Source organism: Populus trichocarpa, chromosome 5 (assembly GCF_000002775.5).
Source record: "Populus trichocarpa isolate Nisqually-1 chromosome 5, P.trichocarpa_v4.1, whole genome shotgun sequence".
Classification (NCBI taxonomy): Eukaryota; Viridiplantae; Streptophyta; class Magnoliopsida; order Malpighiales; family Salicaceae; genus Populus; species Populus trichocarpa.
In genome coordinates, this window is record NC_037289.2 from 18,534,623 (window position 1) to 18,677,478 (window position 142,856).

Here is a 142,856-nt window from a genome sequence, read left to right on the forward strand (position 1 = left end):
ATCAGAAAAACATCTTCAAACATTAAACACAACCAAAAAATCATCATCATTTAAAAGAGGTTTTCTAAATAAAATAAAAGAGACAAGAGATATTAATATAAATATAATTAAGTTTTTCTTAAAAAATTTAATTGAAATAAAAAAAAAAGTGTCAGGTGCTACTTGTCTTTTTTATAATTGTACCTGGAATGGAAGACATGTCGTCCGCCCTAATTTTTTTAAAAAAACAAATAGACGGCACATCGTCTGTTTTTCTAAAATTCTAGCCATTGTTGTGGTTGAAAAATTGGGGTTTATGTTCCTTTGACCCAAAAACATGTTTTTCAGCTTTTTTTTTTTAAAACCCAAAACATCTTCGAAACTATGATAAACCTATCTGTAACCTTAAAAAATCGCCTAAAAATGAAGGTTTAAAAATACCTCAAAGAAAACTCTCTCATGGAATGGAACCCGATCAAACTTTTTTATTGTTGAATTATGGTGAAATGATAACTTTCTCTCTTCTTCACACTTTTCAGATGAATCTCTTTCAAATCCAAGGACTGAAATGTTAAAAAAATAAAATTTTTAATCAAAATTTAAATTAAAAAAACTAAATGGATTGTAGAGTAAGAAAAAAAAAGTATGTGGACTAAACATGACTTTTTTTGCAAATTTGAGACTGGTTACGAGATTTCTCATTATTTTACATTCTAGTTTTTTATTTTTTTTAACTTTATCTATTTTGAACAATTTTTTAAGAAGTGATCATAGATTGCTATGATTAAAAAAAATTATAAAAAAAATTATAAAAAAATTATAATTGCCGAGGATTGCTATAGTGAAATACCCAGCTATTTTTTATTTTTTTTTTTTATTTACGTGGGGTGTCCGGGCCAGCTTACGCGCACCACGACTATTCCCCACGACCCGCTGGACATCCTGCAAGCCCAGGAGCAGGTAAGGCACCGCGGGGATGACAGGCGTACACATAGAGGGTTGAACCCGGGACGGGGGCGGAACAAGTCACACGAATTGACCACAGCAGTTAAACCCTCAAGTGCTGGGTACACACGAGAGCTCGAACCAGGGCACTCAGGCATGGCAAAGCCTGCCAAGGCCACTGAGCTACAAGCCCCGTGTGTAATACCCAGCTATTTTAATATATCCTGTAATTGTAATTGTAACGTATTGTACACATCAAATTTTCGTATAATAAGATTAGGTGATCAAAACAACATAAGCAAGGGCATAAAAAGAAGGTTTAATTTTAATCTTCTTTTGGGTGGATATCGGATAGGATCAGCACTAGAAAAAATAATAAACGGCTCTTGGATTGTTTAATTATAAAGCTTGATCAATCAAATAATTATAAACTTAGCTTACACAAGAGGCGACTCAACAAACACCACAACTCCTAACTTTTTTACCAAACTATTTGTCTCAAAATGAATGTAAACAAGGTTGAGGCTGGCAATTTGATTCTGCCATTTCTGTCCACCCCTGAAAAAAAAAAAAAGGTCAAGAAATGCAATTCATCGAAACAATTTTTTATTATTATTAATGTAGGTATTTAGACTAGCTTACGTGTATCTCGACTAATCTCATAAACCTTAAAGTTAATAACTATATAAGCTTCTAGTAACCTTAAAAAGACTCGAATTCATAATTATTAAAAAATAAATTTAATATCTGATCAATTGAGCTATCCCGTAAAAAATCAAACAATTTTTTTCTATTAACAGGATGTTCGAGTTAATTTATGCGTAGCTCGACTAATCTCATGAATTCTGAAATTAACGATCATATAAATTAATAATTACCCTAAAAAAACTCGAAATCGTCATTATTAAAAAACAAATTTAAAATTTGATAAATTTAGCTACCAGAGGGTTTGGAAACAATTTCTTGCTCGGCCTTGTGGGATGCAGGAGCAATCATGCAGAATTGATTATAGACTGCCTCAGCTGTATTTATTTAGATCAGCCCAGCACATGTGCCCAAAATTAATAGTCCAAACCCAACTACCAAGAGCTCAGGAACCAGGCCTAAGAAAATAGAACCGCATATTAATATCGGCAGACAGAGCTTTAAGGTGGGCCGAAATACTACGGTGTTGTTAGGAATTGTCTTCAAATAATTTTTTTAAAAAATTAATTTTTTATTATTTTTTTAAACAAAATGCCTCATGGCTCAAGAGAAATGAAATGAGCTATATTTTATCTTGATGAAGCCAGGTGGCTGCTGCATTTCCTGTCAATCCACGATTCATTCATTTTATTTATTTATTTATTTATGTCAAAGATACTAAGGATTCTTTAATCAATGATGTTATAATATGTGATAGGTGTATATGAATATAATAATGATAATACCAAATTAATTGTCAAACATATTCGTGGTGATTTTAAAAATCTATCGAATCAATATGCAACAAAAAAATAAAATAAAAATCAAAGTATTCTAAAATTACTATTTATTTTTTATTTAAGGGATAATTGCAAAAATCTTTCTATAGTATAATTATTATTATTTTTTATTTTGTCTTAAAATTACAGTATACAATTAACTCAAAAATTTAAAGTAAAATAAAACAATAAATTTACTCTCCTATACAATATAACACAAATAGACAAACAACATATCATTTTCCTTTTCTAATCTATCTCCCTTCCTTCCTCACCTCTCTCTCTGTGCATCTCTTTTTTGTTCCAATCAAAAGATAAAAATTACATACAAATTCAACACGATCATACAATTATTTGTCCATTAGTAAGACTTGTCATAGAAAGATTTTTAAATTTTTTTATAAAAATCTTCACAAGATTTTTTTGCCTAGATTTTTTCACATTTATCCTTGGAGATCAAGAGTCCACGCTTTTTGATAGAATTGAGTTGTTGGATTCTGAGGAGGAGAAAATTATGAAGTAATGGTTTTTTTTTAATTCAATAACAAAGTTATAATATTTAATATAAAAACTTTTTAGTCATTAATCAAAATATAATAATAATTTTATAAATAGTCTAAATTTGACGGGAGGATGTATTCTCTTATACAACTTATAAACCATAAAATATAAATGGTAATTTATTCTCAAAAGCACTCTATTGGGTCTGTTCAGTAATGTGGTTGCGGTTGCTTTTTAAAGTGTTTTTTACTCAGAGATATATTAAAATAATATTTTTTTATTTTTTAAAAATTATTTTTGACATCATCACATTAAAATAATCTAAAAATACCAAAAAAATATTAATTTAAAGCAAATAAATAAATAAATAAAAATTATTTTTTTTAAAGATGTTTTTGGAACTTAAAAGCAAATAGGATAATAGTGAGAGTAATTTTTTGTTAAAATAAATCAAATTTCATAGGTGGCAGGTTCTCATTTCTTCGACCCATTGCATTAGGTGACACGTTGCTATCGAATGACGTCACAGATGAATCCTTTTTGGTTTCTTTTGGTTTGTCCAAGATTGTAAGAAGTTGTTGATGATGACGATTATAGTTTGTGTTCTTTTACTTTGAAATTGTAATGCTATGCTACGATAACTCATAAAAAGTATAGAATATTATTAGGTGCCTGCTACATCTACATTGTCGTTGGCTTATTGTCGGAAATATTAAAATATTTGAGGTGGAAAACAACATTTCAAGCTCTTTTTTTTTCATTCAAGTCCTTCCTTTTTATTAGATTCTTTTTTTATTATTATTCAATTTCCTTTTTAAAAAAAATATCAAGTATAAGGATAAAATTAAGGAAAATAAAACATGAGCCACTGATATTGATTTGAATTGATGAATCAAATCATAATTTTTTTTTAAATCATAAAGATTTAATAGAAAGACAAATAAATAGCATTGATCATTCCTGAGTACGAGTCACAATTATTGAAAAAAATAAATGAACATGTTTGTTTCTAAATAATAAGTCATAAGAAGCAAGTCCATGGCCTAAAATATATATTATTTGATTGCGAAAAAACAAAATTGATTAAGCATTAGATTAGAAAAGGGGGATTAGATTGATTAGTGACTATTGTGTATCAATAGTTTTTTTTATTAACGTGGATGTCCGGGTCAGTTTGCGCGCACCTCGACTAATCTCACAGGCCCTGAAGTTAACGACCATGTAAGCCTCCAATGGTCATCATATTAGCAACCACATGGCTCAAACCTAAAACAATAAGGAGAGCAAACCTCTTGATCCCAAGCTTTTATCACTGCACCACATATTAGATGGTTATATTAATAGTTATTATTATAAGATAATTGTAACAAATATATAATTATAAATATAAACTAAATGAGTTAATTTTGATACATGGATTTAGTAATACCCATGTGGTGGGATAAGATTTTGAAGGATTTCTGAAGGATATCATGGTGGAAAAGATAGAGATCATGAGGATGTATCATATTCGTGGAAAGAAAGAAGGATAACTTTGGAATAAATAAAGGAAAGTTAATGTAAACATTGTACAATGAAAATATCCTCAAAATGAATCACTAGTTATGGAGACTATCCCTTTTGGTTTGTTAAAGATATTATGATAATAAATATGTATATGCAAAGATTAGTATTGATGTGTTTGTTTATAAAATTGAGAGAAAGGCTATCGAAATCAATGAGTATAAATATGAGTGATTATTTTCGGTTCGGTTCTGTTTTTATAAAAAAAAAATAACCAAACCGGTTTTTTTAAAAAAAACTGGAACCGGTTCAAACCGACCAATTTCAGTTATTTTAGAACAAAAACTGGTTCAAACCAGTTTTGCTCGTTTTTTTCCGGTTTGACTTGGATTTTTACGGTTTGAGTTCGGTTTGGTTTTTTCAGTTTCAGACTTATAAAACCAAAACCGAACCGGTCGGTTTTCTTAAAATTCTATTCAGTTTTTTTCAAGGTTTGATTTTTTCAATTATTTTTATTTTATTTTATTAATTTAATCGATTTTTTGATTTTTTTACTTAAATATGCTTAATGTGTATGCTATCTCTTGTGAATTGTCTGCAGTTACTTTAACTGGCACCCTGTACATGATACCAGTCTTTTAGTTTATTTAATTTTTTTATTTGATAGACTTTTATATAAATGGAAGGATTATGTGTAAATAAATTTAGAATGAGTGAACAAGGACCGTGTGATAAAAAATTCACCACCTTCATTAAACTCTCTCATCAAGATGAATATATTGACCAAGATTGATTTTTTTTTATTTTTTTTTAGTTTAATGTGAATATCCAGACTAGATTGCGCATACTTCGACTAATGTGATTTTTTTTTATCTTAATGTGATTGATTGAGAGCTTTCTCTCTCTTTTTATTTTTTTGATGAATTTTTCTTTTTTCTCTCAACTATTAGGAATTAAAACAAATAAATTTTTATGACTGAAACGTAAACTTTTTTAAAAAGGACCAAAATGTAGAAAGGCACGCCTCTTGAATAGTAAAAACATAGAAAATGACCCTTCTTGTTTTATGCTGTTAATTTTGATCCCTGCTATTTAATTATTTTTAAACTGAATTCTGTAATTTTATTCCATAATAGTAATCTTTATATAACATAGAAATAATCATCGTCATAAAACACACCTAAGAGCATGTAAAGCGAAACAAACTCCATTGCATAAAAACATTCAAACATAACATACGAGGATTAAAAAACAAAAACAAAAGTCTAATAACTAAAGTGTCCGAATTTCAAGGACCAAAAAGAAAAAGGGAAAAAGAAAAGGCCATCAACAATGGCATGCTAATGTATTATTATATTATAGCTATGTTTGTTTCTTGAAATTCACTTTTTGAAAAATTACTTTTCAAACTTTCCTGTGTTTGTTTGCCATTAAAAAATTGGTCAACAGAAAATACTTTTCAGTCAAAGAAAAATTTAACTTGGATTTCAGGAAAGTGTTTTCCTGAAAAATTTGGGCGGAAAACACTTTTCGAAAGTTGTGAAAAAATTAGAAATGTCATATTATTTGCTGATTATATCAAATTTGGTCCTCAAACTTTTGATTGTTATATATATTTTGTTTTGAATATTTATTTTTCAATTTCATCTCTTAAAATTTAATTTTTATATTAACTTTGGTCCTCATTTTTATAATTGTTATTTGCTTTTCCCTTATAATTTTTTTATTGAAGTTTTTTATGTATCAAATTTGGTCCTCATTCTTTTGATTGTTACTTATTTTATTTGAAATAATTTATAAAATGTTAATTATTATTATTTTAATTTTTTATCTTTCATTTTTTTTTAGATTTGATCTCTATTATTTTGATTATTATTTATTTTATTTGAGATAATTTATGAAATTATATATTTTTTTTCAATTTCATTCTCATTCAACTTTTGAATTTGTAAGATTTGTTCCTCATTATTTTAATAAACTTGAGAAAAATAAAATATTAATAAGTTATTTTCCAGCTCATTTTCCATGATATAACCAAATATTGAAAAGTGTTTTCCAACTTATTTTTCATTATACTACCAAATATCAGAAAATAATTTATTTTTCTGGAATTCACTTTTCAAAAAGAAACTACTTTCTAGCAAATAAACAGGGCCCTAGGTGAACCGTGGCAGTACAATGAATTCCCATCTATTTTTTTTTCATTAACTGTTAATTATTTATAAATTAACAGCTATGGTAAATCTCTCATGTTTCATGCTTGTTTTTGGTGGTTGTGTTTAGAAACATTTTTCTTAACTGGATTGAGCATCTCCAGGGACTAATGATCGAACAAGACCTTGGACGACCACATCCAATGAATGAAAGATGCTTAATTTTAATTACATCCTCTAATACTAAATTAATAACCATCATCATGGTAACGCACGTGATCATAAAATTGAGAAGAGATTTTTGGCAGCAACATTAAACAGTACAAATTGAATTTAAAGAATATTTGTTTTTGTTTTTCAAATGTGTTTTTTATTAAAAAAATAATTTTTTTTATTTTTTTTATTTTCAGATATTTTAATATAATAGTATAAAAAATAAATTAAAAAAACTATTTTAATATATTTTTAAGTAAAAATAACATTACCAAACTTAAAAATAAGCAATTTATGTTGTCTTGTCATGATTTATCAATTTACCTAGCTGGCTAACAAGAAAGATCAAACTATAAAAAACCAAATTTTGTTGTGATTTAATGTGTTTGGTATTGTAGTAGTTTTTGTGGTTATGATTTGAAAAAAATTATTTTATAAAAAACATTTTTGATTCAGGTTGGTTTGATATTTATATATGTTTGGTTAAAATTATGATTGAAATTGAGGTTGAATAAAAAATAGTTTAATGTGTTTGGTTAATAATGTTTTTCAAATTGAAGTTATAACTAAAAAGATATATATTAATAATGATGGTTTTTAATTTAAATATTGTAGATTTAACTACTGTTATTGCATCATGAAATAAATAATACTTTACATAAAATATTTTTTATTGTTCCATTAAACTATCTACAATTCTATCACGTATGAAATTCATCCGACAAGGACTATAATTTTCATGGTTTTTTGAGCGTGCAACAAAATCAGGTAAAATATCATCAAGAACAAAATTGGAATTTCGATCAAATTCTGCAAATGTTACATCATCATGCGATCTCCTTCTAATTTATATAGTGTCATTGAATAAAACACAATTAAAAAAATAGATTTTTTTTTACTGGGTTGAACCCGGTCCAATGTATTTAAGTTTGGATCGGACCCGGACCAGCCATGAACAGTAAAGACGTTCTCCACTATTCATGTGAACAGTGAAGAGTAAATTAATTCACTTTCCACAGACAGTATAAAAAGAAAATCAACTTGTAGCTGTTTTTGATTAACCTTTATTTTAAATACAAATTATACTGAGTCTCATAGACAATAAATTACTTTTTATAATTTACCAAACAGATTTTTTTATGTGATTTGCTTCAAAAATTGAAGGAACCACATAAACAACACCCTCAAAGTCCTTGTACCTTGTGCTAATAATCTTCAAAAATAAATAAATAAATAAACAAACACACACAAACATGATACCCCAAGGAAAGTGTGGCTGTTGATTCCCAGATTTAATCGATCCTTTTTCTCTTTCAATTGGTTATATATATATATACACTCTTACGTTCTGGCTAATCATTTGTTTTGATCGAGTTCTTTTCTTCTTCGTTTATTCTCGCGGCACTTTTCCTTGAGAGCAGACCAGCAATGGCTTGCCTTGTGGCCACCGTGGCGTGTAAGATAACACCAAAGTTTGGTGTACCTGCTGGGCCAATGTCTCAACAGAATTACCTAACATCATCTATGCAGATAGGCCTATGTCACTAGAAGCACAGTTCTCTGGTCACCCAAAAAACTCAAAAGTCAGATCATACTCTGTCAAGACGTGACAGAAATTCTAAAATCAACCTTCACCGACGGCCTCTTGATTTGGTGATATGTTTACAGCACAACACCTTCACTCACAAAGGCATCTAACATACCTAAAAATGGATTTTAAAGCGCGTGTTCCGAGGATTAATAAGTCGTCAGTTTTTCTAGAAAAAAAATTGCATAGAAAATTGAGACTTTTTTAAAACCATCACAACATTTAACGATTTTTTCTGAAATCTAAATGGTCACGGCCACCTTGCACCCTTGCTGGGGATGCCGATGGACATGGTTACCCGTCGTTTTTATATTCATATCTTAATTATTACTTATTGAATATAAAATTTAAATATTTATAAAACTATTCATTAAATTTCAAGTACTAATATAAATGTTTATTATCTATTATTATTTAATAAAAATAAAATAAAATAAAATAATATATATATATATATATAATACAATATTATAGACATATAATATTGTTAAATATTTTGAAGTAAAACACATTAATATGATTTGATGTGTAATGAAAAACAATGAGCTGAAATCATTTTCTAGTCTTGAGACATATCCAAAAAAAAAATAAGTTAGAAAATAATACATTTTGAGTTATTATATTTTTTTAAGTAGAATTTTTAAGTAAAACACATTAATATGATTTGATGTGTAATGAAAAACAATGAGCTGAAAATCATTTTCTAGTCTTGAGACATATCCAAAAAAAAAATAAGTTAGAAAATAATACATTTTGAGTTATTATATTTTTTTAAGTAGAATTTTTAGTTTTATCAAACATTATTTTACCATTTAATATCTATATACATACTTCAAATATATATATATATATATATGTATGTTTACATTTTATAAAATAAACTATATATAAATATATGATATAATAATTTTTTCATCATTACACTCTTTATATCTCATTATTTTATTATAAATGGTAAAATAGTCACATTTAATATTATATATACGTTAAATAAACCTAAAATAACAAAAAAAATTATTAAATGATTTTCCTGTTTAATTTTTATAATATAGTCAAATACTGAAAAATATTTTTTAATTTATTTTTTATAATATTATTAATATCAAACAATAATTTACTTTTCAGAAATTTATTTTTTAAAAGGAATTAATTTTCGAAACACAAACAATACTTAATAAAAAAAAAGTACTATAAATTTAGTCTTAATAGTTTACGAGCATTAATTAATTAATCCTTATAGGCCAAAAACTAATTATACAACCTCTTATTTCTCATCTAACATCGAACTATCCATAATTTAGTTAAGTAGTTTTGTTAAACTATAAGGACCAAATCATAATTAACTAAAAAACACCTGCAAATTTAAGATGGTTAATTCATCTTTAGTTAACAGACCATGTCGGCCCATGACCTGCCCTAAAATGTTAATCCAGGTTAAAGGCAAAACCATGTTGTATCATTTATTTTAATTGAAGAGCTACTCCATTTCAATTAAAAAAAAAAAACACATCATTTTGGATAAAAAAAAGTCATGACATATTTTTTTTATGATTTGTTTTTTTTGTTAACATAAAACCACATCATTTAAAAATTAAAAAAATCTAGAACAATATTGTTTTTTACGAAGAAGAAATTTGTCCAGATCTAACCTACGCTTTGCGTTACGGATTAATCAAGTGATTCAGAGCGTGTTTGGCAGTGTGGTTGCGGGTGCTTTTTAAATAACTTTTCTTGCCAAAATACATGTCAATGATGTTTTTTTATTTTTTAAAAATTATTTTTGACATCAGCACATCAAAACGATCCAAAAAGTATAAATCACACTCAATTTTAACAAAAAAAAATTTAAAATTTGATGAAACACAGTTACAAATACAATGTCAAACGGTGTCTCAATCCAATTAAATAATGGAATAGCAATAATTAAATTGATGAAAATGGGTAGTTGACTTTTGGAAAAACTCAAAAACTCGATAAAAGCGACGCGGGAATGGAATGGGTTGCGCGCGCGCGAACCTTCCATGGTGAGCCAGTGAGGTGGGAAGACACGCAAATGATCCAGACTTCTTGCTGCGGTCGACGACTTTGATGCTAATACAGTGGTTGTAACTTGCATCCGATTTGCTCTTATTTGGTGGTAGCATACTCTTCGAATCAGGGCGGTGGGAATCACTCTCCAATGCATCTTAGCTAAATTCTTTTTTTTTCTGCGTTTTATAAAAAAATTTAATTTTTATTTATTTATTTAAAATTAATATTTTTAGTATTTTCAAATTATTTTAATGTGTTGAAATCAAAAATAATTTTTAAAAAATAAAAAAAATATTATTTTAATATATTTTAGTATAAAAAGTCAAATGGTAGGATTTTTCGAAGGTGGGGGATTTGATTTGCTTCTAATTTCATACTCTGTACGTGATGTTATATTTGTAAAACTCGATTTTATCATATTAAATAAAAAAATAATTGATATATTGGCCTGGTAAACTCAGGCTTTATATAATCAAAACTTAGCTTCCAATTTATTGATTTTTTTAAAAAACTTTATTAAAAAAATATTATTTTATTTTTTTAAAATAAAATTAGATGTTAATATGAGTTGATCTAATTCAACGATCCAAACCTGTAACTCAGGTTTTATCTCAAGTCAGATTTTACAAATAGAAGTTATACTCGGAATCTTATAGCAATAGGAAGGAAAATGGGAATATCATTTTAAGAATTTCAAAATTGAAATTGCAAGTGATTTCCGTGGTTTTTTTTTTTTTTGTAGGCATGATTCCTGTGATTGTAGCATCAATAGGTATATTTTGGGATTATTTATGAGAACTCTTTTTTTGTGCATAAAAATGGGTACTTGGACATTGTAAATATATTATAATTATTATCAAGTAGAAAACTAAAAGACATGGTTTTTCTGTTGAAGATTGCACTGTTCATCCTCACATATATTATTGTTGATGGAATATGCAATTTTTTTTGTTTCTTCAATTTGATCTTTAGGCTCTCTTTTTTCCATGCGATTGCATTTTTTTGGCCAAATTCAAGGGTAATTGAATAAAATTTATTGGATAAGGATGAAATTAAAAAATTAGGAATTAAAATAGAAAAGACGCCATAAATAAGTGATGGTTTCAAAGTTAATAAAAAAAGTTTAATTTGGTTCTCATATTTTAGAAACTATAAATGCTCGGTACCTTAATATTTTATCAATTCCATTTTGGTACAAAAATCAATTTTTGTTATCTTTTAGTTTTTGGTTTGGGAGATGAGAGAGAGAAAGTGTTACTGTCCGACCCAACCTGCCAGATATTGTTTGTTTTGAGCCTTTTTGCCCTCATGAATTTGTTCTTGGTGAGCACATATGGCCCCAAAACGCGTATGACAAGTTAGCAACCAACACTACCAATAAGGTCAGCTACCAAATCCTCACCCGTCGATGTGAGATATTACAATCCACCCCCCTTAGGAGCCTAAAGACCCCGATGGCACAACCGGACAACCAGTGAGGCCGGCTTTAATATTAAATGTCACAGCCCAACCCAACCTGTCAGATATTGTCTGCTTTAGGCCTTACCGTCCTCACGAATTTGTTCTTGGTGACCACATATGGCCTCAAAACGCGTCTGACAAGTCAGCAATCAACACTACTAATAAGGCCAACTATCAAGTCCTCACTCGCCGATGTGAGATATTATATAAAGGTCCCTATATTCCAGTATAGAGAGAGCTCATATCGTTGACGTCGATTTAGGCTACTAAAACAGTCGATCTTGATGTCAAATAATTACATTTGATGGAAGGAGTTCATATTAAGTGACTTTTACCTTGAAATTGCCTAAAACAAATATGAGCCCGTGAAGATTTTGGGTTTTGAAATGGTTACTTAGGGTTTTAGATGTCATGGATAAGTTTATCACAACTCCTCGGGTGTTTTGGGTAAAAAAAGGATTGAAAATGAATTTTTAAGTCAAAGAACCATCTGACCCAATTTTCTAGCCACCATAGTGGCCGGATCTTGGAAAAATTAGGCGACATGCCATTCGATTCTTTTTTTTTCCTCAAAAAAATGGAATGGTCAGATGCAACATTTAAAAAGGGCCCATGCACGCGGGCGCCAACGAATAGGCCCAGCAGCGCCTTACCCCTATGCCTTTTTCTTATTATTTTTAAAAATTAATGTTTTTTTTAATTGTTTTTTCCAAAATTATTATTTTTATTTATATTTAGATTTAAAACCTCATATCTCTTTTATTTTGTTTATAGAGCCTCTTTTAAATTACGATTATTTTTTGCATTTTCCCTTTTTTAATATATATAAGAGAAAAAAACATTATTTAACCTGTTTGAGTCTATGATCTAGATTACAGGTTTGACAAGTTAAGCTATTTTTTTTTTATTGATACCTATTTTTAATATATCTTTTCTAAAATAATTTTTAAATTTATGTTTCAACTAATATCACTCGTCCGTGTTTTGTTTTAATTTGCTTATTTAACATTTTTGGAATAAAGATTCTTTTTAAAATTATTTTGTGTGTGTTTAATTTTTGAAGTGATTTTTTTTAAAAATATTTTGTATAGACAAACTTTATTCTTTAAAATAAAATAAAAAACTCAGATAATTTTTCTAATATGTTCAACATTGCAAGTATATTTTCCTTTTATTTTATTCAAACATTTTAATGTGTGTTTCTATTTCTATTATTGTTTAATTTGATAAAATAATTATTTTGATCAACAAGATTTAGCGAACACAACCGGGTAAATATCTTGTTTTGCAAGATTAAATATCTTGATCTATATTTGTCTCTTAATTTTTCCTATTTTATTTTTAGTTAGCATTAATGATTTAAAAAAAAACATTTATGAGCACACATATTGATTTATTTGATTACATGTATGTATAAACCTTTTGTTTTGCTCTTAAAAAAAATTAGCTACAAAAATGCATTAAAAAAACCAGCATATATAATTTTTTAACAAGAGATAAAAATATTCGACTCGTGGCAGAGCATATGTCACATAAATAGTAAAATAAACTAAAGGAGGATTATAAAATACTATTTCTTTCACCATGATGCCAGACTCATTGCATGGTGGACTGCTACAATGCATCTTATTTCAGTTTTTTTTTTTGTACTTAAGAAATTATTCATTTCGGTCACTAAATATTTTTTCAATATCATCATTTCACGTTATGATCATACAAGTTTAAGCCTATTAATTTGCTTTGGTTCACGTGCTATACCTTGGTCACGATATCAAAAAATGCCTCAATATTAAATTAATGCTAAATTTTTCAAAATAAAATTTGATTTTATCAATTTATAAAATTGAAATAAAAAGGATCAAATTTAATATAGGAAAAAACCACATCCTTTTTCTTCTTCTTTATTGTACGTGGGCGTGGAAAACTACAATTTAATCCTTATAGTTTTTATTTTTTATTTTTTATCTTTTTTAGAGTTTCAGGTTTCAATACTAAATTTTATTTGTTTTACATTTCAGTTCCTAAAATTTGATATGAGAGAGAGAGAGAGAGAGAGAGAGAGAGAGAGTCATTGAAAAATAAGAGATAACAAAGAAAATGATCAGTCAATCACATTCTAACTACCAAAAAGATCGATCTTTAGTGTTAAGAGATTCTTATTGACGAAAAGAGTTCCATTTAGGTATTTTCTTAAGAGAGTATAGAATGACTAAATCTAATCACCTTATTAGATCATCTAACGACGTCCAAGTCCATTCATATTGATAACTCATTAACCAGTAGCCAAGTCCAATCACCTTGTCAGACGACAACTAGCGACCAAGTTCAAATACCTCTTTAGCCCATTAAACAGTAATGGAAAGGCCTAGCTTCAGTTTAAATTTCTTATGACTTCATCAATGATCTTTTTTATGGGAACGTGAATAAAAGCAAATTCATTTTCATTTCACACCTCATCCAAAAAATTATTTTTATAACTAATGACTTAAAAACTTCAAGACATGAGGGAGTAACTAACATCTCCATCACAGGTACTCCAACTCCTTCAAATTTCCATGAACTCTCTAATAAAATGAAGGTGCTAAATGATATTATTCCAGTTATACAACAATAGCTTTGCTTTATTCCACTCCCTCAATAGAAAATACAACACCTAGATCTATCGCATGCACCACTGAATGCATAGAGACAACTCTTCTTCCTTAAATAAACATGGCAAAATGACGTGCAAATAAGTAAACACAAGAACACTTATGCTCCAACCCTTTCAAAAAAGTTGTTCCTGCTATAAAGAACACTCATTGGCAAATCCTAGCCATCAGAGTATTTACTGCAATCAATCTCTTTTCAAATCTCTCTAGCATACTCCTCGTAATATAAAAACCCATTCACAAAATGAGATTGGTAACTACACAAGCTCCTAGGAATGAACATTATTCCCATCAAGTAGGATTTTTTATACTTTATCATTAAGTGCTACACACTAATCTCTTCAAATATCGTGTGTTCGTTAAGGTTAACTAAGACAATTACAATGGACTTATTGATCCAAGATAACACATACAAAATATATGGATTATCTTAGAGCTTGTAACATAAGATAATGACACTTTGTGCAAAGTCCTTCCAATAACATTTCATGGATTTGCTCGAGCGTAATAACATAACATAGAGTCTTACTCTATTTTTAGCTCTTATGATTTTAGTGCCAAACTCATATCCCTCTTCAACACAAGTATACTAGCTAATAAAAGCATAATTGAGCTCTTCATCATCACATAATGAGAAGATGAGAGCATTAAAGCGTATTTCTAAAGGTTTAATGAAGAAATGCTCAACGTGGAAAGTCTACTTGAACCCATTACCACTGAAACCCTTATTAATGAGGTTTAAAATTATTTTTTATATAAGCGTCTATATACTCTCCCTAATTGAATTCTTCTCGCAGTAAAATAGGCAATGAAAAATCATATTTGAGTAAAAGAAGTGTACGTGGCCATACAAGAATACCCTCATTACCAAGCAACCTTAGGGCATCTAAAAGGAACACTAAGTGATCAAGTTGAGATCGACTCATTTTTTTTAAGCTCATTACCACACCTTTGACCACCATAAGTATTGAGGTATTAGCCTTTATTAAGAAAAAAGAATTTTTATGATACCTATCTTTCATAGAGTGGCACAAACAAAAAAAAACCCTATAAATTTTGTTTTTTCACCACGACATCGGTCATGATACTAATGAATGTCATACCTTTAAAAAAGATAGAAACATTGATCATTAGAGTTATCATACAAACAATAGTGAAAGATAACAGGGTTTGTTACATGTCAAAATCCTCAAAGCCAAGAACACTGTAACTATAGAAATACACCCAAAATATTTAATTTGTATTCATCTAAGTCTTACTTGTCAAAAGATTATTACAACCCTTTATATACTAAATAGTCAAATTATTCACTTCAAATAGAAAAACTAGAAAAGCCTAATAATACATTATAAAAAAACAAAAAACAAAATTCCTAAAATGAAAAGCAAGAGATAAAAACAACTAAGGAAAATATTTATTTTTTCCAAAAGGCTCTTGGATCAGTCTCCTCGGAATGGAAGGGACTTTTCCCTAGGTTTAGGCCTTGGTAAGAAATTGTTCTCCCCTAGAGGTGAGAAAAAAAATCAAATAACTAATTAAATTGAGAAAATAAAAAAATAACACAAGAAATCAAACCAAGAAAGAAACTGAATAAATCAATTAGAAAACAAAAAAAAATTAGTTTCGGTTCAATTTTGGTTTTATAAGTGTAAAACTAACAAAAATGGACCGAATTGAACTGGTTCAACCCAAATATAAATACCTAACAAGTATAAAATGAAAACCAAACCCTAGAAATTTTAACCAAGACACACCCTCAGCCACCCCTCTCCTCACAAACCCTTTTTATCTTCCGTCGTCTCTCTCTGATCAATAAGACCAATTTTTGTTTTCTTTCTTCTTTCTTCTTTTTTTTCCTTTCCCTCTCTACATAAACAAGACATGCTCTCTCTTTCCATCTTATTCAATGGGTTTTTGATTTTTTTTAACTGCACACGCGGTTGGTTTATCTTTATTATTTTTATTTGTTGATATTGATGAGGCTCATAATAAATAAAAGTTAATATAGAAAAAGTTACAGTCCAGGCCCATAATAAACAAAAGAAAAGACAAATCAAAACACATTTAGGCAAGTGTACAAAAACCTAAAACAAGCTAAAAAAAGCCCAAGCCCAATTAAATTGAAACAAGTCCAACTAGTTTTGAAAGGAAAAAACCGAACCAAACCGACCTGAAATTATCAGTTTGAACTAGTTGGTCAGTTCGGTTCTGTTTATAATTTAAAGAGAATATAAATTTCGGTTTTGTTAGTTTTTTAGTTTTTTACCCTATCCTTCACCAAGAACATTCTTTTATGTATAGGTCATCCCATCATGAATCCCTGACAACTTTGTGTGGGTTTTCAATTATTGATCCCTAACAAAACATGTTTATGTGAGTCACCCCATCATAGATCCCTAACATAACACCTTTGTACGATCCGTACCATCATGGTCTCATCACTAAGATTTTCAATAACATTAATTGATATAGATGGAAATAACACACTAGTTTCTATATGTTTATTTCCCAAGGAAAAATCTCTTTATCCATTCCTACACAATAACGTCTTGTTCTACAATCTTTTTGAGATATGATTATTTTATCCATTTGTACACAATAACGACTTGTTCTACAATCTTTTCGAGATATGGTTATTCAATAACACACACCAATTAACTATCAGGAATAGTTAATGTCTGATACACATGCTATATGACCTCCAACCATACCATTACGAATCATTGGGCTTTAATACCAACTGATGCAGACAAGAGTGAAGGATAACAAGATTTGTTAAAAGTCAAAACCTTTAAAGACCAAGAACACTATAACTATGAGGAGATACCTAAAACATTTAATTTTTATTCATTCAAATCTCACTTATCAAGAGGCTATTACAACCCTTTATATAAAAAAAACTAAAAAAAATATATTAATACTAAATAGGAAAATATAAAAAATATAAAAGTTATTCCCTTTAAATAAAAAAACTAGAAAAGCCTAATAATACATAATTAAAAAAAATTAAATTACTAAACTGAAAAGAAAGAAATAAAAGTAACTAAGAAAAATATTTATTTTCTCAAAAAACTCTTGCATCGAGTTTCCTCTAATAATTTTTCAAGAAGGAAATGCATCTTGAACAAAAAGAGGTTGACACATCTCATGATGTGTTGCTCAAGATTAGATAGGCTCCACGGATTGTATCTCCATTTATGTGAGAAATTCTTTTGAAATCCAAATTGACCCGATATCTCATCATCTCAATATTAACAAAAAAATATCATCTTGAATTTTTTTTAAAAAGTGAAGCCATGTTTTTATTGGTTTTTCAGATTGTCTTTAAACTCATCAAATCGACCAAATCAAATCATAGTAACCCTCACACGGTTTAATTTAAAGTTTGGTTTAGGTAAGGATTCAGGTTGGAAAGTTTCAAGGATGACCAACTGAGAAAGGTTTAATAACACATACAAAGAGTTTCCTACGACAATGTACAACCATTGTGTTGTTATTATGTTTTTCTATATGCTAACATTAAAATTATTAAGGTGTTATTTTTGTAGAACTGAAAGTTGTTTTTGGAATAATGATAAAATGGTGCTTAAAAAAAATATTTGGGTGAAACAATTAAAACAAAATAACACATTAATGAGACAAAGGAGTTTTACTTAGAAGGTGTCTTTTTTACCATTGTTTTAAATCATTCTAATTTTTTTTTATGTTTTCTGAATGCTTTTAGTTTTTATTAAATAAATGATATTGAAATAATTGTTAGATTTTTTTTAATTCAAAGATATTAATAAGAAAAGGAAGGCTTTTACTAGAAATTTTTTTAATTGAATTTAAATTATTACTCTTTTTATAAAAAATATTAGTGCCACATAATTAAATTAAAAAAATTCAAGATCCTCTCATAACACATGATTATATATCTTTAACTGCACACATTTCTCAATTTCACGAATTAGTATTTAGTTATCATTAAAAGCTCTTTTTAGCATTTGTTAGCATATAAGTTTCCTTTGTTAGCATATATGTTCCCTGGTCTATTTTATTAAAGGATGCTTTGGATTTTGAATTAATGATTAAGATTTCTCATGGTAAAAAAATACATAAACAATGTTTAAACATTTTTTTAATATGTTATGACATGCAGCATAGCACAAGCCAATTATATATAAAGTTTTTTTTTTCAAACAAGCATAGAGGGAAAAATATTTATCAAAATAACTTAAGTGGGAAAAAATTTCCCTAACGAACACAACATAGTCATTCATATAGGTCTACGAGTGCAACCTGCTATCAATCCTTTTTGTAATATGTGTTAGCAGATCAATTTTTTTTTTTATGGTGCGTGTAGGGACAAAAAATTTTGCTTGGCGCTTGTGTTACACACGCAAAAAAAATTGACCCTTTATCATGTGCGTAACACACGAGTGTGTTTGGCACTGTGTTTGAAAAGCGTTTTCGAAAAAATTTAAAAATTATTTTTGCTTTAAATTAATATGTTTTTAAATTATTTTGATGTGCTGATCTCAAAAATAATTTTTAAAAAAATAAAAAAAATATTATTGGCATACTTTTCTAAGTGAAAAGCATTTTAAAAAACAACCACAACTACACTCTCAAACACGCATTTCAGAGGTGACTTTTCTTGGTGTCTATGGTGTTGTTTTGTTGATATCTTTGTAATGATAATTGATGTAATATCATCGGAGCTACGATGTGTTATTAACGTCTCGTTTTTTTTTTCTCTCTCCTCCTTTGGTTATTGTGTGAGCCTATTCTTTGTTTCTCTCTCTCATTTGGTCCCTCATTTTTTATGTTTAGTTAATTTTAGTTTTATTATTATGATTATATCATCAATTAACTTATTTTTATTGAAGTTGGGCAAATAAACTTTTTTTTTTTGGGCAAAAACAAGAGATGAAAAGATCATAATAATGAAATCAAAGTAACTAAATAGAAAAATTAAGGGGCTCAATGAAGAAATAAACTAGCAAAAAAAAAGGAAAATTATTTTCCCATATAAGTTGCGCAAAGGGACCATACGCAAAACTCACCCTAGCAACTAGTCAAACAGTGTTAATTTTCAACTACGGTAGTTGAGAAAATATCTTTTTTTCAACCTTGGCAGTTTGGGGAAAAACTAAGCTACTTATTCTGATTTGTGTTGTACAATTCCAACCTTTTTTTTTATTATTATTATTATTATTATTTGTTTTTTAAAGTATTTTTTTTGTTAGAAAATATATTAAAATAATATTTTTTTATTTTTTAAAAATTATTTTGAATATTATCATATTAAAATAATTTTAAAATTAAAATAAAAAAATTTAAATTTTATCCACCCTCCTCCATTTACAAGGCAATACCAAACAGAGACAAAGTCTTACTGTTATAGTTTGTACTCGTCCTACGTCCTCATACGGTAGAGAACAGCACGACTTCTCATACAATAAATAATTGATTGCTTGCTACCATCATCCCGAGACAAACCCATTCGACGACGCGCTTTAAGATCCGGTGAAAACACGGCCCTAGTAGTAAATATTGATTTGCACACGGGGCCCCAATCTCTCGTCTTATTAAGTTATCATTCCTCTCCCGCTGAGAAGCCGGCTCGACCACTACAAGCGACAGCAACACATTTATATTATTATCACTCTCCCATTAATGCTAAGTAAATTCCCTTTTCCAAAAGTCCAGTCCAATCCAAACAGAGATTTAAAGTCTCCTTCTCTTTGTCTATTAGAACAAGTTCTAAAACACATTTCATAAAGCCAAACTCTCATCTTTGTATCCATCGAGTGGTGAAATGGCGACGAAGGAGGAGGAGAACACGGTGTTTGATGTGGAGGCAGCGAATGTGTTAACCAAGGAGCTGAGAGACGTTTTTGCTTCTGGTAAAACAAGGAGTTACGAGTGGAGAATATCTCAGTTGAAGAGTATTGTTAAGATGTGCGATGAACACGAGGAAGACATTGTTGATGCTCTCCGTCAAGATCTCTCCAAGCCTCAACTTGAATCCATCGTTTATGAGGTCTGAGAAATCCCAGGCATAACCTTTTTTTTTTTTTGAAAATTTTCTTTAGTTTTTTTTTTTTGTTATATATGATATTCTCAAACGTGATGTGATGTGATTTTTTATTTATTTTTATGCGTGAGCAACTGTTTTATAAATGGAACGATTGATGACGCGGAATCAGTAACTATTTACCCGTCTAATCTATTATTGAATTTCAGTTAGAGTTGAGGGAGGAACCAGTAATTGATGCCTCTTTATTTTTAACTGGAGTTACAGGTCACTGAAATCACAACCGCCGCGTTGTGTTTCTTGATCTTTGGTTTGACTACCAGTCTGTTATGATGTGGGTTCCCCACTACTCTCTAGCTTTTAATTTGATGGATATTCTTAGGTTTGGTTTAATCCCGTCTCCTTCACGTCGTACTTTCGATTAACATTAATGTTCGTCTCATCAAGAGTTGGGCAGGAGTGTTCCTCTATTTACGAGAGAAGCATTAATGACACGCCACTTTTTCTCTCTTTCTTTTTAAATGTTCCCCGCAAGGTTTGGTCTCTGTCTCAAATATGATACGCAGGTGATGTGTGGCATTCAAGGGAACTTGCAGGACTCGGGCATTTCTAGATAGATAGGATGTTTATTGCACTGCTATACTTCAGGAATATGACTGATACCCAGGATTCCAGATATTCCTGATGGAAGGAAATTGTGTCAATAAAGAAACAAAGAAATTTGTTTGGATAAATATGATGTTGATTTCTAAATAAAAGATAGCTTGCTACAGATGTGAAACCTGAATCAATTGCCTAACCTGATGTTTATTGTATTTGACTCTAATTGTGGAGTTGGTGCTTTAAATTGTTTAACATGCGGAAACCTTGTTTAGTTCGTTCCGTTTGGCTGGGTACAGTGGCAATGAGACTGTAAGTGGAATCTGGGATGGGATTTTAATACAATTAGATTGAATGTGCCAATGAAGAAACAAGTAACTGGACAGTATTTCCTAGAAAACCATTTTCCTGGTAAGACTTTTGCCAAAAGAAATCCAACGTCTTATCACCATGACTCCAAAGCACTACCACCTGTATTTATTATTGATTGAACTGTTTTATCAGGGAATAGTTACAATTTCTTATTAATCTGCTAAGCTTAATTGCTAATTACGGGCGTCATCTTTTAATCTTGTAAGATGAACTTTATTGATAGGATGTGAGGTTTGCATGTGCAAGCACTTGCATCTTTGTGCATCTGAAAGAGAATAACGGAAGCTGCTGCTTTTTATATAAATTCGAAAAATCTAGCTACCTAAATATTCTAATGAAATAACTTATATTATACGAGTTCTATGTGAAATTTCATGTCAGTTTCCTCGAAAGTTGATTGATGGTTTGTTATGCAGTTAACTATGGTAAAAAACTCGTGTACATTGGCTATTAAGGAACTGAAACATTGGATGATGCCAGAGAAGGTAGCTGCTTTGAATATTGCTCCACTATTTGTAGTTTGTTTACAGTTTTGATCTTTTCGGTAATTGAGTTGAGTGTAATCAATATATCTTTTCATTGCAGGCAAAAACTTCTTTGACAACTTTTCCTTCATCAGCTGAAATAGTGTCAGAACCACTGGGTGCTGTGTTGATTATTTCAGCATGGAATTACCCTTTCTGTATGTTCATAGAAAAGTCCTATATTTCTTTGCATTTATTGTTGATACTATAATAATCAAGTCTTATTTCTCTCTTTCTAGTGTTGTCTATGGATCCGCTCATTGGAGCTATTGCAGCCGGTAATGCTATGGTTTTAAAACCATCAGAAGTTGCACCAGCTACATCCTCACTGCTTGCAAAGCTACTTCCAGAGTATTTGGATTGCTCTTCGATAAAGGTTGTTGAGGGGGCTGTTTCTGAAACTTCTGCACTACTGGAGCAAAAGTGGGACAAAATATTTTATACAGGTTCTTGTTCATTCCTCTGTTTGTATGTGCATGTGATGTCTAATTGTTAAATTGTTCTATAGACAGAAATATATGGCGGTAAATCAACACAAAAGAAACTGTGTACTTATTTTCTTACAATTCTCTGAAGCGATATAAGCAACATCTTGCTAGATGTTGAACAAATCGCAGAATTCTTTTTCCAGAGGTATTTGGAAAGGTTTCAACTCAGCCGCTTAGTTAAAGTCTTAGAGGTCCTTTCTGCATTTCTGTGATTGACATGTTTGGAGAAGTGTAATTTTATTAAACTGACAAAAAAAGGGAGCAACCATAAGCATATTGAGCATACACAGTAATATGCCATGACAAAGGGAGAAGGCAAGGCAGAATAGAGCAGGAAAATCCATTCCGCTTTATACTAATCTCAAGAAAAAACATGTGAGAGGTGATTTTTTTTTTGTCTGTTTGACATGGTTGTCATAGAACATTCTATAATTTTTGGTGTTCCTAAATGTCTCATGTCAATCATCATCATACCACTTAAATTGCTCGTTGTAATTTATGAGAATGTGAAAATTCTTTTCCTGGCAAGATTGGTAGTATGTTATTATCATCTGAGGGCTGTAGCTTCTGTATTCCTCTAAAAGAAGAAATTCTGGCTCTCGGATTGTTGTACTTAAACCTTGTAAACTGAAATTTGGTTGAAGGGCATTGTAGAATCCAGATTTTCTATACATTAGTTCCTTTACATGAGGCAGTTTGTTGGAATTTGGGAGTGTGTGAGACTTAGTGGTCAGTACTTTTCTGAAGAATGAAAGCTTCTCGTGGTTGTGGAGTTAAATGGAATATGAAGAGGTTAAAATGTTTTCTGCTGGGCTTGCTATTATAATGGTAGATCATGTAATACATCTTTTGCCTAGGGATGGCATGTTTCTCTTTAGATTCAAGAGTGATAAAATGCATGGCTTTGGGATGTTGCTGACGTGGAGTGATGCTACTATTGTCTCTCAGGACAATGCTGCTCAGATTATTCTGCTCTCCCAGTTTGTTGAATATGATATTCAAAACGTGCTCTTTTGAAGTACTGCTATATTTAGTGTTTGTCTCATTTAAAGGGCATGATTTTATGCCTCAAATAATTAGTCTAAAAAGAGGAAAAATAAGAAACAATTCAACTGTTGCCCAGTTGACAGAACTTTCAGTTATTCTTTTGGAGAAACCCTGCAAGTAAAAGAGGAAACTAAACTGATGCTTTAAGCACAAATTAAATGGTGTTTTCTTCAATACAAACTTGAACCCTAAAACATGTCATCCTTGATTTTACAGGCAATGGAAGAGTAGGACGAATTGTGATGGCTGCTGCAGCAAAACACCTTACACCGGTTGTTTTGGAGCTTGGAGGAAAATCTCCAGTTGTTGTTGATTCAGGTATCGATATACAGGTAAAAAGCTCCTTGCATCCCTTTACATGTGCATGTTATGGGTGTCATACTGTCATTTTCTCCATGTTCATTGCTACATACCGTTGGTTAAGGCACCATAAGTTTCATCTTACTGTCATTTTCTGACACATCTACCTGCTTGTCCAAGATTGCAACTAGGCGGATAATTGTAGGCAAGTGGGGGTGTAATAATGGACAAGCATGCATCTCTCCGGATTACATAATAACAACGAAAGATTGTGCTGAGAAGCTGGTAATGCTGATTTCTAGCATTCATTTCTTGTTCCTTGTTTTTCCATTTTGTTTTTCAGCCATTCATTAATTCCTTCTGTGATACAGGTGGACTCTCTGAAAAAAGAACTGGAGGCATTTTATGGAAAGAACCCATTGGAATCAAAAGATTTATCTCGAATTGTGAATTCCAACCATTTTTCTCGTTTGACAAAGCTACTGGATGAGGATAAGGTTTCTGGGAAGATTGTTTATGGAGGTGAAAGAGATGAAGCCAACCTGTGAGTATCTGCTTGCCTTTTTCTTGGTTCGTTACTTAGTTTAGCTTGGTGCTATTTGCTTTTCATTGACAAATCTTTTATTCAATGGCAGGAGAATTGCTCCCACCATATTATTGGGCGTCCCACAAAACTCTCTAATAATGAAAGAAGAGATATTTGGTCCATTGCTTCCCATTCTCACTGTAAGCATCAAGAGATCCTCGGCTCATAGCTGTATTATTGTACGGACAGTATATGAAGTAGGACATAAAACTGAATCTAAACTGCTTCTACAACATTAAAGGAGGAGCTTCTCTTTACATTGGGTAGAAGTGATAGCTCTGATATTATATATGCAGAGTGATTATTATTACAAATAGCAAAAAACATCATGGTTTTCAATATATGCTCTCTCTCTGTGGTTGTTGATCAAAATGAGTTTGTAGGAGGTTGTCTTCCACTTTAGAGGAGTAATTTTCTACTGGAAGGCCTTTGTAAATGATAAAAAAAAAGAAAGACTAACCGTTACTGTTTTCTGGATAACAGTAATATTCTTTTAAGAGTAGAAAGTTCAATAGGTTGTCACAGAATTCTTGTAATAAAATGTGGGATGCCAATTATGATTTCTTTTGTTTTTTTGTTCAAACAGGTCAGCAAAATCGAGGATAGCTTTGATATAATAAAATCAGGAACAAAGCCACTTGCAGCTTATTTATTTACCAATAACAAGAAGCTGAAGGAGCAGTTTTTGATGTCTGTTTCTGCAGGGGGTGTGGTCATTAATGACACTACTCTGCATGTAATTATTCTTCTCTGAACTTCCAGAACCTTGTGCATATCCTTGCATATATGCATACTACACGAGCAGTCTCAGTCTGTATGGTTATCACCCAGGTACACTTTATAGTTGTGGGGGTGATGGTGGTCGGAGATGAATGAGTGCCTCTGGCGCTCACAGCACTCATGAATGATTCTGGCACTCTCTCCTTTTCACATGAAGTGGGAATTACCATGATAACAAACAATGGACCACAATTATGTGCGAGGGAGGGACTAAGACTCCTGGATTCCTGAATACTTGGTCCAAGGCTGTCGTTTGTTCCATCTTTACATATACTTGCTCTTGAAATTTGTGGACTTAATTTCATTAACTGAATAACCATCTAGTATCTGCACCTAATATGTGCTTGATGGTGCAGCTTGCAGTTCATAGTGTACCATTTGGGGGCGTGGGCGAGAGCGGAATGGGTTCATACCATGGCAAATTTTCCTTCGATGCTTTTACCCACAAGAAGGCAGTCGTGTATCGAAGTTTTGTAGGTGATGCATCTGTGAGATATCCACCGTACACACTGGGAAAGCTAAGATTGATGAAGGCTTTAATCACTGGTAATGTATGGACAATACTTCGCACCCTGCTTGGAATGTCTTAAGTCTAGGAATATAATGTAATGTATGGACAATACTTCGCACCCTGCTTGGAATGTCTTAAGTCTAGGAATATGATGTCTTCAGTGTAAGCTCAATCACTATATTATTTTTGTACTTAATTTAAGTTGGAACGTTGATTGATTACAAGAACGAAAGTGGAATGCAATGTCAGTTATACCCTCTGATGAATAAAATTTGTTTTGTTAGTGTGGTATAATGCTTTTCAGAAGTATTTTTGAAAAAAAATAAATCGAATAATTTATTGTAGCCGTCGGCCACGTAGCCAAATGGCACCTGGTAGCATTGCATGTCTGAGAGGTTGCGAGTTAGGACCTTGTCCCAATGCTGCAACGGATCCAGTGGGGAAGGATAATACATAAACTACCACGAATCTTCTACTTTTGACAACCAAATATTGGTCAGATTCTAGACAAGAGGATTACCATAGAGATTCTAAGTGTATCGTACGATGATCAGCAGGGTGTGGATCGGCTCCAAGGGAAAACTGAAAGATTCAAGAAGAATCCTCTAAAATAGTACGAATATCTGACCGTTGTTCATCTGTCAGTTGTGTCGGGAATTCAACGAGGAAGACAACTCTCAAGTTTCCTCTCCCCCCCTGCTCTTTTGTGCTTGGCATGCCTTGACCTTCTATGATCCTTTCATAGCCAGGGTGAATGATATCATCGATCATCAAACTTGTTTCCTCACCGCCCAACAAAGGGATTGAGATCTGGCAGCCAGTTAGAGCCTTCACTAGTGGAACTTCTACTCCTATCTCCAAACCTTCTCCTTCCCTCCGAAACAGAGAGTGTCGTTTCTCGGCAATCACGAGGATTATATCAGCTGTGCAAGTGCCAGGCCTCTCATTTCCCATTCCTTCAAATGTGATCTTCGTTCCCTTTTTCCATCCTGGCTTCACTCTAACTGTCAATGTTTCCTCTTCTTGGATTACTTGCCTGCCAGAAACAATGGAAGACATCAATATACTAGCTAGTGATGTTTTTCTTCGCTCTAAATTCATCCTTTTTCGATCGACTTTCAAATGCCTTGCGGAGTTTCCTGACAAATGTGCATGCCTTCCGAAAAAGGGTCGGTGTTTCCCCGGCTTAAAACTATTATTTGCGACTCCGATTTTTTACTAAGAACGTAGTTTTATGGAATTTTAATATTTAGCAGCCAAAACATGAAGAATTGCAATTTCGAAACCTGATCTGATTGTAAATCATGTTATCAAGGAGAAGAACAATCAAAATTCAGATGAAAAAACCGAAGCAATAAACGATGAACTCTGGACCTGGGAACAGACCCTGTATTTGTAATTATGACATCTCTTGTTATCTCGATCTTTTTCATGCATCCATAACATAGCTCCTCAAGCGTGCACTCGAGAGGCCTTTCAATAGCCGGAGGTTTCATCTTTCCCATTGAGTTTGAAAACATGATGGTGCTGGCGTTCTTCCGGCTTGCATTTCTTGAGAGAGATGCGGACAAGCCATGACGTGAATCGGTTCTTTTCTGACTCGTATTTCTCTTTCGGAAAGATAATTTTCGAGAAGGGCTCTTCAGGCTTCCACTTCTTGACAGAGGAGAAGATATATTGGGAAAGCAGCCATCCATGCTTTTATGCCTGAAGAATCCTCTTGGACTCGAAGGATTGTCACCTCGCATACTATTAGCATTGTATCTAAAACTGTGGATTCCATTCATCGTCTTTCCCTCTTCTGTATCGTAACCAAGTTCCTGGAAATTTCACCTACGTGAGGATATGCAATATTCGTGATGGATGTGAATTTCGTTAGTTTTTAAAGATAAACGTCTTGATGGGATTTCAGGATCTCGAATCTCTATGCCAGTTTGTTCGAGAGATGATTAAAACAAAAACTCCTGGAAAATATAATCCCTGCAAACTTTACATTTATTAATTTATGCATGGAAGTATATATACCTCGGGAGCTTGGCTGATGGCTTCAAATTTCACTTGTAATTCATCTGATCTGCCTGAAGAAGGTGGAGATAATTTTCTATCAACGCTACACCATCCGGCGAATATGGATAGACAGGCTTTGCAAAATTCTTTAAAGCTGGAAGATTGCTCTTTCTTCACAGAAACGGGGGCACCTGTTGGTAAGCCTAGAATGTCAGGACGAACCATGAGAAAAAGCAAGGGAGAGGGATAGGGAATAATCACGGGAATCAAGAGTTTGTTGAGGCCTTTAATCAGCAGAATCCGTTAAAAGAGATGGAGGTTGCCTTATCTTAATCATGCTTATTATACCCCGTTCTAGTCTGGCAATTAATTTGAAATCTAATTTACTTGATTAAACTTATATAAAAACTAATTAAATCAATTCCAAGAAATTTTTTTAACTTTTATCCAAAATAATATCATACGTGTCATTTCATTTAAAAAAATATTAAATCGGCATGATCGATCTAACTTGAGTCTTGAGCTACTTCAAATTCCAAATGGATTTGATAACTATGACGTTGGTTAGCTAGTATTAGCATAGTTGCCAGTGAGTTGCCTAGAAACTTTTGGAATTTATTTATTTTATTTAATGATAAAAATAATTTTTGGTATAAAAATCAAGGAATAAAATTATGAAAGAATTGTTTTTGTCAAATTTGTCTTTTCTTATTCATGTATCCTCTTTGTTATTTTGACAACAAAATTTTTATTTATTAGTAGAATAGTTCATTAAATAAAAAGTAAAATCGATAAAAAAAAATACTTGTGAAAACTATAATAATTTGAATTAAAATGGAAAATATTTATATTTTTAATAAAAAAACTAATTTTCTTATTCATTTCTCAATTTGACACAAAAAAATGCCTTTTTTATGAGAAGTGTTATTTTAAGTAAAACTTTGCTATAATTGTATATCATGAATCAATTATTTTGACGTTATTACATGAAAAAAAAATACTGAAAAAATAAATATAAGAAAATTATATAAAATATCGAATATATATATATATTAAAAATTATACATATTAGAATAACACATAATTATTTATAAAACAATCAATAATATTATCATAAAAAAACTGAATCTTTTTTAAAAACAATGACATGATTGAACAATCATTTAAATATTATTTTATTAAATTTATTTAAAGAAATTTTTTTGTCAAAAATACAAAAAAAATAAAGGAATATACAAGAAAGAAAAGGCTCGGATAGGCTTAGAAGGCTTGACCCACTCGCTTATTTTTTTATATGGGCGAATGGAACGTTGTCAACCCTCTTTTTTATATAACATATGACGCGTTGTCTTGTAATTGACTGGCAACTATTAAACTTTAGGTTTGTGTTTTTAAACATAAAAAACCTAGTTTTTAACTTAAATTTATATGAAACACCCCAAAAACATTTTAGAAACCTCAATAAACCAATTTCTAACATCAAAATAGCTTACAGTCATATTAAAAAAAATCAATCAAATAATAAAAAAACTTTTACAAGTCTCGATATATTATTTACGTGTTCAAAGTAAACATCACCTCCATTAAACCTATTTCTCCATAAAAAATTCTTAGACACTAAAATCAGTTTTTTTTTATGGTCAATGATTGGTCAAAGACTTTCCCTCTCCTCTCCCTTTTTCTAGTAAATTTTTTTCTCATTTAAATTTTAATGAATGAAATATAAAATAAATAAAGTTTATGATTGAAATGTGAAACCTTAAAATATAAGGCCCTAGAAAAAAAAAATCAAGAACCAAATAGTGTTTTTTCTGCTGCAAAAGTAGAAGAAAAAAATATATATATTTTTTTTTTATTTTAGTGTTGAATTTAGTTCTTATTGCTTTAATTTTTCTAATTGCTAAATTTAAACTCTAATTTGCAACACTTAACATCAATTTAATATTAAAATATTTTTTTATACTATAAATATGTTATAACAAGCGAATTGAAACAAATTACAAGGTTTAAAATCATTTCAATATAATGTATGTGATGAATAGATTGAAAAAACAAAACTTTAGAGTATGCAATTCCACAGTTTTTCAAGAACTAAAACAAATAGAGGGGCTGACTCAACTACACTATAGCAATTCAAAGTGCAGTTAATTCTTCAACCATAATAAAAGAAATGGTAAATCACGCTTCTCTTTTAATTTATTTACTAGTGATATTTCTTGTGCACTTCCTCGGTGAATTTTCAAAATCTATCTTTTCTTTAATTTAATTATAAGATAATAAAATTGTGGAGTACAAATGATTTATTTTTTCTTTAAAATTACATTTTTAAAATATATAATATTTTTTTGTTGTTTCGACAACAAAATGATTATTTATTGCAGTATAGTTCACTGAATAAAAAGCGATAATAATAAAAATAATATACTCAAAACTATAATAATTTGAATTGAAAAGAAAAAAATGTATATTTTTAATCAAAAAGTTAATTCTTATTCATGCATTCCTTTTTTGTTTTGATGAAAAAAATGCTTTTAATTATGAGAAGTAATTTTTATTAACATAAAAAATATGATTTTGAAAGCAAGTTTTAGTTAAAAAAATTAAAAAAAAAATGAATCAATTAATTTTACGCATCTATATGAAAAACAATAAGAATAATAAATTTAAGATAGTAATATAAAAAAAACTACAATAAAAATTGAAAAACTATATTTTTTTAATATTAATGAACAAGTTATTTTAAGAATTCTGCTTATTAGGCTATTACATAATTATTCATAAAGCAAACGATAATGCCATCATAAAAAGGCTTTGATTTTATTTATTTATTGTATAGTTGGATAATTTCTTAAATATTATTCTAATCAATTCATTTAAATATATTTTTTTTGTCAAAAACAAAAATAAAAAGGTTATCTAAAAAAAAGAGTTAAGGTTCACACCGACTTGGAAGGTTAGGCTTACATGCCTGGTTTTTTTATAACAGACGGATAACATGAATTTAAAAAAATAATCTGTCATCTTCTCGTTGACTTTTCAACCACCATCAGTGGTTAAAAAATAAGGGTCCGAGTTTGGAAGCAAGTTTTAGATAAAAAAATTAAAAAAAAAAGATGAATCAATTATTTTTACGCATCTATATGAAAAACAATAAGAATAATAAATTTAAGAAAATTACATAAAAAAACTACAATAACAATTGAAAAACTATATTTTTTTAATAGTAATGAACAAGTTATTTTAAGAATTCTGCTTGTTAGGCTATTACATAATTATTCATAAAGCAAACGATAATGCCATCATAAAAAGGCTTTGATTTTATTTATTTATTGTATAGTTGGATAATTTCTTAAATATTATTATAATCAATTCATTTAAATATATTTTTTTGTCAAAAACAAAAACAAAAAGGTTATCTAAAAAAAAGAGGTAAAGTTCACACCGACTTGGAAGGTTAGGCTTACATGCCTGGTTTTTTTATAACAGACGGATAACATGAATTTAAAAAAATAATCTGTCATCTTCTCGTTGACTTTTCAACCACCATCAGTGGTTAAAAAATAAGGGTCTGAGTTTGGAAGCAAGTTTTAGTTAAAAAAATTAAAAAAAAAGATGAATCAATTATTTTTACGCATCTATATGAAAAACAATAAGAATAATAAATTTAAGAAAATTATATAAAAAAACTACAATAACAATTGAAAAACTATATTTTTTTAATAGTAATGAACAAGTTATTTTAAGAATTCTGCTTATTAGGCTATTACATAATTATTCATAAAGCAAACGATAATGCCATCATAAAAAGGCTTTGATTTTATTTATTTATTGTATAGTTGGATAATTTCTTAAATATTATTCTAATTAATTTATTTAAATATATTTTTTTTGTCAAAAACAAAATAAAAAGGTTATCTAAAAAAAAGAGGTAAGGTTCACACCGACTTGGAAGGTTAGGCTTACATGCCTGGTTTTTGTATAACAGACAGATAACATGAATTTAAAAAAATAATGTGTCGACTTCTCGTTGACTTTTCAAACACCATCAGTGGTTAAAAAATAAGGGTCTGAGTTTTAAAGCAAGTTTTACTTAAAAAAAACAAAAAAAAAACATGAATCAATTATTTTTACGTTTCTATATGAAAAACAATAAGAATAATAAATTTAAGAAAATTATATAAAAAAACTACAATAACAATTGAAAAACTATATTTTTTTAATATTAATGAACATGAAATTTTAAGAATTCTGCTTATTAGGCTATTACATAATTATTCATAAAGCAAACGCTAATGCCATCATAAAAAGGCTTTGATTTTATTTATTTATTGTATTGTTGGATAATTTATTAAATATTATTCTAATCAATTCATTTAAATATATTTTTTTTTGTCAAAAACAAAAATAAAAAGGTTATCTAAAAAAAAGAGGTAAGGTTCACACCGACTTGGAAGGTTAGGCTTACATGCCTGGTTTTTGTATAACAGACAGATAACATGAATTTAAAAAAATAATGTGTCATCTTCTCGTTGACTTTTCAACAACCATCAGTGGTTAAAATAAAGGTCTGAGTTTGAAAGCAAGTTTTAGTTAAAAAAATTAAAAAAAAAATGAATCAATTATTTTTACGCATCTATATGAAAAACAATAAGAATAATAAATTTAAGAAAATTATATAAAAAAACTACAATAACAATTGAAAAACTATATTTTTTTAATAGTAATGAACAAGTTATTTTAAGAATTCTGCTTATTAGGCTATTACATAATTATTCATAAAGCAAACGATAATGCCATCATAAAAAGGCTTTGATTTTATTTATTTATTGTATTGTTGGATAATTTCTTAAATATTATTCTAATCAATTCATTTAAATATATTTTTTTTTGTCAAAAACAAAAATAAAAAAGTTATCTAAAAAAAAAAGGTAAGGTTCACACCGACTTGGAAGGTTAGGCTTACATGCCTGGTTTTTCTATAACAGACAGATAACATGAATTTAAAAAAATAATCTGTCATCTTCTCGTTGACTTTTCAACCACCATAAGTGGTTAAAAAATAAGGGTCTGAGTTTTAAAGCAAGTTTTACTTAAAAAAATTAAAAAAAAAGATGAATCAATTATTTTTACGCATCTATATGAAAAACAATAAGAATAATAAATTTAAGAAAATTATATAAAAAAACTACCATAACAATTGAAAAACTATATTTTTTTAATATTAATGAACAAGTTATTTTAAGAATTCTGCTTATTAGGCTATTACATAATTATTCATAAAGCAAACGATAATGCCATCATAAAAAGGCTTTGATTTTATTTATTTATTGTATAGTTGGATAATTTCTTAAATATTATTCTAATTAATTTATTTAAATATATTTTTTTTGTCAAAAACAAAATAAAAAGGTTATCTAAAAAAAAGAGGTAAGGTTCACACCGACTTGGAAGGTTAGGCTTACATGCCTGGTTTTTGTATAACAGACAGATAACATGAATTTAAAAAAATAATGTGTCGACTTCTCGTTGACTTTTCAAACACCATCAGTGGTTAAAAAATAAGGGTCTGAGTTTTAAAGCAAGTTTTACTTAAAAAAAACAAAAAAAAAACATGAATCAATTATTTTTACGTTTCTATATGAAAAACAATAAGAATAATAAATTTAAGAAAATTATATAAAAAAACTACAATAACAATTGAAAAACTATATTTTTTTAATATTAATGAACATGAAATTTTAAGAATTCTGCTTATTAGGCTATTACATAATTATTCATAAAGCAAACGCTAATGCCATCATAAAAAGGCTTTGATTTTATTTATTTATTGTATTGTTGGATAATTTATTAAATATTATTCTAATCAATTCATTTAAATATATTTTTTTTTGTCAAAAACAAAAATAAAAAGGTTATCTAAAAAAAAGAGGTAAGGTTCACACCGACTTGGAAGGTTAGGCTTACATGCCTGGTTTTTGTATAACAGACAGATAACATGAATTTAAAAAAATAATGTGTCATCTTCTCGTTGACTTTTCAACAACCATCAGTGGTTAAAATAAGGGTCTGAGTTTGAAAGCAAGTTTTAGTTAAAAAAATTAAAAAAAAAATGAATCAATTATTTTTACGCATCTATATGAAAAACAATAAGAATAATAAATTTAAGAAAATTATATAAAAAAACTACAATAACAATTGAAAAACTATATTTTTTTAATAGTAATGAACAAGTTATTTTAAGAATTCTGCTTATTAGGCTATTACATAATTATTCATAAAGCAAACGATAATGCCATCATAAAAAGGCTTTGATTTTATTTATTTATTGTATTGTTGGATAATTTCTTAAATATTATTCTAATCAATTCATTTAAATATATTTTTTTTTGTCAAAAACAAAAATAAAAAAGTTATCTAAAAAAAAAAGGTAAGGTTCACACCGACTTGGAAGGTTAGGCTTACATGCCTGGTTTTTCTATAACAGACAGATAACATGAATTTAAAAAAATAATCTGTCATCTTCTCGTTGACTTTTCAACCACCATAAGTGGTTAAAAAATAAGGGTCTGAGTTTTAAAGCAAGTTTTACTTAAAAAAATTAAAAAAAAAGATGAATCAATTATTTTTACGCATCTATATGAAAAACAATAAGAATAATAAATTTAAGAAAATTATATAAAAAAACTACCATAACAATTGAAAAACTATATTTTTTTAATATTAATGAACAAGTTATTTTAAGAATTCTGCTTATTAGGCTATTACATAATTATTCATAAAGCAAACGATAATGCCATCATAAAAAGGCTTTGATTTTATTTATTTATTGTATAGTTGGATAATTTCTTAAATATTATTCTAATCAATTCATTTAAATATATTTTTTTTGTCAAAAACAAAAATAAAAAGGTTATCTAAAAAAAAGAGGTAAGGTTCACACCGACTTGGAAGGTTAGGCTTACATGCCTGGTTTTTTTATAACAGACAGATAACATGAATTTAAAAAAATAATGTGTCATCTTCTCGTTGACTTTTCAACCACCATCAGTGGTTAAAAAATAAGGGTCTGAGTTTTAAAGCAAGTTTTACTTAAAAAAAACAAAAAAAAAACATGAATCAATTATTTTTACGTTTCTATATGAAAAACAATAAGAATAATAAATTTAAGAAAATTATATAAAAAAACTACAATAACAATTGAAAAACTATATTTTTTTAATATTAATGAACATGAAATTTTAAGAATTCTGCTTATTAGGCTATTACATAATTATTCATAAAGCAAACGATAATGCCATCATAAAAAGGCTTTGATTTTATTTATTTATTGTATTGTTGGATAATTTCTTAAATATTATTCTAATCAATTCATTTAAATATATTTTTTTTTGTCAAAAACAAAAATAAAAAGGTTATCTAAAAAAAAGAGGTAAGGTTCACACCGACTTGGAAGGTTAGGCTTACATGCCTGGTTTTTGTATAACAGACAGATAACATGAATTTAAAAAAATAATGTGTCATCTTCTCGTTGACTTTTCAACAACCATCAGTGGTTAAAATAAGGGTCTGAGTTTGAAAGCAAGTTTTAGTTAAAAAAATTAAAAAAAAATGAATCAATTATTTTTACGCATCTATATGAAAAACAATAAGAATAATAAATTTAAGAAAATTATATAAAAAAACTACAATAACAATTGAAAAACTATATTTTTTTAATAGTAATGAACAAGTTATTTTAAGAATTCTGCTTATTAGGCTATTACATAATTATTCATAAAGCAAACGATAATGCCATCATAAAAAGGCTTTGATTTTATTTATTTATTGTATTGTTGGATAATTTCTTAAATATTATTCTAATCAATTCATTTAAATATATTTTTTTTGTCAAAAACAAAAATAAAAAAGTTATCTAAAAAAAAAAGGTAAGGTTCACACCGACTTGGAAGGTTAGGCTTACATGCCTGGTTTTTCTATAACAGACAGATAACATGAATTTAAAAAAATAATCTGTCATCTTCTCGTTGACTTTTCAACCACCATAAGTGGTTAAAAAATAAGGGTCTGAGTTTTAAAGCAAGTTTTACTTAAAAAAATTAAAAAAAAAGATGAATCAATTATTTTTACGCATCTATATGAAAAACAATAAGAATAATAAATTTAAGAAAATTATATAAAAAAACTACCATAACAATTGAAAAACTATATTTTTTTAATATTAATGAACAAGTTATTTTAAGAATTCTGCTTATTAGGCTATTACATAATTATTCATAAAGCAAACGATAATGCCATCATAAAAAGGCTTTGATTTTATTTATTTATTGTATAGTTGGATAATTTCTTAAATATTATTCTAATCAATTCATTTAAATATATTTTTTTTGTCAAAAACAAAAATAAAAAGGTTATCTAAAAAAAAGAGGTAAGGTTCACACCGACTTGGAAGGTTAGGCTTACATGCCTGGTTTTTGTATAACAGACAGATAACATGAATTTAAAAAAATAATGTGTCATCTTCTCGTTGACTTTTCAACAACCATCAGTGGTTAAAATAAGGGTCTGAGTTTGAAAGCAAGTTTTAGTTAAAAAAATTAAAAAAAAAATGAATCAATTATTTTTACGCATCTATATGAAAAACAATAAGAATAATAAATTTAAGAAAATTATATAAAAAAACTACAATAACAATTGAAAAACTATATTTTTTTAATAGTAATGAACAAGTTATTTTAAGAATTCTGCTTATTAGGCTATTACATAATTATTCATAAAGCAAACGATAATGCCATCATAAAAAGGCTTTGATTTTATTTATTTATTGTATTGTTGGATAATTTCTTAAATATTATTCTAATCAATTCATTTAAATATATTTTTTTTTGTCAAAAACAAAAATAAAAAAGTTATCTAAAAAAAAAAGGTAAGGTTCACACCGACTTGGAAGGTTAGGCTTACATGCCTGGTTTTTGTATAACAGACAGATAACATGAATTTAAAAAAATAATCTGTCATCTTCTCGTTGACTTTTCAACCACCATAAGTGGTTAAAAAATAAGGGTCTGAGTTTTAAAGCAAGTTTTACTTAAAAAAATTAAAAAAAAAGATGAATCAATTATTTTTACGCATCTATATGAAAAACAATAAGAATAATAAATTTAAGAAAATTATATAAAAAAACTACCATAACAATTGAAAAACTATATTTTTTTAATATTAATGAACAAGTTATTTTAAGAATTCTGCTTATTAGGCTATTACATAATTATTCATAAAGCAAACGATAATGCCATCATAAAAAGGCTTTGATTTTATTTATTTATTGTATAGTTGGATAATTTCTTAAATATTATTCTAATCAATTCATTTAAATATATTTTTTTTGTCAAAAACAAAAATAAAAAGGTTATCTAAAAAAAAGAGGTAAGGTTCACACCGACTTGGAAGGTTAGGCTTACATGCCTGGTTTTTGTATAACAGACAGATAACATGAATTTAAAAAAATAATGTGTCGACTTCTCGTTGACTTTTCAACCACCATAAGTGGTTAAAAAATAAGGGTCTGAGTTTTAAAGCAAGTTTTACTTAAAAAAATTAAAAAAAAAACATGAATCAATTATTTTTACGCATCTATATGAAAAACAATAAGAATAATAAATTTAAGAAAATTATATAAAAAAACTACCATAACAATTGAAAAACTATATTTTTTTAATATTAATGAACAAGTTATTTTAAGAATTCTGCTTACTAGGCTATTACATAATTATTCATAAAGCAAACGATAATGCCATCATAAAAAGGCTTTGATTTTATTTATTTATTGTATAGTTGGATAATTTCTTAAATATTATTCTAATCAATTCATTTAAATATATTTTTTTTGTCAAAAACAAAATTAAAAAGGTTATCTAAAAAAAAGAGGTAAGGTTCACACCGACTTGGAAGGTTAGGCTTACATGCCTGGTTTTTTTATAACAGACGGATAACATGAATTTAAAAAAATAATCTGTCATCTTCTCGTTGACTTTTCAACCACCATAAGTGGTTAAAAAATAAGGGTCTGAGTTTTGGGATATCAAAAACTTAATTTTCAACTTGTGTTCACCTAAAAATACTCAAATATCTTTGCAAACCCAATTTCAGCCCTAAAAAAATCTATAATCACTCTAAAAAACTGATTGATTAGAAAATTAGTTTATAGATTCTAATCTACTTTCTATGACATTTGTTTTAGGAAAATACAACCTTCATTGAACATATCTCCCAAAAACAAACCTATTAACACCAAAATCAATCTTTTGGTGGCAAAAAAGTGGTCGATCGAACAAGTTCTCTCTCATCTCTCTTTTTCAAACAATTTTCTCTCTTCTCTCAAAATCTAGGAACCGAAATATGAGAAATGAAGTTCATGACTGCAATGTGAAAGACTTAGAATACGTTTGGGAACGCGGGGTAAACCTTGTTTCCAAAAAATTCAAAAATTTGTTTTTTTTTTTGCTAAAATTTAATATGTTTTGTATGTTTTAGATCGTTTTGATGTGCTGATGTCAAAAATGATTTTTAAAAAATAAAAAAAAATCATTGGCATGCATTTCGGCACGAAAAGTTATTTGAAAAGCAACCGCGACCACACTGCCAAATACTCTCTTAAAATACAAGGACCAAAAGTAAAAAAAAAAAAACATTAGAGACCAAAAACTAGTTTCTCACGTCCCATAAATAGTAAAAAAAGAAAAAAAGTGATTGTGTTATATTTGATTGTTAAATATGATCCTTGTTGTTTTATTTTTTTAATTGATAAAAGTATATTTAATTCTGCAATATTAAGCATCAATTTAATGTTGGAGCAATTTCTATATCACAAATACATCATATAATGTAAATAGAAACAAATTATAAGACTTAAAACTATAAAATCATATCAACATAATATGGGAGGATAAAATTAAAAATAAATGTTCAATTAATGTAATTGTAAAAAAATTTAAAGGCAAATTTTGTCATCATTTGAAAGTCTTTTATATATATATATATATAAAAGTTTCATCTAAGCCACCATATCCTCCATGTTTGTATTTTTGCCTCACGTGGAATCCTACTCACCCACTAGATTCCTACCTGGACACGTGTCGCATGGAACGTGGCATCTGATGGTGCCGTGCAATATTATATGGCCCCATTATTAAATGCATGCGTATTCAGTGTCTTTTCCCTGAATAATGAATGCAATGTCTTCATTTTGAGCGGCTTTTAACTATTCTTTTTTATCATCTACGGACTATACTGTTGCTTTATCTTTCGTGCATCCAAGGAAACGCCTATAGTTTTTATTCATAAAAATATTAAAATAATATTTTTTATTTTTTAAAAATTATTTTTGATATTATCGCATCAAAATAATCTAAAAACACCAAAAAATTATTAATTTGAAGCAAAGAAAAAAAATAATTTTTTTTTTCAAAAACGTTTTTAAAACACAAAAACATACATGACCTTAGATGTTGATTTTATGAGATATCCATGCCTATCTACATGTTTTGTATTAATTATATATATCATTTAGTTTTTCTTATATAATGTTTTTAATGTAATAAATCATCACAATTATAATGATACATTATATTATAATTTTAAAATTTATATAATTAAGCATGTATATATAATAAATCATGATTAATTAATTAACAAATATTAAGACGCATGGCCAAAATATTATAGCAAGTTTACTATTCATTCCCTCATAAATCACTGTGAATTAAAATAGTCAAATTTTTTAAAAACTTTAATATAATTCTTGAACTTTTGTTTTTTGCACAATTGAGCTCAAATTTACACCCAATTGCATTTATTTTTGAAGGGAGGGTTGGATTAAAAGGCAATGATCAAAGTAAAAAATAACAAGTAACATGAGTGGTGACTTTTAATTTCATACAAAAAAATTATTTTAGTCTCCTAATATTTTTTGGTTTATAGGTGATCTGTCCCTCTGGTCTTCATAAATTCAATTTTGATATCATAATTTATTTTTCTTATTTTTTAGTTAATTTTCGCGAGAGGTGAGAGAGAGAGGACTGCTAAATTTTAGCTTAGAGAGATGAAGTCATCATCTACACCTAATTACCAAAATGGTTGGAAATGGTGTTAATGAGTTTTATTCGGTGATAGAAGTCTTACAGTGATTGTTTTGATCCTTGATATTTCCTAAAAATACAGATATAGGTCAAGGATGAGAAAAATTATTCAAGTGAAAAATACTTTAAAAACAACCGCCATCATAATATTAAACGAGATTTAAATTGGCATGCCATGTGTTCTAATACTGTTTTTTGGGTGTTTCTGGCTTTAAATGAGTTGAAAGATAGGTTTGTAGGGTTATAAACCCATAGTCTTGATTTTGTGGCCACCATTATTATAGCCAGAATCTTGGTTGAGAGATGACGCGTTGTTTTCATATTTTTTAAAAATAAAAGGATCCCTTTTAAATAAATTAAAAAGCCAAATAGACAAACTTGAGCTTAAAGGCCCACTTCTTCGTGTTGCTCCTTCCAAAGGCCTAATGTGCTAGGCTAAAAGCTCGCGATACTTGGCTTTTTTTTAGATACAAATTTATGAAAAAAAATTAATATGGTTAGTTTCATGATCTGGATCGTAAGTTCGACGAATTAATCCATAACATTCAGTCTATTTGTTTTTTTATCTAATGTGTTTTTCATCCCTTAATGTTTTTTAAAAAATATAATTTCACCATGTGTTATCAATAATTTGCCCTTTTCTATCTCAGTAACATGCACCTATCATGGTTTTTTTTTTAAAAATATTTCACTAAAAAAAATCACATGAATTTTTTTGTCATATAAATCTATTAAATAAAAAATAATCTAGTAAATAAAAAATTTACTGGATACGATGATGTGCATAACTTAACTTGCATCGAGAGTTTGGTTGGTTGATTTAAATTTATTTTTTATAAGAAAACTGAGTTTTATTTTCAATTTTATCTTTCAAAATTGAATTAATTCGAGATTTAGGTTTCTAAATTGTTTTTTAAGACTATTCTCGTAACTTTATCATGTCAACCCAAAATGATTTAAGTTAATCTAATATATATATTTTTTATCATCTGACATACAACTAATTTTAAATTTATAGATATTTTTTTAAAAAAAACATATAAATAACACCAATTTTTTTATTTTAAAAAAATTAATTCAACCTGACATATCACGTACCAATGTACAAGCTCCGTCTACTAAAGCATGTCCGTGAGAGTAAAGTTGAGATACAAGAGTAATTCGATGATGAAAAAAAAAGGAGCGTTGGCGGGTAAGAAATTGGTTCCCGCCACTAAAGCGACAAGCCAGATCCACAAACTCCTAGACCGGAGCCAAAAGGCCCCTGAATCCCACTGACATGACCTCAGCAACCCTCAGTTCACCACCTTCGCTCGTCCTGAGTAAATTACACAATTACCCCTCTCACTGCTATTAAAAAAAGAAAAAACCCAAAAATAAAATAAAATAAAATAAAATCAAACCCCCCCCCTCTCAAATAGTAACCTTTGCTTTCCATCTAAAATCATTTCCTCTTCACCCCGAAACCAAAATAAAAATAAAAATAATAGAAAACCCACTGCTATACACAAATAAAAATAAATCCGAGTCTTCTTGTTGATGTCGCCGTCGTCGTCGCCGTCGTCGTGATAATTGAAAAGTGTGTGTTGTCTCTCTCTCTTTCCACTCTAGCTTCTCAGCTTCTCCTTTTGGGTTTCAGGTACAGAAAATACTGTTAATTTCACTCTGATTTATTTTTCCATCTTCTTTAATTGTGACTACTCATTATCGTTCTTGACGTCCTAGTTTGTTCCTATTTTCTCTAATTACCAGTCCTCGTATCTATCCCTTGCTCTTGATCATTTTTCTTGATGCTTAGTTGAAGAGGTGTTGAGATAATTTCTAGGGTTTTTTTACCCCCCCTCTCGTACTTACTCTTTACTTTCTTGCAGTAATTGTTTCTTGAAATGTTGTTTTTGTCATGGAAAAACCAATTTTCTTTTAGCTCCATCCGTACCCTGCATTTTGATTGTTCATCGGGAAAAATATGTTATCTTCCAGAATAAGTTAGAAATAGGAGTAAGGCATTGTTATAACTGATGCCTTTTGCTTGCTAGCAGAAACTGTGTGTTGAATTTCTGCTATATTTCTACTATTATTATTGGATAAATGCATATACTTGCACATAATATTCTTTGAAAACGGCCTTTTTTGGGGGCGAAATTGTATTTTTTGTTATCTTCGCTGATACATAATTATGCTGTGTTATGGGCACATAATTATTTGGATACTTTCGATTGCTTAAATATTTGATGAGATTTTTATTTTTACTCGTGAAATAATTGAGTTTTTTTTAATCTGTGATAATTATCGTTGCTCATTAGCAGAGTAGGCTAATGATAAAATGACTCCACCAGCTACGCGAGGTAAAAATAAAAGGAATAGACCGGGTGATATTGCTAATATCACTTCTGAAATATTAAGGTACAACATTTTATTACTTATGGAGATAGTCTGTTATGTGTATTGTTTTGATTTTGATTTTTATTGTTTCTTTGCATAGGAAAATTCATGCAAATGGTAAAGTTACCGATGGAGATGTGAACCAGCTGTACATGATATGGAAGCCAGTTTGTCAAGGCTGCCGTGTGAATACTAAAGATAACCCTAACTGCTTTTGTGGATTGATTCCACCACCCAATGGAAGTCGTAAATCTGGCTTATGGCAGAAAATGTCTGATATTCTTCAAGCGCTTGGCTCAGACCCATTCAATGATCTTCGTAGTACTGATGAAACTCCGTCTGGTCTAACTAATCTGGGAGCAACATGCTATGCCAATAGTGTACTTCAGTGTCTGTACATGAACGCCTCGTTTCGAGAAGGTGTTTTCTCTGTTGAGCCAGATGTGTTAAACGAACAGCCTGTGTTATATCAGCTTGTCCGGCTTTTTGCACAGTTGCATGCTAGTAAATTAGCTTTTATTGATCCAGCTCCATTTATAACGACCCTGGAGCTGGATAATGCAGTTCAGCAGGATGGCCATGAGTTCCTGACCTTGCTTCTTTCACTGCTTGAACGTTGTCTGAGCCACTCTAAAGTTTCTAAGGCGAGAACAATTGTTCAAGATCTTTTTCGAGGAAGTGTATCACAAGTAACAACGTAAGACAGACCAAATTTTGATTGTGTTTTATTTTTATTATTGGATTTTTGTTTGTTTATCTGGTGTTCTGATGATTATCCTTCTATGTTTATGTCAGTTGTATATATTTTCTTCTTTTGATTTGCCTTTTTGTTTGTGTGGTCATTTTTTAGTTATAGCACTTTTAAGTGTCCGCAATGCTTAATAGTCATTGATATGGATTTTACTGTTTCTTTTTTTGTTTGTTCTTTATGCAGGTGCTCAAATTGTGGAAGAGATTCTGAAGCATCTTCCAAAACTGAAGACTTCTACGAGCTGCAGATGAATGTCAAAGGCTTGAAAAGCTTAGACGAGAGTTTGGATCAGTACCTTAGTGTGGAACAGCTTCATGGAGAGAATCAATACAATTGTGAATTGTGTAAAAGCAGAGTCGATGCTACTCACCGCATCAGGCTGCGAACTCTACCTGATGTCCTTAATTTTCAGCTTAAGCGTTACGAGTTCCTTCCAAAGGTACTTTGTGATATCTTTTCGAGAGCATTATTTTTCGTTGTCTTACCATTATGAAATCTTATAACTATAAGTGCATTTATCTCTATTCCCATCTCTGAATTTCGGTTGTTATATACTTTAATTTTCACCTTGGTGGTGTCGTGATTGGGCAGTAGCCTTTTCTTAAATGATGCATTGCAATTGACAAATGAGAACTTTTGCTCTGTTCTTATAGTGAAGATAATTACTTGCATGTGATGAGATTTGAAGTAGCTTTATTGAAATATCATGCATGGGTTTCTTGATGGAAAAAGGTCAATGCATGGCTCGCGGTGAATTCAGAGAAAAATTACTATTGATGGATTTTGTGACAATGGTGTGAAGTAGGAGTTTGATCATAGGCTCATAAACAGTGACTATTTTAAAACTTGTGATATCCAATTTTTCAGTTGCTTAATGGAACCTTTAGCTCCTTTTTTCATGAATGACATTGCTTTTTGCATGGTCATAATTTTTAATTTTTATATTTTAGCCTGAGGCTGGCTCTGTGCTTTATAGTTTTCTCCCTTGCTTAGGATTGGTTCTTTTCATGCTATATTGTTCGAGATTTTGGGAACCAATCACAAGAAAGAAAAGTAGCTCTTTGGCATAGGCGATCATGTATTTAAGCATTTTGTGCATTGATTTTTGTCAATAGACTACTACAAGGAAGAAAATCACATCTGCTTTTGGTTTCCCTGGAGAATTGGATATGGGGCGTAGGCTGTCTGAACCTTCTCAGCTGGAATGGATATATGACTTGTCAGCTGTGTTGATTCACAAGGGAACTGCTGTAAATAGCGGCCATTACATTGCTCATATCAAGGATGAGAATACAGGGCAGTGGTGGGAATTTGATGATGAGCATGTCTCAAACCTAGGTCGTCGCCCATTTGGAGAAGGCTTTTCAAGTTCTGCTAAAGGTGTTCATAGTGACAAAGTTTCACCATCTTGTGCAGGAGCAACGCTTGCTGATACCAGCAGAAGTATGGATGCTGTTCAGCCACAATCTTTAGAATCTAACATTCATAGTTGTAAAGAGATTTTTTCATCTACTGATGCATACAGGCTGATGTATAATCTTAGGCGTACTAGAAAGAATGATGGTAAAAGAGATCATATTGCCAACAATATTCAATTAGAAGGTCACAAGGGTTTACACAATGGCTTTCATCCTGCATCTCAACTCTTTGAGGATATAAATGATATGAATGCATCATATGCTGCTGCTTGTGAAGAGTACAAATTGAAGAAGGAAAAAGAGGTGCGTCATATCACAGAACGGAGAGAAGAGGTGCGATCAGTTCTCTCAGAAGCTCCTGTTCGATTGCATCAAGAACCATTTTATTGGGTTTCTACGGACTGGCTTCGCCAGTGGGCTGACAATGTCACTCCAGGGTAAGTGTGTATTTGTGGTTCTACATTATGCATGCATAATTGTTGCTTCTGGGATAAAGTATTGACAAGGCATTGCCTAAGATTGTTGTGATTCATATTTGCTAATTTGTCACAGGCGCCTAAGCCTCCAAACTGTGATCATCTTAATTGTTTATATTTCGGTTTGTTTATTTACTTTTGTATGGTTTGCATATCAATTGTCAATCACTTTGCAACTGTCCTTTTAATGTTTCCTATGATTTATTCTATATTGTCCTGCAGTGTTATAGACAACAAGCCTATCCAATGCTTACATGGAAAGGTTCCAGTGTCTAAAGTTGGGTCCATGAAGCGGTTGTCTGCTAAAGCTTGGGGAATCTTGTTTTCTAAGGTATCTCTCTGTCTAATTATCTTGCGTATAGTAAAACACTTCATGATGCATTCATATCCTTTCCCTAGTTATTTTTGTTTTCAACATTTGTGCATGCATACATGTGTATTTTTTATTTCCCTTTGTATTGCGTATAACTTTTTTTTTTAAGTATAAAGGAGAGGCTTCCCAGCACTTCTAGTTCACTAACTTATTTTCTTCTCCTTCTCTCTCTAGCCTCCACACACACATGCAAGCACAATTTATCTGTTCATGTTTGTCTGATTCAAGCTTCATCTAGCTTTTCCTATGTATCATTTATTACTAGGCTATGCCATCATTATTGATGCTCTTCTGTTAAATGCCTGACAACTGCAGTATGATGGAGGGCCAGCACTGACCAATAGTGACTGCTGCATGGCTTGCCTTATTGATGGTGCCAAATCTGTGGTCTTTGCTGATAGCTATAGGGATCAAAGAACATTAATGAGAGATCTTGCAAATGATGTAATTGCTGGGAAGTGCTTGGATGGAGCATATTTTGTGTCCAAGACATGGTATACTTGGAACCTTTATGTTCTTTTTGCCTTTTCTATTTAATTTATTACTGCTTTTGTTAATGATTATTAGGCATGGCTTACTAAAGGGCTTTTTTTTTAATTTAAAAATTAACTGATTCTGGCAACAGCATGTTAATTTTAATCATCTTTTTTTTTCTCCTGTACAAGAACAAAACTAACTCGTGCTTTTATTGTCAACAACTACTGCATTTCTTCATCATCTCTTTTGAACTCGACTTAGTCTGCTTGGATTGGTGCGTTTCTGGAAGGTATCCTGTAATTCTGATTTTTTTCATGATTTTAGGCTGCAACAGTGGGTGAGACGAAAAAATATTGATGCTCCAAGTGAAGCTGATGCAGGACCAACAGCTTCAATTATGTGCCGACATGGACAACTAAGACCTGAGCAAGCTGGTGCCAAGCGATTGCTGGTTCCTGAGACACTTTGGCACTTTTTGTACAAGGATGCGGTTGCTGTAAAGTCTGATGATCCCTTGGGATGCACAACTTTTCCTTCAGATTCTGCACAGTGTTCTGAATGCAGTGATGAACTTTCTGAAGTTGCCTGCTTTGAGGATTCTATAAGGTTATTTACATGTCTTATTAATAGCACGGATCAATCCAATCTCTCTTTTCTTGAATTGTGCCATGCTGCAGGGAGATGAAGCTCAAACAGCGCCAAAATCATGAGAAGTTGGCTACTGGAAAGAGTATTCCCCTGTCTTTGAACTGCACGTATTACTTGATGCCTTCTTCTTGGCTCACAAAATGGAGAAACTACATAAATTCAAGTGGAAAGAATATTTCTTCATCAGTGGAACCTGAAGTTCTCGATCCTGTTATTGATGCACTGAAATGTGAATGGGTAACTTGCAACGCCTGGATATTTCCTTGTCACTTTTCAAACAAAATTTTTCTTTTGTAAGAGCCAATATGGTTGAAGTTACTTTATAGCACGTGGAGTGAACAAAGGGTAGTTATACTCCTGGAATTAGAATCAGTTTGTACATCAGCCTACTCTTTTTCCTAGCCTATATTTCAACTTCAAATGTAAGGAGACTTATTTGTTGTTCAACTCCTGCCCCCCTCCCCCCTCTTCCTTTTCAGCATTCACGACTCCTAGAAAGGCCTCCTGACCTGGTGAACAAACGCGGTGTGCTTATACAGAAGAGTTCTACTGTAAGGATTACAAGTACATAACTCATTATTTGTTTATGTAGGCCAGTAATTGCAAGAAACATGCTCATGTGCAAAACTTAAATTGTATTGATTAAAATGGGGCTGGAAATGCACAACTTGCTGTATTTTAAGAAAGTGTATTAGGAAGCCACTTTACACTTCATTTCAATCCTGCTTAAAAACCTAGAAAAAGACAAATAAAATAGAAAGACGCTGCTAGTTCGAGTTTGCACTAATTTCAGATTTTTTTCTTTCCATCTCCTTTCCCTTGTTTTATGGGTTCTAGACAGATGCTTTAACAATAATTACAGAGAATGACTGGAACAGCTTCTGTGAAGACTGGGGCGGCAACAAGGAGAAAGGCATAATGGCAACAATTGAGTCCAGTGATGTTGCAGAAAATAATTTGGGTGGGTCCCAGGAAGATGTGTTTGTATTTAAAGACCATCCAAGTTCTCAGGACGAAGCAAACAATGACCCAGAGATCAGACAGCCTTTGATTAGGACCTCTCCAGAGGTAATAAAAATCCTACCAAATTCATTGTTTGAACTGTGTTAACCACAGTTCTACACTAGCTAGTAAAAGCCCTTCATTCTTCGTCTCTAATTCTTTGGAGGCTTCTGCATAGTCATACATCCGGTTCCAATTTCAGAGCCATGGCCTCCTTATCAGGAGGGGAAATGGTCAATGGGATTTGGCTTCCCTTGTCTCTTGTGCTGATATGGAGTTGATTTTTCTGCTAGATTTGCGAGGATTGCATTGGTGAAAGAAAAAGTCGTGAGTTGGCGAAGAAGCTGAATTACTTCAATGAGGACATAAATGTATCTCTTGTACGTGGCAAGGAAGCTCCAAGATCAATTTTAGAAGCTTCTTCAACTACTCCTGAGACAGATCGGCGCGCCTCCAAGCGATCTCGAAAGACCAGTTATGGGACTTCAGTAAATCTAAAAGTTTCTGGTTCCACATCATTATACCAGTTAAAAATGATGATATGGGAATCACTTGGGGTAAGCTACAGTGAACATATAACTTGATGAACATCTAGAATTTGATCATCAATGCATTTTGGATGCCATGTGCTTATACTGTTCCTCCTGTTTGAATCTCATCTGTACATGCATCAGTCTCCGAGATTTAAGCAGGAAGGATTGAAAATTTTCAAAATTAGATTATTGCTTCCATGGAATTCATAAATGTATGCAGGAAAGTATATTCTTTCTATAACTGACAAATGATGGGCTGTAACTATTTAACTCAGAAGAGATCTTTTGGAATTGGTTAAGTTTTGAAATATTAGAAGTCAGATGTTGGTTGAAAGAAGTGTATAGGTTGGCATAAAATGACATGGTTGTTATCAAAGAATTCTGGATAATTGTGATACCCAAATAACTTTGCATGTCTTCACAATTTGTGATACCAGACTTGTATATGGATTCTCATTTGCGATCAGTAGTTTTCTGAGACAAATATGTCCCATCCTTCGGCTCTCCAACTTTAATATTTTTATTTCCTTTGCTTAACCTCTTTTAAGCCATGGCTCTAGAAACTTGTGGATATGATGTCTGTCTGTGCTCATGTGCCATCAGTTTAACTGAGTAAATACCTGCAGGTGGTTAAGGAGAACCAGATACTTCACAAAGGTTCAATGATAATTGATCAGGAAAGTGCTACGCTTGCAGACTTGAGTATATTTCCTGGTGATAAGTTGTGGGTGCAAGATTCTGAAATCCACGAGCATAGAGATATTGCTGGTAATATGAGTCACTATGCTACTTTACTACTATAAAATTAATGGTTATTTTATTTGAGTAACAGTCGCCTCTTATTTAAGCAAAACTTTTTTCCTGATGCAACTTGTATGGTTGAGCAGTAATGCTATTTATCATATAATGATAGAAACGATAGTAACAGTATGAAGTTCAAAATAGTTTACCAATTATGTGGCCTTTATTAGAAGGTTTTGCGTTTCAAATTACCAATGTGATTTTGATTTAACATGATTGGCCAATGTTTTTGATGGAATAATTATCATGTTTAAAATACTTGTTATGTTTCATACTGGCTGGCTTAATTGTATCAGTGTCATTACCTTAAGATACTCTGAATCAGCTGCTTTTTATTTATTTATTTATTTTTCTTTTGGTGTCAATATTCTACAGATGAGATTACTGACCAGAAAGCAAACGCACAGCATCCTGAAAAGGGGTTTCAGGGAACACTTTTGACTACAACGACTTCATCCCAAGTTGCTTAAGACGCATGCTTTGAATAGCTGTCTCCATGACACATCTAAACTCTTTAGATATATATTCTGGAAGGAAGACCTGCATTTTGGAGGTGAGTCATCATTCACGGACATGTATGCACCCCCACACAATATATTCTCCCTGCAACCCTGGCTTCTGATTGTTGGCCATCTTTATTTTCTTTTCATTGTGTAGGACCAGTGGCTGGCCTTGGTTGGTTTTGGCTCCCAGCATTTTGACTTTGAAAAGACTGGTTCGGTACATAATTTTAGAACTCCCCGGACACTTTGTGATGTTTGTACCCAGAGATGAACTGACCCTGTTTTATACTGTTGGCTGATGTCTGGAAAGGCAATGAACTTGGTGACCGATCTTTTTTTTATCATTTCCCTCTTGGGTGGCTGAACTCGGTGGATTTTGGCAATTGCAGATCCAATGAAACATGTTGTACCTTTTTGTACCTAGAGATGAATGAAACCATACAGCGCTGTTGGTCAACACCTGGAAAGTAAATGGAACCTTTGTTGTTGTAGATTTGCTGTGCGAAATGTCTGAAAGCTTTCTCCTATGAATTCTGGATATCAATTATGTTATGGATGAACATTCGCAGTCATTGTTCTCTGGTTTAAATAGGAAAACGATAGCCCTTCATTGTGAAAAGCCTGGTATTCGTGCTGTCATGCCTGCTCATCAAATGCTGGGCATTAGGCCGTGCATTTGATGCACTGAATACTACATGGCATGTGAATCGATGACAACCCAGCCTTTATGCGAGTGCTTCATGAATCATCGAGCTCCAACACCATGAGGTAACATCCAGCAACTATCTGGTAACTTGGGTTTTGTCCTGGGGTGTTTAATCGCTCCTTTTTCGCCTCCTGATCCTGGAACCGGCGTATGATCAAAACTCGGTTGGGCTTGAGTTGGCTTGTTTGGACTGTGGAGTACCATAATTATTGAAGTGACAGATTTCTATGGAACATGCTTGACGTTAATATTTTATAGCAATAGCAAGTAAAAAATAAGGTCCATAAAGAGGTGGATGTGAAATCTGTGTGCGCTTCGGGAGAGGAAGATGGAGACCTCTCATTTATGAATAGGTTGACGGAGTCGTCTAATGATATATCTGAAAGAATGGTCAGATCAAAGTAAAAAGAGTGGCGTGGGAAAAACGAGCGAACTAGAGTCGTCCAAAAAATTATCGGAAAAACGAGCGAACTAGAGTCGTCCAAAAAATTATCACCGTCATTGAATTCGAGGATGGCGATGAAATGGTAACCGATTTGCCGGACGTTAAATGCATCTTGCAGGAAGGTTGACCTGCTATTCTCTTTTCGAAGGTCAATAAAAGTGGGTGCGTGCAGCCTAAATTACATTGCATAGCGATGGTTTTGGGAATAAATGGTCTTCACATTTTCTCTAGAAAATAAAAGGTTGCATTCCGTTAATACTTGTCTGCGTTTATTGGGCACTACATATTTGAAATGGTAGGCGTAGTGGTGGCGATACATGGATAGATGTTGTAAGAAGAAAAGCTCCTTAGATCCACCGTCTTCGCGAGTTCTGGTTCCCTTTGAACCACCGATCCCAGCTAGCGTTTACCGGACCTTGAGTCCTACGATAAATAAATCAATTATTTCACACCAGCAAGATTATCATTGATGATGGATGGATAATAATACACAGAGGGCAGTAACAAGGAATGCTAATGACAATGTTCTTACGATGGAAGTAGTGGGTCAGGAATCGATTCAACACTTGACAGGAGTCTGCAGAGTAAGTAAAAACCAAAGGATAAAACTCAAAAAGAGGATTAGGAAGGCAGAGGGGGTTCATTTAAAAATCGATTTACTAATTGTTGCTTACTCTTCGCAAACAATTGACGATTCCCCTAATGTATCAAGCTGGTCCAGCTCCTCCTACATAATTTAAAAGCTATAACATGTTACTGCAATACCTGCTCGGAGTCTCATATATTGCTTGCACAAAACACATGAAATGAAAGCTAACCTGTATGAAATTGATTTGATTCTGAAGTTGGGTGATTGCAGCTACCATTCGATGCTTACTCAGGAAGTTGTTAGGCCTTGTTCTTGGAATAAAACTTGATGTTTCTGCCACTACTGACTCCTCCCTTTTTGGTTCTTCAAGCGAAGACACCGAATGTTGCCCGTCCATTTCTATTGAATCTGATTCCATGGTTCCCGAGACCAGCAGGTGTGTTTATGGCAGGCAAGCACGGAAAGAAAGGAGATGCCAAAAGAGGAGAGAAGTGGAACAAGTAGGGGGCAGACTTGATTGGAAGACGAGTGGACCAAGTCTATAGAAAGAAAAAAAAATTAGGAGGATAGAGTCTCCACCGGTGTTTAACTTATAAACAAACAGTAAAAGCAGTTGAGTCAAAAAGTTGAAACGCAGGCACTGAACACGGTCCACCACCACAGATGCGTTGATTGAATTAAATAACTTTTTGTATTGAAATATATATTAATAATGTGGTGTGTTGATTGAATTAAATTAAATAACTTTTTGTATTGAAATATATATTAATAATTTTTTTTTATTTTTTAAAAATTATTTTTAATATTAACCGATCAAAAATATATAAAATATATTAAATTTTTTTTTTTAATTTTTTTTTTAATTTTTTTTATTTACATTTCATTTTCAAACAATGTTGTAAAACAGCATGCGTCAAAACCAGATCCGAACCCACTTTTATCCATCAAGAAATCACCATTATGAATAATAAAAAAAACATAATTTTACAGTGTGTTATCAATAATATATATATTTTTATTTAATTTAAATTTAAAAAAATATAATTTTATTATTTATTGTAAATAATTTACATTTATTATCTCAACCCCAAATATTTATTATAGTTCTCTTACGTTTAAAAATTATGTTGTATTGTAGTAGATAAAAAATTTACAGAACCCGTTTTCTGTCTTTTTAAAAAGACGAAGGATTCATCACCAGATGTTGGCTGAGGTGGCATATAAGCTTGTTCTCCTTTAAAAAAAATTGTTTTATTACAAGGTATTTTCTATATTAATTGAGATCAAGACCTTTTCAAGTGATCTTAGAAAATTATCCTCTCGTCATCGTCAATCTAGTTCAAAGGAGGGTGTTTGCATTATTAATAAGAATTGTTTTTAAAGTGTTTTTTATTTAAAAATGTATTAAGATAATATATATATTTTTAAAATTTATTTTTAATTTTAGCATATTAAAAAATTATTTTAAAATAAAGAAATTAATTTTTATTTTTAAAAAATACTAGTTAAACCACCTGAACAACCACCCCTAATAAAAGAAGCATAACCAAACCAATCAATCTTTTTTAGATTAAAAAAACACAAAACAAAAAGTTATGGGCCATATCCTAATGGACCTGTTACAGGCGTCCGTGTAGGCCTTCGAACATTACAAAATGTCCCAAAGTTTTAGGGTTCTAACTCCTAATTCTAATCTTTCGAAAACACTATTGGTTGGTTGGGATGGTGGTGCAGGTGGGTTAGCAAGCAGAAATGGCAAAGCGAATGATGTATTGCTGGCTGTCAACCCCATTATCAACAGCCAAACAACGCTTCAATATCAAAACAGCCCCCTCATTCTCCAGACCAGTTCTTGCTTCTGCTAGAGCCGAAAGAAGTATTTCCACTGCCAGTAAGAAAAAGAAGAAAAAAGAGAGAAACAAATCCGTAGAGGAACTTGTTGTGGTAAAAAATGATAAGGAAAAGAGAAGAACTCGCTCAGAGAAAGAATACGAGGAGCTCCATTCTTTCCATGAGACTGAAAGTCACGTCCCTGTAATGCTAGGTGAAGTTGTTGATGTTTTCTCTTCCTTACCTCTCCGCTCTTTCATCGACTGCACTCTTGGCGCCGCTGGTCATTCCTCTGCTGTCAGTGCTCCCCCCTCCCCCCCCTCTTTTTTTTTCTTAACTTTTAATTTTGTTTGACAATAAAATAATATATATATTTTTTAATTTCATTTGACAGATAATAAAGGGACATCCTGAATTAGAATGTTACATAGGAATGGATGTGGATCCAGTTGCACATGCCAAGGCACGTGCTCATATTGATGCTCTCTTGCAATCAACCCGTACTAGTTTGAAACCACACTTGCTTTTCAAGAATTTCAAGTATATAAAATCTGTGGTTGGTGAGATTGGTGATGATTGCAAGCTCTTGAGCTCTGGAGTTGATGGCATCTTAATGGACCTTGGAATGTCATCCATGCAGGTTTATCTAACTCACCCCATTTCTTACTTTCTCATTTTCTACCATTTAACTACATGTTATTTATTTCTTTGTTGACAATTGCTTGCTAATTTTAACTTATAGGTGAACAATCCTCAAAGAGGGTTCAGTGTACTTGCTAATGGACCTCTTGATATGCGCATGGATCCTCGGGTATTAGCTCTCATCAACCCACCCTTTAAGGACATGTTATCATGTTTATTGTCAACAATGCCTCGTCTAGCTCTAAATTGCAAATAGATTATCTATTGCTTTACTGGTATGGTTTGTCTGAAGGGGATCTAGTTTTATTTAAACTGAAGGTGGCGAAGATTAACTAGTATCATTCGCTCTAAATCTGGATATGGAAAGATGAGAATCAATAAGAGACATATGGAATGGTGCAAAGTTGAAGCATGACTAACCACATATGTAGGTTAATTCAAATTATCTTTCTTGAGCCAATCTAGTTTGGATCAAGACTTGGAGTTGAGTTGATTGTTTATGGTTGAGGGGAAGTCTCTGGGAAGTAGGCCAAAACTGAACTGGTGAGAAAATCTCATGACATGTTATCTTAGTTTATTTTCTTGTAGTCCTCTGGTGTTCAATGTTTTCCTCCCAAGTATCACAGTGGATGTTACTATGGACTCTGTTATATTTTTTGCTCATCAACATGTCAACATTCCATCTTATAGGCTCTTCCTTGCTGTTTATTTTATGTTTTATATCATCTTGGCCAAAGCCCAGTTGAGATTTTACAATGATTTTGTTTGAATTATAAGATCAATTTGAAGCTTGTACAAGTGATCACAGATACAGCCAGATGCAATGACTAGGATATGTCTTTTAAATCATGGCTCATTTTCCCTCGTGTAGGGATAAATTTGCTGGCCACATTTTGTGGATGAAATTGTGAACCTTTTCACTCATTGTTTTCTAACCTATGCTGTTGACAGGGGAGGGATTCATTTCTCATTTAAACACTAGAATGTCTTTACCAAGTGATTTTCAATAAAATTTAGTGTGGAATGCCTTTGTGGCTCAATGGCACCCATAACCCCCTCCCTGTAAGAGGTCTTGGTCTCGAGCCTTGGTTGAGGAGCAGAAACTCCTGTGGTATATCGGTTTTCAGATCTCTGCATCACTTTTAAAAAGAAAATTTTGAAGATGCTGATTTTACCTCTCTGAATCAATAAAATACATTTTCATCTAACTGACTGGAACAGGCATGTGACAGGCAAGTGTGAAAGCAAAGGACATATTAAATTATTGGCCAGATGATGAAGTGGGCCGAATTCTGCGCGAGTACGGAGAAGAAAGCAACTGGCGTTGGCTTCAGAAAAAGATTGTTCAGGCTCGTCAACAAGGTGGTTTGCATTCTACTAGTGAACTAAGAGATCTTATTCAGGGTGCAACTCATGGAACAAAAGGTGGGCCTTTACTCAATACAGTCCATCGTTGTATTGTTTTACTTTGCCTTTTCTATTCCTTCTAAAATTAAGGTATCCTTTTCCAGCATTGTTCAACAAGTTACATGCCTAAATCTTTGCTGATGCTTGGCGTTACTCCACCCACTGGCTTGGATTGTCTCCACAGAAAAAAAAAAGGGGGGGGGGGGTGTTATTTAATGGATTGTTGAAACTTGATTGCATGGTATAGTTTTTCTAAATGATTAAATTTGTTATTACATTGCTACAGGAGGGAGGCAAGGTTGGATAAAGACAGCAACACGGGTGTTTCAAGCTCTGAGGATAGCTGTCAATGATGAACTCAATACCCTGGAGAAGTCTCTTCACGCCTGTTTCGAGTGCCTTGTCCCTGGAGGAAGGCTTGCTGTCATCTCTTTCCACAGTTTGGAGGACAGAATTGTAAAACAAACATTTCTAAAAATTATTGAAAGCAACGGGGGAGATGGAGATGTGGTTGAAGAAGAGGCTGGTAAAAGAGATTTAAGAAAGATGAGAAATGACATTGATGCAAAAGAAACATGGATTCGACAGATGGTACAAGGCCAGAATGGAACAATCCTTACCAAGAGACCAATAACACCATCTGAAGAGGAGGAAAGACTAAATCGCAGGTCTAGGAGTGCCAAACTCCGTGTGATTGAGAAAATTCGTTGAGATACGTATTACTACAATTGCTGGCTTGCAGCCCCGTATCATTTAGGGAAAATCCATGTATAATATATGATCTGTGCCTAATATTGCTGTGCCTTCATTATTCATTATTTTTATAGATTAGTCGGTTCATAGCATGGTATTTTGTTTTGCATTTTGTTGTTATGACCAGCAATAATACATCCAATCATCCTCCAGGTCTACAAACAAACGAATCATAAATGAAAATAAATACCAATTTTCTTACACCATTCTGTGATCTGGATGGCAATTTCACTCTTTATCCTTCGTTGTGCCATGGGCCAATTGGGCTGTTGTTGAATTCTATTAAGCCCAAGTAAAGTTTAAAGATCTTTTTTTTTTTTGAGATTAAGTTTAATGAACATGAAAATAAAATAATAATTAAATAAGTAGGAAAGACAACAGGCTCGAGTTTAACTTTACCAACTGTTAACTACCAGAACATGAATTGATAACGTTAACTACAAACCATTTTTCGAGTGGCCATGACAGTGACAGTGACAGTGGCCCAGAACTGAAACAGCTAAAACACCAAGAAAATCCTCCTCCCTTGCAAGAGTGGCACAGGATTTTCCTCTCGGAAGTCGAACTTGAAATAAACAGGTGAATAAAAGTTAAACTCTCTGCTGAATTTTTCTATCACCTCTCTTTTTTGCCTGAATTTGGAGTTATAATCCTTCATTTTCATGGTCCATTTGGGCTCAAGTATTCAGAGAAACATGCAGTATTATTTCCTAATTTTCCAGTGTACAAGCTAAATTTTGGTCTGCTATGATGGGTTTTGATTTTCATGTTTATTAATTGGGTCATTCAAGGGAAGCAGCGGGTGAGGAACTGAGGATGATGGTACCAAGTGGTAACAAATGGAAAGCAACAGGGAAAGAAGGCTTGACAACATTCACATCTTTTGCTTTCCCATACCTCACCAATTCCAGGTTTTATTTGGTGTCTTTGGAACTCACTTTTAGTTTAGTGAGGATAATTGTTCCATGGAATTTGAATTTTATCATGTAGGTTTTTTTTTTTCTTTGCATCTGTTTTTGTCTTATAATGTGAAATTTATTCAGGAAAAGAAAAGAAACTGTCAATGTACGTAGAGCCAATATGGCAGTGTATAACTCAAAGAAAGCAAATTTAACTGCTGCAAGAAAGGAAAGGATGAATTTGCCGATTACCGATGGCGGTTATCGTATCAGTGAATTTCTAAGTCACCCGTTTGGGATTCAAGCTATATTGAACACGGGTAGTTTGCAAAGTTTTCAGTCACTTGATGCCAACACATATAGGTGCATTTTGCCGAAGGTTGAACTTCTTAACTTTGAAGCAGCACCTGTGCTAGACTTACGAGTTTCCCCATCAGACGAACATTGCACTGTTGAGATGATTTCTTGCAAGGTAGAACCAACCATGGACTTTATGTAATGATAGAAAAAAGCTAAAAAGAGGAATTCTTATTTATGCACTATGCTATTGTTTTAGCATATCATTACCTTGACGGTACCAAAGGATGTATAAGATAATGACTAGCAGAAGAAGCAACTGAATTTGGAGGAGAAACTGCTTATCTGTTTTCACCGTAGATGTATCACTGCCATCCAATTTTCTTTAAATTCAAAAGATTTGCAGATCTCTTACATATGTATGGCCATCTCGATGGAGTCTAATTTGATGTATGTGGGTTGCTGATTTACTATGCAGTTCCAAGGTTCAGAGCTTGTGGAACGCCAAAATGACCGTTTTTCAGGTACATGCCTATCTCTTAACTTCTGCAAGACAATAGTTTACGAGAAAACAGTTTTATAAAACATTTATAACAGTAAGCATATCAGGTCATGTTCAAATTGAACATATCAAACACTTTCAGGTTTCTCATGTAGGGATGCATTGTTGAAAGTCTTTTAGGCATAATAATTTCCATCACAGCTTTTATACAATATGCTAAATGTGCAGGTGTCATGTACTCATATTACACATAATGCAACTACCTTTCATCGAAAAGATAAGGCCTTATTAAGAACTCAAGTTGCTTTATTTGACCAGATTGTTTTGTAGATTCAATAGTGTTACCTTGTTAGTACAGGAGCTTGTCATGTATGTTATGAGATTGTTGCAGATTCTTGCAATCAATATGTTTCAACATCTTGACAATTCTTTTGAACTTTGCTTTCTTCAGCTTTCATGGTGAACTCCATGACATGGAACACAAATATCTCTGAACCATTTTTGGAGGTTGACGTGAAGTTGAATCTCATGCTTGAGGTTGTTAATACACTTTTAGATCATCATAATGGCTAAGTATTTTGCATGTTTCATTGTCATAGTTACTGAAAGCCCTTTCTTTGTAAGCTGACTTCTTTCAGTTGGTATCCTGACATTTAAATTTTAGACCCTGGGCTCCTGCAATGATTAGAGTCCCTCGCCCACTGTAACTGCTTGATTAGTTAACAGCAGACACTTTTTGTGAAAATGGTGAAGATTATTTTTAGTGATTCAGCACGATCATAGCCTGGCAACCGCTCTCTGGCTGACTGTTAAAGATAGATGATTTCAATATTAGTCACTGGGAATTGAAGTAACTATGACCTATAATGGCATCCTCTGCTTGTTAGCTATTGTCCACCTTTATCCTGTAAATGGAGTAATTTAACCTAAGGAGTTTTTAAACTTACAAAAATTTCTGTCTGTCATACTGACTTTCATGTCAATATTCAATTTTCCTCTTCACTCTTACGGCTCTGCTCTCTTTTACTGCTCGTCATTTGTCAATCTGACACTGAAGCTTGATTCAAACTTCTTGCTTCGAGGCAATATTGGTAAGTTGAGTCTCGTGGAATTTCAAATTGAGTTGTTTGTTCAAGTTCTTAGATATTGTGACTAAATATTCTCTTACAAAAAAAAAAAACTGTGGCAAAGTTTCCTAGTCTTGTTTGAAAAATATCACGAGCTTGTTATTCAATCTTATCCCAGAAGCCCAGGTTTTCTGCTTAATGGTTAATGGGCATAATGTTATGACTAGCTTGCCTATTCTTATCAGTCATAACTGAGCTATTCCTGTTATTTGTTTATTACATGCCTTATCTGCTTCAGTGAGTTATTTGTTGCATTTTGCTCTTTCTTTTCTTTATATGGATGTTGAGCAGTTAATATCATACTCTTAAAGGTCTTCATTCTTTGAATACAGATTTACACACAGCCCTTTACTTTGCTGCCAACATCTGCTGTGGAGAGTGCTGGAAATTTGTGAGTGATCTTACGATGAAATTCAAAATTACAGTATATGCACTTGTGGGATTTATTGTCTTAATGAATATTTCATTTAACATATTGGTATATTTGTTGCTTGGTACATGATCCTGGAACTAGGGAGCCCTTGTAAGTATATCGGCCTTATTTTACCAGCGAAAATAGATCTTGGATTAAGAAAGTATCACGCCCTCAACGTGGCATCACAATAGATGCTACCGTGCTTTGATTGCATCAACAAAAATAATTTTTAATCAGCCAAGGATTGACTTCTTAACATCCCTTGAGCTTCCTCAAATCCATTGTTTAATCAGTGTCCTACAACATGCTATAAGTATCAAAGTGAGTAGATTGGAGCCATTGCATCTGGCTATTCCCAATACGAGGGTTGAAAACCAAAACATAGAAAATCTAAGTTCATCCAAATGATGGAAGAATTCTATTTACCGTAAAAGAAATTATAGCTTTCATCAACTACATCCTGTTACTAGAATAAATAATGCATCCTGAGAGTCACAACTTGTTGCAATTTCAAGAAGACATTAAGAGTTGCAAGAAGTTTGTTCCTGCTAAATATCTAATAATGTTTCATTTTAGTGCTGATTAACTGGCTAATATCACCATGTAATTTAAAAAAAAAACCAGTGATTCTTTCCTATTTTGCAAGATGCACTTGTACTTCTGTAATTTTGGGAACAGAGCTATCATATAATAGAAACAGTTGAACTTTGCTGACATACAGAGTAATGCAAGCTCTTCTGGATAGGCTCGTACCATTACTTCTTGAGCAACTGCTGCTAGACTATAACAAGTGGACAAATCAACACCGTGCAGTTATTCCATGAATATGCATCTTGCTTGTGGTTTTCACGGCCAGGTAATTCCTTTGCACTTGCAGTTTTTTTTCATTAATCTTATTCTCATAAGAATTGATGACAATTGTTGATTCTTTGTTTGGAGTTGAAGTAAGCCAATTGTCCAAATAACATAGAACATCTCGTATGTGTTCTGGAAGATTAAATTTAAGAGTCAGAGATATTACATTTTTGTTAGTCCAGGTCACTTCTACATTTGTGCACCCAATGTTTCCATGAATGTTTCCATGACATCTCGGGCTCTCCTTCTGTATCTAAGAGTCCAGCAAATTGGTTTTCTTATCCCACTTCGGATGAGATTCGGCTCAGATTGATTTTGTAATCTGAGTGGGTCTCAAGAAGTTGTCTACAATAATAGATCGCTAAAGAAGTTTTAAAATGCTTGTTTTGCAAGCTTTTGCAGTGCTATATGATCAATGGTGACACAGGTAGACCTGGTGATTAAGACTTGAGAGCAAATGAGAAATAGATATTAACATTCACATCTTGTATTATTATGAACTTATCGAAATCTTTTGATAACATATCAAACTGCAGTAAAACGATCCAAACAGTAGAGAACGATTTCATGATCAAACTCATCGAAATCTTTTGATAACATATCTTACTGCAGTTCATGTAGAATTTAGGTGAAAGACTGCAAGATGAGGATTTTGCATGTTAAGTAGTCGCGTCATTCCTGGTTGGTTTGCATGAAATGAAACAATGTTTGAGTTGTGCAGGCTAATAGCAAAATGATAAAACAAAAAACAAAATAAAATGTAGGAATCTACAAGAAGACAACTAATAAGTGAATGAATGCTTTTATTTGCATAGATCTCGTGCTGCAAAGAGGTGGTGATGCCAATTATCTCAATAGAAAGTTTCAAGTTGACAGCTCATTCTCTGCGCTGATGCTCTTGCTCTGACCGTGGACATTCAGGCTTCCCTTGGTAGAGAACGCGACGGTGCCACATGAAGTAAACTCTTAATTTCACTGACTCTTAGTAAACTTTTAGATTGTAGCTTCCCTTGGTTAAGCTACAATCTTCTCATAGATTTTTTTTTGAGCCCTCCTTCAGCCTTGGATCTTGTTCTGGATGATGGAACTGCGATTGGTGCGTTTGATGTTTTGTGTTGTTTGTGCTATCAGTTGCCCAACAGGCGCTAGCATCCCAAACAGTGTTTTAAATAAAATACTTTATTAGTTATATCTTATTTTATTTTAAAATATTTTAAAAAACAACTCTGGGTTTTGGACAAGGCATGATAGACCCATTTGATGATCAATTTCATTTCATGCATGTTCTAACATGACTCCCATGAACCACTAAAAAATAATTTGCATTAGGAGGATAATGGCCACCCATTAAACATGTTTTTTTTTAAAATAATATCATATCATTAATTAAATTCAAATAATATTACACATTACAAATATCATCACACCTAATACAAAAATTGAACTACAAAAACGTGACATTTTCTAATCATCAGTAATATTAATATAATATTATAGAATAAGCATGTTCTGTACAAATTTTCTAATCCCTAGACGCACAGCGCATTCAAAGCATGCATCTTTCTGATGACTAAATAAACAACAAAACTACAAATTTGCAGAGCAATTATAGACCCTTAAATAAATAAATAAATAAAAACTGCTTGGCTGCAAGGCAGAAATCTTCTGTTAAACCCCCAAAAATGGATTTTTAATTACTAACAACCTCATAGGAAAAGATTAGTCTATTTCCAAAGGGTATCTTTCCATACAAGAATTCCACCAAAAATAATATTATCTCACTTGAAAATATATACACGGAAATAATATACTGATATAATCTGTGTACGTATAGGCAGGAAGGGGCAGGTGAGAGTAAACTAAAGCGGGATTATTATCTCACTTCATAATTAAGAACTCATAAAAGAAAACTTTCTTCAACAAGGGGAAATCTGGCACTAGAAAACGAATGCGTAAGATTGAGATATGCATAATGCATGCTTCAAATACCGTGGTTAGTTTTCACCCTTTTCTAGGAAGCTATTAAAAAGGATAAGCACGAATTTCGAACGGGACTAGTTTTATTTTTTAAAAAGATATCAAGATAAAAAAAAAACCGTGGTTAGTTTTCATTTTGCCTGCACACAGAAATCATAAAATTAAGTCAGATTCTTGTTCGCCATCTTCTTCGTTTTTCCTTTTCTCCTCTGCGTGCATGTCTAATAGAAGAAGGATAGCTAGTTTGCCACTTCTTAAGCTAAGAGTTTGTTTTTTTTTCTTTTTTCGTCGTTGATAATTATCTCAAATGTGACAAAAGATCACTATATATGCAGTTTAATGTATTATTCCATGCGTACTAGCTTCTCTTCTTTGATCAGACATAACTCTGATATGACCAAGCATGCATAAGGAATTCCTTTTCTTTCTATGATCTTCTGTTATTCCTTTATTTGTGCAAGTAATTACTATATATAGAAAGAGTTTAAATTGGGCTTGATCATCATGTGCGGTTCATCCATTACACAAGTCCAACACATGCATACGTTGTCGAATATTCCAAATTTCAGCAAAAGCCTTAAAAGAAATTAATGATGCCGATATGGGTTTGATTTTTGAAATGGTGAACGAGATTAGGAGGAGCTACCCTAGCTAGTTCCTAGTGTTTACATAAATTTAGAAATGCGTCTTCTAATCTGCATTAATTCCTAACAGATGATGATGTGTATAATTAAATCTACTACATGCAGGAAATCACGGTTTTATGATTCATTAAATATGTTATAAATTAATACAAACACATGAATATTAGTTTTATTAAATATAAACTAGCACTTTCAATTTAATTCTTCACTTACGAAACCAAGTTATCTCAAGCGGATCGCATAATTCGTAGCCCACACGACACATTAAAAAAAAAAAACCAGGAAGCAAGGGCGGAGCTAGGAATTTTTTCTGCCCTGAGCTATTAAATAAATATATAAATATTTTTTAAGATTAATTATTAAATCATGTACATGAATTTTTGAAGTTAACAGTAATGTTTTAATTCAAATACATTATACAAAATATTAAAAAATAAATTTGAAAGTACATAAAATTGAAGTGAAAGTAAAAATAAACCCACTATTAAAGTTATATCCTTCGATATTTTATGAAATATAATTCATCTATAATCAAATCTGAATCGATATTGTAACAACCCCTCAACCGGAATAAAATAACAATCTCATGTCAACTGGAAAACAAAGTAATTAAATTTTTTCCCTCTCTCAATTCCTCCTTCCTTCACTTGATTCTTCCTTAGATTAGTGTTTTATAAGTTGGACTTTGTAAGTTTATAAGGTTATTCTCTCACTTTTCTTATTTTTTTTCCTTGATTTTTTTTTTATGTTTTTCCCTTAATTTTCTCTATTTCTCTCTCACCTTTTTTTTTTCTATTCTGCTTCTGCCTAGTCGGCAACATATAAAAGGAAGGAAGAGCTGATTTGTTTTATTTTTTAATGGCAAATAACCATTTTACTCTTAATGAGTCGTTTTGCTTTTATTTGACAATTCTTTTTTTTAGCACTACCAAGCTCCGTTCATCCTAAAATTTTAACCAGATTTTATTCAATATATTTTAAGATCCCTCGTAAAATTTCAGCTCAATCTGATGGGCGGATTGAAAATTACGCTCAATAACGTAAAACTGGTCAAATTGTGATTTTTCATCAAATTTCTGAATTTCTCCAAAAATTCTGAAATTTTAATCCAAGCTAAAACATCATATTAGAAGGCTCCACAAAATTTTCAGAATTTTTTGATAACTCAATCGAGAATTAAAAAAATTATTTTACATAAAACTAGTCAAAAAAATATTGATAAAATCTTGACCTAGGTTATAGCCCACCCAAGCCTTTAACATGCCTCCGCCCTTGCCAGGAAGGGGTGGTAAAATTCTAGACTATCATGGATGAGAATAGTGTGTTTATCATATTTATGAAATCCAGTTTGGCCTCACGAATTGATCTAGAGCCTTAACCGGGTTTCAAATCATAAAAACTTGGGCTTGTAATTGATCCGATCAAACCTGAGTGACCTGGCATAACTTGGATGATATCTGATTTTTTTCACATTTTTAAAATAAATCCAAAATATATAAAATTAATTTATAAATGCTTAGCCTCACATATCTTCTTTTATACCCTATATCCACACGAATTGTTTCTTAACTTTTCATTGTGGGATAACTAGGGGTGATTGTTTTCGGTTTGGTTTTTACCTAGAAAATAACCAAACCAAATTTATTTTTTAAAATTAAAAACCAAAATCAAACCCAAACAGTTCAAACCAACCAATTTCAGTTTGGTTCGGTTAGGTTAGTTGAAGTAAAATACCCATTATTTTTTTTTCCTTCTATTCGTGATTAACTCTATTTTCCTTAAGAAAACAAGACCACCATAAAACCAAACTTCAGCATTGTCTTTCTGGTAGTCCTCACAACCTCTCATCATCCTTCGCACTGTCATCACTAATTGTTGCCAGCACCAACTACAGCCACCCACGGAGGTAGAAGAAAAGTTTATATTTATACTGTTTTTTTAGTGTTGGTTGAACCAATTGAGTTCGGTTCAATCTGTTTTAGATTTTTGAAATTGAAACCAAACCGAATATTTTTTTTGGATTTTCTAATTGGTTAATTAAGTTTTTTTTCATGGTCCAGTTTTTTTGGTTAATTTCGCTTTCAATTTTATCGGTTTTTTGGTTTTTTTTTTTTTTATCACCCCTAGGGATAACTATATTACACTTCACCTTTCTTTTCTTATAACCTACATCCACATGCATTGTTTCAATTCATGTGGGATATTAAAATCTCAAACATATTTTTTTTTCTATTTTCTCAGGTTGTCCTAGGTTGCAAACCCACATATAAACATAAGACCAAAGGTAATGAGGCCTCAACAAGAAATGAAAACTCAGGAAGAAAAGAAATGAATAAATGCATAAATGATGATAAATATTGTGCGTAATGGAAAAGATGACCTCCATGGATAAATTTAAAGATATTGATGAAGTTGAAAAGAGAATCACGAATTTGAGTTTAGAACTCATAACGTTGGTGAAACCGGTAATGAGTTTGATGGATATAAGAATAAGAAAATTGAGGAAAAGATCACAAGGAATTAGTATGGTAATAAAGAATAAATGATAAGGAAGGATAATACAAAAGAAAAATAAAGAGTGAAGGTGCAAGCATCGATGAAGCTTGGGTGAAACTAAGTGGAGGTCCGAACCGACTGATGTTGAAGAATCAGCGGATGAGTTGTGGTTAGGGGTGAAATGCCACTCGAACCCACAATCAAAACATTAAACTAACAAGAAATGAACACGAAATTAAATAGAAAAATTTCTAATTGATTCGGATAAAAAAATAGATAAAGTTAAATTTAAATAAAGTATAGATAAAGTTTAATAAAGTCAAAATTTATAGATTATCTATTGTCTCTTATGCTATCTATTCTTATATTAGAGAGAGTTGAGAAAGCACTATCTCGTTGAAAGGTTCTATACATCTGCCCCTTTTCAACGCATTTCTTTAGACAAAGACTTTCTTTTTTGTAATAAAAAAGCGCTCTTAGTTCAGTTCGGTAGAACATGGGTCTCCAAAACCCAATGTCGTAGGTTCAAATCCTACAGAGCGTGAGTCCATTCTTGTTTTGTTAAGTCAAAAATTTTAGGGAAAAGCTTGAACATCAATCTATAAATTCTTTTATAGATCGTTCTGCAAAGACTTTTTAATTTAACTATTTTAAATTGAACTATTTATATTGAAATTGAATTCAATAATTGAATTCAATTTCAAAATTCTATTCGATTCGAGTGGAGTAATTTATTCTATGAATAATATTTGAATAATACCCTTTTAATTATAATCAAATAAATATTTTAATGATTCAGTGTTTTCTCCTTAATCCACAGGGAAGAAACCCAACAACTAATGTATGAAAGACTGAAGACCCATGTTCTAAACCAATAAAATCCATTCCTTTAATGGCCCCATCATTTATTATATGGTTTCCTAGTAGACTTCCACACGGTCTCACACTTCTTGGGTTTTTTTTTTTTCCTTCTGGAGACTTGATAGAAGGAGAGACAGACGCTCTTACCTTGTGAAAGTAAAATTAGATAAGATTATTTTTAGTTTGGATTAGTTTTTATTAAAAAAAAATAACTGAATTGAAATTTTTTTTAAAAAAAATTTGAAACCGGTTTAAACTGACCAATTTCGATTCAGTTTTTTAGGATAAAAACCGGTTCAAACCGGTTTGGCTCGGTTTTTCCGGTTTGGCTCGGTTTAGGCTCGGTCTGGCTCGGTTTTTTTCTGGTTTTTTCTGGTTTCGGTTTCGGTTCGGTTCGGTTCTGTTTTTTCAGGTTTTTGCTTATAAAACTGAAACCGAACCGAACCGGCTAGTTTTTTTAAAATTTTAATTAGTTTAATCGAATTTTTTTTACGATTCAATTTAATCAAATTTTTTTTTTAAAATTTTATCAATTTAATCAAATTTTCAGTTTCTTTCTCACCTACTTCGTGGAACCACAATGGAATGAAATCCTCTAGCAATTACGACCTTCCACACCTCCGCGTTATAGCCTGTGCTGTCCTCTTTCCGTGAAATTTCCTAAGACGAAAATCTATTATTAGTCATTACCTATCCCTTTCCCTCTCTCCGAAAATAATAATGATAAAAAAAACACGTAAAAATAATTTCTTACCGAAGTTGCTAAAAATTAAAAATAAGTATTATTTATGTCGAACCTCTGTATCTCTCTCTAAAAAACAGGGTTTAATTGATCAGAATTATACTTTGTTGTCTATACTATTGATTTGATCAATAATCTTATTCTTAAATTATCATTTTATTTTTTAAAAAATAATATTATCTTTCCATTTGATTTGTTCCTTAAGTATTAACTAAAAACCCTCGTATTTTTATATTTTCAATTGAATTTTTTCATAGATGGCAATGAAAGTTCCATCTACTTTCATAAATAATTTTATTTTTTTAAAGTCGGAAGTATTTTTTTTTTATTTTCTGAATAATAGAAACTTCATAAATTATGAAAGATATAAAATTAGCTAGAATTATCTCAAATCTTCTTGAGAGCCCTAAAGGGATGTTATATATTCGGTCATATAAATATTTTAAGAATTATATTAAGACTGAGCATATATATTTATATTATTTTTTAAAATCCCAATAAAATTTTGGATCATTCCCGAATATTTTCTGTTTTTTATATTTTGTTAAAAAGATTAAAAACAGCTTCTTGACCTTAAAACATTTTTTAAATTGGATTAAATTGTTATTAGGACATGTAAAGATTTTGAGCACAAAATACAAAATTCTAAGGCTTAAAATGCCATTAAACCAAGAGAAAAGAAAAATCCTACCAAAATTTTATTTTTTATTTTTAATCCCCGTTGTAAGACACGTGGAGACATGCCACGTATATAAAATGCCGAGACTCGCGTCTCTATTCAGGCAAAAGCCAAGTAGATTTCAATTCTCGAGTCTATAACTTGTCGCTCTTGACACAGAGCTTCTCTCTTCTTTCTTTTTCTTGATCAAGTTACAAGCCATAACAAGACCTTTTTGCTGACAACATAATTGACTATAAAGATTTGAGAAGATGGAAAAGAAAAGCAAAAGAAGCGTATCATTGATGATGATGATGTTCTTGTTCTTCATAGTAATATCTGCTGATTTTCAAGGCTGTTTCTCTGCTGCCAGTCAAACACCCATCAAAGGAGAGTCAAGCACCCCTGCTAATGATCGTGTTGGCTCCTCTGTTTTCTTTCGTGTCACCGGAAATGTTTATCCTACTGGGTGTGTGTTTTCTTGATTCTTCGCAGAAATAAAATGAAAATGTTGGATTCATATTGGAATTTTATACTCTGTTTCTTGGTACTTTTTTTTTTTTAATTTTTAGTTTGTTTTATAAAAAGTATTTTTAGGTATTTTGTGTTTAGCTTGGATTAATTTTCTTGTTAGTCTGGTAAGAATTGCTTGGCCATTCATCAACTCTGAATCCATCGCCTCTACGATCATTTTTGTTTTCCACTACTATATTTGCAGCTTTATTTTATTTTCTTATTTGACTGCCGCAACTGGATCTTTCTCCTGTTTGTGTAACATTTCCACTAGCATTCTCCTGATTCAATCCCACTTGATGGAGTCTTCTAGGAACAATCGAGACCCCTTTGTAGTCCTACGTAGTTTCTTTAGCATTTCTTGAGATTTTCCTTTTCTCTTTCTCTGGAAGGTGTTGACTAGACCAGTTTCTCACAAAACAATTCTATATCAAGTGTTTTTTTTTGGAGAAATAATTCTATATGTGAGTTTCCTTGGCAAAAGAAAGACATGGCTTAGAAAAATGAATTCCTGCCTTAATAATTCCTGATTGAACCCATTTCCCAGAATTCCTTATGATTGATATTTCAAGTTTGTAACTTGATTTACCTCTTCTTTTTAAAAGCTTTAATTGTAGTGGAGTGATGATGATGATGATGATTCTCCTTACAATTTGCAGGTACTACTCTGTGATTCTCAACATAGGCAACCCACCAAAGGCTTTTGACTTTGACATAGATACTGGAAGCGACCTCACCTGGGTCCAGTGTGATGCTCCATGCAAAGGTTGCACCAAGGTAAAAGTGTCCTTACATGATGACAATAATCAACATGTAACAAAGTCTTATCATATATCCTCGCCAAGTGTTTAATATGCATGCTAAATAACATGTGCAGCCACGTGATAAGCTTTACAAACCAAAGAACAATCTTGTGCCTTGTTCAAATTCCTTATGCCAGGCCGTCAGCACAGGGGAAAACTACCATTGCGACGCCCCAGATGACCAGTGTGACTATGAAATCGAGTATGCTGATCTTGGTTCATCTATTGGTGTGCTGCTGTCTGACTCCTTTCCGCTAAGATTATCCAATGGCACTCTTCTCCAGCCTAAAATGGCCTTTGGGTGCGTATCATGCATTCCACCCCAGCTGACGCACCCTTTTAGTTTTGTTTGTGCTTAAAAGCACACAACTAAGCTTCAAAGAAACTGAGTTTTTATTTTGTTAGCTAGTATAAAATTTGGTGTGCCATGTTATATGAGCATGAACACAATCTTGAGAAAACGTTGCAATCCTGCAGGTGTGGATATGATCAAAAACATCTTGGCCCACACCCACCTCCTGACACAGCTGGGATTCTTGGCCTTGGCAGAGGTAAAGTAAGCATTCTTTCACAGCTACGAACCCTGGGTATCACGCAAAATGTGGTTGGCCACTGTTTCAGTAGGGCAAGGGGAGGCTTTTTATTCTTTGGAGATCATCTTTTTCCATCTTCAGGAATCACCTGGACACCAATGCTACGCAGTTCATCAGAGTAGAGTGCTCTACCTCTGGCTCTGTTCTTTTCCATCTTTAAGCCATTACTCTCGGCTTTTATTTTGCTTAGTGAGCGTTTGGATTAGTTGCTTCAATTAAAATTCACTCGTTCTTTCTTTTCCCAGCACACTATACTCATCAGGACCAGCAGAACTTCTTTTTGGTGGAAAGCCCACTGGCATAAAGGGACTACAGCTTATTTTTGACAGTGGGAGCTCCTATACCTACTTCAATGCTCAAGTTTACCAGAGTATACTCAATCTGGTGAGATATACTTGATTTTTTATTTTGGGAAATAGCCCTGGATCAGATAAAGAAACATTCATTAAAATATTGTGTCCCACGAATCAATAACTTTCTGTCTCAGGTAAGGAAGGATCTTGCTGGAAAGCCATTAAAAGATGCACCAGAGGAGAAGGAACTTGCAGTATGCTGGAAAACTGCAAAACCTATCAAATCTATTCTTGATATCAAGAGTTACTTCAAGCCCTTAACCATAAGCTTTATGAATGCAAAAAATGTGCAGCTGCAGTTGGCACCTGAAGACTATCTGATCATCACTGTAAGCACCTCAAGAAATAACTTTACAAGTTTCCTGCAATTAGTGACCATACATTTAGACACCATTTACTTATTTCCTGCAACCCGGAAGCATATCTAACAACCTCTCCCATTTCAGAAGGATGGGAATGTGTGTTTAGGGATTCTGAATGGCAGCGAGCAACATCTGGGAAACTTCAATGTGATTGGAGGTGAGAGAAATTAAGAGAATCACGAACCCTATCTAACAAAACCCTCTATATTTCCTAATCAAATGAATTTGATTCCTCTGTTCTTTGCTATCCACAGATATTTTTATGCAAGACAGAGTGGTGATTTATGACAATGAGAAACAACAGATCGGATGGTTCCCTGCAAATTGCGATAGACTTCCCCAGTCCTGAACCATTCTCTCGTAATACCTTCTTTTTAAGTGCTCGATCTTGGATTTCTAGAAGACCAATAAGCTGACTGGTGGATCTTTTCACCAAAATATACAAGGCAAAAATAACTTCATGTCATTAGACATGATTGATACATGCACAGGAACATTCAAGCATAGATGACGCAAATGGGATTATCCCACATATCAAGAAAAAAATTATTGTTTATCACAGAACATGTAGACTCATGCGAGTCCTCGTTCCATTTCTGCTGCAAGATAGAAACATGATTAAATACAAGAAAATGATTTGATTTGGTTACTATTTCGATGACTGTACAAAGAATATTTGTTATGAATATAGTAAGCTCACATCACACTGTATAATAACATTAACATCCATAAATTTAGCCAACGCCGCCCCATCTATTGCTATCAAACATCAGTTGCCTTTTAGCAGATTGAAAATCAATTCAGTTGGGCTCCAATCAAAATCTACACTTTAGTAAATTAAAAAATTTATGTCATGAATATAGTTTTGTTTTTCAAAATATTTTTTCTCAAAAAATATATCAAAAATAATATTTTTTTTATTTTTTAAAATTTATTTTTAACATAGCATACAATGAAAACAATAAAAACAAAATTAATTTTTTTTAAAATCAAAATCTTACAAAAACATTTTCCACCAGCAAAAACAAACAAAGACATTGCATCTGTTTGTTTGCCTTGACAAAATGGAAATTTGTACCTTGTTTATCTGATTGCGTATACAAAAGTGTATTTGGTCCGGCAACAACAACGCAAACAGCAGTCAACAGACCAATCACTGCTAGTCAACTGAACGATGTTGTTGCACTACCTGAGAGGTGGGAACCTGACTGTGACCGTCACATTTTCCTACCTCTTGCTGGTTTCAGGCAGTTCATGGGCTGTTGGGCTTGGGCCTGAACTGATATGTTTGTTGTAGTTGTAAAATCCTTCACTTCTTCATGCATTAAACAAATATATGCCAACCAATCAGGTAAATCAAATCATCACCCAAAAAATAAAACATGAAACATCTATATGCTTATCCTACATGATGATGATCAACACAAAAATGTTTCTTCCTTCAAGTTGCTATGTTGTAATAGAATTGCCACTTTATTAAAAAAAAATTAAAAGAGCTCTGGGTTCACTATAGCATGTAAGGAGAATTACTATGGATTCAAGCAATGTAATATTGATTTTGCTTTTTATTACTTTAACAATTGCTTTCGTATTGAGGGAAAAATCATATTTTCAAAAGGATTTAAATGTCATTTGTAGATTGATCAAGGATAATTTTGTCATTCAACTTTAGAATGCACAGTAAAAAATACTCTTTTGCCCTTGAAATCTGGAAAAAATGTTATGTTAAGGATATTTTTTCATCTTTTTTTTTCAATTTTCACAGTAAAATAACTTTTACACCCTTTGGTGCTCAGAAAAAATGGTCTTGCAGGGAGGGGTTTATTTGTCTTTGCATTCTTTTTTTACAGTAAAATTACATAATTAATCTATGACTTTTTGGATTATAGAATGACTTCTGAGGGTGTTTTTGTCTTTGCGCCATGATTGTTTTGTAATAATGGTATGCCCTTAGGCCCTTTTTGTAATTTTTCTTATTAAAATATTAATAAATCAGTAAAATATGTTGACACGTGCCACACACATGTCAGCGTTCCAGAGGTGCTTGTGGACAATTACGATTGGCAAAAAAAACCTATCGCCATCTCATCTAATGTGCAAGGATGTGATACAGTTGTCGGGGTGACGTGTTTACCAAGGTAGGCAGCAGTTCGATGACAATGAGTTTTTTTCTCATGCCCTTTGTTTCTCTCACCTTGACCTTGGTTTTCATGTCAGGCCTTTAAAAATTTAGTTGTGTCATCTATTTTGTATTTGTTTTGGGTTTGGTCGTCATTTTTTTTATTTCTTTTTGCTTTGATTTTAATGCTTCTTGATGTTTTTTTTTCAATTTCATCCCTCTCCGTGTTTAATTTATTTATTTACAATTTGATCCTCATTCTTTTGATTATTTTTTTTTCATCCTTTGCATTTATTTTATTTTATCCTTTATAATTTTAATTCATTTTTTTAAATTTTGGTCCTCATTTTTTTCATTACTCCTTTTCTTCATTTATTTTATTTCAATTTAGTCATTGATTAGTTTCTTTCAATTATTTTTGGTGCGAGATGTGGTCCTCATTATTTATTTATTTTTAATTTTTTTATAATTGAGGATTTTACTTTGTGATTATTTTTGCCTTTTATAAGGTTGTTTCATTCTCATTACCTAGTCCATCAATTTCAATGATTTACTTGATTTGAGTTTGGTATTTTTTTTAAAAAATTAGAATTTGTTTTTTTATTTATTTGACATTGACTTATTGGGTTATGATTTTTGTGATTTGTTCAACTTTTCTTTTTCACAAGCTCTTTTTTTAATTATTGTTGTTGTTAGGCCTTGGTTGTAACTTAACAAGTTGAATTTTTCTATCTTCAAAAAGGAAAGAACAAAAATTTGACCTTCAAAATGGTAATGTCTAGGTCATAGAGTCATCATGGTCTACCTAAAATGATATGTCACATATCTATTGAAATCATATCACACAAAATCTCATTATAGTAATCTAAAAAATTAATAGGGAAAATACACCTCTCTTTGATTGCTATGAAAACACGTGATGCAATATATGATTTAGGATAGGGAACTAACTTTAGACCTAAGTGAACTACAATACTATAAGATATAGATACAATTTCTACTATATATTATAATTTTACAGTTTTTATCTCCACACTTAATGTAAATGTGAGAAATAGCGGTTCTTCTTCAATTTTTAGTTCTTTTAAATTGTATTAGGGCACAATTTTACAGCTTTTAGCTCCACACCTAACATAATTGTTTCAACTTTATTGTTTTTACTCAATTTGAATGGAGATGATTGTTTCAACTTTATTGTTTTTACTCAATTTGAATAGAGATGATTGTTATCAAACACAACCTAAAAAATCGAATCCACCCTTGTCTTCCTCGTTTATGTCTTGGAAATCATCATGGTCGAGTTTATACACTTGATCGCCATAATTTTCATCTTCATCTAGATCCTCTTGCTCCTTAATAACCAATGTTTTATTTGTATAGTTATCTGCAACGTAACCAAAACCTTCATATCTAAAACATTGAACCTTGGAACTCGTCTTAGGTATACTTCAGCAAGAACATGTTTGCCCTTGTCTATTTTAGAAGGTTGGGCAGTACTGGGATTGGGTCTTTATGACAGGGCACCTAATAAAGGACCACTATTCCTCAATCCCCCAATCAAAAAGTAGCTAGTAAGGTTGTTTTCCGTCATCTCCATCCATACACATGTAATCTATGTCGCCGGTTTGGTGTACCCATCAGAATGCATGCTTGACTGTAAGAGTGCGAGAAAAGAAACTCAATCAAAAAGGCAAAGAGAGCTGAAAGCCTACTATAATCCCTACCAAGGCCAAGGGCTGTGGCCCAGTCCCTCTTGCCTGCCTTGGTTTGGTTCCCAATTTTTGCTGACCCTTTTGTGCTAATGAATCCAAAAAGAAATTGTTGATTCTTTTTTCAATCAAAAAAATGGTTGATCCTTCATTCTTATTTCTGATGTATACAGTCAACACAAATGGCTTCCCAGCAAATTACAGAAGAAGCTGTATACACGTGCACTGGAAACCCATTGCCCAAAGACATTGAGTAAATAACCCACTGGCTTCTGAATAAATCTTTTGCAGAGAGCTATAAGCGCATGAATGGTTTCCATATATGATTTGATTGTCTGTTATAATGTGCAATTTGTGAATGGTTTCCTATTTTTCATTTTTTCTGTACTCATTCTTCATAGGAATTTTTGAAATCAAGACAAGGAAAGGTTTGGCCTTGGTGGATATCGTCAGAGAAGTGACCACTTGTTATTCCAACAGGTTTGTTTTCCAGATTAAGATGAAATCAGATGTCCGAGTGCCATTGATCAATGATTTGGCTGATATAGAGTATGTACACAAGTCTTTCTCATATCTTATTTTTATTTGCATTTTGTCTTTGATTATGACTGTGTGGATAGATGCGTGGCTTGATATCCTTATTTTATAACAAGGTTGAGTGTCGAATTGTGCATCAAACTCATGCAGCTTGACATGCATATGCATTTACATCAGGAAGCCAAATGCACATTTTGCCAGGAAAAAAAAATTAAAAAAAAATGAACAAGGTATAGTTCATGTTTTTTAGTACTTCTTGATTTTCAGATTATAAATTCATAAGTGGTGTTATTTATTGATTTCCATAAGTGGTGCTTAATGTCAATACAGACCTTTTTGAGTAGAGAAAGGAATGCAGATCATAGCCTTTACAATATCATTCTAATGTTGTTCTTGCTAATTAAAAAAAAAAAAACCTACTGGATTGAACACTCCTTGAGGAGTCAATTGCACTAATCTATAGTTCTATAATCTTGCAGATACAGGTTGGTCTTTGGGTGCAATGATAAGTTGCATCTCGGATCACTTATCGCTTCTTTTGCAAGGGCTCGATCTGCTTTGGTTGCAGCAGCAAGTTAGGTTTTATGCAGCTTTTGATTGCCCTGTGGCATTTCTGCTGAGTTTGGCTTGAGACATTGAATCCTTGCATGTACTAGCAAGTTAAAACGCCTGCCTGTTTGCAACTGAGCCTGTGTGATTGTCATATTTCTTAGTGTATGGTTCTTTTTATTGCCCTTGCATGTTAGCCACAATGCCTGATGTTTCCTTCTATTCTCTCACCCTAAAGGGCATAACATGAAAGATAGCCAAACTAAGATGTCTGTGGACATTCCGCTGTAAGCAAATTCTTGGAAGAAACTGGCAAATGATTGTGTAAGTGGTGCCTCCTGTTCAAGGAGCAGAGAGCTCCTGGGACACTGCAACGCCTTCCTTACCAAGAACTCACATGGATTAATTATTAGAAATAAATAATGTTTGATTGAATTCCAGAATTTTATAGGATCCTCTTTCCAAATTGTGGAGACTGTGTTTTAACCATCCAGAAATTGGCCCCACGTTTTTTGTAATCTATTCTCATCATTCTTTCTTGTAAAATAAGTTCCCCCGCCCTCTCGCTTGTCATTTGTTCCGTTTTGGACCATGACATTAAAGAAAATGTATTGATCATTCGATTTTCCCCCCCTTTAATCTTTCATTTTCCACTTGAAATAAAATAAAATTAGGGGCGGGCATTGATCGAGATATGGACATTGCCAACTTTCCTTTTTCCCGAAATGGCGACCCTGATCTTCCATTGCCACAAGGTCTACGACCTAATCGAAGCTTTGGCTACTCCAGTCAACCGTGGAGACGCACGGCCATTTTTTAGTTCTGTTTCTCCACAGATGACCTGCTGTTTGGATAGGTTATTGATGGAAGCAAACAGGCAAGCATGTGCATCAATCATCATGACATAAAATTACAAGTCTGCTCCTTCTAGATACAAACAAACAACACCCTTCAGTTTGTTTTGATTTATATTTACCTCTTATTTGTTATTTGGAGAATTTATTACGATATTCAGAAGAAAAGCACTGTTCAAACCTGATGAGATCGGGGTTAGAGAGCGTATTAAAGCATCGCAGTCCCGTGTACGGCAACACAGACAGCAGCAGCACTATATCCAGAGAGCCAAGAATCGAATCTCATGGTTTCCACAATTCATTCGCTAAAGGGGGGAAATAAAGATGAAAGGGTCAGTTAGTCTTTCCAAAAATTCACATATCTCACCAGAAGGAACCATTTCCACTGAAAAGCTTGATTTAATTATTTTCTGCACGCTATTTTTTCTATCGTACGTTTTAATTGCTGATGCCTATGAACTGGCCTGTACAACAACTTTTAAACGACTTAGATATTTTCCCTACACCATGGGAACTACCCTTGACCCCCTTCTCACCTCTGCAGATAAAATAAACAGTTCACACTTACATTTAACGTAGCGTGTAATCTTTGTTGCTGCAAAACTGGACCTTCAAATAACGAAACTACTTACAAGCAAATCACCCTTCTTCTGCATCCTGTCATGGTGAAAATGACATCAATGATTCTCCCCTCAACTTTTGAGCAGCCTCCTGTGCCAAATTTCAACGAAGTCGCTTGTACAAATAACCCTATTTCCCAGTAAGTGCTATCATTCCGATGTCCTGTTGGTCCAGACAATCTCAATTTCAAGCGTTCTAGAGGAGCCATCCTTGTTGCTATCATGATTGAGGCTGAATAACCCACTGTATACTCCCTCTGACACAACTTTATCAATTTGGATAGTCACTCTTCCCAGAGTATTCTGAAAAAATAAATTATCTCCCAATCAGAATTTTTTTGTGTCAAAACATACTGCCTAAACATAGCATGTGCTGTTGACAATTAGCAAATCAAGAAACAGATCAGAGATTCATGTGTAATGAATGGATTTCCTACAACCAAATGTTTATGCATCTCTTCCAAGATGAGCATATCTATTCGATGAGGAGCAATGAATTGATGACCGTTCCAGCCGAATGCTAAAAAATCCGCTTTCAGAAAATTGCACTAGAATGCATATAGATGAAAAACCAATTACGTTACCGAAGGTAATTCTAAAAAAAATTACCTTGCCAAAAGTATTTTTGCTTTTGCAAATGATGTGAAGTTTTTGGCCCTTCGGTGGTACATCAAAAGCCCATGTGAATCCTTCTTTCCATTCTGGAGATATACTGTGGCTCACAACCTGACAAAATAGATCATTTCAATATGAAATTTAGCACTCCCTTACAATTAGAAATAAGCGTATAGTCACCATTTTCCTTAGGATCCGATGTTGCATTTTGGCACAATATTAAAATTATGGTTAATATACATTATATTTTTTCAAAAGGATGATTAATCTTAGTAGACCCATTAGGTGTTGACTTCCTCTGTTTTTGAAAAGGAGAAACTACAAACTGCTAGGGGAAAACTTCATCTGGTTGAAAACAAACATGGGAATCTCTGCATGTGATCCAAGTCATGCTATATAATATAACACTGAAAGACTAGGTTCTGTTTATTCCTTTAGAAAAACAATGGTATTCCAAAAGCTCGCTCATCCTACCAGACTGGTATGCAATCATGTTTACCCAAGAAATGCAACAATTTACATACCATGAATTCTCTTAAGTAAATACCAATCTATGACAACTGCAAACTGGATGGTTTGTCTATGAACATGTTACTATAGAAAAACTCTCACCTTGGTCTGGCGAGGAGGACCATTGCCTATTGTCAAGCGACAAAAAGCATTTGTGGTTCCCATTGCCTGCTTTAGGTTATTCCCACGATTAATTGTAACAGTCAAAGATCCTGGCAAACAGTGCAACAGGAGGTCTGCTCTTTCATGAAAACTTGGTGGGCACGTTTTCATCAACATTTGTAGAATAGGAATAGCTTCAGCTGCAATCATGGCCTGGGACTTTGCAATATCTATTGACATGGTTGACCAAGACTGTTTTAACAAACATAAGGTGTCCAACACAGATTCCTGAGCTGCCTCACTACCAGATTTGAGTGCATTTACCAAGTGGGGAATGCAAAGGGTAGCTGCTTCAGAAACATGGAGCTTAGGAAAGTTGGCGAATATGACATTCAAGGTTCTCAAGAACTGTACATTGATAGTTGCTGTGGACCACAATTCTCTTTCAAGAGCAGCTGCAAAACAAAGTTACAGTTGGTTCCATAATTAGAACGAAAGCAAGGAAAAGCATCATTGTCCAAATAATAAACCAGAAGAGAGAACTACTCATATAAGAAAATTTCCTCTAGAATGAAAACATGGCGTTATAAATTATATGAAATTCTGGTCCTTTGCCTCATACAGGCCTATAATAGGATGACAGTACACAAGATGGTACACCTTCAACCCATCAACAAAAGGATCTGTAACAAAATGGAAATAAATTACCTGTCAAAGATCTGATGAGCTCATTCGATACATATTCTTGGAGAGTGTGATTAGAAAATAGCAATTCAATCAGCATGGCTGCCTGCCCAGCCACATCAGCACTAGGAGACAGTAGTAGTTCCTGCACTACTAATATGCCACCTGCTTCTGCAACAGCTCGCCTATTAGTCCTACTGTGCATGACAAAGTTCTGCAATGCACAAACTGCTACCATTGTCATTGCTTCTGACGGTTGATCTTCAAGCAAGCTTACCAAAGCACGACAAGCTGAAACAGAATCACTGGCCCTTGCAAGTCCTTCCTGCTGGGAGAGGTCCCCAAGAGCTAGAGCTGCAAGAAACCTGCAGGTCTCTGATCTGGTTTGTGGGTCTAACAGATACTGAGATAAAGGTGCTATTGCATACTTTGAAGCCTTCTTCTCTCGTACTCTGATGTGATTAAACAAAGCTTCAAGTAGTGTTCCGGATAACTCCTCACATTGATGAGATCTTAGTAGGTTCAACAAAGAATCTATAACACCAGCTTCAGTCATCTGCTCTGCACTAGAAGCATCAGTCCTTTCATGAACAATTAAGCCATTAAGAGCCACTTTAATAGTGCTCTCACAAGTAGAGTGCAACATTTTCACAAGAACCACCATAGGAACTTTGAAGTAGTACTCTGCATTGACACGCAGAACATTTGAGAGAACCAAAGCAGCCGTTTCCCAAAGCTCAACAGGTGGTTGAGGATCATCTTGAATAATAACCTTTGCTAGCTCAAAAATTCCTCCAGCATCAGCAACCACCTTTGGCCAGCTAATGGAGATCTTTTCCAATGCCTTTATTGCTGTCTGTTGAAGGTTCAATATTCCAATTCCTGCAAGCTGCACAAGTGGAACCACTGCATTTTTTGTCGTTATATCTTGCTGAAAATGTTCTTGTGCAAGAAGATGAGATAGCAGTTCTGTGCCAAGTTGCTGAATGGCTTGAGATGGGGACTCCAGAAATGAAATTAAAGGCTCAATGACCTGGCTGGGAGTAAGTTTCAATGTTGCCAGGCTCTGTGGCTTCTCCAAAATATTTACAAGTGCTTGTAAGGCACTGTGCTGTCCCCACAAACCAAAATCTGGCCGAAGCAAAACCATAAAAAGAGGTTCTACCACTTTTGCAGCATCTGAACTTCTAGCAATTGCACCACTGTTTGTCAAAATGCGGAACAGTTCTGCAATTGCAGAGCATAATGAACTGGGCACAATTGGGAGTAGCACAAGACATTTATCTATAATACCTGCTTTGACCATGTCCAATTTGCGTGGGGCCCGATCTTTCCCCAACTTTATTAGAGCAGAGATACTACCCTCAATAAGTCGGAGATTTGTTCCAGAAACCAAGCCAACAAGAAGATCCACTATGTTAACATAGGCTGCTGCAAGCTCCACCTTTAGTTCATCATCCAACAATCTCTCAAAAGCACAAACCACAGATTCCACAACTGCTGTGTTATCAGACTGGATGAGAGATATAAGGGGCTGTATGCATTCAGAGGCAATTGGATTTGATCTGAATTTTGCATTGCTAAACAGAATAGAGCAAAGTTCTGCAGCATTTCTCTTCAGTTCCAAGGACGAAGCAGAAGACAATATTTTGTATAGGCTCTCAAGTGGATTACCTTCAACATCAACAAATAAAGTTCTTTTTGAATTATGCCCTGATATCAGCTTGATCAAGGCAAAAAGAGCAGCCTCTTGCTCACTCTCTGATGCTGCATTGAGCATGTCAATCAATGGCTGAACAGCCTGCCAAGCTAATTCAGAGTCTCTAATGCTTTCAGCATCAAAAAGTTCATGGAGAGCCCTTGCAGCACTAAATCGAGCATCTCTTGATCCGAGACGCAAAACAGCTATAAGTTGATTCAAAGAACTAAACGATGCTTCATATCGAATAAGATCAGGATTGCTAAACAGGATTCTTAATAATTCAGATATAGAGGCTTCTGTGGAGTCTTGAGGACTCAATGACAGGTATTTTGTTAAAGCATCGAGAGCTCCTGCTTCAGCCATGATTAATTTATTTGCATCACTTCCTTCTGCAAGACGGCTTAATAGTTGAACAGCAATTGGAGGAGCACCTGGTCTATCTGGAATCGGTCTTAAGAGATCCACCAACAAAGGAATAGATTTGCGTGCAGTGGAACCAAACCTTACATCTTCTATTTCAAAAAGGTGTTCCAGAATAACTTGATCAGGACTACGTACCAATGAAAATTCTTCTGATAATGCAACAAGGTTTGGCATATCCAATTCTATGAAACCGATTAATGTTATTAAGCCAGCAACAGCACCAGAGTTTGCAATAGTGAGGCTTATTCCCTTACTTCCATTGCAAACAAGACTGGCCATTGCCTGGGCAGCAAAAAATTTATCAATCACTTCATCAGATCTCATCAAATGAGCAAGAGAAGGTATGATGTGCATTGTTGTAGGAGACAGGACAATATTTGGGTCTTGGAATAAGAAAGCCAGGAGCAACGCACTGATCCATATACCCTCTGTATCCTCAAATTCTGCCTGGAATGAAGAAAAGTTCTTGAGGCTCAGCCACCATAACTTAAGCAAAATGGTCTGGAATTCATTTTTACTCACAGTTTTATCCAGAGTACCAAATCATCGAATATAAAATCACAACAAATAGCAGAAACTAACATTCTTGTTTATAGAGTATTCTAAGAACAACAATTTTACATGCAAACTCCTCTTCTGAATTGCACAGTCCATTCAAATAGTTTTTTTTACCTCACTGATCCCAACCTCTCTTCTTTTCTTCACTGTTCTTATCTCCTCTACTCATTTCCCCACTCACTCTAGTTCATTATTCCATGGTAAATGTGCGGGTCATAATGACACATTATAAATGCCATATATTATCATAAGCAAGTCTGCACTTTATTTCATGCACAGTGAATACAAATCATCTCCTACTTTTTGAGGGAGACAGAGGAGGGTACTAAGAACGAAAGCTTACCATGTTTGTTATATCCCCATACAGTCTATATATGCATGCAGACAGATCACATAATCAGTGTGACATCTCAGTCACATAGGCTATAATTTACTTATACATCCATTAGCAATCATCAAATAAGAAAGTAATTCACCACAGGAGAAAGGAAAAAACAAATGATTGTGGCACAGCTGCATTGGAAACAGAAAGCCCCCCTATTCAAGAGGCTAAATAAGAGCATACCTGTGGAGTGGAAGTATAACTGAAAAGCCTATCTGAGAGAGCCTCAAGTCCACCAGCTTCCATCACGATGAGCTTGCTTTTTGCATAGATGGAAGAAATTATTGATAGCAACCACAAGGCAACAGTACCGCCTAAAACAATGACTGGATCAAGGACATCAAATTCATCTCCTTCCTGGAATGCTGATCTTTCAAAAAAACCTCTTGGAGTTCTGACTTGCATTTCTAAAGACGAGTAGCAAGTGTTCTGCTTCATAATATTCACCAAGGCATATATAAGGGGTTTCAAGTATCCTGACACATCAAGCGCTTCCACTGACTGCTGTGTGTGTTCTTTAGCAGCACATATGAGTAATGTAATCCCTCCAATTTTCACTTCTAAACTGGAGGAATTTATTATTCTATTGGCTAGAGAATCAATCGATCTTGATCTTGCAATCAACAGATCACCCAGCACACCTGGCTGATCGCCACAGAGCTGAGACAAAATTTCTATTGCCTTATCTTGCAGTAAAGGTGGCCCCTCGGCCAGTAAGCGTGCTAGAGGATCTAAGCTTGAGGGCACTTCTAAGAGGACAGCCCGAGGAAGGTAAGTGAAGTTCACACCATGTTTCATCCTCACCAAGAGTGCAACTACTTCTAAAGCATCTGTGATATCAGTGCCATCCATACCCATTGAGTTCAAGGAATCAAGTATTGCAAGAACAGAAAAACGGCACTGAGCATTTCCACCGAGCACATCACCTACTGGAAAATGAATCAGCAATTGATGAAGAGCTCGCGATGCATTCTTTTTTCCTTCTGAAGTTCCTTCTCCCAGGACTCTTGTCAAAGCACCAACAACATCTTCTGCCAGGGCTTCAGCAGCAATCTGGGGATCAGAGAGGAGGTTGGCAAGTGCAGCAATTGCTGTTTCAGCAGCATCAATGGAAGTTTTAGCCAACTTAATTAGAGGCTTGACGTCTCCTTCAGCAATATAAGGCATTTTCATAGTACTTTTAGTCTTAGTTGGGCGCGACAAAGCACCCAATGCTCGAGCTAACTGTGTTGCAACAACTTGAGTATTATTACTGGTCAAAAGCTTCATGCAGGGATGCACAATCTCATCTGTTGCAAGACTATCACAGATATCTTGCCTTGTAGTGAATAGATCAGCAAGAACAGAAGCTGCAGATTCTTGGGTTTCTTCGTCCGAGGAGTTCAGAATCTGGATAAGAGATCTTAGAGCTTGATTTGCTGCAGATCCCCTTTGCACAAGATCCTTATGTGATGCCATCGTTAGTACATGACCCAAAACTCTTATGGCGTAGGCTTTTGAGCCAGAAGAGTCACCAAGAAGCAGAGCTAATAACTGATTAATAGTGGTAGAATCAGCTGTTTGGACAAGCCTGGTAAGTGCCATAGCTGAGGCTTCTTGACCTTTAGGTCCACCACTCTTTAAAAGCCATAAAAAGGCAGGGACAGCTCCTGCACTTTCAACACAGGCACGGATATCTTCACTATGACAGCACAGATTCCACAGAATATGTGCTGCATCCTCCCTTGCCTTCTGAGACCCTGCCTCTAACAGCTGCACAAGAGGAGGAATCCCACCAGCGGCAGTGATAGCCCACTTACTGTCATCAACCTGATCAGTTAAGATTGCTAGAAATCGAACACCATATTCTTGATGCTGCTCACTGGATAATCCCAACAATGATATCAGTAACTGAATCCCTTCTCTCTTGCCGATGGCATCCCAGATGCCTACCCCGCCACAACATAGGCTGGTTAACGAAAGTATTAGATACTCCTGTGGATCCCCAACAGCCATTGTTATGAGCCCAATAAGAACCTTCTTTGCTTCTGCATAATCAAGACATATTGAGAGGTAGATATTGCCGTACAGACTTGCCATAGCTTCAAGGACACGTTCCTGAACCAGCTTATTATCCCGAGGCTTCAGTAGCTTTACTAGTATATCCTCTATTTTGGTTGCATCAAAAGTTTCCTCGGCAGTAGCAGCATTTTTCTCAAAGACCATCAAAGCATAGGCAAGTGCTCCGATTATATCAGCAACTGGTGCAGCAAGACGAGGAGACTGTGATAGTTCTCCAAGATATAGTATCAAGGCAGACATCCCGCCACAGATATTTGCCAGAGCTCGTGTTGCATGCCCCTGCAGAGCCTGGCCGAACTCCCCTTGCATACACTCTTTAGAAGGAGCAACTATGGCCCCAATGAGAATGGGAACCCCACCAGCATCCACAATAGCTTCCTTGGCCTTCGTTGACTTTGAGGAAAGAGCCTCCAAAGCATCAGCAGCACTAGCACGAACAGAAATATCATTATTCTGACCCACAAGCTGAAGCAAAGCTCGCACAGCTCCAGAATCGATTACTTTCGGTATACTATCACCAAATGCCAACATTAGACGGGCCAATAGAGAAGCTGCATTGGACTGGGCAGTGGCATTGTCAGAAGACAGAAGACCCACAATGATATCCACTCCTCCAGCCTCAAGCATTGCTCTCCAATAATTATCCTTGTCCCCACAAAGATTTCTCAGTGCCCCAGTAACAAACCCTTGAACCACTTTGTCCTGCTTGTTCTTTGGATTAAGCTGTTCCCATAAGGTCGGCGTCACACCTTCTGTGGCAAATATCTTGATACCAACTTGATCATCTGAAACCGAGCCAGAGGAAACTTCATATATAGCCTCTGCTGCTGCCTTCCTAGCCTCAATCGATTCAGACTTCAGAAGTGAGAGTAAAGGTGGTATACACCCACCAAGAAGTACCTTCACTCGTAAATCATCATCTTTGCACAAAGCACTGAGAGTCGAAGCAACATTAACTTTTGCCCCAGAAGTACCACTCCTGAGAATGGATATGAATAACGGCATAGCTTGGGCATGGGAACCAATGACTGCCCTTGCCTCCTTTCTTGCTTTGGCAAGACGAAGCAGACGAGCTGTTACAAGTTCTTTTTCAGGTGGTGAAGATATCCTGGAATGAAGCTTCTCAATGAAGCGAGCAACCACAGCCATTGTATCTTCACTGTCATCCATTTCTGCCGTTCCATTTTGTTCCCTGTATATAATCAGCCAATCCATTAGCTCATAATTAATTAGTACTAATTCTCAAGAATTAAACCAGTAAAGATGATGATATATTCTGACTTGGATTGTCTTGATATTCATTTCACTTGCCATAACGCAGTTATGGCAGTCTGTTTCTCGTAGCAGGAAGAGAATAAAAAGTTTAACTCATGGCTAAAATATTCATCGGAATGATGTATAGAGTTTATGGGCTAATTTTACTTGAGAGAAGGATAATAACTTAGACTCAGGAGCAGATGAGGATGTAGGATCTTGCAGTTTAGAGGAGGGAAACTTTGACATTTGCACCAACACGCCACTCTAGCTTTCTTCTAGGCCACCTGCCAAAAAAAGAACAAATATCCCAACTAATGAACTTCTGCAATTTCATTTACAATCAGCACACCAAGCACTAAATCCTTAGAACTAAAATCCCCAAAATTATAACAGCGAAACAAACCCAATTCTGAAGATCACCCGCAGTACATACCCACAAAGCCAAAAAAAAACTGAAAATTATTACTCCTTACTTTCAAATTTTCCCAACCATATCCCAATTTGAAGCAAATTCCCACAATTCATTTTGAACTAGAAAACCAAGACCTACCATTATTTTCCAACTTCAACAAACTTGTGCACCCTCAGCTGAGCACTCCAATTACTATAAACCATTTTATAGATTATGCGTACAAATACAAGCATGACTGACAATAATTCTTTCCACAAAATGAAAGACGAAGAAAAAAAGCACAAACAAAACACTTGGAATTAACAAAACCACAATCAAAATGCTTGAAATCAAACACAACACAAGACCTCGCCACCCCACGCCAATGCAAATGCCAGAGTAACTCCCTCACTTCTTACTATCCAAAAACCAGGCATCTAGCCCCAATCATCACCGTCCAATCCAAAATCTTGAATTATACACTGCAATGGAAGCTCCTTAGGCAGCACCGCAAACCTGAATCACTGTACCAAAATAGCGAATTGGAGATAAATAATTGATATCGCAATTGGGTCTTCTAGCATTAGAGAGAAAGTGACTGATACCACATCTCAATTTTATTCGGAAAAAAAAAAGTAAGAGAAATAATAATAGAAATGGAGAAACGGAGATCGGATCAGAAGTGCACGTCAAGGAATCTAGGGCAAGAGAAACGTCATTATCACGTCTCTCGTCACAATCCTCATGATTTACTTACTCTCTCTATATATATCTATATATATATCAATTACTTATTAGTAACTCTTAATTAACTACAAATTGTATTTTATACAGAAACAACTAAAAATTGAAACGAGAAAGAAAATGGCACCTGAAAAGTTAAAGTGTGAGAGAAGAAACTGGCGTCAATGGAAGTTGAGAGAGAGAGAGTCTGGGCGGTCCTTTTCGTTTCTTCTCTAAGACTGAGAGTGTGTTTTGCTCATCAGTCTCTTGTTTTTCCTGATTATTTTGGGATTTTTGTTTGTTGGCTTTAATTTAAACCTTAACCGTTACTGGCTGGCAGACAGATAAGTTATTTATATTCATTGGTTTTGGTGTGTCTGTCTCTGTTAATTGCTGCAAAAATTTTGTTATTAATGAGACACAGTGATTCCGTTTGGTAAAAGAGTTAGGAGCGTGGCAGAGCAGAGAAGTACCCTTTTCTTCTTGAGTTATTTTTTATGATCTCGTGCCGCTTCTTATTTCGGTTTTTGTTTATTTATTTATTTATTTATTTATGATATCATCGTTTAATTGTATTTTTTAAATTATTTTTTTATATTTTTAAATTATTTTAATATAAAAAATAAATTTTAAAAAATAAAAAATATTATTTTAATACATTTCTAAGTAAAAAACACTCTAAAAATTATCTTTTTTCTTCTTATTACTTTATATATGTTTTCATGGTCTAAGGTATCTTAGGTAAATGGTTTTTAATTCCAGTATTTTATTGTTTGGTTTCACGGTTCAAACGTGTTTTTAAAATTTATTTTTATTTTTTAGTTTTAAATTAATATTTTGTATTTTCAGATTATTTTGATGTGCTAATATTAAAAATAAAAAAATTATTTTAATATATTTTTAAATAAAATATATTTTAAAAAGTAACTTCTATCACTATCTCATAATTTTCTTTATTTTTCACGTTTGTTTGTTATGTAATTGTCAAAAACAAATCTCAATGAAAGACACGTAGGCTTTTTGGATTTTTATATGATTGAGATTAGCTTTCTATTTCTTGATGTCCAAAGGGAATTGTAATTTTCCTCACTGCTAAACATTTTCTTGTGAAACAAATATCTGAGATTGTATGGTTGATAGAATTTAAAATTGCTGTATATTAAACATCATTTTCAACCTCAGAGTTTTGGTTTTATGATTACAATTTTTTTTATTTTTTTTTTTTACTTTTAAGTTCAGATTTTAGAGTTAATAATCATGGAATCTTATTAAATTTATATGAATAAATTAAACCAATGTAAGATATATATATAAAATCATTAAAAAAAACTTATTTTTAATTAATGTAAAAATCCACTTATTACATTAGTATAGTAGAGTTTAAAAAATCCACACACCAGACATCATCTAAAAAACAAATAGTGAGTATTACATTATTAATTATTATTTTTTTGGAACGTTGTGTATGAAATTATCACTTATTTAATTGTATATATCTTAAAATATCAAGACAGTGATGTGATGGTGTAACAATAAAAATGTTAGGAATGTGCTCGAGATTGTACACGTCACTAAACTACTTAAAATTCAATTTATTTTATAAACTATTTAAGATTTAATTAAAAATATCTCAACATATAAATTAATTTGACAATATCTTAATTACTTTAAAAAAAAAATAGATACTTCATAGAAGATGTTAGTCAGGCCAACAAGAGATTATAGAAATTTTGTTGATTTAAACTGATTAAATTAAATTTTTTTAAAAAAACTAAAAGTTATGGTAAATTTATTGTACAAGCACAGAGGACCAACACTTTTTTTGCTTTGGATTCACACAGTTTATATTTTTTTGTCCTTAAAGTTTTTCTATTCTAGTCACTATTTTTTTTTTTCATATTATGTTTTTGGGATATTTAATAAGATAATTTGTTTCTATTACTTTTCTATAGAGTTTTTAAGATGTCAACAAAAATATCTTGTTATTAATTTGATGCTTAATTTGATAAAGTAAAATTTAATTTTATTGCTTAAAATAAATTTAGACTTAAAAAATCAAATTTAACACATGAGGAAAGTTTAATTTAGACTTAGGATACCAAAAAGGCCCTTTTTTAATTTTTAATTTTATTTTTTCTAATTGCTTTTGGTTTTTATTAAATTGAGAATATAAGATTAAAAAAAAAACTAATATTTTTTCATAAAAAAATAACAAGGAAAATAAGAATTATATTAACAAATCATTTTGTTTGAATAAAATTTAAATTATTATAGTTGGGAGTGCGGTTGTGGTTACTTTTCAAAGTGTTTTTCGTGATGAAATGCTTCAAACTAATTTTTTTTTATTTTTTAAAAATTATTTTTAAAATCAACGCAATAAAACAATCCAAAACATATAAAAAAAATTCAATTTAAACAAAAAATAAATTAAATTTTTTAAAAATACAATTTAAGTTATTCCCCCATCAGCTTCGTAATATATCTTCCCAGCTTAGGTTTTAGTTTACATTGAAAACTTTTGAATATTCATCGGCAATCGTAACTCCAGGTTTATTTTATTAAACAAAAAAATCAAGTTTTTAATTTGTTTTTTTATACGAGAAAACGTGTTGACAATACATTTATATTCTTTCTTTTTTCTTTTTCTTTTTTGCGTAAAAAGAGATTACCCAACTTTCAGTGAAAGGCGGATAAACTGCCTATTGACACATGAATAGAAAGCAGTCACTGTGCAGGCATCTTTAGTGATGAAACAAACACATTCAACCACCTCAACATAAAAGCCTCCATTAATATTATTTTGTCGTGGACACGATGCTGCCTCGTATCACCATCACGTTTTGTTTTTCATTTTTTATTTTTTTTCCCTCCTAAAAACAAAAGGAGGTAATAATATAATGTCAGAATTAACTACATGTATAAATTAATTCAATGGTTTAGTTGTGTGGGTTCCACCTCAAGCAGTTATTTGCTCTATTTAATTAAATGGTACGGTCCACCCTCTATTAATTTTGATGTAGCACACACATGCTTGCTACACTCCTGTTCCAGAGGTAGGTGTAAATCAATTATATATTCTGTTAGTTTTTATGTTTTAAACAATTTTTTTAAAAAAATTAAATTATTTTTAAAAAATAATTATTACTATATTCCAGGAATTTTTATAATTGCCAGAGCTACCACAGCTTTATTTAATTATGAAACCATATCATCAGCTCAAATCTTTAGTGAATCCTGATAGCAATAAAATACATGTGGATCTAGGAACTCTAGATAGGTGTGTGGGTATTATTATTTGGCAGATAATAATCAGTCAACAAATTCACGAGCTAGGCTTAAATGACCGGAAATCGAGATTTATTTTCATCGGAATAAAGATCACTCGAGTTAAAAGGAAAGCAGTTGTATCTGAGAGAGATTTAGTGCAGGTTGTTAGAAATTCAATTTTAAAACATGTATATTTGAAATCAAATTAAAAATACAATCCGAGGATAAGATTTTTAAAAAATTTATTCTTCAACAAAATTATCTTAATATGAAATGTTAACTTCATTAAAATAAATTATAAATATATAAAAAATTTATTTTAAAAAATCCTTGGTTGGTGTATTTTGTAAACCTAAAAACTCTAGATCCCATATTAAAATATTAGATGATTTTCTTGTAGCTTAAATAGTGAAAAACTCGAGAGTTAAAATTAGACTTTTAGAGCACCAAAACATTTAAACTATACATTGCAATTTGACCACTATACATTGTTAACATCAAAAAATAAAATAATCAGGAATCCCGAGTAATTGGCCGAGCCGCTAAAGTAGCTAAAGTGGTGATAAATCTGGTCAGTAAAATAGATCCTAGAGAAAGTCCATTTATTCCTAATCTCCAGTAAAAATCAAAAAAATTAATCCATTTATAAGACTCCATCAATTGGATTAAGGGATTGTCCAATTAAAAATAATAAGAGAATGCATAGGTCATTAAAAAGAGTTCTAGTACACATATAAATATAGTATACCACCTAATTACCTTATTTCCTCTATGAGGGAAAACGAAAATGAAGAAACCCGCGGATATTGGTAAACCTACAAATATTGTTAACCAAGAAAAAGAATTCGTGGTAAAAACATATGTGTGTGCTCGCTTAGCTCAACATGGGCTAAGCCCAGAGTCTAGGTATGAGTTTCAGTAAAGTTAGGCCTATACAAAATTATTCTTTGTCATTCTATGAATAAACAATATGAACATTAACATTTCACTATCTGAATAATTTGTTTTGATGAAAAAACATATGGTTTCAAAGGTTTTTTTTATGATAAGTAATTAAAGTTGATAAATGGTGGAAATTAATTATAATAATTATCATAATTAATTTTACATAAATTTTGGTTCTAAATTTCAGTATAAATAGGGGTTAAAGAGGTGTTATTCGCTCTTTTGTTTTCTTCTCCTCTGTTTTTTCATCTTCTTTTGTCTTTAATTTTTTTTTTTTTTTGGTTTTTTTTCCTTCCGTTTTAGATCTTAGGTTCTTGTATATTGTAGAGAAGTATTGAGTTCAATTATTCATTTGGTTCATGGACTTTTAAAGAAAGTGCTTTATTTAAAAGTTAAGTTGAAATCTTGGAAGACTATTTGCAAGAAGATGGTTTGCATCAAGTGACAAACATTTTAGTTTTAAGGACAAAGGATACAGTCATTGACAACATAATCTTTCTTTCTTCATCCAAATATCTTCAACATGTAAAAGCAACTCCACCGCAGGAGCCAAATGAAAAGCCAAAACCAAAAAACTATATTTTTAGTTATTATTTTATTTTTTAAGAGCTCCAACAGGATAGTTATTTGAATAGCTAAAATACCTTTTTTTTCTACTAAAATGTTATTTCTACACATTTATGTAGAAAAGCCAAAAGCAAGGAGAAAGTACATATATTTGTTGACCAATGTCTCTTTCCTTTGTTTTCCTCTTCAAAAACATAGTAAAAGAAAGAAAAAGAAATATGCAAACCTCAAAACCTTGTGCCTCAGCTTCTTTGTGGTTTGGAAAATCAAAAAGCAGTTGTCCTCCAATTAATTAATAACATCAGTTGTGCCCTAGCTTCTCAATTCAACAAGAATTATCATTTAAGTCATCCATGTTGCTCTGTTAATTAGTTGAAACTAAAAGGTATGCTTGCTTAAAGACTTTTTATATTTTCTTTTTTTATCTCTTGATTCTAAAGACCCTTTGATGTTAATTTGTTATTTGTGATGATTGTTTTTTTTCTTTCTTTCTTTGTTACTTTATGCTTTTGATATGGGTTAAGAAAGATAATTTTTGTATGTGTTGTTGTCTATGATAAAATAAAGAGGAAATAATAGTAGTAGCTGGCATTGATGAAAACATGGAGTGACATATCTTACTGCTGGAAAACAAAGGGAGGTGTTGTAATAGAACTAAGTCGTATCATAGTTAGTGTTAGGATTTCTTGCTCTTTACAATTTGACCATAAAGACTTGACTCAAAAGTTAATCTCATTTTTTATCCTTCTAATCAAATACTTCTTGGCAAATAAGATGGTCCTTTCTGTTCACATACCTTTTATGAGAATTTTTGTGAATTGATGCTTGTATCATTGCCTCTTTATTCATTCAGCACAACTATTTTCTAGCCGAATACACTAAGTTAAAAAGAAATAAAGGACTTCACTTTTGCAGGACATAAAACAGTTATGGAAATCATGATTTTCTAGCAAAATATGCTCATGCACCTTTTGCTTCTTTTGACACCTGCAACTTAAAGAATGATAAGTCATGCTAGTAGATTACTAGTTCTTGCTTTCTAAAGAAAATAGTTCTTGATTTTGCTTAAGAGTTGTGATAAAACATTTAATATACAAGGTGTGCAAAACTTCTTTGATTTTGAGGGGGGGACATAATGAAGCATGTTATTTACTTGAGTTGATATCTTTACGCAGCCAAACTACTTTATCAATTACTCTTTTAGTTCTTAAAGATGGCCAAATTCTAATGGTTATATGGTCATATTAATGTTAGACTAAGTAGTAGGCAATGCTTAATATTAATTCACATGCATGAAAACTACAGAATTGCTAGACATCGACTATGAGCTTCCCTTGCACCCTCTTATGAGGTTCTAACTGAAGTTTTTTTTTTTAATGTAAATGGATTTAAATTTTCTAAGCTCTTTCACCAACTTTCTTATAAGCGAATCAGAAAATATTATCTCTCAACTAAGTGATTCTAATCAATTAATTGATGACTTAACATATTCGAATTTAAATGTCCATACAATAAAAAAATCACAAAGAAGTAAAAACTTCTTACCGGAGAAAGATTGTTTACTTGTGTCTGCATGGTTAAATACAAGTAAAGATTCAATTACATGAGTTGAATAACAAACAAAACAATTATGGGCTCGAGTACATGCTTACTTTGTAGAGAACGGAGGAAACTTGAGTAATCGCTCCTAAATAAGCATCTCAAGTAGATGACAAGAAATAAATAGAGAAGTTGGTAAATTTGTTGGATTTGGTACTAAAATTGAAAACCGTCAGCAAAGTGGAATGACCGAATAATCAAGGGTAATTTTAATATTCATTTCCATGTTAAATTGTTTAACACATATTTAAACATTGTTGAATTTCTATAATTTTTAACCAGATTGATGATGCTCGACAAATGTATGCTTTTTTCATTGGCAAACGATTTCAACTAGAACATTATTGGTTATCTTAAAAAAAAACTCAAATGGCAATTTGAGCGTGCAAGTCAACATCAAAGGTCAAACAAGAAACAAAAAAGTCATGCCAATGCAAGTTCGGTTTCATCAACTCTATCTACCTTTAATTCTATTAGTTTAGGAGAAGACAATGAGTCGTTGATTTATCAAGATAGACCAATTGGTCAGAAGGCTGTAAAAGAACGACTTAAACGAAGACAGAGAAAAGATAAAGTTGGGGAGATAACTGTAACAAATCTCTTACAACAATTCAAGGATATTCTAGTTGAAATTGAGGATCAAAAGTAACAAGTCAAGAAAATTATGTTAGAGCAACAAGCTATGATGATTAACAAAGTCAAGAGAAACAAGAATTGAACAGGATTGAGAAAGAAAAACATATTATGAAAATGAATATTTCTAATTTGGATCCAATTTCTACAGGATATTTTCAAAATAAAAAGCTAGAAATTATGCAAAAGAGGTGTTTTAATTTTTAATTAATTTTATTGATTTATTGTTTAATATAATGTATTTTTAATTAAATATGTAGAAATTTCTTGGTTATTTTAAATATATTAGTTTGTGTTTAATTTTATCTTGTTATAAAATTGATATCAATTCATAATACTTTTTTTTCAAGCTCTTTTAACACTCAACAACAGTAGGATTAATTAACTTAAAAGATAACAACCATAATGAAAAATTTAAAAAAAAAACATAAAATACTTGAAAATCATGATAACATAAGAAGCTAAAATCTAATTATTCTACTCGTCATATTGTTGCCTCAAATATTCAATCAAATCTTCTTGGAATTGAGAATTAGTTGCTCTATTCTTGATTTGATTATGAGTTTGAAGAAAACCATGTAGTTCTAGTATTTCATCATAGACACTGATATAAAAAAATTGACTTCACATTCACAGTCAAATCCAAGGTTCATTGCTCATTCATCCTCATAATCATATTATGCATTATTATGCAAAGTTTCATAATATTTGCAAGCTATTTATCGATTTGGCTCTTCAAAATAGCATCTCTCCTTGAAAATGCTCTAAGCATCTTATATTTATACTGATTTTAGTTTCATCCTTTATATTCTAGGTAAAATAATATGTATTTTTTATATGGATTAGTATGCATGTTAAGATCTTATTTTAATTATAACTTTGAATATTCTATTATATACCTAGAATGCATGCTAGCTTTTTGTTTTAACTCTATTGCAAGTTTAAGTTTTTTTTCTTTGATTTAAAAAGTGCATGCAATATATAGTAGTTATCATATCACAAATAAAACTTATATTTATTAGAAAAACGAAATATATCAAATATATAATATAATCCTTATAATGCATGAACTGTTTAATCAAAGCTCATAACAAATGTATTCCTACATAAAAAAAAAATCAAAGGAAAGCCTTCGACTTAATTACCAGGCAAAAGGACTTGTCCAAATTACAAAAATTCAAAGACATGATTGTATGTTTGTCCACATTTTATAGGGCAATACACAAGACATGGAACCTACATGACCTGTCCAAGAAAATGAAAGATAATGATCCACGCATAAGGAAATAAAGATATATGTATCTAACCTTTTAAAAATAGGACATGGGAAAAACGTTTTTAAAAAACATCTTTTTATCACATATAATTATAATAATTGTATTTGTAAAAGAAAATAAATTAAAAAAACATGGTCTTTTTGTTGTTGATCTATTATATATCCTCTTACATTTCACTATTTATGTTACTATTCATAGCCATTTTTTTCTTTCTAAGTCCTCGGAATTTTTATTATTTTACATTTTTGTCATTAAACTTAGATTTTCTTCATTTTCATCCTTGCAAATTATGTTTGCATTATTTTATGTGTTATGATCCATTTTCACTTGGATGCTCTCGTGTATCTAATATATCATGAAATATTCTTATATTAAAATAATATTCAATTTTGTGAATTTGAATTTTAGGTATAGAAAGAATTGAAAAAACAATGATATATATATATATATATATATATATATATATATATATATATATTATTTCAAAAAAAAAAAAAACCCTTAATTTCACCTCTTAAGTTTCAAACAATACATTACATGGTCTTTATTAGTTTAGGTTTTTATGTAAATTTTTTTTTTCACATTTTATTCTCTTGATATTGTCGCAACCGAAAAAGCCGGGAAGGGGGGGGGGGCAAAATATAAAATGAGAGAGAAAATATTTGATTAACCACATTTCAGTTATGAAAGGCTAAATTTGATGTCAATAAATTTTTTACCTTTTAAACAAGCTGAAAAAATAGATATGTTGTCAAAAAAAAATTTAGATATGTTTGAGTTTGCTCTCTAAAGATTACTAGTTCGAATACTACAAATTTCAGGGTCACTGGAGGCTTACATGATCATTAACTTCAGGGCCTTAGGAGATTAGTTGAGGTGCGCATAAGCTAGCCCGAACACCAACAGTTAACAAAAAAAAATCTTGTGTGTTTGAGATTATAGTAAATGTTGTTTTTCAAAGTATTTTTTTAAAATACATTAAAAAAATATTTGATACATTAAAAAAAATAAAAAATAACAATTTAAAGTTAAAAAAAATCTAAAAACTATACTCTAGCCACACAAACAAACACTTTCTTACTCACTCAGCATATTATAAGAAATTCTAAAACGCGAGGGGAAAGCACTGTAGCTTTCCCCACATGTTTTTTTTTTTCGTTTTACATGTTTTGTTTTTCAAAATTGACTTTTTTTTTTGTGTTTTTTTTTAAATTATCTTTGCCAATTTTTTTTCAGAATTTAGCTATGTAGTTTATTTTTTAAAACATTGTGGATTGCTACAATATTTCCCTACATAGTTTTTTTCTTCCTTTTTATGATTTTTTTTCTTCTTTTGTTTTTTTTTCCAAAATGGTCTTTGTTGATTTTATTTTTTTCATATTGAACTGGTTGAGACTTTAACTTCGTAGTTTTTCTAAAAAAAAAATATTATGGATTGTTATAGTGTTTCCCACACATGGTTTTTGTTTTGCTGCAGTGTTTCCCCACATGTTTTTTTTTCAAAATTATCTTTGTCAAATTTATTTTTTCAATATTGAGCTGGTTGAGAATTTAGCTTTAACTTTCCCCACATGTTTTTTTTTATTATTATTTTTGTTTTTTGTCCAAAATTGTCTCTTTTTTTTCAGAATTGTTTTTGTTGATTTGAATTTTTAAATATTGAACTGGTTGAGAATTTAGTTTTATAGTTTTTTTCTTTAATACACTATGGATTACTACAGTGTTCCCCACATGGTTTTTTTTGTTATGATTTTTTTTTTAAAATTATCTTTATCGATTTTATTATTTTTAATATTGAGTTTGTTAAGAATTACAGCTGTATATTTCCTCATGAAATACTATAGATTGCTACAGTGTTTCCCTGCAAGATATTTTTTTCCTTTCGTTTTTTTTGTTATGATTTTTTTCAAAATTATCTTTGTTAATTTTATTTTTTTAATATTAAGCTGGTTGAAAATTTAACTTTGTAGTTTTTTCCTTGAAAACATAGTGAATTGCAACAGTTTTTCTCCATTTAATTTTTTTAATTTTTTTCATAAACCTACAACAACATACAAGTCTATCACAAGCAGCATCGCGCAGGCATGGCATCTAATTAATTATTATTTTTAAACTGGAATATTAACTTTTCTCTTCGTTGATTGTTATAATTTGATACAGTGAGCACATGGGCGCAGCATAGTGGAGGACAAGTCGTAAGTAATTGGATGGCATTTCGAATCAAATAAAGCAGTCATCAGAATATCATGCACTTTGATCGATTTTAGTTACGGTCAAAATGGGATTATGAGACCAGGAGAGGACAGTTATCATCATCATCTTCTTCGGCCTCTTTCGAACAACTTGTTAATGTGCTACAGCATAACGGATCTTATCGTTGATAATTCAGCATTTCTGTCTTCTTCCTTGCCCTGTCCTAACTTCAATAATAAATAAATAAATAAAATATCTGCTCCATCCATCGCAGATACAGTGCATTGGCTCAAATTCTTATGCTCTTGAATCCTTTTTAAAAGTTTTTTTTACCTATTAAATTAATTCAAAACTATATGTTTGATTCAATCATGATATTGTTTTTTTGTGAAATATCTATTTAGGTTTTTTTTTTTCATAAATAGGAGCTTGCGGCCTATAATTAGTGTTCAAATTAAGTTGATAATTAATGGGAATAATTTTAAAGTAAATATATTTTAAAGAGGACATCGTAATCGTTTTATAAATGCAAGAAACTTATAATCATTTAGCCAAAAATATCTGAAAATCTTTTCAAATTATTTTTTTGTTTAAAAAAATATTATATTGATATTTTTTTAGATAATTTTAAATATATGATGATATCAAAAATAAAAAAAATATCGTTTTAATATGAAAAGTACTTTTAAAAAATACATTGCATCACAATATCAAATATATAGTTACTAAGTTTTCATGAAAAGTTCATTTACATGTTTAAATTGATATATTTTTAAGTGTTTTATAAAGGTTTGGATGTGTTTACGTGGAAAAAAAATCTAAAAAAATTTATTTTAATATATTTTTAAATAAAAAATTATTTTAAAAAGTACACGGCAATCATAAACACCTCCTTAGGTTTTTTTTTCAAGGATAGGATAGGACACGCCTTCTCATATTAGGAAAAATGGGTTTTACCCGTCCCTGGACTCTTGGGCAAGGGTAATATTCAAGATGTTATTAACATTTTGAAATCAATCCGAGATCTTAGGTTATGTTAGGAGGGGAGTTGAACCGACTTTTCATTAAATTTTAAAAATAATTTGTTTTAATTTATTATTTTTAATGTTTTTAGATTGTTTTAATGTTAAAAATAAATTTAAAAAAAAAACTAATATATTATTTTAATATATTTTTAAATAAAAAATATTTTAAAAAATTATTGTGCCTTCCTTAAATATTATGAGCCAGTACAACGTAAAATCAGTAACAATTGTCCCATGAGACGACCATTCGACCCTTTTATCGTCGAAGCTATCCCCAGATCCTCCATCGCTTTATCACATCGTTGACACTACGTTGTAATAAAATGCCTTGTCATAATCACCCTTGAGTTCCGATTCCACATGATTAATGATAACATTTTTTTTTTGGAAGTCCCTAATAGTTAATTTAATAACTAAGATTAATGAATGTCAAGCAAATATAAGAGAAACCAAATAATCATATCCTCGCTAATTTCTCGAATTCTCTCATGGAAAAAATTATAAAATTAAAAACACCATAAAACCTCTATGTTCCGGGAAAAAAATGGATTTTTTAAACATAAATTATCTTGTGATATATACTCTTGGACCCCCTCCCCTCACTAATACCAATAGCCACGTAACCCAAAACATAGATTTTATTTTATAAATTTTGTTCTGGATATAAATATCTAGATATAAATATATGCGTGCAAGCTAACTATATATATAAAGAAAACTCTCGTTGCCGCCCATGTGCCGATGTGGGAGCAATTACCTCAGATTCCACGCTTTTATCATGGGGCAAAAAGTCCTGAATTGAACTAACAATGTGCCGACAGCTAGTTTCTTGACTTGGTGAGAGAGAGAGAGAGAGAGAGAGAGAGAGAGAGATTAGACCTTGATTGTTTTTCCAACATTGATATTCAATGGTCTAAGTGAAATCATCGTCAACTACAATTATCCATTTACACACGCACGGTTTTTTCAACGGTTTTGGAACCGGTACACGAACGCAAAGGCAAAAGTCTTTCACGCAAGAGCTAATTATTAAAGAGAGAAAGAAGGCTTTCAAGAACAAAAACAAAAAAACTGAGGGAATCAACTAATTAAAAACACAGATTGGACAAATGATATACGTGCAGATTAATAATAATAACTGTTATAAGATTCCACCGAAGGAAAGCCTGCTGTTACAAAATATAAATCCAATTATACCCTCAACACGGTCGTTCCCTGAATCTACCACATCTATACAGAGTAGCGGCTACTGGACCACACCTAACACCCCCCCCCCCCCCCCCCCCCCAAGAATCCAAATTCATCACCGATCAGTCTCGTGTTAATTCTTATCTACGCTCGCACGCGCACACTCATAGACTTTCAGTCTCGTGTTACCGTGCGATCGGGCGCCCTCCAACACAGTCAATTCCCATAATTAATTATGACTTCAAAACGGCTTCTGCAGATACATGAACATGTCCTGAAGCGGCGACATCTGATGATTCCCCTGAAATTGAGACGCGAACGGAATATCCATGGTGGCATCCAAGTAATTATAAGGATTGCTCTGCACCTCGCACGTGAATTCTGGCGACACCACATGCTCCGAGCAGCTCGAATCTGTGTGCAGCCTCGGCACAGAATCTGACGTGTCGAAATAGACGTAATCATTCACCGTTCCTGTCGCCGAGGACGGGCCTGGTGGTGGCGGCAGCATAACCACCGACTTCTTCTCATCCTCCTCGGCAATCTCCGTCGACGAATTCGCTTTCTGGACGCTAAGATGCTGCCCTTGCTTCTCAATTGTGCCTTTCTTGTTGTGTATGCGACAGAGTACCCAATCGTCCAGCTGCAAACAATCAGGACCGTTGGTTTAGCCGAATGATCATCAGAATCAGAGCACACAAAATGAAATTAAATCCAGTCTTATCCAACGAAGAGATAAGGACGTATATTTTCCTTGACTGGAATTAAAGAACTAAAATGATGGCTTCAACTTTGCTGGTGTGACAGCAACAGTCACGGCTAACCTCATTAAAAAAAAAATTAATAAATTTAAGCCAAGCAGCATCTGAGGGCCACCAAATTTAAGACCACAATTTTTGCAAAAAATATGTGATTAATTAGGTTGATGATTGGTAAATCCAAGTATCGTCATGGAAAGGCCAAAGCTGTCATTTCAACCTCGACGTCCATATTTGGAACCATCTCATGCATGTAAATGTCGAAACTATCCCTATCTATGGTTGGGGTGACGAGTATACCCTTAAGCTGTTCTTCTTGCGAACGGAGCGATCCACCTCGGCTAGGCGATACTCGTGCATAATCCAGTTCGTTTTCTCTCCCTTGGGAGCTTTTCCTGCGTAAAATACCAAAGCTTTCTTGATCCCAGCTGTCTTTGGCTGCCCGATCGGCTTGTCGGCTCCCGTGGCTTTCCAGTAGCCCCTCCCTGCAGCACGATTCGGTCTCGATCCGTTAGGGTACTTCCTGTCCCTCGGCGTAAAAAAGTACCATTCCTTTTCTCCGTACAAGGCCATACCTGTAATTTGACATAACAAATAACAACAAGGATGAAAACTTGTAATCAACTAGTGAATTAAAGAGCAGGATTAAAACAAGAAGAGCTCATTACCAGGGAGATCCCATGGGTCAAACTTGTAGAGATCAACTTCAGCAATAATAGGAACAGCAATGGGCTGCGATGAGCATTTACGGCAGAGATAGTGCAGCACGAGCTCCTCATCCGTTGGATGGAACCTGAAACCTGGTGGTAACTCTAGTGTCGCCGCTGTCATTTTTTTGTTCTTGACCTTTCTACCCCAACTTCCCTCCCTATTCTTTTTGGCCTCTCCCTTCGTCTCTTTTCGGTGGGTCTAATACAGTGACGGCGCTTGAAACTTAGAACGCAAGGGAAGGGCATGAATTTATAGGGGAAAACGAGGGAGACTCGGCAGGGATTATTTCTAGAATACAGGTGGGTGGTCGTGTTTTTTCTCTTTACTTCACCAATATTGCGTGAAACGTGGCAGGTAATGAAGTGGGCAAGCGTGCGTGTCAACGGCTCACATAGGGAGGTGATTTTGTCACTGCTTACGATACTTGTTTTGGACTGTGGTGTTAAGGTAGACTGTAGAGATCACCCAGTCGGTTCGAGCGAAAACAAAAATGAAAAATAATAAGATATTATTCCTTGGGATCTGCGTGTGGGGTCGGCACTCGGCAGGGTTTGTTATAAGTTTCTTGCCTTTTGGTGTTTTCTTGGATACGGAGCCGACAGTTAAACGGTGGATAAAGTGTACACGTCAGGAAGAGCCACGTGCAATCGGCATGTGTGACCTGGCGGAGAGAGAAAGAGAGGTCGCGTTTAAAATTATGATATATTATAATAATATTTTTTAAAAAAATTATTTTTAATATGATTTAAATTTATAAAAAAATAAATTTAAACTAAAAAAAATTAAAAATACTTGTTAAGCACAAAAAACAAAAGGACAATGATGGATTACAAAAATTATCTTGATTTCATATTCTCCGTTGTATTTTAATAAATTACATTTTTATCTTAAAATATGTTAACGGTAAAAAAAATCAGAAAAAAGTTATATTAGATTTAATACCTAAAAAGCCCCTAAAATCTCAAAATTACAAAAAGGCCATTAAACATGTTTTTAACTAGAAATCATCACCAAACTTCTCGTCCAAATTCAAGCAAAAACACTCCCTTTTATTCAACCAAACACATGCAAAATTCAACGAAAAACACGTCCAAAATTTAAACACATGTATTCCCTCCTTAGCACAATAAGCAAACACCAAGAACAGCTTGCTGCACTGTCTCATTTTATTCAGTTTCAGCATCTCTCCAATCATTAATTTCTATCAAAGCCAGCATAAAACAGGTCAGGCGATTCCACGTTCAAATTCTCATCAGCTTCAGTAGAGTCCACAAGATCAAATGCCATCGTGAAATTTAGACGGATGATCCATTCCCATTACCCTGTCAACTAATTCCAAGGCCGAGACGAATGCAGCTTTCTTCGTACCCCAGGAGGCAGTAACGCGATTGCAGTAGTTCAATAGGCAAAAAAAGAAGTGAAAGTGTGATTTAAAGTAAATTAATATACTAACTCATCCTTGAAACTGGGCAAAAGCAAAGTCCTATATAATGAGAGATGAAAAGGTTTGATTTTACCTTGGAAGCCATGATTTGAAGGCCAGCATACTTGACATCGATCCCAACTGAACTCTGTCATGGTGCAACCAATCCCACCAAAACAATGAGCATTGCTAATGACGTACTTCAAATTATGTTGCACTAATAAGGAAACCACTAGAATAAAGAAATTGTAAGTTGACAACATAACCTCACAGGATCTTCTACAACTGTGCAATTAAGCTGTGCATCCTCCGCATGAAGTCTGCTGTTCTCTCCCTTCAGGGCATGACAAGCTCTTCTACAGCTGCAAGAACAACTTCTTCAGCACAAACTAACTTACGTAGCTTCCTTGCATAGACGAAGAAAACCAATCCAGATCGAGAAATAAAAATAGCCCATTGCTAAATAACGGTAACCCTAAAAATTAAATTGGGGGGTTTTGATCGGAAAAAAAATAGTTACCTGTGTTGCTGAGTTACAGGCGAGGAGGGGGACCACGGTTACTTAGTTCCTACACGAGAGGGAATCAACGCAAAACATTAGGGAGATCACTATTAGCTTTGATGGTTATTGTTTGAAAAAAATTATTTTATAAAAAGTATTTATATTTGAGATTGGTTTGGTATTTATATATGTTTGGTTAAAACTGTGGTTAAATTTAAAGTTAAACAAAAAGTAATATAATGTGTTTGATTAAAAAATTACTTTTCAAATTGAGGTTATAAAATAATTAATATATATATATATATATATAGTTTTTAATTTAAATATTGTAGATTTAACTATTGCTATTACATCATGAAATAAATAATACTTTATATAAAATATTTTTTATTGTTCAATTAAACTATCTATAATTTCATCACGTATGAAATACATCCGACAATGCTACAGCTTTCTTGGTTTCTTAAGCGCGCAACAACTTCATGTTAAATATAATCAGGAACAAAATTGGGATTGTGATCAAATTCTGCAAATGCTACGTCATCAATAAAACACAATTAAAAATTAAAAATTAAATTAAATTTTTTTTACTGGGTCGGACTCGGTTCAATACATTTAGCTTTGGACCGGAATCATGCATCACTATTCACGTGAACAGTGGTGCATGTCTTCACTGTTCACGTGAATAGTGGTGACATGCTCACTGTTCACTTGAACAGTGGAAGCAGAATTGTGCTGCTTTCAGTAACCTACGTTTTTAATGCAGTGCCTTGCTGGGGCCCACGCGGCTGAATTAAATTTTCAGCCGTTACCAAACACTTGTTTTTCGTAGTTGGCTTCAAACGCAGAAAATTGAGAAAATTACCCGAGTTTTTAACAGTCTTACACTTGGTTAATTCTCCCCTAATTTCTTTTGAAGCTCAACCCAGTCATGGGTCGAACCGTCGGGTCGAACTAAGTTTTAAAATAGTTGCTTTTCAAATGCGATGCTTATAGTTTAGTCAATGCTTACAGTCATGAGTTTGAAAAATTTACACGAGTTGATATCGTTTTCTTTCTTGATTACATCATTTGAAGTTGTTCGTTTTAAAAAAAATCTTCGTTTATTCGGGTGGCCTAGGTTTCTGAAGTCTCTTTTTTTATCCTTTTTTTATTTTGTCCTTCAAAATTCATTTCTTTTTAAAATTAAACTTTTTTTCTATTTTGCCTTCTATTTGGTTATCATGTCCTCACGACCCTTTTCACGGGTTTTGACAACCTTACTCCGTTTTGTTGGTGTTTTGTTTTTTAATATTTTTTTTTCACTGATTTTTTTTATGATATCGGGTTGTAGGTTTTTTTATAAAAAAAAAAACAGTAAGCAATTTTTTTTATGCATTGCAAAAATGTGATTATTCCAATTAAAGAAATATTAATATGACAAAATTTTGATTAACTCGGCTAAATCTTTCTTTTTCAAATTGCGCTGGATTAACAAGAGGAAAAAAAAGGATTAAAACCATGTAGTTTGAATAAAAACAGTTGAAATGGATTAGCCTATGAAATGTAAGTTGATTTGATGATGTAAGAAGTCATGATTTGTTTGGAAAGTGAGGGAAAGTGGTTCAAAGATTCGATGTGTTTGGTAACATCAACGTGCATTAATGGAAGAGGATGAAATCGCAACCGTTGATCATGATGATAAACGAGGGGGATTCGGTTCATCCCAATTTGGTCGAAAAACATGGGAGAGATTCGAGGTGGTCATGACTTGTTAATTTAATTATTGTCCTTTAGTAAAGTTTATTGCGACAGGTAGATATAAGTTCTCCATGCCTTGTCAGACACCAGGCATGTTCTTGCAAAAAGAAAGTCATTAATCTCTCATTGAATTCAAAGCAACTATGTGCGCCCCCTTTACAGCAAATTTAAGTGGAATTAATTTTTTTTATTTTAAATTAATTTTTTTTATTTTTTTATATTGTTTTGATGTGATGATATTAAAAAAATTAATTTAATTTTTTTTTAAAATAATTATTATTATATTTTTAAATACTCTGTTAAGGAAGTGCTCTGATTTAATGTATCATTGGAATTATGTTTTTCAAAAAAATTAAAAAATTATTTTTTTTCAAAAAAAATGTAAAGAAAAAAATAAAAAATATTGCAAAAAAAAATGATGATGAATTAACAAGGATAAAATGATAAATATATCAAGTATAAAGAGAAAAAAATATAAGAAAAATTATAAATTTGCCATTGTAATACTAAAAAATTAAAAAAATTAAAAATATGTAATTTCTATAGTAAAAAACAAAGAAATAAATATTTTTCACCACTACATTAAAAAAAAATGGAAAAATTTACAATTATACAATTTAAACAGTAAGAAAACAACTTTTTTAGTGTATAAAAACATAAAAAATTGCCCCTTTCTTTTTTAATTTAATTGAAATAATTCAGAAACAACTGTGCAGTATCAGTATGTGTCTGAATCTTTGACGTGTCTATGGCCGACGTGGATAAGGATAATCAAGGAAGCTACTCGGCAAGTGCCGAAAGCACCAAATCATACTACTTACACGCTCCCTTTTTCTCATTTTCCATCAATTTTGTCTTGTGCCATAAAATGCGAACCCGTAATAAAAACTCCAAAACGCCTGCACTTATTAGTTCTCGACGTGGATATATCAATTTCAACTGACGGTGTTCTTCGAGCGTGGCAGTAATGTGACTTTTAAAAGTATTTTTTAATTAAAAAAATATATATTTTTAAAATTTTTAATAATAATATATATAAATTTTTAAGAAATATTTAAAAATACAAATTTCATATTTTCTTATAAAAAATAAAAATAGTTTTGAAAATGAGAAGCACACCAAAATACCAAACAAATATAAATCTTGGGTCCATTTATTTTATGAAAAGTGATTTTTTGAAAATTACTTTTCAAACTTTCATGTGTTTATTTGCTATTAGAAAAGTTGGTCAATAAAAAACACTTTCTAGTAAAAAAAATTGGTTTGATTTCAGAAAAGTGTTTTTTTTTATTTTAAACGGAAAACACTTTTCAAAAATTATGAAAAATTTTGAAAAAAATATAAATGTCATATTATTTGCTAATTATATCAAATTTGATACTCAAACTTTTGATTGCTATATATTTTGTTTTGAATTTTTTTTTCAATTTCATCTCTTAAAATTTGATTTAATTTGATTTTTAAATCAACTTTGGTCCTCATTTTTATGATTGTTATTTATTTTTCTCTTATCATTTTCTTAATTAAAAATTTTTATCTATCAGATATGATCTTTATTATTTTATCTGAGATAATTTATGAAATTATATTTTTTTTTCAATTTCATTCTCATTCAACTTTTTAATTTGTAAAATTTATTCCTCATTATTTTAATTTTTTTTTAAAAAAATATTAATAAGTTACTTTACAGCTCATTTTCCATGACATAACCAAACACACTGAAAATTATTTTCCAACTTATTTTCTATAATACTATAAAACATTAGAAAATAATTTATTTTTCGGGGATCTATTTTTCAAGGATACCACTTTCCAAAAAAAAAAAACTATTTTTCAACTAACTAAAAATAATAACTCAATTGAGATTCTATAGACACCATCTCTGTGGATATTTTTTAAATAATTATCTTATTTATTTAAATAGAGTTTTTAAGTGTGATTTTGACAACCTCCACCAGCAAGCACTACTCCACCAACAAGCACTATCCCACCTCTTGAGACCAGCATAAAGGCCCCTCATTGCATAAAACCAACTTTACACCTCCACACGTCAAGTGCCATGGCTTTTCAACAACTTGCATGTAAAATCTTCCTTTTTGCCCTTTAGTGTTTAGTAGAGCACTTTTCTGTTTTTTAATTAAAAATATATTAAAAAATAATTCTTTAATTTTTAATATTAAAATATCAAAATTTGTAAGGAACATTTTAAAAATAAAAATTTAATATTTTCTTATAAAAAAATTAAAACACTTTTGAAAAATGAGAAGCGCATCAAGGTACCAAACAAACATAAAGCTAGGTTTGACAACTTAATTTAAATTTGATAGATATTGACCTGATCTAAATAAATATATATTTTTTGAATAATTATCTTACTCGAAGAATAATATGTAGGATATGATATTATCGAACTCGACATAAAATCCGTTTAACCTAACCTAAAATATATATTTATATTATATATATTTAGTTATAAAACATTTAGATTTTATTTAATACAACATAATATATATATATCTCAATATTGGTATAAAACACACACGTATATTATTTATCATTTAATATACATACACATGCTTCAAATATATATATTAACTATTTTATTTTATAATAAATAATAAATAATATATATACTTATATAAATTCTTAAAATCTAATAAATAACTTATAAATATCTAAACTTTTTACTTTATATATATTGAATAGAATATAAATATTAAAAAACAGTACTTACATAAAGCTATTAATGAGTCGCAACTACGGTCAAATGCTTTTAGACCAATAAAGTTGTGACACGCAGTTGTCCGAGGACGTTTTCGTCATTGACATGGGACCCGTAACACTCAACTTGCTGATAGTCAGTGTCTCCACGTACATGCGAGGCATATGATTTTTTTGTTTGGCACGTGTAGCAAAAAAGGCAACTAGTGACCTACCCGAGGCGCAATGAGTGACCTAATAAAAGGCTCCTCTTTTGACTAGACTGCCCTTTTTCGTGGTTTGGGTATTATTGGTTGGAAGATGAAGTTTCGCATGCTCATGACTATAATAGTTACCAACTACCATATTCGGGACATCAACGGCTAAAACGAGCCTACGAGTATAGCTAAGGAATCTAGGATCAAAAGTCAATGCTCGGACGGCTAGGATCATTTTGATGATCTGGACCATGAATTGTGAAAATCATTGTTTTAAAAGACGATATGCTCGACAAGTAGATACAAAAACCAGTGTTCCACGCCTCGATCAGCCTGTAATAAATGTTTTATTTTTATATTTTAAAAACAATTTAAATATTTTTATTTATTTATTTATTTTAAATTAATATGTTTTTTTATGTTTTTATATCATTTTGATGCGCTGATATCAAAAATAATTTTTAAAAAATAAAAAAATTATTTTGATAAATTTCCGAATGAAAAACACTTTAAAAAATAACTGTAACCATATTTTCAAATAGGCTCTAAAATATATATAAATTTTTTTTTTGTAAAAAATCCAAGTTAATTGACCTGGGGGACTCTCTAGTTAAAAATTTAAATTGATTTATTAATCTAGTTGAACTTAACCTTTAATTTATTGATTTTTTTTTAAAATAATTTAATTAAAATAATATTTTTTTTAAATAAAATAAACCTTCTAATATGTAACCCAAGTTTTGTCCTGAATTACGTTATAAATCTATCATGAAAATAAGATAGATGTGCTTTTTAATGATTGAGTTATAATCTAGTAATTGTCAGCTATTAAACTTAATTGATTCTATAGTAATAATTAAGTAGATTTTGATGACTAGCTATGATCATTCTCAATTTATTTTCCCTCAAATACTTCTTTCCATAATCAAAACTTCCCAACTTATGTAATTTCCCTTTCATTTTCCAGTTCTTCAAATAAAAAAAAAATTTGAATACAAAGAATAAGTTATAATTAACAAACCTTTGCTACTATCTCTATTGTTTATTGTTTTTATTAAAAGAATGTTTGGAAACGCAGGTCAACCCGTGTTTTTAAATTTTTTTTTTTGTTAAAAATTAATTTTTTTTAATGTTTTGGATCGTTTTAATACGCTGATCTAAAAAATAATTTTTTAAAAATAAAAAAATATCATTTTAGTGCATTTCAAAATAAAAAATATTTTAAAAAATAATTATAACTACATTTTCAAACATGTACTAACTCTACTTGCATTTTTTTGGGGTTTTTTTCGTTGTTGGATTGCACTTACAAGTTCGCTAATGGGAGAATGTGTTTTTTCTAGGCAGTCCAAAAACATAATTAATTTAGGTGAATTTTCTTCATTAAACTAGCAATTTATGTCCTTACATATGTTATTAATGTCATCACCCATGATATAACCGCTCGAACTCCTAATTTTCCTTTCTTGCTTGATTTTATTTTATGGAATGAATAGATCGCACAGCGGTTTTAATTAAGGTGATATTCAGTAAGCTTTAAAATAGGATAAAATACTTTAATAGCAATTTTTTTTAAGGTGAAAATGATATTAATTTAATAATTATATACAGCAAAATTAATTTTATAGCACTCATGCTAAACTACTAGATACTTACAACATAAAAATGAGATATACACAAAGAAAAGAGAGCAATAAGATAGAGTTTTTTCATTAAAAAAAATTAATTTGTTAATAAAAAATATATTTTTTTATCACTTTTTAGTGGACCAACTATAATTTTCTCTTCTTTTTATGTCTATCTCTTCCCCATACAATAAGTATCTAGTAATTACAACACGAGTACTATAAAATTTCTTAGTATATATTAGCAGGATCCTTAAATTAATTTTATTTTCATATTCTTAAGAAACTGCTCTTGAAATATTTTCATAAGTGTTGCAGAGAATATGTAAATTTTTAAAGAAACAACTATATTTTTTATTTATATAGATTATTTTTTACTAATAGTATTTTACTAAACTCTACTTGATATACCAAAATATAAAAATCATCTAGAATACTCAAAATTATTGATTAGGTTGACTTTGAAAATAACACTAGATAAATTTGTTTTTGAAATTTTATTGGTAATGAGCATCGATGATATTGTGTTGAGCATTCTACAATACTTAGCTAGGTGTTCAGTTTTATTATAAATAAAGCATTTTTCACTGAATTTCAAGGAAATTTCTATAATATTATTTTAAATTTCTAACAAACTGTAAATCACTCCTCTATAGCATATACAGCCCCCATTTGAAATCATATAAACTTTAAAATCTCGATGGACTGTAGATAATATTTTAACTTATCCATAACAAAATAAAATAAAATATATGTCATCAAAAGAAATCAAGCATGTATTTGTGTCTTAAACCCAAAGTTACTTTGTTTAGATTCATTTATGACTTTTCAATCTTTTATTATATAAATTACAAGACAATCTTGTATTTTTTCTATGTGAAATAGAGAATTCCGAGTATTACAAAAACATATTAATTAAAAGTTTTTTGAAATAAATCTTTTATTCATCTGTAATTTCTTTAATCATATTAATACTTCATACTAAAAAAAACTTTTATTGAAGAATAATTTTCAATAAAATTTTAACAATAAAAATGAATATAATTTACTTTGAAATCATATAAACTTTAAAATCTCAATGGACCGCAGATATTATTTTAACTTATCCATAACATATAAAATAAAATAAAATAAAATGTAGGGGGGGGGGGGACAAGGAAAAGTCTAGAGACCTACCAAAAGGTGTTCATAGCAGCTCCCCCCTTTAACTCCTATGTCCATAACTAATTATATCAATTACTAGAATTAAGTCTTGTAGTTTGGCCTAAATTACCTTCCATAAAAAAAAAATCCTGATAATTTTTTTTGTCTTAAAACCAAATGTTTTTTCTTTGAAATTAAACTATTTAAGAAAAAAAGATTGTTCAGACTATTTAATGATCGGCTGATATATATGCTCATAAAAAATATTGTTTTATGGGTCAAAGAATTATTTTATAATAAACTATCCAAGTTCAAAATAGATTAGCAAAAAATAAACTTAAATTCAATCTTGAAAACTTGGGACCCGAGGCACATGATTAAGCCGAGCCAAGCATGTATTTGTGTCTTAAACTCAAAGCTACTTTGTTTAGATTCATTTATGACTTTTCAACCTTTTATTATATAAATTACAAAACAATTTTGTATTTTTTCTATGTGAAATAGAGAATTCCGAGTATTACAAAAACATATTAATTAAAAGTTTTTTGAAATAAATCTTTTATTCATCCGTAATTTCTTTAATTATATTAATACTTCATATTAAAAAAAACTTTTATTGAAGAATAATTTTCAATAAAATTTTAACAATAAAAATGAATATAATTTACTTTGAAATCTCAATGGACCGCAGATATTATTTTAACTTATCCATAACATAAAAAATAAAATAAAATGTATGTCATCAAAAGAAATCAATCTTGTCGTATTAGGATAGAAAAGAGAAGGATCGAAAATGACAAATGAAAACAACCGAAATAATTACTGTTGCTTAAATAAAGTATATGCGGTCATTGGTCAACCACAATGAAAACTTGAAGTGGTGTCTAAGCATGCGGTGTTTTTTTAAAAAATACTTTTTATTTAAAAATATATTAAAATAATATATATATTTTAAAGTTTATTTTTATCATAATTTGAAAGTATAAAAAAGTTAATTTAAAGCAAAAGAAAAAGAAAAAATTAAATATTTATAAAAATATTTTTAAAAAACAAAAACAAACATTCTTGCAAAAAATAAATGTATGATTTTGCTCCTCATCCGTCGATACTGAGTGCCTGTTTTGGAATGTGATGTAAACCATGTTTTTAAAAATTTTGAATGTTTTTTTGCAAAAAATAATTTTTTTTAATGTTTTCAGATCGTTTTGATGTGCTGATATTAAAAATAAAAAATATTATTTTAATATATTTCTAAACGAAAAATATTTTAAATAACAACTGCTACTACAATTTCAAATAGCCTGAGTTTTGAACCACAAATAACAAAAAGCTACAAATTGTAGCTTCTCACACCAGCGATCTCCTCTGCTTCTCTCTTTGATAGTCACAAACCTATCTGAAGATAAATTGGGCAATTAGAATGTAAAATGCAAATAAAAGGTGAAATGCCGTAGAAACAAAGAAATATTTTGATAAAATAACATATTTTTGAACGTCGTAACACATTAAAGGTAGAATCGTAATGTCAAATAGACCAAGTTTTTTTTTTTTTTAAAGGTGTCGTTTTGTCATTTATTTAAATTAAAAAATTTATTTTTTAAAAATACACGGTTAAATCATAATGCAAAATAAACCCTACCGGAGAACAGTAAAGTTGAGAGAACTGTGACTGTGGTTCATGGATTATGTGGAAGGAGACAAGTAGGCGGCCAATTGGCGAGACAGCATAAGTTCTTTTTTGAACGTGTTTTTATTTTTTATTTTTTTGGCCAATTAGTAAGAGCAAGGCCCTTTTCATGTGAGGGCACAGTCAAATTTAACATGACAGAAAAAAGAAAAAAGAAAAAAGAAAAAAGAAAAAAGGGTAATGTTCATTTAACCTGGACAAAGTGTAGCATAAAAATATAATAAAAAAAAGGGTCAGTGCCATCCCACTACGAGTCTTGTTAATCAAGTTTTGAGACGATGGGATGTTTGCAGTCCACATTCGTCTGGTGAACTTAATTCATTATATTAATGCTCTATCTTAGCTTATTGGATCGAATTTTATTATTATTATTATAAATACTCCAATAATTATAAAGTTGACAAACAATTTTTCTTCTCTCGCGTAAACTAAGTGTGTGTTAGCCGTTGAATTCAAGATACATTTGATTTTGATGTTGCGGTGATTATTGTATTTGAACTGTTTTTTATTAAAAATATATAGAAATAATTTTTTTATTTTAAAAATTTATTTTTAACATCAACACATTAGAATGATTTAAAAATAAAATAAAAATTTCAAGTAAAGAAAAAATAAAATTTTAAAAACACAAAAACAAACGATTTGTAAACTAAGTGTGTGTTGGTCGTTGGATTTGAATCTATTTGGTGTTGTGATAGTGATTTCTTTTAAAAATATTTTTTATTGAAAATATAAATAAATAATGTTTTTTTTAATTTATTTTTGATATCAGCACATCAGAACGATTTAAAAACACCAAAAATAGAATAATTTGAAGAAAAAATATAAAAAAATTTATTTCTTTTTAAAATATTTTTAAAATACAAAAATAAATGGCTTGAAATGGATTACTGAAATAATTGAATGTTAGTTATTTATGGTCAAAACTCTTTGATTTCTAACTGTGTTTACCCTGTTTGGGAGTGTGGTTGTGGTTGCTTTTCACTTAAAATATATCAAAATAATATTTTTTTTATTTTTAAAAAATTATTTTTAAAATCAGCGCATTAAAATAATCAAAAAATACCAAAAAAATATTAATTTTGAGTAAAGAAAAAAATAAAAAAATTTAAATTTTTTTAAAATTATTTTTGAAACACAAAAACAAACAGAAAAATCCAAATCATTCTTTCAGCCTTTAGATTTTCCAGCTTGAACGAGGAACAGTTCAATAAATTAGTGTTGAAGAAACTTGAGGGAAATGGCTCCATTTATAACTGTATTAAGGGTTATGTCTAATTTCTCCTTTTATGTTTAATTTTATCTAATTTGTTTTTAGAAAGTTTTTGCATTTTTGTTTTTTTATCTATCTTTCTGTCAAATTCTCACCACCATCAAAACTCACACGATTAATTATCTCTGCACAATCTTTTTCAAATTATCCTCTGTTTTCTTCAGAAGATTACTAATTTTGTATTTAAAGATTCTAAGATAGTAAGAAGGATGTCTTTGTGGAGTACAGATGACTGGAGGGGGAGATTTCTTTCAAAGAAATTCACACTGATCCTTAACAATGTTAGGATCTTGAATTTTCCTCCCATGGTTTTTGAATTTTTCCATTACTTAATGATATATTTATGAACTGTATACGAAATTATTATTTAAATGGACTATTTAGTGTCTTGCAATTAGATTTTAATATGATAATACTGTTTAAATCCAGTATTATGTAATAATAAAGTAACTCTTTTGTGTAAAAATCTATTAAATCAAGAAAACTAGAAAAAAAATAACTGAAAAAACCAAACTGTGAAAAAAAACTGATTATAATTTTTAAAAAATTGACCGGTTTGGTTTCGGTTTTATAAGCCTGAAACCGAAAAAACCGAACCCAAACCGAGAAAAACCGAGCCAAACCGAAAAACTGATTTGAACTGGTTTTTGTTCTAAAATCACCGAACCAAACCGAAACAGGTCGGTTTGAACTGGTTTTGGTTTTTTTTTTTTAAATCCAGTTTGATTAATTTTTTTGATAAAAATCAAACCGAACAAAAAATAATCACTAAGATAGCAACCCTTCGCGGGTGAGTATTAGTGGCAGATCGAAAATTGATATTTTCATAACATTTGTACATAGCAACACGAAATGATATATTGGTCTTTCACTATCCACTCGATCTGTGAATAGTGGTTTCTTTTAGAGATAGCCATGAAAGTCTATTCAATGAAGGTCCACATTTACCTGTGAAGACGGGTGCTAACCCAAAGATTCGTTTGGTAACCTTCCAATCTGTTTTAAGCTACATTGACCTTGGTGACCACGCTTGGCAGTGGTGCTGAAAATTATTTTTTTTAAAATAATGTTTAAATATTGTGTTTGTGTCTTTTTTTTTTATATATAAAAATTATAATTTAAGCTGATTGGATTAAATAAGTTATTTTTATTTTAATTAGATGATAATAAAATTATCATGATAACTTTGACAAAAAATATTTTTCCAAAAAAAAACAAGATATAGCCCAATTCATAACCTATTAAACATGACATGATGAAATGAAGTAAGAAAAAGTATCTAAACAAATTGACCCTGGTCAACTTGAGTTAGTATGACAAACTTGTAATCCCGATAATCAAGGCCAAGCTAACTTGAGATATCCCATCAAACACGCTACCAAGATAATGAAATCGAAATAACTCGATAGAAAAAAATTAAAAAAAATTATAAATCCCATTTTCTCTTTAAAAAAACCTATCAACCCGTGTTCACTCTTCAAACTCGTGACTCGGGTCATTAAACCCAAAACATCTTATCTGAAAAAATTATGAAGCACAATTCTTAATCAATCATATATTAAAAAATAAAATTAAAAAAAAAAATTCAATTATAAATTATAAATTTTGATTTTATTTTCTTTTATTAAGAAATACATACTTGTTTTTATAAATATGAAAAATCTTTATTTTCTTACACTACTCGCAATCAAATTTATACATATTATATTTCCCATATTTGTTTTTAGACGATAAATATAGATCTTTCTTTACTTCTAAATTATATAAAAAAATGTTGTTGCCTACAAGAGTAGGTGTGTATTATTGATGTTTAAAAATAACATTTGATAAGTATGAATAAGGGTTTAAATTAAAGTTAGAAGGAGTTTGTAGGATGTTAAAAAAATTATTTTGAAATATGGTTAATGAATATATTTAAGATCAAATTAAAAGTGGGGCTAATTTATTGCAGGGTTAAAATTTTATTAAAAATTATTCTTTAACAAAAGCTCTTTAACATAGAATATTAATATGATTAAAATAAATTGTGGGTGAATGAAAAATTGATATCAAATAATCCTTCTTAACTTATTTTTGTGAAACCCAAAACCCTTTATCCAAAATTTAAAAAAAAACACAAGATTCTCATGTATATAAAGTTTATATAGTGGAAAGTTGAAGAGTCATGAATGAGCCTAAGCAAAGCGGTTTTGGGTTTAAGCCACGTGAACGCACTCACTCATCTTGGCACAAGCTCGAGCACTAACACAAGCTGGAGCCCCGAGCTTCAGGATTTCAAGTCTCGAGTTTTTAGCATGGGTTTAGGTTTTATTTTTATTCTCGACTTGAGTTGGGTTTGTTATAAAATAATCTTTTGTCTCATAAAGAATTATTTTTTACCAGTCCATTAGCTTGTCCAACTCATGAATAAAGTGTTTGAACGATCTTATTTTTTAACCTAAATAATTTTTTTTATTTAATATACGACATGTTAGATTCTAAAGCCAAAAATATCAGGTTAGTTTTGTTTCAGGATGAATAATTATGGCTAATAAATAACGATAATTAATTCTTGCACTACATTATTTTTTTGTTAAAAAATCTACTATACAAAAAAGGGTTGAAGGAATAGTGTTTTATATAGTGTTTTATATTAATTTTCAAACTCTTCTTCACCTTAGTTTTCATTTTACCTTCCTTAGCATTAAACTCTGTTTTCCCTTTGTTTTTCTTCTACCCTAGAGCTTAGTTTATGTTATTATAAAAAGATATTTGAGTAATATTTTTTTTAAGTTTTCATTTTACCTTCCTTATTTAGAAGTACAACTAAACAAAGTGTTGTTTTTGAAATTCTGAAAGATTGATTGCATACATTTTCTTTATATCAAGAGAGGAGAAATAAAACTCTAAAAATAAATAATTGATCTTTGGCAATGGCGTATTGTTATTTAAATTTGGTTACAAGCTCTTCAATACCTAAGTAACTTACATATACATTGTTTTTTCTAAGTAACTTACGTATATATTGTTTTTAGTCTAATTAGGCTAATTATGCTAATTATCTATATATATGATAAGATATTTAATTATTCAAGTGTTAGGATATTTGATTATTCAAGTATAATTTTAAATATTCAATTATACGCTTTTGCTTAGAATGCATACTCATTATTCTAATTTTTATTTTAAATTCTATTGTAACTTTATGTTATTTACCTTATTTTATAAAAGTGCATGCAATATAAACCAAATAATTATAATCACTATTCAAATTTTTGCATAAAAAACTTAAAGCTTTATTTAACTTCTTTTTTATTTAGTTTATACATATAATTTTCTGCAAAATAGTTTTATAAGCTAAAGTTTAACCTCTAATGTAGTTTGTCATGATCATCCAATTTATTTTAAACAAAATTATTAAAATGATGCATGCTAAAAATATACCTTTTAAATAAACAATTAAAAAGCGATTAAATCATTTGTCTTAGTTATAAAACTTGTATTTGTTAATTTGATTAGTTTTATGGTTGATCTATATATTTAAATTATTTGTTTCATAATTGTATATGAAAAGCCAAAGTTTTAACTATAATTATTTGTCTATTGTTTATATAGAATTATCATGATTTCAACTCAAACTTGGTTGTCCAAACTAATTTTGCTTTGACAAGTAGTACATTGGTAAGAAGGATTCTACCAATTGCCTTTTATGATGCATGATGAAAAACTTAAAAACATTAATGGATTGAATGTTAAGAGGTGACATTAAAAAAATATTGTTTTATGTAATGATCTTAAAATTAGATAACTTCTTGTCAAATAAAGTTCTAAAATTGTCAGATACTTAATATGATCCCATTGTTAGATGGTCATGAATGTACGAAATCATAACAATTCCATGTACAAGAACTACAACTTGAATGAATTGAATAATACATTGTATGATGTGCAGAGTTTAATAAAGAGTACAAAAGCACTATGAGAAGCTTTAAACCAAAAATATTATCGTACCCAACATGACTTTGGATAATTATTCTTTTTGATTCTCATCGGTACCCATGTTCACTAATTCCAACTCTTTATAATGTAGTTTTATCATATATTTTAATGATTTTACTAACCTAGAAACTCTTCAACATCACTCTCCTCTCATTCCTCCTTATCCATTGCAATTATATTTTCTCCTAAATTAGGCCAAATATGCTCACTGTAATGATTTTGGATATTTATAGATAGATCGCTTTTAGAATTTTTAAAGCAAAAGGTGTGTTGAATAAGCGAATGATGAATGGATGAAGAAATGAAAAGAAAAAGAAGACATAATTGGATTGAAATCGCATGATCTCGTTAATTAAAGAGAAAACAACAAATAAGGCTCATCATAAATACATATTTCTTTTTCAGCATTTTGAGCTATGATTGCTAAAAAAATCAGGATAACAATAAAAATATTACTTATAAAACAACATTTGAATTTCTTTAATTTCCTAATTGTCTAGCTTCTCCCTTTCGACACATTTCCTTTCTAGCTCTTTAATAGATGATGTCTCTTTCAGAGCATTGACAGTCAACTGTGAAAAAACCATAATTTAAGGACCAATTGAACCTAACTCGGGATAGATGACATAACCTTTAATCTATTTCTCTTCCAAGTTATGAAATGAGATATCGACAAACACCTTGTTCAAAAATTTCACCTACCGGGCAAGGAAAGGTGTTGCAGATATGAGGAATATCAATCTACTTATCATTAGGATCACTCCTTTTAATATGGGCCATCCCCTTCTCACACTTTCTTTTTACCACTCTCATATAGTCCTTTCTCCTTGAATTAAAACCCATGCTAAATCGATGATCGGTATATTTCAACTTTAAATAGTTGATTTGCTTTGGTAACCATGTGTTCAGGTCATATCTCAGTGGCAACCCATACTTTATCATATACTTAACAACCGTTTTTATAGCTCTTAAAATCTTTAACTTTCTCAACAATGTATTCTTAAATACAAAATCAACATTTATAATCTTAAAGGTGTGAAGATTTGCATTTTTATTCTATAACACTTGTAGTATGAATCCAGGTTTGTCGTCACAACATACTATAAAAAAAGATGGATGTTAATTACTTGGAATGTAACTTGAATAAGTTATGGCTAGATGATCAACTCTATATGAATACTATCTAAATAAACCATTGTATGCTCTTGTCATCATGTTTGCAGGCCTTATATATGACGCATCAACTAGTAAATGGTCTAGAATGTGTTTTGCTAAGACATTGAGGGTTAAACCATTATCTATATAAAAAAACTTAGCATTGCACAGTCTTTACATTTCACCAAAACATACAACAATTTATTATGTCATGTTCTTTTTAGATCTAGCTTTTCTTAAGGAAAATACAAGTAGTTTATAACTAGGATCTTCACTATTACGTGTTCTATGGAATCAGATATAATGTTTTATAGAACATAAGCTTCATTCAAAACCTTCTACAATGCATTGTGATGCAATTTTGAACTATAAATAAGCTAGAATAAGGAAATTCATGTTGGGGTTTTCTTCAATTGATCAACTATACTATAGTCACTATATTTCATTAGCTTTAGAAACTCACTAGCCTCTTCATCGTTTATATACTTGTTAACTTCATCTTTTTTAGCCAACTCTTTAACTGCTTTTCTTTTTACCATTCTTTGATTTTTAAACTTCTTTAGTATAAAGCACCTTTTGTTTATAGTCAAACCCTTACTTGTTTACATAATAAGAAATGATTTTTCCTTTTAAAAGGTGTATCTATAGGTATTAGGTAAAACATGATAATCATTATTGGTTTGATAAGCAAACATTAACATAATCACTCTAAATAGTCCATTGGTTGATATCTACATACTTTTGCTTTCTTTCATTGAATGAATAACATCCTTACTTTATATATAGCTTTCCCAACATTAATATGATTTCAACCTCATGATGAAATTTCTTGTAGTCATTTATGTCATGCCTTGACTCATAATGGAATTATAATATTTTTGAGGGTCCAACATGACCTATGTCTTTGATGGTGATAATTTACTATGGATAACATCTTAAACAATCTACTCATTGTTACTTTCAAGGTTTCTTCTTTATTGCCATCATCTGAGTCACTGATAATCACATTTATATTTTCATTATTTGTAGTATGATTTGGCAAAGGATTGGTGTTTACATAAGAGGTATTATCAAATGTTATCCAACTAGCTTTAATGAGTTGCATGAGTTTGCTTCTAAAAGTGAAACAACTATCAATGTTGTGCCTAACAACACTAGTATGATGTTCATGTTTTTTGCTTAGGTTTATACCACTGGGGATAAGGTTGAAGATGTTTTTGTGGAATAAGGGTGATTTGTCCAATATTGATAAGTCTTTTAAATAGAAAGGCTAAATAATTCAAGACATCGCGATTACTATTTAGCCAAGTAAATTTGATAGTATTTTACTAAGAAAAGTTCAAAGCCAAAAAATAACTATCCTAATATAATGATCCATCAAATTATTTTCTCTCTACAAATCCTTGATTCTTTACATACTAGTCAGACAATTTCCATTCATGTGAGGATTGTTAGAAAATTTATTTAAAACCATGGTTAAACCACATTTGAGGGCAAGATTATAAGTAGTTCCTTTCTCTTTTAGGGTTAAAATTTTGTTGGAAATTATTCTTCAAAAAAGTTCTTTAAAATAAAATATTAATATAATTCAAATAAATAATGGATAAATAAGAAATTGATCTCAAAGAATCATTGATTGATATATCTATATGAAACCTAAAATGCTTTATCCCACATAAAAAAAAACACAAAGTTATCTTGTTGTTTATATAATGGAAAATTATAAAGTCATAAATAAGCATAGGCAAAGCGCCTTTGGGCTGAAGCCACTCATGCTTGCTTGCTCGCTCGGCTCGAGCTCCAGGTCCTAAGCCTCGGGCTCTTGGTCTCGAGGACCAGGCTTTGACTTGAGTTTTTTTTTGTCAACTTATTTTGAACTTGGGTTTGAGTTTATTCTAAAATAATTCTTTGATCCATAAAGAATAAAAGTTCTGAACAATCTTCTTTTTCTTCTTAAATAATTTATTTTCAAATGAACAATGTCTTGTAAGGTAAAAAACCAGTTAGGTTTTTATTCTTTTTATGGTGGGTAATTAAGGTATACAACGAGAATTAATTCTGGTACAATAACATCTTTTGTTCCAAAAATAAATATAAATAGAGTTGAAAGGGAGATGCTATGGACATCTTGTTGTAACTTTCTAATTTTTTTTAAATTGTTTTTTTTCCAGTTTATTTTGTTTTTTTCTCTCTATTCTAGAGTTTAAGTTATAGTCCATCATTGATAGTTTTTGAATTTTTTATTCTTTGGATTTGTAGACTTTTAAAGAAAATATATTCTTGAAAAGTATAGTTTGTGAGATTATAAGAGGCTTATTAATATCATTATGTGTACACCAAAAAAATAAACAATAAAATTTTAAAAATAAAAAATCTATCCTTAATAATAATAAATATTCAACTTTATCAGATTTTTAGTGCTTTAAGTACATTACAATAGTTTAGTTTAAGTATGATATTCAATTATATATATAATTTATAATCAACACAGTTTTACTAAATTGTTTTTTTTTTCCCCGCCGTTCTCATTTTTGAAAGATAAATTATGAAGCCAATTAAGAAAGCTGAATATATCAGTGTGTCAAAACACAATTAAAAAAATGGTAAATGTATTTTTCAAAAACAGCTCCAGCTGTCAATTAAAAAGAAAAACCTGAAGTTATCTAGCTAATTAGCCGACTACTTTTCTCCTTCAGCAGTAGTAATCAATGGACCACATTTCTTTCAACGTCAGTCAATTCTTAGCCCCAACTTGATGTATTAATCAAGTTATCAAATAAATCACTTTTGACCAGGTGAGGATTTTCTAGTAAAATATTTAATTTTTATTTTGTTTCATCCTCAAAATCAAATGATTTGCGTTTTTGTACTATATGCATGTAAGTTTAAGGTATTTTTGCAAGTTAATGATTAAATAAATTTTTAATAATTATAATTTTAAAGTTTATAATATTTAAATTGATAATTTTTAAAAAATAAATTTAAAATCTAACTAATTAAACTTTGTTATCTCATATGCTTTCTATCATAGGATGCCATTTCTATATGTTACGGATGTGTTGGGATGTTATCAACGGTCTAAATCATTTTTTTCTCGGGAAAATAGCAGACAGCTTGGGATCAAAACTTTAATATAGCACATGCCTAGGTGTATTATTGATGGTACCAAATTCCCATCGTAATTTTGAATTTATCTTGTTTTGGGTTGTGTTTGGACTGAGGTTTTAGTAAAATTTGAATATTTTTTATTATTTTGATGGTCTAATATAAAAAATTATTTTTTAAAAATAATAATAAGACTTTATTTTTATACATTTCAAGTAAAATATACTTTAAAAAACAATAACTACCATACATTTAAATATTCAAATATGCTAAAAAAAAATAGTTTTCAGTTGTACTAATTTGATGCATGTCACCCTCCTTTTAAAAAAAAAAAAATACATTAGGTAGCTAAGAATATTGCTGCTGTGTGAGAAGACTAGTGTATATCAGCTTGTATTAAGGATCTTAGTATAATTTGGCTTGATGAAAGAGGTAAGAAGAGATTTATTCCTATTAATTAAATGAAGAAAATTGTGAAATTAGTTAATTGCATCTCAAGTCCTATAATCTTGCCTAGAGTTCACTTTCATCCTTTGTTTTTTCAAACTCAGGTCGACAAAAAATCTCAGTTTAAGAATAAGATATAAGTTATTTTTCAAAGTGTTTTCGTTCAAAAATATATTAAAATAATATATTTTTATTTTTTTAAATTTTTTTTTGATATCAGCATATTAAAATGATATGAAAATACTAAAAATTTATTAATTTAAAATAAAAAAAAATTAAAAATTTCCAAAATCATATTTGAAACATAAAAACAAATGGGTCAAAAGTGAATTTGCTGCATGCTCCATTAAATTACAGCTCCCATCGCATGCTTTAATCGGAGTGTTGTTTAAGGCCCAGAATAGTTTGTTTTTGGACCATGTTGAAGACGGGCTGCCACATAGGGGCGGTGTGTTTCTCATGGCGGCCTTCATATGAATACTGGAAAACATGTTCAATCTAGAAATTTAGGGGCTGTTCAGAAACAAAATAATATTTCAATTTTTTATAGGTCAATAGAGTTAGAAAAATAAAAATTGAAACTCTCAATTAAAATAATTTTTTTCTCATCTAAAAATTTAGTTTTCTAGTATTTCAAATTTATATTGAGTTAGAAAGAGAGGTGATGCAAATAAAAAAAATAAATAAAAAAATTAAAAGATATATGTAAATTAAGATATTTGATCTCGTGTCATGGAGAGTATTTATTTTTTTATTTAGTTATATGTCAATAAATGTTTTTGTAAGAAAATTTATAATTTAAATTATATATAAAAATTAATAATTTTCTAGTATGATTCTTATTTTTATTTTTTAAAAAAGGGACGGTGATAACTTGGTAAAAATATATATGTTTTTAAAAATAATATAATTCAATCTTTAGTATATAGAAATTCAATCTTGAAGAATAAAATTAAAAAAGTATTAAAATTTCTTCTTTTAGTGATTTTGTTAGTTTGCAAGGAGGTTATCCTTTCCAACCCTCCTTCCAGAGAGTTTGAACATTAAAAAAGATCTCTGGCAGGAAGAGCCATAATAGCCCCCGAAAGTAGCAGCGATGGAAAATTTAATCCTTTAGTGGTAATTAGAGTTTTGTTTTGGGCCTTATAGAAGGGACGGAATTGGGCTTACTACTCTGGGCTAGGCTTTAACCCAATCAGCACTGACATGGTTTAAAATTATGAAGATGTCCACTCGTATTTCACTCTCTGTTACCCCTTCCCCCCCACAGCTCTCAGAATCTAATGTTCTTGATCTCCTTGCGCGAAGTTCAGCGATGGGTGACCTCTGATTGGCGCGTTGTCATCCTATCCTTTATGAGAGACAAATTTGAGTCCCATGGCGAGAAGAAAAAACAGAGGCCTCTTCAAGTTTTTTTATTGAATGGGCTAAGTTTAGTCGAAACCCTTGGCATGCTTTTATTTATTGATGTACAGTTTCAATCGAGTTCATGAACAACCAATGTTACAATCAGATTAATACCGAGTCTTAAGAACTTTACAATGCATATCAAGTGGAAATAACTAATCAGTCCTAGAAATATTTCTAGGCGATGATACTTCGGTGCTGCAAATGGGGCAAATCTTGTTGATTTGAAGCCACTTGGTTAGGCATTCAGAATGATAAGGATGGTCACAAGAAAGAGCTACCAGTGATTCATCTTCTTCGTATTCCATCTGACAAATCACACACCGATCAGTCCCAGTTTTGTTTGCTAAAGATCGATACTTCCATGGATGCAAGCAAGTAGATATTTCGTTTACTGATAGTCCTCTCTTCTCCTGCCCTATAAACTCTCCCAGTGCGATCAACTCTTCGTAAGATAGCTCGTCCAGGTCAATCTCATCCTCATCCTCATCCTCTTCCTCTTCCATATCCTCATCGCTGTCACTATCCTGTCCTTCCTGTTGGAACTCCATTTCAGATTCGAATTCGAGGCTTTGGAAGAACTCGTAGTCGTTGCCACCCTCATTGCTGTCAATGCTTGAAGCTTCATCACTTTCTTCCTTATTACTGTCGCTTTCGATGGTTGTGAGAATTGTGAAAGCCCTCTCTTGTTCTTGCAAAACCATTGCTATTGCATTATCTGGATGGACTTGTTCGAGCTGGGTACAAGGGACCCACCTCGATGCTAGTTTTCTCTCTTCGTTCTCCATCGAATGAGCCCTGCTGATATCTCGAAATAGTTGCAGTCAAGGATAGAAAAATAGATTCTGCTATATATGATCAGGATAAAGATACATAAAGGAATAGTGTGAAGGAATTAATTAGGAGGTTTCTTTAGACAAAAGGGAGCTTTCATGCAAAGAAATGGAAAACCAACTCTCATGTGTTAGATGTAAAATTCCAGATTCCTAGAAGTTCAAAGTTCAGACACTAAAGTTTGTACCATTCTTGCCTCTCACATTTTTACACAGCCAGCTTTTGTGTTTTCTTTTGAGAGAAGGAAGCTTTCGTACGTGCTTGAAGCAATTGAAAACCATTTCCCATAAGTAATATGATATCCTATTCGAAAGTTCTACCAGTTAAGCTTTGTAGAGACCTTGCTGTCTGTCCAGGCAATCTCCAAAATCTAACCAGCTGTAGGTATCCGTGGGTTATAAATTCGTATGAACTAGACACACATAAAAACTTGCTATGATTCTTAGTTATTGATTAATTAAAGGTTCAGGAGAAATATGTATTCAAGGGTTGACCTTTTATATAAACAGTGTCCAAATTATAGAAATGGCTGTTTACCACAACCCGCATTCAAAATCTGCGTATGACACTGCTGTTTCAGGAAATGAATACCATGCGGTGAAGAAGAACCCAAAAGCTTCTACTCACACAAGTATATTCAATCATGTCTCCGTACCTTTAGTTCTTGATATCAGATGTTCACCGCCTTTGTCTTGGATAAGCCCTTCCCCTAAAACCTGCCCTTTTCCGCACAAACTGCGACGTGTGAGTTACACGAATGCTATGAATTGTGCTGAAATGTTTTCCGTGCTTAGCATTAGGGATTCTTCCAGATCCATAATCAAAATCTGAGCCTAAACCTACTCGAATACGGTGACTTCTTGGCCTCAAAGACTTCCTTAAGTGAACTCTCCTGTAATCCCTTGTTCGACGAGATGATGAGCCACTTATTTCCATGGTTCTAGGTATATGATCAAAGTCTTCTTCACTTGTATCAAACTCTGATGAGTCACTTCTGTGGCCATGCCTTACCCTTTTGAGCATTATAAGCTTATCACTCATGAAAATGCAACAATACCCCCACATAGAAAACCAAGCAACCAAACATGCCCAAGCCGTTTTGCAGAGGCTATGGCCAACGCACTGGCAAATGCCCGTTTTATAGAGCAGGTAGAAGAATAGGAGCACTGCAAGTTAGTAAAATGTGAAACTGTGAAGATCAACCGTCATCTGAATCAATGTTAAATACATTCCAACTCACCAATGTATAACAGAGCTAGTACAGCGACCATCTTTAGTAGGTTGGCAACACAGAAATTCTCGATGTAACAAAAAAAATCCCATGGTGACGCACAAACTGAACTGCATCATAAAGCGCAAACAACAAATAGAAGAATTGAAAGGGCGGAATCAGGAAAAAAAATTCACAAGATACAGATGTTGAAACCAAATTCCCATTATTCTTGACGCGTAAAAACTGAGAAACTTTTTTACAGGTTTATAAGGCCCAAACCAATCATATTATTTGTTTACAGGGATCCATAACAACAACGATAATAATATCAAGATCTATAGGCCCACATGAACCTGGTTCGAGCAACAAATTTCACAGATCCTACTTAAAGAAAGGTGCATCCATGGTTTATTCTAAAATGCAGATGATGTATGCAAAGAATTAAAGATCAGCCGGTAATATTTACGAACCTGCAAGACTTTCCAGCAAGAAAATCGAGTGGAGAACCAAAAAGGTCGCCGATGACTTTAGTAAAACCTGAAAGGAAGGAGATGATTATGTTACCCATCTATAATTCAAGCAACGCCTAATAGGTGATGATCACAGCAGACTTTCGAAAGTTCCTTATTCCTTCTGTTGCTCACTCCTGCAATAGTAATGAACATGGATTAGTCTCTTGCAACATTTTAAGAACACTCAGAGTAGAAACTACAAATTTGTTTTCCTGAATTTTCCTTTTGCTCTTAATTCCGAGATTTTGCTTTCGGATAAACAGTATTATGCAGAGAAATCGATTCCACGATGAAATTTACAACATGAGAAAAATTACCACTACCCTTCTGAATCGTTTGGCAGTAGTAGACTGTGACAGAAAATTTAACTCACGACTTACGAAGGTTATAAGAAAGAAAACAAAAAAAAGAGCATAAGAACCGAAGACTTCACTTGTTTTAGCGATGTGAAGAGCAATGAAGCCGCATCGAAATCCGAAATTTCATATTCATCCGAAAAAAATAGAGTGAAGGATGGTGTCAAGATGAAAGTGGTCATCAGTAAACGAAGAGACATGTAACGTTCATCTGTAACCGTCTTTCAAAACACTTTCTTAAGACCGTTTTGTCCTTGTATCCAATCCAAAATATAACCGGATCAATTGATACCAAAAAGTTCATTCAAATCATTTTTTTTTAAAATTTAAACCAAACTGAATAATCGGTCCAAGTCAAATTAGTTTCATTTAATTCAGTTTAGTTTTATATTTTGAAAAACCAAATTAGTTCAAGAATCAAAATAAACATGTTTTGATGTTAATTTGTTTTTACAAGCCTTAAACGGTGTTTAAGATAATAATAAACGTTGATTTTTAATGTCTTGAAAATCAAATGGATTTGCATTTCAAGTTTCAATAAATGTCAAATTAATTAAAAAATTGAAATTGTCATGTATTATAATCACCCAAGAAGAATATCACAATTTATATCCATGTATTCGTAATTACCAAGTTTTTTTTAACTGAAATTTCAGCAGAGTCTTCATTGTATTTTTAATTTTAAATTATCGACTCAATAATTTCTCACATTACAAACAACAATCACAATAGTTATCCCATCATACTGGATTTTCATAGCTCAACCATAATATTAACTTCCTATTTGTTTTTAGATTTAACATTATGATATTCTATAGAATGGATATTTAAAGCTAAATAGCTAATGCCATATATACATCATTTTCTTTTTTAAAAGAAAAAGGATAAATAAGTTTAAATAGGTATAAAACAAAACTATAAACTAACTTAATAAGGACAACTTTTTAAAACTATATCATTCACAAGAAAAAAATTTAAACATTATAATTCTTAAAAACAAAAATATATTACAATAAAATATTGGTTTTTCCAATTACATCATTTACTTAACAAAAGATATTTATTCATGCAACTACTTCCTGGCTTGAGGGTGAGAGGTAGTTAGAAACACGTGCACGCGCGGGCACATGTTAGATTGATTAAAATTTACACTTTATGGTAAACAAATAAATTAAAAACTATTTATTTATGCTCATTTATATATTCCCCACATCATTTAATGGAATAGATTATCTTTAATGTATTAACATCTTCATCAATCCTTAATAAAAATTTCAAAAAAACTTACAAAAATACCAAAAGTGCCTCTAGGCAAACCCAATTATTTAACTTCAATTTAAATCATCTAAATTCTACAATTTCCTATTAAGTCCCACGACCTAGTCCCTTGTTATTGATTAGGTCTCACGACCTTTCATGTACCAATTAAATCATTACATCAATTGTCATTCATTCATCATACCAATCAATTACCTTCTTTATATAAAATTTTGAATTCACACTTTATTCCTGTCAAGAATTTCCCATTATAGTTACATAAAACGTTCATTTCTTTTCTTCTATTCATTTTTTCACTTTCTTTTTTATTGACACATTTTTATATAAATTTCTCATTATTTAATCCAACCAATCAATTTTTTATTTTTACACGAGTCTAATTGGTTTCTTACCCACAACCTGTACGTTCTCCTTTTGTTTCTTCATATAATTAACATATAATTATCATCATCATCATCATCATCATCTAGCTTTCGGGTGACTCAATTGAATTCGTTTAAACATATATTTTTTTCCATAATAAATAGTTAAGAAAATTTATAATCCTCTTCATTTCAATACATCTTTAGCCGAACATGGGAATGAAGGAAATTATAATTCTTTTCTCCTTCTTAATTTCATCCAATAACATTCATCTAACCAATAATCCCCTACAATCCTAATCAATTTTATCAAAATCCTCAATTTACAATTTTTATCATTTCTATTATTGAAATTAAATCCTTATCCAACCCTAATTCATGCATACAAACATAAATTAACCAAAATTACAACCATTCATCATACATTTAATTTAATGTCATCCTCACGTACATCTAACAATTTCAATTCATGAACAAAATCACAGGTTCAATGAAATTAATCTAGGTATTTCTTACTTTAATGGGATGATTTTACATGTGTTGGATGTGATGAAAAAACAAAAAAAAACAAGGCCCTCTTCTATCTTTTTTTTTCTTATTTTCTTCCAAAACGCTAACCCATAATCTATCCCAAAAAATAACCAAAACACTCAATTTCTTCCTTTTAATTTCTTATTTAAATCTAGCACACATTAATTCTCTAAATTTTGAGTGGATTTGACAAGAATTTTGAAAGAACAAATCATTTTTTCCCTCCCATTCTCTTTGCTGGAAATGTCATCATGGTGGAAATGTCATCAACCATGAGAAGAAAATTAGGCATTTATATTGCCCAATTTACTAAATTTGCGCAGACCCATAGTTTTTTTAGGTTTTTCCTATTTTTCCCCCAAGCTTTCCTTCTCAATTAATTCATGTCTTACCACTTTTTTCTTTCTTCAATTTCACCCCTCTCATTTATTTCTTTTAAGTTCTTTGATTTATTCTAACTCATATTTATTTTCGAGTTGCATAATAATTTAATTTTCACTCAAACTAAATTTTAGTTGGGTTTTTACATGTATCATACAACATTAACGCTTTAACTAGACCAACAACAGCAAAAACATACGAATAAGAACAATGCATAAAGGTAGCATCAATCAAACAAGAAAAAATCAATCTTTCCCACCAAGTCTCACTTCAATTCCTCAGTATTTAAGCAACTAAAAAAAACATAATCATGTCTTTTTTTTGTTCAAAAAAAGTAATGCATCTTCAACTAGCAAAGCAAGTTTTAATTATAAAATAATTTTCAAAAAGTTATTGTTACTTGTATAACTATCTCAATTTCACTATAGATGAAATAATTATTTGGTCAGTTAGTTGGATAACATAAATAAAAAATCATTATGTATCATATTCCAACTTATTGTCTAACCAAAGTGTTTGGAAGTAAATTTTAAACAAGTCATAGTGGTAAGGGGTGTGAAACTATTAGTTAGAAGGGACAACACTTTATAGTCTTATAAATTTTTATAATCATGATTAATAATTAAATTTATTCCATAAAGGGTACACAATCTGAAAACTATGCATTTATAGGATTGAAGTTGAATCTCATCATGTATTCTCGTTAGGAATTTCATGATGAGACAAAAAAAAAGGTGTAGCGAACAAAAACTTTCCTAACAATTAACATAAAACAACATAATTACATTTTTAATATATATTAAGGTTATCATTACCATAAAACACAATTAAAATTTGTAATTGCTATTTACATTTGCATACTCATTACAATAAACTAGAAAAACATTCCTAACAAACTCAACAATATGCCATCAAGACATCAACTAATCCTAGGCCATCTAGTGTAAAAGAGGTAATTTTAATGTTGAAGTAGATAAAAACAATAATAACAAATTAAGATCGAAAGGTTAACATGAAGAGCAATATGAAAAGAGCTCGAGAAATTTTAGTCATACTCAGTTCTTGTAATAAAAAAGAATAATCTGAATTTTATTCTCAATAGTAAAAAAAATAAATATTATAGTTCTCTTATGCTTCTTAACTAATTCAAAAAAAAACAAATCCTAAATATAATAAAAGAGTTCTAAACTAGATGGGAAAAAAATATATCCTAAATTAACTAAAAAATTATAACTAATCATATATAGTAAATTTTAGTCCTAATATGAGAGACTTACAAACCTCATATGGCTACTATAATTTAACCTTATAATAAAATGAGCTTTTATAATTTTTAAGCAAAATTTTAGCTCAATCTAAAAGTCAAATTGAAAATCATGTTTCTTACTGTAAGCTATGTGTTTAAACAAATCTCTTGCATTAGTCTTTATATGTTGAATAGAACTTACTCTCAAGTTTAAATTATTCTTACCTTGATCTTATATATGTTTAACTAAGGTTGACCTTACAACTGGTCATATTTGAGAATTTTAAGTAGACAACTTGGCTCCTTTATTTTTCTTTCTTAGTGCAAATATAATATATAGAGTCTTAGTGCAAATGTAATATATAAAGGTTGTTTAACAACCATTTTCCCATTCATTACTAGTTATGACTACTACATTAGCAGAATTGGTTGCTAGGTTTGCTAGTCAACACTTGTGGACTACTAGGATGATACATGGTTGAACCATTGATACAAAATCTGGCATAGAAGTTCATCCAAGCCTCAAAATAAATATTCCTTCTAGCTCTTCATATGATTTTATCTCATTCTTCAAATCACGTGCCAAATCAAAATATTTTAAATCACGTGCCAAATCAAAATCTTTTAACTGAGTATTGAATTTAAAATCCAGCATGACATATTGTCCTTAAAAACAACTAGAATGTTCTTTTTTGAAGACATTTTTTAACTATACTAAAACCACCTTAAAATTCTTTAAAAGTCAACTTTGAACACTTGATTGTTAACAAGGAACAATAGGTTGGATTATTAATTTCCTTGTGGGTGAAAAACTCTATCAGTTCTATATCTTCTAAGTTAGCTCCAAAAAAGGCTTTTGGAGTATCAAATAATTATTCACTTTCATGATATAATCCTTTAGACTCTAATTATATATTTCTAAGATTTTTGCAACATCAACCTCAATGACATTTTAAGCTTCTTTCTCATCAAATGTTGGTGGTTGATTCCAATCCATAAATAAACTAGAATCATAAATATATATATATATATATATATATATAATTTTTAACATCATATTCATCACAATCAAAAAGCAACCTCTTCTTTTTATGCATTTGAAACCTCTACATCACATCATACATGAACAAGCCTTGCCCTACAACTTCTTCTAGCCATGATTATATAATAGTACACAACAATAAATCATTAAAAATATTTGAGTTTTGATACCAACAAATAAATGGAAACAACAATAATAAATTAAGATTAAAAGGTTAACATAAATAGCTATACAAAAAGAGCCTAGGTCTCAATTCTCACAATAGAAGAACTCAAACACATCTTTCTAAACCTGATCACAAAACTCCTATGCAACATAAGGCCTGTAGGTTCATTCCATGCTAGATTTTGAAGAAAAATGTAAGCAAATATTCAAACATAGTTGTTGCAGTGCAAACATGGAATACACAAAAGGTCCTAGTTAATTAGAGTAAATGATGACAATAGAGCACACATAGAAAATCACTTTAGACAACATGATTTGTCTAAAACCAAAAACTTGAAAAGAAAAAATTGAGTTAATTAGATAAACAACCAACAAAGTCATGAAAAATAGAATATGCAGAATCTAACCAAGAACTGTAAGTGAGGGCTAATGACACCAGAATCTAACCAACAAAGGGGCTGAGGAAGATGGTGAAAGACTGAAGGTGTTGTTGAGGCTTGGAGGAGATGGTGGAGGTCTTATATTAGTATTAGTCTATTAGATGAAATTTTCTCTTTATTAACTAGCGAAGACTAAAGAATTGTTGGGAATGGAGATAGCTGCGTGCACCATTTTGCCAAGCAATGATTAGGGTATCAATTTTCAAAGTAAAAGCCACATCCAATACACGCCATAACTAGACAATAAGGTGAAACTTCGCTAACGCACTTCGAAATTTTATCCAAATTACATTTTTTAACCATTCCTGCAAGATAACATCTCCCATTAACAAAGAAAACAGAATGTTCCATTAAAACTCCAAGTCTATGGTTTGGAAAGATAGAAAAACTGGTGGCATCATGGACATGTAGGAGGGCTTCCATCAATCCATCCTTCCCTTTAGGATTTTCTCTCTAATTTCATCAGGGGTGCTGCAGCATAACCATAAAATTTGTTAAGACTCGTACCGGTTAAATGACTCAATGCCAGAAAGCAATAGCCAATACACCACCTCAAAGATGTACAGTTTGATAAACTATTTGAATAGGCATTGAAACAGAAATTAATAGAAGGCTTACACAATATAGATGTGTCCTCCCCAACCACTCAAGCAGTCCCGATCTACTGATGCTAGTAATGCTTGGGACACAACTTCAAATAATTCCTCAGGTTCCTGGCCAGCAATTATAACAAACAGTTAATAAATACTCTCATGACTGGACAGAAAGAAGAGGCTTCGTTCAGCAATCACAATAGCAATGCCCAACCACATCACCACTTGCTTATTTGAGGTAACCAGCTCCAGAACTTAAAAAATGGGATAGATGTCCATTGGAGTCGCATACAAGATCTAAATGTTATATCAATAGCTTCTATGCCAAAGTTCCAGCTTGATGTGGAACATAACAATATTGTGCATTAAACTAGCAGCCTATCCATTCCTAAGTCAAAAGTGTACTATCTACTTTTTCCAATGCAATTAATGACAACTATCCACCTTATGTTTGTAAACTTTTCTTTTAGACCACAAGATGCCATGGTTCAAAATTGGCTTGTAAAGAAAATAAACTGAAAATTATGAGACAGCTCAGTGTTTACACTGACCAAGAAAAAAGACATTGAACATGAAAAGGTGAATTATGGTTTTTACTTAAAACAGGATTATATCTTTAACCGGCAAGTATACCAATTTGTCACTGCTATTGTTGTGCACAAAGAGCAGAATGATGACACTTATGTCCATTCACTTTCCGCATTCTCTTTAGGTCAACTTTGAACCGCAAGGAATTAAATTAACTAACCATGTCAGGCTTGAACAATGCTTCACAGGCACCATAAAGTGACTCAGAGGCTGAGCCGGCAACAACAAAATCTTTTGCAAGTTCCCTGCATTTGGGAAAGAACGAAAATATTACAACTGAAATAAATGATAGCACCACATCAAGAGGATAAATTTATTTAAGGGTGATTGCACTTTGGTTTATTTAACAAGGTTATTGCTTATATGGGAAACACACCACAAACTAAAGATGTCAAAAATATAGGCTGGTGTAATTAATGGCATATAAACAGCTTTGAAACAGAAGTCCAATAACATCCTTAACCGAGCTTTTCAAGACAAGTTACAGGTTATTTCCAATGTCCTAAAAATAACCTAAATTTCATAGGTTCAACAAGAACCTGGAGAGACAAGCAAATAAGCAAGATAACATCAGTTATTTTTCTAATCTTCAAATAGAGCTTCCAACACGTCAAGAAGAAATTATATAAAATTCCTTGAAATAAACAGGAGAAACTGAAGAAATGGTCATGATAGTTCTTCATGTTTTGCCAATCCACAAATAAAGGATCAATGATCTTCAACCTTCACTATGGACCATAGCACTTATAAGTTGCTGACAATACCATACAGGGGATTCTAAAGTTTGAAAAGATAAAAAAAAAAAAATGGAAGAAAAATAACATACTTGGCCCCAATGAAATCCATTGTGCAGATGAATGGCTTGTCATCATCACCCAATCCAGCAATGACAGGCTGGCAGAAATACGGACCAAACCTGAGAGAGCAACAATTGATATAACTGCTCTATAAGAAATGTGCCACAAAGAACCTTAGATTTCTACAGAATGAAACAAATTGAAGATCACATTAATCTTTATGCTACTTGCATGCTTGAACATCACAAAGCGTTCTTGATATGCAACCAAAGATACTCTTATTAGTTATTACACCAACAGAACTTCACTCTTGCTAATTAAAACCAAATCCAAACCTTTTCTCATATAGTATAGCAGAAACAAGGCTGGCAAAAGTCTCAGGCTTCATGTCCCTTTCTTCTCGCAGCTGGTACAGTTTGTGACGGAAAACAAGCCTCTGGTACCTACACATTATGACACCCACACCCACGAAATCCAAAAATCAGTCCATCCTCCAAATCACTACACAATAATCACAAAAACACCTATGATTTGAAGCATTAAGCATACTTAATTTTTTTTTTACTCATAATCAATCCTTTTCTTTTTCTCTGATGCGGTAAATCACAAAGCATTGCCTAGTCTACAAAAATCTCTACAATTCAAAAACCTAAGGAATTTACCAGTAGGTTTTATCATATATCACAAATTTTGAATTTTTTGCAAACTAAATTAAAAAAGCTAAGGAATAAATAATTGATGGGTGAGCGAGATGTACAGTGTTTGGGCGTCAGTGCCAAGGCCAGAGAGACCGACGAAGACCTTATCGTGGATTTTGTAGATTCGCTGGAAATCAGTGGCGACTGTTTGAAGGTTGACTCCAAGTCGGCGATCGCTAGCTATAGCGAAGCAGTTCTTTCCCACCATAGCAACTATGGCACTTCCATTGTACTCGAAGATCTGCCAACCAAACAAAATTAAAACGAAAAAATTGTAATAAAATGCAGAAATTAGGGTTTTGAAGAGAGAGAAACAGGTGAGAAAAAACTTACCGACATCGGAAAATGAAGAGCGAAAAAGAAAGAGAGAGAGAGAGAGAGAGAGAGAGAGAGAGAGAGAGAGAGAGTAAATAGCAGGAGAAGAGAATGGAAGAGGCCCTCGAGGATTTCTTTAGCTGTTTTTGTAGAGGAAGTTCACTTCAATATAGAATGCTGGCTTGTGGGAGAGGCAAGGAGTTGTGCTGGAATGGGCTATGATGGGTTGGTCTCGTTAGGCCTAACTAGAACAAACTCAATCTTCGCATTTTTTCCCAGTGTGATAGCCCAACAATTCAAATTTGTTAGTCACGTGTCCTTGTTGCTTGTTAGTCTTTTCGTATCTCTTGTGTTGCGGGTGGAACAAAACAAAATTAAATGTAAAAAAAAAAAAGTTAAATTGACAAATTTATAAATTGGGTTAATTTGTCATATTCACAAATAAATACATAAATTTTCTAAAGTTCAATAACACGGTTTTTTTCAAAGTAATTTTTTTTACACATGATAAAAATTACAAGATCAAAATCAAGTTTAATTAAAAAAAGTATGACACCAAACCTTTGGGTCTAGATAATCCGGGTTATTATGCCAAACTCATAAACTTGATCATTGACTCCATAAAATTTAATAACTTGTTTTTTTAGAATAATTTTTTATTTAATTAAATGTTAAAAAATTAAAAGATATCGAGATGCCAAGATATTTTTCAATACCAATCCAATTACGAGATATTTTACAGAACATTGTGGATCACAATTGACTTTTTTATATTTTTAATTCAATATGTTCATTGAGATTTATAAATGATAATTTATTTTGCTTGAAACCATTATAACCACGTACAAAGTATAAAAAAATCACTTATGATAACTATTTCTCAACCAATCTAATATTAAAGTGTAAAATTGAAGAAAAAAATAAAATAGTTTTTTTTAATATTATTGATATTAATTAAAAGACTAAATTACCCCCAACACCAAATTATTAAAATGACAAACCAATATGAGATCATGAATAAACCCTTAAAGCTAAGTTTTACAATTTGTGATTTTAAAGGCAATATAGCAATAACATTGTGCTTTGAAGAGTGAAATAATAATAATAATAATAATAAAACCTAGACCCAATCTAAGTGTTGTTTTGATTTTAAAGATATTTTTTTTAGCTACACCAAAATTAAACCTTGGTTAACTTTCCTAATTAGCAACCTGTAAAACCGCAAACATGAGTTCAATTAAAAAATTCAATTCTCAATCAATTTACTATTGAAAGAAGAATTTTTAAAAAAATCACATAAAAAAACTTACCAAAGTTTTTTTAAAAAATATCATCAAATTTGAAAGAACAAAAAATAAATGGAGGGTGAAATTGAAGGAAAAATTCAATTTTAGAAATTAATTAAAATAAAACAAATAGGAATTAAAAAGGAGGGATGAAATCAAAAGAAAACAAACTTGAAAGGTGAAAAAGTGAACAAATAAAGAAAAACTCTAATGGTGGTTCTGGCCACAAAAGGAAAAAGTTAGGAAAAAAAATTAAGATAGTGCGTGAATGTTGTTTGTTTTTACTTATTATAGCATGTGATGAAATGTGGAGAATGAATTGAAAGGAAATAGAAATTTTATGTTTACTTTGTAATGGAAAAATTAGTTATGCTTTGAATTATGAACATTGTGATTTTGTAAGGAATTATGGAACTTTTATGTAATGTTGAAGTATTATTGATGAAGAAATGTTAAAAAAAAGTGAATGTGTTTTTGGCAAGAGAGTTTTGGTTATTTCAAATAGGATATCATAATCTAATTTTGGATCCTCCAAAATTGTTTTATGAAAAAATCCATTTTTTATTTTAAAAAATAGAAATTAAAAATCTAGAAATATTTTCGGGACACGAGGAGTTAAGCCTTCGAGCTTTAAAAAATAAAAAATCCAGAAGAATAATCTGATTGGAATATTTTGCCAAGACAAGCTGAAGAAAGACTTAATGGAAAGAAAATTAAGATTGAAATCCAAACTTGACCAAAATTAGAAGAATTAATTAAGTTTAAGATTTAATTGAAGCAAAATTAAGTCCAAAAGTTAATTTGGCCAAAATTGAAAGAGTTGTTAAGTTCAGGGACTTAATTAAACTTCTAATGGGTTGAAAGGATTCATTCGAGAACTCAATTGAAGAAAAATCAAGTTCTGAAGCCTAATTCAGAGCAATTCGTAAAGATTGAAAGATTAGAGACACAATTGAAACTTTGAAAGGTTAATTTGATGCAATTAGGGGCTTAATTGAAAGAAACTTGAAGTATAAAGTTCAATTGAGGACCACAATGAAGAAATCTAAAACCAAGGACCACTTTGTAAAAAGAGCTGAAATTTAAGGGTCCAATTGAAGAAGATTAAGGGTAAAATTGCAAGGAGTTCAAAAGATTAGAGCTAATTAGGAGTTTCATTGCCAAGTTCCAAAGGTTTAGGGACTAAATTCAAAAAAACTGTAATTTTATTATTAATTTGTTTTCTTCCCAAAAAAAAAAGAAAAGGATGCCTAAATGCTCACTTTTTCAGCCTAATTTTACTATTTCATGTGCTCCTTTTTATTAGCCTCATGGTCCTGGCAACAACCAGATTCCTCCAGTGCCTTTGAACATATAGATGTTTAAATTTATAATAAACATTTAATTTTTATATTATTTTTATTTCTTTTTATATATTTGATTTTTATTTATTTTAATTTTTTTCTACTTCTGTTCAATATATTTGTTTTAAAAAATATTTTGAAATCTTACTAACGGGGCTACCAACGGACCACATCCATCGGTATATTCCTGAGAGATGAAAAAGAATTACTGAAAATATCACTACTACTATTAGCTCTCTGATGAAATTACAGATGATATTCTATCGATGATATGTTATATTTATTGATAAATATACCGATGGACAAATAAAAATACCGACATAATTGCATATGGTATTCCGTCGGTTATATGACAAACTTCCTAAGGGAAATACCAATAGAATGAAGAAGGTAAAGTTTTTTGGCACACTTTGTCTATCTGTAAATCCATTGGTAAATTTATTACCGATGAACTCACCGACAGACTATAAATTACAAACGAGAGTTTTTTCGATGGACTATTTCCGTCCATGAGTTCATTGGTAAAATACTTACCGACAAACTGTGAGTGTAAATACCGATGGAAATTTCCATCAATAAAATTGTTAAATCTAGTAGTTAGGGTTCAAGTAGTGAAGGCATGTCTAGATCAAAATTGAAGTTTAGGAAAATTAAATGCTTTGAATGTCATGAAGTGAGATGTTTTTGGAAGAATTGTCCTAAACAAAAATATAAGGAAAATAAGGAGGAAACATCTTATGCTATAAATGTTGTTAGTGAAAAGAAAATTTATGATGACATTGAAAGTGTTCTGACTATTTATATTGGTAGTTCAGGAGATGGATGGATTCTTGATTCAGCTTGCACATTTTATATTTGTTCTAATAGAAGCTGATTTGATACTTATAAAGTTGTTAATGATGTTATTTTATTAGGAGGCAACAAAGGACTTTCTATTGTTGGTACAGTTTGAATTCATATGTATGATAGAATTGTTAGGATACTAGAGATTTGACATGTTCTAGAGATAAAGAAGAATTTGATTTTTTTTTAGTCTTCTTGGTTTTTCAAGGTTATGGTTATTTTACTAAAGGTGAAGTTTTGAGGGTTTGTAAAGATGCTCTTGTCGTGATGAAATGAAAGCCAGTTAATAGCTTTTATCATTTTCAAGGTTCAACAATTATTGATTCAACTAGTGTATCATCTATGGTTGATTAGAATAATGCTTTTATTCAATTAGGACACATTCTATAGGGACATATGAGTGAGAGCGGAATGACATAGTTAAGAAAACAAGATTTGTTGTGTGATAAAAAAATAAGTAATTTGCATTTCTATGAGCTTTGAGTTTAGGGTAAATAGTATAGGGTGAAATTCAGCATGACTATTTATCATACTAAAGGTATTATAGATTGTGTTCATTCTGACCTTTGGGTTCTTTCTCTTATTATGTCAAAAGGTAAAGCACAATATCTATTAAAATTTATCAATGACTAGTTTAGAAAAGTCTTGTGTTTATTTTCCAAAGAAAAAGAGTGATGTGTTTGTCATTTTCAAGTAGTGGAAAGTGACACGATCAAAGAGTTGATGTCTTATCCCAAGTGCAGGAGTGTCGAAGTAATAAATAACCCGGCAAGACCGGGGTCGAACCACATAGAGGTGAATTATATAAATTACAAATAATAAAATGATATTGATGTTGAAGAGAACTCTGAGATGTAATATTGATGTAAGGATTAAATAAGGATAAAACAATTGTCAAGGTTAGAGGATTCACTAATGGTATTTCAAATAAATATAATATAAACTCTTTTTATTACTCAACTTGAAACCACACACAAAGAAGGTTCCAATCAGATGATTTATTGTTATTAGCTCATTATAAATTATCAACATGATCATATTAATCATCTTATCTAAGAAACACCATATTTATAAATATCATCAGGCATTCATGTTGCTAGCTTATGTTAACAACAAATCAAGTTCCTATCATAATAACGATGTCAGCCGAAGACTATGAAGGATCAAGCATTTGATGTACCAAGTGTTATACAACACAAATCTAGACTAACCATTTAACAAGCAAGGTATTAAGAATTAGTAAGATAAAAAGATAAAACATGTTAATAACAATCTTTCTTGGATATAAACATTAAAGTCCATGTTGAGTTTATATTATACCTATTCTAACACCACTAGTGAAACCTTTTCACCTTGACATAATTAACTTAGCTAAACATAATGAAGAAGAAGAACATAAATAAACTAGATAAGAACATAGTTATGATGAAAAACATAAACAAGAGATTAATGAAAGCAAAACTTAAGCATTACAAAGATACAAAAAAAGAAAGCAAGAATATGATCTTGATATGAAAAACAAGATGACTAAATACATGAAAATAGCCTCCTTTTATAGGCTAAAATTCAGAACTATTGATTGGTTGACTAAGAAAATAGTTGGTGGCCAACCATTGATTTGGTGACTGGTTTTTGACATTGTTGGCTGCTGGTTATTGATATTGTTGGCTCACCAAAATGTCATTGCTAACATCAGAATTAGAGAAATTTCAACTCATGAAGTTGTGGGCAATTGTCTCAGGTTTCCAACAAAAAAAACCAGAGCTCATTTGGACTTCTAGAATTCAAGATATGAGCTGAAAGCCGAACAATGTCTGAGCTGCAGGACAGATTTGGACTTCTAGAATTCAAGATATGAGCTGAAAACCGAACAGTGTCTGAGTTGCAGGACAGATTTCGACTTCTCCATTGTTGCTAAGATTTGAACTTGAAAACAGTACAATTGAGTCTTGGACTCCGCATGAAAGTTTTAGGTCTATGTCTTAGCTTTCCATCCATATAAAGCAGACCAAAATCCAAGGTCTACAACTCCAGTTATGATCCAATAACCGAATGGTGTTCCAGTTTGGAACTGAACCATCATCTTTTCTCTTAGCCTAGTTCTCTTTTTGTCTCTTCACTTTCAATAGTTAATCATATCAATCAATCCTTTGAATTGTGAGATATACCTGCATTCAAAACAAGCATTTACCATAAATTAAAGATATATTATATTATCAGACTTGTTATTATAAAACATGCTTTAGTTAGGGAATTTAATGATACTTTAGTGCAATATGATGATATAAAGCCTTAATGAGAATGCACTTTTAAGTACTAATCAAAAAGCTTTGATTGAGAAGCATACTAGTAAGAAAAAAAAACATAAGAACTAATAATGATTTAAAATTCTGTTCAGGTGAGTTTGATGAGTTCTTTAAAAATGAAAAAAATAACATTGTAGACATTGCACTATCAAGAATACACTACAATAAAATAAGGTTGCGGAATGTATGAACAAAACACTCTTAGAAACAACACGTTGTATGCTTTCACAAGCTGGATTGTCAAAGAACTTTTGAGATAAATTAGTTAACATGGCTTATTATCTTGTAAATAGATCTCCATCGATAATTTTAGAGTTGAAGATCCATATGAGTTATGGTCTGGTTTCTCTTAATGATTACTCTAAATTGAGTGTATTTGATTGTTTTACCTATGCTTATGTTAAGGAAGATAAACTCAGAATGAGAGCGAGGAAATGCATATTCCTCGGTTATGCATTTAGGGTGAAAGGATATTGATTGTGGAATGTTGATCCTAGTTATCTAAGTTTATTACTAGCATGGATGCGATTTTTAATTAGTTTGATATGTTTTGTAAGGAAAATGAGTCGACTGGTATTGATGTTGAGATGGACTAAGGTACTAATAAGCTGGTAGAGCTTAAGTTTAGAGTTTTAAAGACAATGTAATAAGATACTTCAATTGGGCCTGTTAAGAAAGAGGTGCAAGATATAGTTGGTAAAAATACACCTAAAGTACAATATTAAAGTATTGCAACTTAAAGACAAAGACAAATAAAAGCACCAATTAAGTATGATTATGTTGATTTAGTTGATTTTATCTTGAATGTTACACATAATCTTGATGATTATGAGTCTTGTTTTTATAAAGAGGTAATTTAAAAAAAATCTTTTCAATAGATGTTTGTTATGAACAAATAGATTGAGTCAATTTATAAGAACTAGATATGAAAGATTGTTAAACCAAAATAGGGCTAAAATATTATTTGGTGAAAATGGGTTTACAAGAGAAAATATGGAATCCCAAAGGTTGAGGATGCAAGGTTTAAAGCATGCCTAGTTGATATGGTTTTTTTTTAAGAAGATGTTGACTTCAATGAAGTGTTCTCTCTAGTTGTGAAATATAGGTCCTTTCAGGTATTGTGTTGCTATGGTTGTTTTGTTTGACTTAAAGTTTGAGCAGTTAGATATTAAAATAGCTTTCTACGTGGTGAGCTAGAGGAGAGGATCCATATGCATCAACTAAAGGGTTTCATTGCTAAAGGTAAGGAAAACCATGTGTATTTATTGAAGAAGTCATTGTATACTTAAAACAGTCACCAAGGTAATGCTATAAAAGGTTTGATACTTTATGCTTAGACAAAGTAACTTTAAAAGTGACTATGATAGTTGTGTATATTTTAGGAAGCTCTTAGCTGATTTATTTATGTACTTGTTGTTATATTTGATTACATGATGATTGCCTCAAATAACATATTTAAGACCAACAATTTGAATGATTAGTTAAGTAATGAGTTTGAGATGAAGGATTTATGTGCAATGAGAAGGTACCTAAGCATTTTAATATGTAAGATTGCAAGCAAGAAAATACTCCATTTGTAACCAATTTCAAGTTATATTTAGCTTTGTCACAAAAACCTGAGGAGGAGAATGAGTATGTCAAGTGTTTCATATGCTAGTGCAATTAGAAGTATTATGTATATTATTATATACACTCATTCAAGCATTTCACATACAGTTAGTATGGTTTGTTGAAGATATAACATTCCATTTTGCATAATTCATTACAAAATGAGGAAGCTTTATGAATTACTAAATGGTTTGTTTCTCATTCTCATAACCATCCTATTGAATCATCTTTTCTCAAATCTAGGTTTTTTGGCACAAAAATGCAAGTTTTATTATTGCACTTGAACGTCAATAAAATATATGAAAATATAATTCAACATTAAAAGGCTTTTTAAAATCATACCTTTATTGTAGTATCATAAAGGAACCGATTTTGAAAAGCCATCTGCTGAATATGTACTAACAAGTTATTATGAGCAAGCCCCTCTTGATGAGTATGGTAAGTTCTCTTTAATATCAAGTATCTATTTAATCTTATCAAAGATAAAGTTGACTTCAAAGTGGGTGCTTAGGTTTGTTGAGGCAACCAAGAAGTATAGTCATCTAAGGAATTACATGCTGTAATAAAGCTTTGCAAGAAGCCTTTTCTTTACGGAAAATGGATAATTTTCTCAGTGAGCTAACTACAAGAAGTAAGAACTCGTTATAATAACTTGTGGCAGTTTTAATTTCCTTTAATGTGCATTACCTGTAATAATCTTATCTTGAAAAGTGAAAAAAAAGAAGCATAACATGATTGCATTGATTAAAGGCCTTTGTATTCGAAAGACATTCAAATGAATGCGTTGTGTTTCTCGTAAACAATGACAAGAGAAGAAACACTTTGGTTAGTTTCAAAAGGCATCATATAAATCACCTTCAAAGTCAATTACCTACCGGACTGAAAAATTGTTTTCTTCAACACTGCACAAGTGTGGTTCAATCTAGAGTACTGATTTTTTCCAACACAATCGCATATAATACTCCTGCCAAATAGAAGAACTCATGCATTTCTTCTCCATTTTAATTTTCTATTTTGAACAGGTAAGCACGTACATGATTGGCCAAAACAAGGCAAAAGTTTGATTCAATAGAACATTGTAAAAAAAACATAAAGACAACATTCCAGTTTTGATAAAACTTAATTGAAAAAAAAACATGCTATTAGAGCATAAGAATGCAACCAAAGATTCATCTAATGCACTTTTAGGTAAACAAAAACGATTATATTTATACCAACTTGAACTGAAAACTGAGATTATGTATGCCTAAACCATGTTTTCATGCACTAATATACACGTTGTATATTAATGTTTTTAAATAGGTTTCCACAAAATTCCTTTGATGCTCATTTTATACTCACGGTGAACTATATTGGACGCAATTCTTGTAACTACCTTGAATAGGATGAGTAGGTAGTTAACAAAAATTATTTTAAATAAGGTGAGTGTGTAATTACTGGAAATTATCTTGAACTTTTTATTTAAAGAATGAGGCAAGGTAACTAAGGAACACACAACTCAACAAGAACTCAAATCACTTCATTGTAGTTTTATTAAATTCTCAGGACTTTCTAAACTTAAAGCCTATAGGCGATAACTTTGTAAGTAATATAACAGTAGGCGATAACTTTGTAGGTGATAATCATGTAGGCTTGTAATTTTCTTTGTAGTTAGTAAGCTTGTAATTTTAATTCTATAAATAAAAAATACAAAAAATATGTTTCATTATCTAGGAGTTTCAATTCATGGATGTAATTAGAGTACTAATTATTTTATGAATTTAAGTATTCTTTTTCTAAGTTACTGAGTTTTCTTTATATTCAAGTTGTTTTAATTATTTGATTACTTTTTTAGTTGAATTATTGTTTATATGAAGTGAATTTAATCATATTGATATTCATGTAACTTTGTAATACAATTTGGAATTACATGAGTAAGTCGGATTAAGTCCAGAATTAGAACCAATTAATCAGCTTTGAACTAGTTAACTTAAAACTTCAATCTTAAATTGCAAAGTTTTCTTAACTGAGATAAATAAAAAAAAACCCACATCAAATAATAACATTCAACCCTATTTATACATAC

General features: G+C 31.4%; 11 protein-coding genes, 2 long non-coding RNA genes and 1 other non-coding gene across 31 annotated transcripts; 7 read left to right on the forward strand and 7 right to left on the reverse strand.

The window, feature by feature from the left end:
* Positions 1-20,097: 20,097 nt before the first annotated feature.
* LOC7460961 (aldehyde dehydrogenase family 3 member H1) lies at positions 20,098-26,012 on the forward strand. Its single transcript, XM_002306605.4, has 10 exons — positions 20,098-20,516; positions 21,899-21,967; positions 22,068-22,164; positions 22,246-22,452; positions 23,758-23,873; positions 24,022-24,126; positions 24,213-24,385; positions 24,477-24,567; positions 25,014-25,163; positions 25,564-26,012. The coding sequence occupies exons 1-10, from the start codon at positions 20,292-20,294 to the stop codon at positions 25,795-25,797; spliced, it is 1,467 nt and encodes a 488-aa protein (XP_002306641.1). The 5' UTR covers positions 20,098-20,291; the 3' UTR covers positions 25,798-26,012.
* LOC7469162 (uncharacterized) lies at positions 25,860-28,083 on the reverse strand. Of its 2 annotated transcripts, none has more exons than XM_002307408.4 (3): positions 27,744-28,083; positions 27,105-27,538; positions 25,860-26,754 (listed from the first exon to the last, which is right to left on the reverse strand). In XM_002307408.4, the coding sequence occupies exons 1-3, from the start codon at positions 27,948-27,950 to the stop codon at positions 26,310-26,312; spliced, it is 1,086 nt and encodes a 361-aa protein (XP_002307444.4). In that variant the 5' UTR covers positions 27,951-28,083; the 3' UTR covers positions 25,860-26,309. The 2 variants fall into 2 exon arrangements, with proteins under 2 accessions (XP_002307444.4, XP_024457884.2); XM_024602116.2 differs by having other exon boundaries at positions 27,093-27,538.
* Positions 28,084-41,274: 13,191 nt separating this feature from the next.
* Positions 41,275-49,714, forward strand: LOC7460962 (ubiquitin carboxyl-terminal hydrolase 26). 6 transcript variants are annotated; one of them, XM_024601635.2, is made up of 15 exons: positions 41,275-41,498; positions 42,163-42,262; positions 42,342-42,938; positions 43,176-43,431; positions 44,108-44,847; positions 45,109-45,217; positions 45,575-45,753; positions 46,061-46,342; positions 46,414-46,621; positions 46,864-46,935; positions 47,222-47,452; positions 47,680-47,943; positions 48,546-48,687; positions 49,096-49,273; positions 49,378-49,714. In XM_024601635.2, the coding sequence occupies exons 2-14, from the start codon at positions 42,183-42,185 to the stop codon at positions 49,188-49,190; spliced, it is 3,255 nt and encodes a 1,084-aa protein (XP_024457403.1). In that variant the 5' UTR covers positions 41,275-41,498; positions 42,163-42,182; the 3' UTR covers positions 49,191-49,273; positions 49,378-49,714. The 6 variants fall into 6 exon arrangements, with proteins under 6 accessions (XP_024457403.1, XP_024457402.1, XP_024457404.1 ...); XM_024601634.2 differs by having other exon boundaries at positions 42,166-42,262; XM_024601636.2 differs by having other exon boundaries at positions 42,166-42,262; positions 49,384-49,714.
* An 881-nt stretch (positions 49,715-50,595) lies between these two features.
* LOC7469163 (guanine nucleotide-binding protein subunit gamma 2) lies at positions 50,596-51,518 on the reverse strand. The gene is made up of 4 exons (XM_002307409.4): positions 51,193-51,518; positions 51,049-51,101; positions 50,907-50,951; positions 50,596-50,797 (listed from the first exon to the last, which is right to left on the reverse strand). Exons 1-4 carry the CDS (start codon positions 51,379-51,381, stop codon positions 50,722-50,724), a joined length of 363 nt encoding a protein of 120 aa, XP_002307445.1. The 5' UTR covers positions 51,382-51,518; the 3' UTR covers positions 50,596-50,721.
* A 1,105-nt stretch (positions 51,519-52,623) lies between these two features.
* Positions 52,624-56,507, forward strand: LOC7460963 (uncharacterized). 2 transcript variants are annotated; one of them, XM_024601640.2, is made up of 6 exons: positions 52,624-53,090; positions 53,188-53,433; positions 53,536-53,604; positions 54,668-54,860; positions 55,129-56,174; positions 56,387-56,507. In XM_024601640.2, the coding sequence occupies exons 1-5, from the start codon at positions 52,716-52,718 to the stop codon at positions 55,551-55,553; spliced, it is 1,308 nt and encodes a 435-aa protein (XP_024457408.2). In that variant the 5' UTR covers positions 52,624-52,715; the 3' UTR covers positions 55,554-56,174; positions 56,387-56,507. The 2 variants fall into 2 exon arrangements, with proteins under 2 accessions (XP_024457408.2, XP_052309321.1); XM_052453361.1 differs by having other exon boundaries at positions 56,395-56,507.
* On the forward strand, positions 56,389-60,879 carry LOC7469164 (uncharacterized). The gene is made up of 7 exons (XM_024601641.2): positions 56,389-56,506; positions 56,639-56,966; positions 57,270-57,315; positions 57,745-57,830; positions 58,753-58,811; positions 59,557-59,691; positions 60,506-60,879. The coding sequence occupies exons 1-6, from the start codon at positions 56,412-56,414 to the stop codon at positions 59,657-59,659; spliced, it is 717 nt and encodes a 238-aa protein (XP_024457409.1). The 5' UTR covers positions 56,389-56,411; the 3' UTR covers positions 59,660-59,691; positions 60,506-60,879.
* Positions 60,880-65,277: 4,398 nt separating this feature from the next.
* Positions 65,278-65,351, forward strand: TRNAW-CCA (transfer RNA tryptophan (anticodon CCA)). Its single transcript has one exon. It is a non-coding gene; the product is annotated as a tRNA-Trp (tRNA).
* Positions 65,352-67,196: 1,845 nt separating this feature from the next.
* LOC7469165 (aspartic proteinase Asp1) lies at positions 67,197-70,347 on the forward strand. Its single transcript, XM_002306609.4, has 8 exons — positions 67,197-67,537; positions 68,241-68,358; positions 68,459-68,685; positions 68,862-69,095; positions 69,223-69,361; positions 69,465-69,659; positions 69,777-69,849; positions 69,947-70,347. The coding sequence occupies exons 1-8, from the start codon at positions 67,341-67,343 to the stop codon at positions 70,039-70,041; spliced, it is 1,278 nt and encodes a 425-aa protein (XP_002306645.4). The 5' UTR covers positions 67,197-67,340; the 3' UTR covers positions 70,042-70,347.
* Positions 70,348-73,059: 2,712 nt separating this feature from the next.
* LOC7469166 (uncharacterized) lies at positions 73,060-76,000 on the forward strand. Its single transcript, XR_002981943.2, has 3 exons — positions 73,060-73,773; positions 73,922-74,069; positions 74,537-76,000. It is a non-coding gene; the product is annotated as an uncharacterized LOC7469166 (long non-coding RNA).
* On the reverse strand, positions 75,840-85,803 carry LOC7469167 (protein CELLULOSE SYNTHASE INTERACTIVE 3). 5 transcript variants are annotated; one of them, XM_024601670.2, is made up of 8 exons: positions 85,637-85,803; positions 85,178-85,289; positions 84,559-84,658; positions 81,240-84,309; positions 78,016-80,563; positions 77,308-77,762; positions 76,690-76,806; positions 75,840-76,383 (listed from the first exon to the last, which is right to left on the reverse strand). In XM_024601670.2, the coding sequence occupies exons 3-8, from the start codon at positions 84,618-84,620 to the stop codon at positions 76,231-76,233; spliced, it is 6,405 nt and encodes a 2,134-aa protein (XP_024457438.1). In that variant the 5' UTR covers positions 84,621-84,658; positions 85,178-85,289; positions 85,637-85,803; the 3' UTR covers positions 75,840-76,230. The 5 variants fall into 5 exon arrangements, with proteins under 5 accessions (XP_024457438.1, XP_024457436.1, XP_024457439.1 ...); XM_024601668.2 differs by having other exon boundaries at positions 85,134-85,289; XM_024601671.2 differs by lacking the exon at positions 85,637-85,803 and having other exon boundaries at positions 85,178-85,462.
* A 12,292-nt stretch (positions 85,804-98,095) lies between these two features.
* Positions 98,096-99,936, reverse strand: LOC7460965 (NAC domain-containing protein 2). Its single transcript, XM_002307411.4, has 3 exons — positions 99,609-99,936; positions 99,241-99,515; positions 98,096-98,825 (listed from the first exon to the last, which is right to left on the reverse strand). The coding sequence occupies exons 1-3, from the start codon at positions 99,769-99,771 to the stop codon at positions 98,424-98,426; spliced, it is 840 nt and encodes a 279-aa protein (XP_002307447.1). The 5' UTR covers positions 99,772-99,936; the 3' UTR covers positions 98,096-98,423.
* An 808-nt stretch (positions 99,937-100,744) lies between these two features.
* Positions 100,745-101,634, reverse strand: LOC112327462 (uncharacterized). The gene is made up of 2 exons (XR_002981677.2): positions 101,169-101,634; positions 100,745-101,011 (listed from the first exon to the last, which is right to left on the reverse strand). It is a non-coding gene; the product is annotated as an uncharacterized LOC112327462 (long non-coding RNA).
* A 20,397-nt stretch (positions 101,635-122,031) lies between these two features.
* LOC7460967 (E3 ubiquitin ligase BIG BROTHER-related) lies at positions 122,032-125,233 on the reverse strand. Of its 4 annotated transcripts, XM_052452872.1 has the most exons (5): positions 125,047-125,233; positions 124,572-124,747; positions 124,129-124,229; positions 123,544-124,054; positions 122,722-122,852 (listed from the first exon to the last, which is right to left on the reverse strand). In XM_052452872.1, exons 2-4 carry the CDS (start codon positions 124,667-124,669, stop codon positions 123,567-123,569), a joined length of 687 nt encoding a protein of 228 aa, XP_052308832.1. In that variant the 5' UTR covers positions 124,670-124,747; positions 125,047-125,233; the 3' UTR covers positions 122,722-122,852; positions 123,544-123,566. The 4 variants fall into 4 exon arrangements, 3 of the variants coding, with proteins under 3 accessions (XP_024457151.2, XP_052308832.1, XP_052308833.1); XM_052452873.1 differs by lacking the exon at positions 125,047-125,233 and having other exon boundaries at positions 124,572-125,030; XM_024601383.2 differs by lacking the exons at positions 124,129-124,229; positions 124,572-124,747; positions 125,047-125,233 and having other exon boundaries at positions 122,032-122,852; positions 123,544-123,683.
* A 5,418-nt stretch (positions 125,234-130,651) lies between these two features.
* LOC7460968 (proteasome subunit beta type-3-A) lies at positions 130,652-133,615 on the reverse strand. Of its 4 annotated transcripts, none has more exons than XM_052453357.1 (8): positions 133,484-133,615; positions 133,424-133,439; positions 133,150-133,331; positions 132,728-132,835; positions 132,422-132,511; positions 131,756-131,840; positions 131,033-131,127; positions 130,652-130,885 (listed from the first exon to the last, which is right to left on the reverse strand). In XM_052453357.1, the coding sequence occupies exons 2-8, from the start codon at positions 133,427-133,429 to the stop codon at positions 130,837-130,839; spliced, it is 615 nt and encodes a 204-aa protein (XP_052309317.1). In that variant the 5' UTR covers positions 133,430-133,439; positions 133,484-133,615; the 3' UTR covers positions 130,652-130,836. The 4 variants fall into 4 exon arrangements, with proteins under 4 accessions (XP_052309317.1, XP_052309316.1, XP_052309318.1 ...); XM_052453356.1 differs by having other exon boundaries at positions 133,424-133,453; positions 133,484-133,613; XM_052453358.1 differs by having other exon boundaries at positions 133,480-133,602.
* Positions 133,616-142,856: the final 9,241 nt, after the last annotated feature.

What these genes read in the sequence shown, in the direction of transcription:
- LOC7460962 (XM_024601635.2), top strand. Translation starts at nt 42,183, where the DNA reads ATGACTCCACCAGCTACGCGAGGTAAAAATAAAAGGAATAGACCGGGT. An exon ending in TGATTAGGACCTCTCCAGAG is followed by an intron (nt 47,453 to 47,679) that starts GTAATAAAAATC and finishes TTTTTCTGCTAG; the next exon opens with ATTTGCGAGGATTGCATTGG. An exon ending in TGATATGGGAATCACTTGGG is followed by an intron (nt 47,944 to 48,545) that starts GTAAGCTACAGT and finishes AAATACCTGCAG; the next exon opens with GTGGTTAAGGAGAACCAGAT.
- LOC7460963 (XM_024601640.2), top strand. Translation starts at nt 52,716, where the DNA reads ATGGCAAAGCGAATGATGTATTGCTGGCTGTCAACCCCATTATCAACA. An exon ending in TTGGAATGTCATCCATGCAG is followed by an intron (nt 53,434 to 53,535) that starts GTTTATCTAACT and finishes TTTAACTTATAG; the next exon opens with GTGAACAATCCTCAAAGAGG. An exon ending in TGCAACTCATGGAACAAAAG is followed by an intron (nt 54,861 to 55,128) that starts GTGGGCCTTTAC and finishes ACATTGCTACAG; the next exon opens with GAGGGAGGCAAGGTTGGATA.
- LOC7460961 (XM_002306605.4), top strand. Translation starts at nt 20,292, where the DNA reads ATGGCGACGAAGGAGGAGGAGAACACGGTGTTTGATGTGGAGGCAGCG. An exon ending in AAGATTGTGCTGAGAAGCTG is followed by an intron (nt 24,127 to 24,212) that starts GTAATGCTGATT and finishes TCTGTGATACAG; the next exon opens with GTGGACTCTCTGAAAAAAGA. An exon ending in TTAATGACACTACTCTGCAT is followed by an intron (nt 25,164 to 25,563) that starts GTAATTATTCTT and finishes TTGATGGTGCAG; the next exon opens with CTTGCAGTTCATAGTGTACC.
- LOC7469167 (XM_024601670.2), bottom strand. Translation starts at nt 84,620, where the DNA reads ATGTCAAAGTTTCCCTCCTCTAAACTGCAAGATCCTACATCCTCATCT. An exon ending in GTTATACTTCCACTCCACAG is followed by an intron (nt 80,564 to 81,239) that starts GTATGCTCTTAT and finishes TCTTCATTCCAG; the next exon opens with GCAGAATTTGAGGATACAGA. An exon ending in GCAAAAATACTTTTGGCAAG is followed by an intron (nt 76,384 to 76,689) that starts GTAATTTTTTTT and finishes TTATTTTTTCAG; the next exon opens with AATACTCTGGGAAGAGTGAC.
- LOC7460965 (XM_002307411.4), bottom strand. Translation starts at nt 99,771, where the DNA reads ATGACAGCGGCGACACTAGAGTTACCACCAGGTTTCAGGTTCCATCCA. An exon ending in TGACCCATGGGATCTCCCTG is followed by an intron (nt 99,516 to 99,608) that starts GTAATGAGCTCT and finishes GTCAAATTACAG; the next exon opens with GTATGGCCTTGTACGGAGAA. An exon ending in GCAAGAAGAACAGCTTAAGG is followed by an intron (nt 98,826 to 99,240) that starts GTATACTCGTCA and finishes GATTGTTTGCAG; the next exon opens with CTGGACGATTGGGTACTCTG.
- LOC7469164 (XM_024601641.2), top strand. Translation starts at nt 56,412, where the DNA reads ATGATGGTACCAAGTGGTAACAAATGGAAAGCAACAGGGAAAGAAGGC. An exon ending in CCATACCTCACCAATTCCAG is followed by an intron (nt 56,507 to 56,638) that starts GTTTTATTTGGT and finishes AAATTTATTCAG; the next exon opens with GAAAAGAAAAGAAACTGTCA. An exon ending in AGTTGAATCTCATGCTTGAG is followed by an intron (nt 57,831 to 58,752) that starts GTTGTTAATACA and finishes CTTTGAATACAG; the next exon opens with ATTTACACACAGCCCTTTAC.
- LOC7469165 (XM_002306609.4), top strand. Translation starts at nt 67,341, where the DNA reads ATGGAAAAGAAAAGCAAAAGAAGCGTATCATTGATGATGATGATGTTC. An exon ending in CATGCAAAGGTTGCACCAAG is followed by an intron (nt 68,359 to 68,458) that starts GTAAAAGTGTCC and finishes TAACATGTGCAG; the next exon opens with CCACGTGATAAGCTTTACAA. An exon ending in AAGACTATCTGATCATCACT is followed by an intron (nt 69,660 to 69,776) that starts GTAAGCACCTCA and finishes CTCCCATTTCAG; the next exon opens with AAGGATGGGAATGTGTGTTT.
- LOC7469163 (XM_002307409.4), bottom strand. Translation starts at nt 51,381, where the DNA reads ATGGAATCAGATTCAATAGAAATGGACGGGCAACATTCGGTGTCTTCG. An exon ending in ATCAAATCAATTTCATACAG is followed by an intron (nt 51,102 to 51,192) that starts GTTAGCTTTCAT and finishes TAAATTATGTAG; the next exon opens with GAGGAGCTGGACCAGCTTGA. An exon ending in CCTGACCCACTACTTCCATC is followed by an intron (nt 50,798 to 50,906) that starts GTAAGAACATTG and finishes TATTTATCGTAG; the next exon opens with GACTCAAGGTCCGGTAAACG.
- LOC7469162 (XM_024602116.2), bottom strand. Translation starts at nt 27,950, where the DNA reads ATGGTTCGTCCTGACATTCTAGGCTTACCAACAGGTGCCCCCGTTTCT. An exon ending in CCATCAGCCAAGCTCCCGAG is followed by an intron (nt 27,539 to 27,743) that starts GTATATATACTT and finishes TGAAATTTCCAG; the next exon opens with GAACTTGGTTACGATACAGA. An exon ending in AATACAGGGTCTGTTCCCAG is followed by an intron (nt 26,755 to 27,092) that starts GTCCAGAGTTCA and finishes TGTTTCTGGCAG; the next exon opens with GCAAGTAATCCAAGAAGAGG.
- LOC7460967 (XM_052452872.1), bottom strand. Translation starts at nt 124,669, where the DNA reads ATGGGTAACATAATCATCTCCTTCCTTTCAGGTTTTACTAAAGTCATC. An exon ending in CTTGCTGGAAAGTCTTGCAG is followed by an intron (nt 124,230 to 124,571) that starts GTTCGTAAATAT and finishes TTTATGATGCAG; the next exon opens with TTCAGTTTGTGCGTCACCAT. An exon ending in ACTAGCTCTGTTATACATTG is followed by an intron (nt 124,055 to 124,128) that starts GTGAGTTGGAAT and finishes ACTAACTTGCAG; the next exon opens with TGCTCCTATTCTTCTACCTG.
- LOC7460968 (XM_052453357.1), bottom strand. An exon ending in GGCACTGACGCCCAAACACT is followed by an intron (nt 132,836 to 133,149) that starts GTACATCTCGCT and finishes CATAATGTGTAG; the next exon opens with GTACCAGAGGCTTGTTTTCC. An exon ending in ATGGATTTCATTGGGGCCAA is followed by an intron (nt 131,841 to 132,421) that starts GTATGTTATTTT and finishes TCCCAAATGCAG; the next exon opens with GGAACTTGCAAAAGATTTTG.